General features: G+C 37.6%; 5 protein-coding genes across 9 annotated transcripts; 3 read left to right on the forward strand and 2 right to left on the reverse strand.

The window, feature by feature from the left end:
• The first annotated feature begins 5,350 nt into the window (after window positions 1-5,350).
• On the forward strand, window positions 5,351-15,124 carry gmfb (glia maturation factor, beta). Its single transcript, XM_083902946.1, has 7 exons — window positions 5,351-5,399; window positions 8,303-8,399; window positions 10,164-10,213; window positions 10,595-10,644; window positions 10,829-10,911; window positions 11,052-11,125; window positions 12,355-15,124. Exons 1-7 carry the CDS (start codon window positions 5,397-5,399, stop codon window positions 12,424-12,426), a joined length of 429 nt encoding a protein of 142 aa, XP_083759072.1. The 5' UTR covers window positions 5,351-5,396; the 3' UTR covers window positions 12,427-15,124.
• Window positions 15,125-16,022: 898 nt separating this feature from the next.
• On the forward strand, window positions 16,023-23,387 carry cnih1 (cornichon family member 1). The gene is made up of 5 exons (XM_083903054.1): window positions 16,023-16,171; window positions 17,531-17,599; window positions 20,850-20,962; window positions 21,051-21,194; window positions 22,127-23,387. Exons 1-5 carry the CDS (start codon window positions 16,091-16,093, stop codon window positions 22,152-22,154), a joined length of 435 nt encoding a protein of 144 aa, XP_083759180.1. The 5' UTR covers window positions 16,023-16,090; the 3' UTR covers window positions 22,155-23,387.
• A 2,215-nt stretch (window positions 23,388-25,602) lies between these two features.
• cdkn3 (cyclin dependent kinase inhibitor 3) lies at window positions 25,603-29,016 on the reverse strand (the record flags this gene model as incomplete). Its single annotated transcript, XM_083902386.1, has 7 exons — window positions 25,603-25,692; window positions 26,546-26,649; window positions 26,937-26,968; window positions 27,472-27,694; window positions 28,647-28,691; window positions 28,781-28,836; window positions 28,940-29,016. 7 exons carry the CDS (start codon window positions 29,014-29,016, stop codon window positions 25,603-25,605), a joined length of 627 nt encoding a protein of 208 aa, XP_083758512.1.
• Window positions 29,017-31,647: 2,631 nt separating this feature from the next.
• On the forward strand, window positions 31,648-78,374 carry LOC310938246 (uncharacterized protein). 3 transcript variants are annotated; one of them, XM_083902733.1, is made up of 16 exons: window positions 31,648-31,728; window positions 32,017-32,136; window positions 32,446-32,490; window positions 33,681-33,845; window positions 34,823-34,923; window positions 35,181-35,320; window positions 36,251-36,371; window positions 69,266-69,404; window positions 69,513-69,617; window positions 70,934-71,023; window positions 71,914-72,059; window positions 72,663-72,764; window positions 73,461-74,196; window positions 75,412-75,518; window positions 75,848-76,019; window positions 78,240-78,374. In XM_083902733.1, the coding sequence occupies exons 3-15, from the start codon at window positions 32,449-32,451 to the stop codon at window positions 75,960-75,962; spliced, it is 2,109 nt and encodes a 702-aa protein (XP_083758859.1). In that variant the 5' UTR covers window positions 31,648-31,728; window positions 32,017-32,136; window positions 32,446-32,448; the 3' UTR covers window positions 75,963-76,019; window positions 78,240-78,374. The 3 variants fall into 3 exon arrangements, with proteins under 3 accessions (XP_083758859.1, XP_083758860.1, XP_083758861.1); XM_083902734.1 differs by having other exon boundaries at window positions 75,415-75,518; XM_083902735.1 differs by having other exon boundaries at window positions 72,666-72,764.
• Window positions 78,375-79,999: 1,625 nt separating this feature from the next.
• Window positions 80,000-117,518, reverse strand: sos2 (son of sevenless homolog 2; the record flags this gene model as incomplete). 3 transcript variants are annotated; one of them, XM_083902731.1, is made up of 23 exons in its annotated part: window positions 80,000-80,506; window positions 81,916-82,013; window positions 82,103-82,144; window positions 82,243-82,507; window positions 83,370-83,486; window positions 83,586-83,758; window positions 84,720-84,837; window positions 86,166-86,328; window positions 86,417-86,536; window positions 86,914-87,136; window positions 88,223-88,335; window positions 89,924-90,046; window positions 90,193-90,274; window positions 90,383-91,038; window positions 91,785-91,912; window positions 92,144-92,242; window positions 98,118-98,228; window positions 99,579-99,722; window positions 102,143-102,349; window positions 102,441-102,605; window positions 103,421-103,552; window positions 103,679-103,804; window positions 117,435-117,518. In XM_083902731.1, 23 exons carry the CDS (start codon window positions 117,516-117,518, stop codon window positions 80,000-80,002), a joined length of 3,996 nt encoding a protein of 1,331 aa, XP_083758857.1. The 3 variants fall into 3 exon arrangements, with proteins under 3 accessions (XP_083758857.1, XP_083758856.1, XP_083758858.1); XM_083902730.1 differs by having other exon boundaries at window positions 81,910-82,013; XM_083902732.1 differs by lacking the exon at window positions 82,103-82,144 and having other exon boundaries at window positions 81,910-82,005; window positions 82,181-82,507.
• Between the last annotated feature and the right edge of the window lie 1,399 nt (window positions 117,519-118,917).

Below are 118,917 nucleotides of genomic sequence, written 5' to 3' on the forward strand. Positions count from 1 at the left end.
AATACATCCATGATGTCATATGATGATGACACATATGACAAAAAGAGTTCGCAAGCGATGACAAAATATGTTAATAACATGCAGTGGATTAAGGCTAGAATGCAGCACAGCAATGTCACCACAATGAAGAGCTGATTTACTATGGGAAGGAAATAAATCAATCCCATCATCGTTGTCTTCCTGACCTGCATCATCTCCTTGCTGAGGAACATTACAGTCAAAACACAGTGACACAATCATTTCAGTCCACGGTGCACACAGCAAGCAAAGATGCCTTCGAGTGACTTCAGAGACCCAGTATATTACAAGCACCCTGTTACATGAGTTAGTCATGGCTCATACTGAATTAAACATGGGAAGGAGGCCTCCTTTTTATCTGCAGCCAAAATGTTCTAAATCTGACCACTGCAACAGATACTCGCCCACTTCAAATCCATGCCTTTGATAATGAAAGCGTACGAGCTTCAATTGAACCAGTTTGTCCTCATTTTGTAATGGATTTCAGTCACAAACACTAGTTGATGCTTGTAGCAAAAAAACTAAATTATGCAAAAAAATGACCCTGCCTTGTTTACTGAAGAGAAGATGTTTTGGTTTCTCTCTCATATCTGTGTTTGGTCTGTGTTTGCACAGGTCGATTTAATCAACCAACAGCAGGGTGACCGTTTTCCTTCAAGCCATCTCTGATAAGTGCAATAATATTTACAGTGGACATGTACAGACAAGCAATGTGTGCAATCTCCCACTGTTCTTCTATAGTTTGATGATATTCATAACGCTTTGTTCTGCTCGGGGATGTGTTCTGGTTGTGAGCAACTCATGTTTGCTGGTGTGCGGTTGTGATATTTTTGGACAAACAGGGATGAAAGCCCAGGGTCATGTGACTAATGAGATTCGGAGGCAGTGGGAATGGTGGTTTTAATTACTGCCCAGGACTGGTCTAAAGGGGGCGGCTGCTGAAGAGCATGCTGAGTGTCCTAGGTTGGGAGTTCAGACCAACGCCAGTCATGCTGTGCCTGACTCCCTTTGATGCTCACTCCCCTCTGCTTTATTCCCACATTGTGCTTATTAGAGTCTCTGCCGCTGATGCTTCACTGCACCTTTGTTCAAACTGGTTCTTTGGACAAAGAGAGGAATAACCACTGAGATTTCAACTTCAAAAACACAAAAAGTTCCAGTGATGCAGAAGGCGACTTAATCTTCTGTGGAAATTGGAGCTGTGGCGCTCCCATCACATGAGGAGGATGGACTGTGAGCTTGTGGAGGAGACTGCATGGTATTTATTTATGTGAAAGAATCAAACGTGTAAAAAAGGAGTAAACTACAACGTTTGTAAAAAAAAAATAAAGAAGTGTTGCAGTTGTGATTGCAGTTGCGTGATGATAAAAATTGACAGAGATTCAGCAGCGGCAGGCTGCGAGTCCTCCGTCTCCTCCGTCTCCTCCCAGCAGGAGGGTGTTGCTACGTGCCTGCTCTCTGTTCTTCTGCAGCCCAGCTGTGGACCAACCCTTGTTGACTTTTCGGAGATCACATGGCATCTTCGCTGAGGCTGGCTCAGAGAGGGCTCCGACTCTGCAGGACACTGCTATGGTCAGCACAAGCCTCCCACTACTCCTCCTCCTCCTCCTCCTCCTTCTGCTGCTTTTGCCTTGTGGACTGGTGTTTGAACACACCGAGCATTATATTTCACTAACACAACAACTTAAAAAACAAGCCAAACATTTTCTTGCTGTTGCTTCCACTCAACTCAAACTGACAGAGAATTCAGTGAGAATGCAGCCTTTTTATCTGTGTGTACACAAAGAATCTTTAGCAGGTCAAGGCCACCGGCAAGACTTCTTTTTTTTTTTGTTATAAATCAAAAGAGCAGGGAAAATGATTTGCCAAACACTGTATAAACAAAACGAAGCTTGAATGGGACACGTCCTTGACTCGCTTCCTGCTGACGGAAAGCGTGGATAAGGGATTGAAGAAAATAGTTCAGTATTTTGAAAGCCACAACCATGATTCGTTTGAAGCCAGATGTTTTGTTTCTACGTTCAGTATATAGACGTACACTGTAAAAAAAAAAACAATTTACAGGAAATATTCTGTAATTTTTAACTGATTTTTACTGTTTTCCAATAAAACAATGAAATGTTAGTAGATTTACAGATATGTTCAGTAATTTTAGGTTTTACGTTTAAAATTACAGTTAATTTACCATAATGTAAGAATACATTAATATCATGTTTTTTTAATGACAATTTATTGTATTTGTATATATTTAACTGTAATTTTACATACAATTTTCTGTATTTTTTACAGGTTTATTGCCATTTTCCATGAGAAAATGTAATAACTGTAAATTAACAGATACAAGCAGTAATTTAAAGATTTACCTTAAGAATTACAATGAATTAACCATAATACGATATTACATTATTATTATGCTTTTTAAAGGTAAATTAAAATATTTATTACATACAGTTATTGTATGTAGTTCTGTGATACGGTTATTTACTGTAATTTTACGGTATCCGTTTGGAAACTTTGCTGCCAGTGCTTTTACCGGGTTTTTTTTTTACAGTGTACAGGCATGGTGTGTGTGGATTATGTGGCTGCTTCAGTCTCTGTTTAAGGTTACTTTGACCTTATTTACTGCAGGAAAAGGACAAACAATCAGGGAATGTGTTAACCTTCAAATCAAGAAATTTTGTGCAGAACTATTATACTATGCATTTAATTTATTTGTGATATCGGGCTGCTTTCGCTTACTTTATTTAGTATAGATGTAATTGAAATTACACTAGCATACTACATGTCTGGATTGACTGCTAATTCAAAATCTATGTGCAGCCCTTGCATCTATTTTTTTTTTTTTTTTCTAAGCGAAAAGGAACACACTGGTGCAGAGCAGATTAGGTTCTACAGCAGGCAGGAAAATAATCTCATTTTCAAACCCCTGCTCGCTGATATCATTGCGCGGTAGACGCTTGTTATTCAGACTCTGCTTCTGCTCTGATATTGCAATCAAGGGTACAAGCTTCACAGAGTCTGACGCTCGATCGCCTTTTATGCTGTTTTGTTTGTCATGTTTTTCATGTTTCAAACACAAGGTGAGGCTAAATGATAGGATCATCATACAAATACCAAGTAACTGATGGTGACGATGACAGCATTCTTGGCTGTGATGATGATAATAATGGAGTATACTGAAGTGTGTGTGTATTTTGTCAAAGTTCAGCCAGTTTGATACAGTGACTGTGCTGCATGGTTCATTTGATCAGCTTTGGGCCGTCGTATCTTATGAAGTATGATTAGTGTCAGCATGGAATCCATGTGGCTGGTGGCTGCAGGGCGAGCTTGAAGCCTGAAGTGCATTCATCAATGTCCCTGGCAGTGAGAACCTTTGTCATCCTCACACTGTTCAGCTTGCAGCTCTCTCACCAAGCCACACTTTCATCTTTTCCTTTCTTTATTTCTTAAGAAATAGTGTGTTGTTGTTATTTCAATGTTTTTTCAACCCTAACCCCTTTGTCAGATGCATTCTGTTTCAGCATTTTGACACATCAACTAAATATGTGTATGTATGTATGTATGTATGTATGCAGAGATTGTATTAATAACTCTTTAAACAAACATGCCCTATGTCACCAAGCTCTTAAGTGTGACTTTCTCTTGTATAATCCCATAATGAGGCCTGATGACACTGATAGCTGCCTTTCTCTTCATCTCTCCACTGCTTCCTTGCAGCAGGTAAACAGTGACTGAAGCAGGTCCTCCCAGACTGGTCCCGCAGGTCTGAATCCATAATTGCTCTTAGATCTAAGACATGAAAGACTTGCGTACATCTCCCTAAAATGCCCTCTGAGGTGCCAAGTTCTGTTATAAATGAATGTGGGAAAGAGAGGAAAAGTTGGAGAAGAAATAATAGCTCACAGTGAGGTACTGTACCTGCTTAAAGGAGTCCATGATGACGGGATAATAATGATGTAAATATATTCTTAATACATTTCAAAATATTTCATTTTTCATTAAGGCCCTACATGAGACTTCTGTGCATGTTAGTGAATGAGATGCACAGGAGGAATCTGAATAAGAGGCCTGAAACCTCTCACAGCCACAGCTTGGTTTTGATGAACCTTTAAAATGATTTGTTTGATGTGTTGATGGTGGTTTCTTGGGAGTTGTGAAGAGGGAGTCTCTTTATTCTTGTTGTGATCAGGTTTTTCCCCTAGGCCTGGTCGTAACACACGCAATCCGACATTTGGTCACACACCCAAGATTTCTTCAGTATTTATTCACTAAAATGTTTATTTGTCCTTTATTGTGTTTAAAAAATGTATAAATATGTTAACTTACTGTATATGTATGAAAGTAAATAACAAAAACATGCCCTTAAAAAACAAATGCAAAATTTCTATACATTTTTCAAACTGATTTTTCACTGGAAAACACCACTATGTGTGGATTTGAGCTCTGAGTTTCAGTGGCAGAGAAAAGGGAAGAAAAGTGTGAGCACTGCTGCCATCTAGCGGCCGCAGTTGAGAATGTAGTGATTTAACAGAAGCAGACACAGAACCACTCGGTCAAACTAAATTAAATCGTTTGTGCTGGTTTGTGCTGCAAAAATTTTCGTTTGTGCTGCTTTAGTTTTTGAGATATTAAACATTATTTCAAAATGGGGCGCGCACAAACGAAAATTTTTGCAGCACAAACCAGCACAAACGAAGCCGAAACAAACGAGACCATTTTCAGCTCATTTGGACGAAATGGGGGGCTGGATATAAACATGTTAATAACTCATAAACTAAAGCAGCACAAACGAAAATTTTTGCTGCACAAACCTGCACAAACGAAGCACAATCGATTACAAGTATTTTGAAATGGTTTTATTGGGGGTGGGGGGCCAACTTCACGGAGCTCCCACAGCTACACACACACACGCGCGCGCGCACACACACACACACACACACACACACACACACACACACACACACACACACACACACAGTGGTTCAATTGACCTAAACCACCAAATTTAAACCAACTTCTCGTGGTTTTAATAAAAAAAATGTCCTCCATAATTTCGTTATTTTTAATTGGGTTTTTTTTCACATAAAATAATGGCACTAGTTTAATTTATAAATCACATTTAAACATAAAACGAACAATAGATTTTCGATTAAATTGTTATAAGTAAATGACATGGGAGTGTATTACGACATTAATAATCACAGAGTTATGGCCACATTTTGCAGGAAGGGGGCGCTGGTCTCGTGTGGGATTGGCCAAACCAGTCACAAGATGTGAAGTATTTAAAAAAAAAAGAAAAGAAAAAAAAAACATTGAAAGCGTCTCTGCCATTCAGAGCAGCTTCAGCAGCAGCTTCAGGGAAACTCAACTCTACTACAATGGTAAGTTGTTTAACGTGGACGCGACAGAGCTGTCGCCATTTCGTGTGTTTTGCTCTTTCACCGCGTGCGCTTTGTTAAAGTTACGGGGAATTTTGAGGGGAAAAGTCGTTGACTGGCGAGCGGCAGTTAGCCTGCTAGCTTAGCATTAGTTCCGCCCTCTGTCCATCGTATCAAGTTAGACAAAGAAGCTCGGGTGGTTTTCCCATGTTTCATTTCAAAATAAAATACACTTGCCCAAACGTCCAAACGTGTTCCTAGTTCTGTCTTCGCTTGTTAATATTTTATATGCACACTACCAACTGTAGAACGTATCGTTTTGAAATGTAATGAGTTTGGCAACACAGATTTATTCATTTATTTAATTACGATATTGGACTGTTTGCCGAGATATGCCCATATATTGGGAGTGCTTGGGCTGATAACAAATTCTGATATATACAATATTATTCACTGCAGAGGTCATTTAATCTCTTCTGTAGTGAAACTAGCATAATATTTTTCATACTCCTGTCCAAGCAGATGCAGATCGACATTTTCTTAATTGAGCAAAATAAATAAACATAGAAGTCAATGAAGTAGTGGCCTGTTTAGTCAACTGTTGTAGTCATTTGTCATATTTGAGGACTGGACATTATGTGTAACATGTTATGCAGTTTGTATAAAAACACAGTCATTTGTGTTTAAATTGCAGAAGTCAAAAAACAGTTTTACGGATAATCAGTTGGAGCAGTTAATAACAATAATGCCAAACTCCAGTGTAACAAATGAATGTGCTACTTGTATGTGTTTTGTGATCTTGGCCAGACCAACAAATCGGTTGTTGCCCTTTTGGCCAAAGAAAACCTCAACTTGAAGTTGGTCTTATTTGGACCTTCAAGATGTTTAATCAGTCAGTTTTCCAGACAGATGCTTTTATTTTAGAGACCAAACTGGCAGACTTCCGGTAGTAACGTGGCTCGCAGTGATGTGTTTGGACTTGTCTTCTTCATGCTAGCTCGCCTCAATCGTGATGAACCCCGGTTTCCTGTTTTGTTTGTAGCTGTAGGTCGTCATCACAGTTAAAGTCTTTACGCTGCTCACTGACAGTTTGACGTCAGAGACAAATAAATTGGACATATACAGTGCATCAAATTAAAGGGGTAATTTGAAGTTTCCATGAGGAATGTGAAGCAGTAAGCAGAGTAAACCTGAAGCCACGTCTGGCTTTTTTGAAGTCAGGACTGATGGTAATCTTTTCTCATCTGCACCCTGTTGTTCAAGAGTCCCAAACCACACAAACTCCAGGCCTTTTTTTAATCTTCAGAGATTTGTGTGTGAGCTCAGTGAAATCCTGACTCCCACCAGCCATCTGGTGATGAAGCTGTATTTATAGAATTCAGGGATTCTGCACACAAACTCTTCAGGAGTTTCATATCTTTGTGCTTCTGGAGTTATGTAATGTGGACTTTACAGGTTCCTTTACAGGTTCCTTTACAGGTTCCTTTACAGGTTCCAGCCAGTGGAATGTAAAGACAGATTTCACTGTGGTCTGGTAAACAACTGCAGGGTTTGCTAAAACATGGTTTACCTCGAGGAAGTGTCAATACACTCCCGGGTTTTGCAAAGTAAACAACTTAATTTAAGAGAACAAAAAAGAAGAAGAAGAAGATTCTGAGTCTGTATCATCATAATCACTTAAACTGAATCATCTTTTCATGGGGCCATAACCTACTGTACATCCCCAGAAAACACATCTCTTTAACCTTTTTGGCACATGCTGCTCACAAACGAACAAATACAGCCAAAATTATAGCCTCCACAGCAGAGGTTAAAAATGCAAATGCTAAATGTAAAAGTAGCTATACATTAGATTCAGATTCAACTTTATTGTCATTACACATGTAAAATTACAGGGTAACCAAATGCAGTTAGGTACAAGTTTAGGCTACACAATTAGGCACAATAAAAGTGAAGCTAGTTTATTTTTAACCAGAATTATCACCTCACACTTGAACGCCTCCATCAATCGGTCAAGTTCCAGGAAACACGGTAGCAATCTCCCCCCCCATTCCTGAAATGCAGTGTTGAAAAATAAACAAACATTATGATGTTAATATACGCACACACATGTACATATGTATATATAAAACCGAGTCCTGCAGACGTGATCATTCTTAATGAAACGCTGGTTTGGGGATTTGACATACAAACACATTGCCTTCCTGCAAATAAAGTGAGCATGACAGTCTGTGATGCTGCAGCTGTCCTTCATGTGTGTAATCCCTCATTAAATATCCCTGAAATCTAGATGCCACTGTAAAGACAACCTATATTTGTCAAGTTTTAATAATAATGAAAACTTGATGGCAAATTGAATATTATTACTTTTGTTTTTAGTAATTTTTATTTAATTTGGGATTTTTCATGAACCCAGAAAGTACCGTAATTGTCATTGTTCTCTGTTTTACAGCTCAGAAAGATGTCTTGCCACCAAAAATATATACAGATGTTTACCCTTTTGTGTTATTTATTAAGTAAAATAATAGTGGAAGTGAAAAATAGGTGGAAGTGAAAAATTAGTCACATTTTACAGACTCTGCAGAACAGAGTCATCACATTTATACTTCCTGTCATGGCAGAAATAAGTGCACATTGTGAAGCTGTAATACAGGATGCACACTGCCAGAAAGACGGGGAGCTAATGGTTGTGAGGATACAACACTTAAATACTGCAAACACTTTCTCATAATAAATCACATTAGTTCAGTTCAGGTCAACACTATTATAATATGTGTTTGTGATGTCCTTTTTAGGCTTGAAAAATGATAGAAATCTTGCCATTTAATGCCTAAATCCTGATGATTTTTTAAAAATGTAAACGATCACAACATTTTTGCCTGTTTCTGTATTTTATTTTTAATCAGAGTCACTCACTGGTGGTGTGCGATGTGGATGAAGAGCTGGTTGTAAAGCTGAAGGCGTTTCGTTTTCGGAAGGAGACTAATAATGCGGCGATCGTCAGTGAGTATTGGCAACACCTTATGTGTCTTTTTAATATCATTCCTTGCATATTTATTAATACTTTGACATTTAAAGCTGGGTGATTAAAAAAAAAAAAAAAAAAGACACTATCACTTTGAATGTTTTAACTCCAATTTGTGAAATTCGTAGCAGTTTACAGAATTGGGTCATCCTTGAGTAAAGCCTAATCCACTGGCCACCACTTGTGTGTTAAATGTGTCCTTAACGCTGCCAGCAGATTGATCAGTGTCTCCTGCTGTGTGGAACAAAATGGGGGACGACGCGCTGCATCTTTAAACTCCTGCACCAATTCCGCAAACCATTTAAGTTTATCCAAATTCAGCAGCTGCATCTCGCGCACATAATGTCTCCCCAGATATTTTTCATAAACTCATGGAGTTGCTTTTTTCCCCCTAAGGTTTAAAACGAGTTCTGTTTACTGCTACGAACGGATGTTAAAGAAACTCTTGGGGCTGTGTTTGGATCAAAGCCAGTGTTTACTCAAAGAACCATTTCACACAGTGTCGTCCAACCACATCCAACTATATGAAAAGTATTAAAAAGCTGGACGTCTTAGAGAAAGATGACATGTAACAATCGCTTTAATATGATTATGTACAACGTGAATGTTTCGTCAAAGGGAATAGAATAATTCAACATTTCAGGTTACCATTAAAATGTTTCCATAGTGATGGCACAATATACAATATCATCGCGGTAAAAACCACTTACAATACATTAACCGCGGTTAATTTATTTTCGTCGTAATAATCTTGAATGTAGAAAAACATTAAAATTTCACTGAGTAACTTCACCTGAAGATCCTGTCCAACTCACCCACATTCTCGTTCACTGAGATAATATGTAGGTGGCACCAAAATCTCAGACGTATAAATGACAGTTAAATGAAAAAAGCATTTGAGAAGTGCAGTTACTTCGTCAAAACCATGCCGTAAATAGCTGTAATTCTGCACATGCATAGAACAAATCAGGTTTTTTATACTCCAAATGCTTGCTTCTCGCACTAAATGGAGGAATTTTGTGTTTTCCTTTAATAGTCCACACGTAACCTCCTCTCGCTTGCTGTATCTGCCGTTTCCGCTGTTTCTGTCCATATGAAATATATCATTTCAATATAAGTGGGAGTGAAGTTTCAGTCACATGATTTCTCCTCTACAGTCTTAAATGTTCTGTGTTTCCATTCAGGTGTTTTTATTTGCTAATCAAAAATGTGCATCAATACACACTGATGGGAACCCACGTATATTGACTATCTTCTTTCCAACAGACACACGATTGAGTTGGGATTTTTAATACTTGAACTTGAAAACCATCTGTGTGTGCCTTGAATAAGCCTTTTTTTTGGCATATAGAGTCCCTTTTTTTTCATGGAGAGATACCTGCCAACTCTCCCTTCCAACTAGATGAGCAGATTGATACATGAGCAAATAAATTGTATCACCCAAAATATCCAACTATTCATTTGAATGCAGTGAAGGCAACTGTCCTCTGCTGTGTTTTCAAAGTGTGTTTTCTGCCTTTTAAAAAATCCAGCAGCTGAAAACGAGCTTCAGTATCTTTCTGAGGATGGAGAGAATATATACTTCACCTAAGCTGTTTTATGTTTCATTTAGCATCAATCAAAATATCATTACTGCTAAACTGGAATATCTTTGCATTTTTATTCACATAACTAACAAAAAACTACTAGCACTATGACATTTTTCATGCTGCTCGTAAATGTTCTTTTTTTTAATCCTTCAGTGAAGATCGATAAAGACAAGCAGCTTGTAATTCTTGATGAAGAGCATGAGGTACGTTAGTCGTCTGATTTATTCTCTTTAAAGTAAAATAGAGCTGCAATGATTATTTTCATAATGGATTAATCTTTCGATTATTTTTACGATTAATCGAGTAATTGTTTGATCCATAACATGCCAGAAAATGTTGTAAAATATCGATCAGTGTTTGTCAAACCTGGAAATGATGATATTCTCAGAGATCCTGTTTTAATAATGAACATAAAAACAGATTCATTGATTATTAAAATAGTTGTTTAATTAACGGATCGATTAATAATAGAGCTCTTAGTGATATGTATGTTATCACCATAATTATAAAAGCAAATGTTTTCGTTATGTCGTCTGTTAATTAAAATAATTGTGATCTTTGCTCTTTGACTGTTTTCTGTGTAGGACATTTCCCCTGATGATCTGGTGAATGAACTGCCTGAGCGACAGCCACGATATCCTCTCTATGAATAATCTGTCATATTTACCTGTAGAATAAATTGGCCTAAATTATAAATTTTTACATCCCATTCTAATCTGCATATGTATTTTTTTCAGTGTTGTTAAACAAATTTCGAAAATGTTATTGTGCTTTATTTGTTGTTACTGGACTGTGTCCGTGTCCTTAGCACCAGCTACATTTGTCGTCTACAGTTATAAGTATCAGCATGAGGATGGACGCGTGTCTTATCCCCTCTGCCTCATCTTCTCCAGTCCAGTCGGTGAGAACATTTCTGGTATCACTTTTAATAGCAGCACTTAAACTACTTCCAATGATCACTTGTATATATGTATATATGTATATATATGTACTGTATCACCCCGGAAACATGTATTAGAGTTGTTTATTTGTGTTTAATAGGCTGCAAACCAGAACAGCATATGATGTACGCCGGAAGCAAAAACAGACTGGTCCAAACTGCTCAACTGTCCAAGGTTAGTGAACTCCCTCTGTGTATTTGTGTGTGTGTGTGTGTTCAAATCTATCTTAGTGAGGACCTTTTGGCTGCTCCTCATAACAATAAAGGTGCATTCTGTAATAAATCTAAAGCAACTGGCCATAAAATCCTCCTAATATGTCACAGAGACTCAGGAATAATGTTCATATAACAAACCGAACTCACAAACAATAACAGTACAGCCAAAATATTCGCATAAAAAAATATTTTGCAGACTGCAAATCAATGTTTCGGAATCATGTTTTGGCATGTGGCGCCACCTACCGCCGTCTACCAATCATTGCAGTCAGTAGAGTCTCAACTGTCCAGCAACCATGGTTTGCCAGTAACGTCTGAGCTAAAATGGTGGAGAAAATGAAATCTAAAAGACCTCGGTATTTTGAATTTGAGTGTAGTAACGGTTTTTGGCCACATTCTTACATATGGCACCTTTTTAAAGGGTTTTTTGAGGGAATAAGACCTGGTTGTAGGGTTAGAATTGGGTTAAGGTTAAGAGTTTTCTGGCATAAACACTGAATGAGGTAGAACCACTGAGCTGGTTAGGTTTTGGGCTACATTTTGAATAGAAAAATGAATGGAAGTCAATTCCGTGTCCTCAAAAGAATAGCTGTGTGAACCTGTGTGCGTGTGTGTACTTGTATAGCTTTGTGAGTCCCAAAACATGTATGCATCTTAGGAAAGTGTGGACATTTTGACTGGTCATTTCAAATTTCACAACTTGTTAAGACCAGGTTTGAGAGTTTGACACCAGTGTGATTGACAGCTGGTATTGTCCAATAGGAGCCTCGGTGCAGGCAACGGCTGTGAGTTGCGAAATGTCAGGTTATGGAGCCTTAAAAAATAAAAACAGGAACATTTCTCAGATTCTTATGGGTGATGACACAACTGGTTATAACTTGTTTTTTATTTTCTTTCATTATCTTTGAATTTTTCTTCTTCTCATAACCTCAGTTTGCAGCATCAGTCCTTCATCCTTTTACTTTGTCTATCTATTATTACTTGACTTTTGCAATTATCTTTTTGCTTTATCCTTTAGATTTGATTGCACCACCTTTTATACGGGTTGAAATGCTATTCATTCCTTTATTTACTGATTGCACTGCCTTTTATGTCTTTATTTGCTATCTTGCCTATTTTGTGAGCTGCTGGACGACTGAGTTTCTCTCTCGGGAATAATAAAGTACGTCTTCTCTTGTCTTATCTTAGGTGTTTGAGATCAGAGCCACAGAGGACCTGACAGAGGAATGGCTGCGAGAGAAACTCGGTTTCTTCGGCTAACATTATCACCTCGTCCAGCGGTCTGGGGTGTGAGGAGGATCCAGATAGCACAACATGTTTGTCTTCTGTTGGGGGAGATCACACCACAGTTATAACATTTCCCCTTCTCTTTATACAACACCTGATTTAAATAGTGTTTGCAGTCATTTTCTACTCTCAGTTTTGGGTTTCTCTAGTTTACAGAATGTCAACATTTGTCTTTTTTAAAAACAACAAATCTGTGGCACTTACTCAGTCTCACAGATTCAGGCTGCCTGAAACTGAAAATACTATTTGACACAGGTCTGCGTTTTGTCTCCCTCACAATCTCCATGTGCCAGTTCTGTGTCTGTGTTGAATTAACACTCCCATCGCTCTTGAGGTGAACGGTCTCCTCTTTGCAAGTTCATTCGGGAGAATTTAAAGGCATTTTAAAGAGAGTTTATTTTTTTCCTCAAGTAGTTATTTGAGTTTCACATTTTTATGTTTAATAACTTGAGGGAGTCTTATTTTAAGCTTCTTTTTTTTTTCCTATGGTGTATTTAGTGATATGTCAGCACATGTATATATGTAATAGCATCGATTTCATTTCCTTTTGTTGTGAAAGACGAGCTTCCTGCCAGAACAGTTGAACAACACTTCCGTTTTAGTCGGTTTCTCCTTCAGTATTCATTGCAGGCTATTTAAAGGTACAGTGTGTAAAAAATTTAGCAACCTTTATTAGCGAAGTTACATGTTGCAGATTCACATTTTTCTTGGAGAAACTATATAGCCTTCAGATAGCATCAAAATATTAAATACATTTTATTGACATTGTGCACACTGGACCTTTAAATTTGAATGTATGTCAAGTGTAATCACCCCATTCTGCAAAAGACAGTAACACAAGAGGCTCTCCTGAGAGTGCAGCTGCTTTCACACATGCACCAAAGTCTGCACATTTTCCCTGAAATGTCACTTCATGTTTTGTAAATTCTACTGCAGCCAGATTTTCCAAAAGTATTTGTGTGAGCACAGGTGAGAATACAGCAGGAAAATGTCTGGAAAAGTTCCTAATTTTCCTGAAGAAAATGTCAGCGTTCATGTCTGAAAGCAGCTTTACAGTAGAAATCGCTGCATGAATTTCCCTTCACTGTTCTGCCTTTAACCTGCATATGTGATATCACACTCGAGGAAACATCATTTTCTCTGAAACATTCCAACCTAAACAGTTTATTAACAGCAAATAAAACCTTTGTCTATTGTGACCACGACAGAAAACACTGCACACACTGGGGCAGAGTCACCTGCCCTCTTTTTAATCGACTGGGCTACTCTTGTATACGTGGATTACTGTGTCATTAGAGGGAAATTGTTAGCTTATAATGTGCTTTACAGCTCGTACTGTTATTAGTGTTTTTGAATGTTGTGCTTCATTCTCATGTTAAGCCACTTTGGTTGCTTTGTGCTGGTTACAGCTTTGAGAATGATGGACGTGACGTCGCCAAAAACTTCCAGACTTGGCAGTAACGGATATAAATGTTTGGGAAATTCACATTTTCCATACACAACAGGGTTTGACCAATAAACAGGCTGATATTGAGATCCGTGGACTGAATGTACCACTAGCTCATATCTAAATTAAATTAAACATAAGCGCAATACCAGTTCAGAATATTGGTCTCACCCTAATACAGAAAAGGGCACAAATTAATTCCACACGTTCCACCTCATCAGTATCTCTTAATTAAAACTTTTTACATCTAATCTAAACATATAATTGATAGTTGTGGCGAATTAAAAGCCCCAGAAGTGAGAAAATCACATCATGTATGATGTCAAAGTGCTGAGTCGAACATTCCAATGTCTTATCTGACATTCTTTGTCTGTTTCGAGGCCAAATTTTAAACTAGACTAAAAAGTAAAGGTTGAAAATGCATTTTTAGTGATTGACTTTTTTTCTTAACTTTCTGATCGGCTTAGCGCAAAACATAATCTGTCAAACTATACTGTAATCTGGGCTGTTATAATAATAATATTAAGAAACTCTTTTTCTGAGAAGCTGACTCGAAAATATACTTGCACAATATAGAGATTTCATGTAAATAATTTAATGATGTCAATGATAATCATTTATCAGGTTTAATCAGACAGGAATGATGGGATAAAACTGTAAACCCGTGTCAGAAAATAACATTAAAGCAAAGACTGAAACATCTGGGTGATGTTACTCTGCTGTAACTGGTGATGATCCCCTGCCGCGGTCTGCTTAGGATGTGAAAGTGTTGAGATTTTGTTGAAATTCTGGAAAAACCACTGAATGTGAAGCGCTGCTGTATATGAAGTGCACGTGTTTGCAAATGTCTCCGACTGTTGAGACTTTGATGTCCTGTTGCATGAATCCAGAGGAGAAAATCTTTAAATTATTAAGTTAAATTAATTTGACTGAAACTACTGAATCTCACACATCAACAAGCCTTTTCTTTATTATTATTTTTAGTCAAAAAACAATCTTCCCAGTACAAGGTTTATTAGAAAAAGAGTTCTTTTGGTTTTTGAGCCACTTATCAGGTTATGTCCTGTGGCTTTATTATCTTACTCTCTAGTAAATCGGTTACATACTGTGTACTATATTTGTCCTTTTGAGTCTCTTTCTGTGACCTGCAGATGTGTTTTTTTCAGCTTTTAATGTCGTCTTTGAACATCTTCAACATCTTACTTCCTTGAAATGAAATTATAATCAGCCACCTCATGGCATCAGTGAAACTTGAGATATTTGTACTTTCCTGTACTTTATAAAGTGTCTATTGTCCCATGGTTCAAATAAAATGACAGCGATGTTTACGTCTTTGTTATTATGTGGTTTTATATGAGGTTGTTTGCTTATTATGTGTGTTTATCTTTTGTAAATGTTAAAGTTGAGATACTAAGTCAGTATTATGAGATGCTAAGTCATTGCTATGAGATGCTAAGTCATTACTATGAGATATTATGTCATGCAAAAAATGCATACCAAGTCATAATTTTGAGATGCTAAGACATTACAATCGGATGCTAAGTCATAATTATGAGATGCTAAGACATTACAATCAGATGCTAAGTCATAATTATGAGATGCTAAGTCCATCCATCCATCCATTATCTGTCATAACTATGAAATACTAAGTCATTATTATGAGATACTAAGTCATAATTTTGAGTTAGTAAGTCATAATTATGAGATCCTAAGTCATAATGAAATACTATTCTGAAAGTATGACTTATTTTGTCAAAATGATGACTTAATAATATGTATTGTTTAAGTGGTGGAAACAGGCTTCCATAATTTTGAGATACTAAATCATTGTTTTGTTATTTTAATTTCATATCTATTTTTCAAAAAAATAAATAAAAATAAATCACAGTACATTATTTTTGTTATTACAGTGATGTTGTAGTACATTGTTAGACGTTTAATTGTTATATAGTGTGGTATTTGAAGTTTTAATGTGCTTGAGAAATTCACAGTAAAAAGCTCTTAAAACATTTTATTTATGTATGTCTTTATTTTCCCCAGTAGGTGGCGCTAAAGCACCGTCAAACCCATCAGCCAGATAAACACTCACAGAAGAAGAATACATGCTGACAAATCTCTCCTCGGCTGCGGAGCTGCCTGCATCATCCGCCAGCAGAGCCAGGATCAGACTAGCTAAACCGGAGGGAGAAAATGGCGTTCACATTCGCGGCCTTTTGTTATATGCTCGCTCTGCTGCTCACGGCAGCGCTTATCTTCTTCGCTATCTGGCACGTAAGTACACAGTTAGTCAACTTTACATTGCGCAGTTTGCTTGTCAGTCCAGCGGCACCGATAGAAGGACGTGGAAGAGCCTGGAAGGCTCCGGTAACGGGCTAACTGAAGGCCAGCGTTGGCACCGCCGATCTATAAAAGGATTGGATGGAGTGTGTACATGTGGAAGATCATAGCAGCAGCTCCGTGCTCCGTATACACATCTAGTCATTCTAGAATGGTGGCGTCCTAGTGAATGAATGGAACACACCCTGCTGTTGCCTAGCCGCTAAACCTAGCACGCTGAAACACCGAAATACTGCTTTGTTTACACACCGTGTTTCCGTCCACTGTTTCAGTTGTACACTTGTTAATACGTTGCTAAAAAAACCATTGATACACTTAATGTTTGTGACCATGGCACGCGTGTCAAATGATTAACATCCAGTTAGTGGCTTGTTGGCTAGTTAGCCGACTAAGCTAACAAACGTTGTCATCTTGTCCGGGAGGGATAAACCACAGCGCTGTCATGTCACCTGTCATCCCGTCAAGAGACCAGACTTGTGTTATTATACATATAAGTTGTCAATATGCGTAATTCTTTTTGGCGTGTGATTGTCAACACAGTATCGTACACTGTAAACTTTGAACTGTGTCCAGGACTTGCTGCTTAATGTTAAGTTTTAATGGACTTCGACTATTGACTATTTGGCTTCCTCTGGTGGTACTTGAAGGATAATCAGAAAATACTGTTCTACTGTATATACCAGGGTATAATCAATCTTAATCAAATTTCACGATACCAGTGTCCAGATACCAGTATGTGAGGAAGAGGAGGATGATGATCTTATTAAGAATACACCTGCCTCTTGTGAAAAGTCTGTAGCTGACTTTGCTCAACCTATTTACACCACTGTATTTTAACGTTAGTGATAATGATGTTACTTCAAAAGCTCAATATTTTCTCAGGTGTTACTTGGTATAAAAAAGCTGTTTGGTTCATATAATGGTGATTTTTAACTGTCATGGTGAAGCAAATGACGCAGGAAAAGTTACAATCAAGAATCAGATTATTACAAAGAATCCCAATTCATTGTCCGTTACGTAAAAAAACATCAGGGCTGCAACCTTTGTCCATTGCAACGCAAACAAATCAGTGTGATAACAGTTGAAGTGTTCAATTTGTTTTTGCATAAAGGTAGATGAGCAAGTCGGTTGAGATTTTTGTAAAATGTTACGTTTATGTCACGCAGCAGTTTTTATTGAACTTGTTTACAATACTTTTAACTATTACTCTTAATATGTTACACATAATTAGATATTATACTTGGGTTTGTGTGTTCATCGTAACGACCGTCTGTTCTCATCTTGTTTCTGCAGATAATAGCGTTTGACGAGCTGAAGACTGACTACAAGAATCCTATAGATCAGTGTAACACTTTAAATCCGGTAAGTGATGCCTCAGTCAGTGTCTGACTCACCCTCTTTGCCTCTTTGACTGCATGCAGATATGCTCTGAAAGATAGATTTCATTTATTTTAGTACTTTTATCCGCCTATCTTTGTCTTTTTTCAATCATTTCTCTCTGCACTGTTTTGCTAAATAACCTGCCTGTTTTGAATTTCGTGATCTTGTCAGCTGTCAAACTCTAACGCCCTCTGTTGTTTTTGTTTTTTTCCCCCCTAATCTGCTTTATTTTTTTTATTTACACTATGTTATCGGCAAAAAGACAGTTGAAAAGGTCAAAAAGATTAAAAGAGTCAAAATTGCATTAAAGGTTTGTACCAGTTTTTTTTAGAATGCCCGCTCAGTTCAACTCAGTCTGCAGTCTTGTCATTTTGCACGGGGAAGTGTTTGCAAATGTCTTTTCAGTTAACTAATCTGAGTTTAGTCCAGACCTTCAACTCAAGATTAGACAACGTACCATCTGTGGCCCAGGATTTCTACTGCTGTGGGGTTTTTTATTCAAACATTGCTATTGTCTTATTGTTGTGAATGTTATTTTAATTGCCAAAAATAGTCATTAGTATTTTCTATAAGAGTAAGTATTTACTACAGTACTATATTTTTCTGTCTGTTGTCCTTACACTTTAGCTACTTTCTGAGGATGTAGGCTATTATGCTCATGAGAGGCATTAGAATATGAAGCATTTCAGTGACTATTGATGAAGTATAGCTGTTAACTGAAAAGACTTGCAAATGCTCAAAACATGCATGACTTTTTTTTATTACAACCTACCCTCTGTTTGCATATATTCAGTTTAGTGGTCCAGTAAATTCCCAGGAAGCTCAGAAAGTGAGGTTACTTGTCTTGAGCAACATGACACAGGCCTGTACACTGTCCAGACAGATTTTATAGGTTTGAAGAGAAATTATGTTATTGGATTGTGGGAAAGCATTTTGAATAGTGTATATTTTTAGCTGTGGGCCACCAAGTAAACAGTCATTTTGAAAAAAATAATTCAGATTTCTTTTTATTTCAAGGGGGCAGGAATGACCACCCATTGTAGTAAAAGTTGTTTGTTGAATTAAAATAATTACAAGGTACAGGTTCAATGTTTTATTTTTGTGCGCATACTTAACGTATATATTAGCATTTGTAAGCCTAAAGCTGCAGTGTGTAACTTCTGTTGCCAAAACACTGCTTGTGTAGATGAACACCTCAGACTTTCTGAAAGGACAACGCCAGGTCCATGTTCCACCTATTCTCTTACATTTGTTTTCGTATATCTTGGTACCGTGCTTCAGAGAACTAGATTTAATTCCTTAACCTAAAGTTCTTTACTAGAGTAGCTGTTATGCTTCTGCCTTCCCTCCAGCAGTTGTGATGTAAAACATGTCACATCTGTTTCCACAGACGCAAAACAAAATGCCTCTATACTGGGAAACACAGTCGCGTGCAGCTAATAGACTCAATCAGCGTGAATTTATTTGACGATGATTTGAATGCAATATACATTTGTTTTTGTTAAAAAGTTACACAGTACAGCTTTATTAATATGAATAGAAGAAGGTGTGAAAACAGTGCCTATTTTTTATATATTTTATGTAGTGGATATGCTTTACAAGGTGGCAGAAATTCGTAGTGTTGTCACAACTTTAATTTTTATTTTATGTCTGTGAGGAAGAGGAGGCTGCAGCTGATGAGCTCAGTGTTTGGCTGCGACCTTCATCACCTGTGGTTCAGCGCAGATGGCTGCAGAATCTTAACACATACATACACACATACACTCATACACTCCAGCTAAGCAATGTTCGTGAACACTGATTGGACAGTGATTCTGCAAGGAGGAGCCACTTGGCTAAAAGCAGATATTCCTGTTTTTAATCCTCGCGGTGCACTCGGCAGAAGGATTTGCTGTTTGTGGAACATTCAGCTCAGGTGGCAAATCTTTTTCAGTTGTTTTGTATTTGGCAGCACAGTGCAGGATCCCCCACACATTAAAGCCCCACGTTCCTCACCTTCCTCACTTCTCCATTTGTGGGCTGTGGGTTGCCCTCCCAACACACACGCACACCTTTTGCTCTTTCTGAATGCATGGCTTCCATGTTGTGCCTCCATCTGCCTCCCTGAACCCTTCAGACTGTCACCCTGAGGCAGACTGCTGCTGCATCAGCACTGCTGCCGCTCCCAGCATGTTTTTTTTCCTCTTGTGTCGGTTTGATTTAAATCTGTTTGTTTGCTCGCACTACAAAAGATGTTGATGCTGAGATGTACAAACTCTGTCCAGACCAATTTGTTGTTGTTGATGCATTTCACTTGTTGTCAGACTTGATGCATGATTATATTTGCAGGTTGTACAATTGAATAGGCGATACAATAACAAACCAATAATATCACTGGCACAACAACTGGCAGGGAGTGTTTTACGTCTTAATGTTAATTAATCATTGATATTTTCCCCTGCGTATTGATTATCGTATTGCATGTGGAAGGACGACTCATTAAGCTCACCTATAGAAAAGTCTTTGTCCTTTTGTTCTGGGTTTAAAATCCCTCAAATACTTCAGGTGTCACGTCTTAATTTTTTACCCGGATTGTCGAACATGAAATCAAATTAGTTTGTGATAAAGTTCACAATGTGAAAACAAACTATTGTGCTAGCTACACATGACATGACATGACATGACATGACACAGGAGGGTAATCTAGAGTTTAACCCTAACCCAGATGGCTGCCACTCGTATACACTGCTAATTTTACCATTAATTGCACTTCTGTCTTATTTGTTTTGCAGTTAATCCATCCTACATAATAGTACTTTTCTGTTTTAGCCATGGACATGTTGCTACGTTGCTTGTGTGTGCAAAATAATGCGTAGAGCGTCATTATCGACTGGTATTGGTGACCATGGTTAGCCCCGGTTTTGTTTGCGTCCATTGCTTTTCCGATTTCTCATTGGAACTTGGTGATATCGCTTCCAGTTTTGACTTCCAATATTCCAACTCTCTGAGGAACTGTCTGCAGTCTTCAGATTTCTTCCCGCTTTAAATGGATCGGTCGTCTTTTTTTAAAATGGCCTCGATTTTGAAGAGACTTTTAGCTTTAAATCTGTTCTTCTGATTAACACAGCTCATGTTGTTTCACATATGGCTCCACTTTTCTGAAGACAGCCATTCACTTTAAAAAAACAAAACATACATTGGACTGACTTTAAATTATGTATTGATTCTGACACTGTGTAATTTCTCTTTGCAGCTGGTTCTTCCAGAGTATCTCATCCATTTCTTCTTCTGCGTCATGTTCTTCTGTGCGGCCGAGTGGCTCACCCTCTGTCTCAACCTCCCACTGCTGGCTTATCACGTCTGGAGGTGAGTGTTAAGTGGTCAATCGCGGTTATATTTATTGATTTAGCTACAATCTTTCCTAATCCACTGCCTGCATTTGACTGTGATGCAGATATATGAGCAGACCTGTGATGAGCTGCCCTGGACTCTACGACCCAACGACCATCATGAACGCTGACATACTGGCGTACTGTCAAAAAGAAGGCTGGTGCAAACTGGCTTTCTATCTCCTGTCTTTCTTCTACTATCTCTATGGGTATGTATTCCATCTCCTTTCATGTTTTTCTGGATTAAATGTTCATGTTGTGGTTTTAATTTCTAGCGGACAGAGACGAGGGAGATTGCAAATCCATTCATTCATTCATTAACTTCATGTACAAACATGAAAGTAAGGATTTTACTAGAGGTTATATATTTGAGAAGATATTGTCCAATCCAATTTTTTTTTTTGTAAAATGATGACAGTCATTTCTACACATTTTCATGAATATTAGAAAGAAATTTAAAGCGGTTTACTGCTTTCATGCTAAGCTAAGCTAACTATAGCTTATACAGTATATTTACTAAGAATAATAGTGCCTTTGAATGGGACTCTTGAACTTGTTTTCATGACTTGGAATGTTTTGAGCATGTTTGGCTTTAAAATGCTAAAGTCGCGAGACCACCGTTGCTAGGCAACAGCATCACCAGCTAGTGTGCGAGTAATGTTAACGTAATGCAAGGAAAGACGTAGGAAAAAATTTATCACTTTGGAAAGTTGTCCAAAGAGAAATTAAATGACTCCAAACTCTCCATATCTAAAAGTACTGTAATATTAAATTTAAAATTTTTTTATCATAAATTATGATCTCAGAAATGTCGATCTATTGCTTTTAACAGCAGCTGTGTTGTAGGTTTATCCCAGCAGCCATTTCACCTCTTTGAGCAGGAACAATCCCATATTCGAGACTCACAGTTATTGTAAGTCAGGACAGTGTGACCGTGAACCAGCCTGCAACCAATTCTGAAGAAGCGGAATGGAACTCAGCCATCTTTCATTTAAATATTTATATCTGTGATTTAAAAAAGGGACCCATCACATCATTCAAACTAAAATAAAAAGAAAATGTAAAACCCTGTTCTTCCCATATATACTTTTGTTAAATATTCTAACAAAAATGTTTTGACTGCTTCGTTGTTTTTCGTCAGGATGATCTATGTTCTGGTGAGCTCTTAAACCGCACCATGAAGGAAAAGGACCTGCACGAGCAGCAGACGACCAGACATTTTGTGCTGGAACACTGGACCTGCTGAAAACCACAGCTCAGCAACACAAAGACGCCATTTCAAGAGGGACAAACTCTCCAACTCTCCCACACACACACACATACACTCGGAGCAAAGCATTATTTCGGAAACATTTAGCCGTTTTTTCGAGATAATCTTTCTTTTTTGTTTCAATTTTACAGAAAATACAGACAGACTTCTTCTTTTTTTTTCATTTTAACGGTGTGGTGACTTTTTGATACTTGGGATTTAAATAAAGTTTTTTTTTTTTTTCATATTTCATGTTTACAAATTATACGGAATTAATTTTCAGGCGTGCATTTATTTGAGAATCTGAGCTCTGTGCTGGATTATCTTAGGTATTCTTTCTGCTGATTAGATCCCGGGCTTAAACAGTAATTTTTTTCCTGCCATTACCATCACTAAAACAAACAAACAAACCTCTGCTCTCGCCCACAGATGCATTAAGGTCTTCATAATAGAAGTACAGTTACTGTACACTGAGGCCTGAAGTGCAGCGGGTTATTATCACTTAGAGAAACATTTTGCACAGGGACAATCACACTCTGGTTGTGACAGACTTGTCTGATCTGTAGCGTTTCCATGCGTCAGACCCATCATCACATTTAAACCATGTAATCCCTGCTGAAATAAATGGTAACATGTTTGAATAGTGTTGAATTCAGAGTAGAAAGCGACCTGTGTTTGTGTAGAATCTTCCCTGCAGATACATTTAAAAAAAAAAAAAGGTAGACTCAACAGTAGAATAATATTTTCAGCATAATCAGAAGCAACAGTACATTTGTAATCCACTGCTTTCTGCATTTTTAGTATTGAGGTGCCATACTGTTGAATTTACCTTTACTAAGTCATTGACTATTTGTGTCATTGTGTGTGTGTTTTTGTTTTTCTCCAACACCAAAAAATCCACATAGTAAGGAACTCCAGTGTGTATTTATTCTATGTTTTATTTTGTCTACACAATATCAAACACTCCCTCACTGTTGCTCATTTCAACAATTATTTTTCCCCCCTTTAGGCCATTAGACTTAATTTATTGCCATTTTTAAATGTGTATTTTATCAGGGACAGGGACAATAAACACGTGTAAGAAAACCTTTATGTATTAGATCCCATTGTGTCACATTTAGAAAATGACAACTTGAGTTTATTTGAATCTAAATAAAACTACCCTACTCTTAATTACAGACTGGAATGTTATTTTTAGATCAATATTTCTAGGAGACTGAAACACGAGGTGACATTTGTGGACTGGTTTAAATGGTCTTCAAGTCGTTATTTAAAGAAACAAAAGGATGTCATTATAAAGTTATTCTTGCAGGTAAAACTACTCACACTAGGAATGATAGGATTGAGAAATAATTAATAATATGTAATGTCTGTTGAACTTTAATCTGATGATTGTGTCTAAAAATTGATTTCCCAAGTTTTCAATACATTTCTAAAAACAAACTCTTTAACCCCTCAAAAGGTTGAGTTTTACAGGAGCAAAATGAGCGACATGAATCTGCTTATAGGTTTTTCTCTGTGAACAAAGACAATTTGTGTTCCAAAACTAAATTAAGGAGAGAAGAGAATTGTTGGAGTCATGTGGATACACAAGCTTCATAGTTTCACAATTGTCTGCACAGTTTCATTTATTGTGTGTTTAAAATTGGGAAAAAAATAAATCACAGTCACAGATTAGTTACTATTTCATTTCAAACATTAAGATATTATGTCTAGTTCTTTATATATGTTATATATATATTGATCTGTGTAGCTTACAAAAGTTGTAGCTTACAAAAGTTGTAGCACATACAGAGAGGTGTGGTTTCTCCTTTTGGCCACAAGGTGGAGTATCCACTAAAGTGAGCACTGCTCAGGAGTTAAGAAGGAAACAGTTTCCTCCCGGTTCTATAGCGATAGCAGCGCGCCAAACAATTGCATATTATATTCCTTTTTTCAGCGAAATACAATGTGGCGGAAGTGCGTGACAAAAGGCCGAAAAGTGTGACTTGAGAGGGCTGTTAGCTGAAACCCGGTGTCCGGAGTGTACAACAGAAACCCGGAGACCAGAGCCTCGGTGTCGGACACGGTAAACAACGAGCCGCTGGGGTGTTTTAAATCCACTTGGAGCCGAAATTTGCGGCTAACAGCAGAGCGGCTAACAGCAGAACGGCTAACAGCAGAGCGGCTAACAGCTAACAGCAGAGCGGCTAACACAGCTGGTGCCGCGGCACGGAGTCACATGACAACACTTATCACTGACTCAATTGGCTGCATTTGATTGATAATATTTTGTCAGCCATAGTCAACATTATGTTTTTATTGTTTAAAATAGTCACTTTATAGAAATGGATGAAAACATCCCCCAGGAAGAGAAATAGATCGCGCGTGTAATAAAAAAAATAAAAATATATATATATATATAAAAAATTAAAGGTGCATTATGTAATAAATCTAAACCAACTGGACATAAAATCCTCCTTATATGTCACAGAGACTCAGGAATAATGTTCATATAACAAACTGAACTCACCAACAACAGTACAGCCAAATTATTTGCATTAAAAAAATCTTTTGCAGACTGCAAATCATGTTTATGTTTTGAAATCATGTCTTGGCATGTGGCGCCACCTACCGCCGTCTACCAATCATTGCAGTCAGTAGAGTCTCAGATGCCGAGCAACCACGGGTTGCCAGTTACGTCAGAAAACGAAACCTAAAAGACCTTGATATTTTGAATTTGAATGTAGTAACCGTTTTTGGCCACATTCTTACATATGGCACCTTTAAATAACGACCCGTCACTTAACCAAATGGAACGGCGTAAAAATACCCTTATTTCTTGAACTTTATACTCAAGTAAAAGTATGTTTGTTAAAACTGCTCCTAAATTATAACTTATCCAAAAAGTTACTCAAGTATTTGTAACGGCGTAAATGTAGCGTGTTACTATCCACCTCTGTCCATACATTTGTTTACACAGGTCCAAATTTACTAATTATATGGTAATTATAGGTGAATAAAGTCTGTGATAAAGAATTATGTACGTAGTATAATTTTGTGTGTAAATAAAATGGGGAAAACTGTAATTTTAAAAAAGTCTGTAGCTTAGAATTCTCTCAAAAACAAAAATTCAGAGGTATGCAGTCGTGTGAGGGAGTGAGAAAGTGCATTCTTATATGGAACTGAATATAAGAATTGACTGAATTGACACTGGTTTAAAGAGAGTTGAGTACATTTTATTTGATGCTAATTATAGCGAGAAAAAGCAAATATATTAGCATATTCTGTTAAAGTGCAGCCATCAGAGAACACAATCACATCACCCGCAAAGAACCAAGAAAGACAAAGACCAAAGAGACAAGTTTGAAACGGACGAATATCTGCGATCACCGCGACACCGGGCGCTCTGTGGAGGCCTCGTCGCTCTCCTGGTACGCCGAGTATTTTTCCTGAAACTCGTGCAGGAAGTTGTATTGCTGAGGAAAAATGAGAAAAGAATGAAGATGTTACTGACAAAACGATAACATTGAAAAGGCTCACAGGTTTGGTTTTAGCCAAATTACAATAAATATAAATGGATGGAATTAGATTTGCGTAAATGAACCACCCAATCAAAATACACAAATTGCAAATAAAATATCGATTTAATCATTCTAAAATATTGTATTTTATTTGTTTGCGTTCCCTCACTTGTTTTTTTTGTTTTGTTTTTTTGCGATTCAGACCATGGTCGCTGCTGATTGGCTACCGAGTTTTGGAGTGACAGCTCAACAGACCGGAAGTAGTAACAGGCTTGGAGTCGCTGTTCCTCAAAATAAGTGTAAGTATCCAACTTTTGTCAGATTATAACGTTAGATACTTACAATTATTTTGTCCATTGAGTTGTCACACCAAAACTCAAATAAAATACAATATTTTTGAATGATTGAATTGATATACTGTATGTATTTGCAATTTGTGTATTTTGAGGTTGCTTTTGAAGTTAAGTTAAAGTGTTGTTTGAAAATATTGACGCAAATCTAATTCCATATAAATGTCCTTGTTTTTGTCTTGAATTCCCATCTGGCAATCATTTCACGAAATAATCATGATCAACTTCCAGACGGCTGAAACGGGATAATTCATATTTTTATGATTCTGAAAAGCATTTTTTACAGTAAACCGTCATGTAAAGTGTATTGATCAGCTAATATGAGCAATGATAAAATAAATCGTGTGATCCAGATATGTTAACTTAACCTTAAGAAAACTAAAAAAAACTAAAATCTGACTTTTAGCATGCATGTGAACACACACAGAGTGAGAGGATGAAGAGGAGTCTCCTCTCACCTTCACCGTTTGAATGGCTCCTCCTCCTCTGTGCTCCCTGAGGATTTCAATGGCTTTGTTTGGTGTCATCGATGAGGAGAGCTGAAGCAGCAGACAGGCGGCGACTGCACAGAGGGGAGAAACACAACGTGCTCATGTGACCACTATTATCCAAATAACAGAGGAATGTTGGATGTGAATGTGTGTGTTGCAGCAGGGAAACGTCTAAAAACTGCAAATCTTGGATGAACAGGAACCTCTTGAATTCAAACGATGACAAGACAGAAATCATTGTTTTTGGGACACTGTCCAGGATTGAGAATCTCTGGGATAAAGTGATGCACTGAGCGAATAACGAGAGAGAATAAAGTGATAACTTTCAAAATAAAAAGTAGAAATGTAGTTTTCTCACTTAATGCAGAGCGTCCCAGGCCTCCGTAACAACTGAAGGGGAAGAAAGAAAAACAAACAAATACATTCTCATTAATTAATTAAATAAAAATTAAAACAAATACACTGTTAAAATTAACTTTTATGCAAAAATGAATACACATAATCCATCTGAAGTGAAGTAATAATCTCAAGTAAAAGCTCTTTCAAGCGATTTACAACATTTCCAACATGCTTGATTTGCGCGTTCTCAATACACATTTACGTCATTAGTAATATGATCAGAAAATACAATTAATAAAACAAATTTAGAAGTATTTTTTATGTTGTTGTGTCTAAGACATCTATCTGTCTTTGATAGCAGAATGTTGCTGCCATAAAACTAAAGGTGTCACGTACAAGTGTGTCGTTGTACAGGTTTACCCACAATGCCCTGCGTTGGGTTCACTTGAAGCGAACAAGACCCACGTTTTAGGCGGACCAGAGTTCGCACTACAGCTTTAACTCTGATGCTTCGTCTTGTTCACAGCTGCACATTATTCTGCGTCTCCACTCACTGGATCACTGTCCTTCTGCTGTTTTCCAGACTGACCCGCAGCTCCTGCAGGATCTGGCAGCAGAGCTTCAGCTCCGGAGCAGAGCCGTCCGTGAAGGGCATGTGGTGGACGGTGAAGCCTCGCTGCTGGTAGGCGTCCAGCAGGGAGGGAACCCGGTACTTGGTCAGTTCCCCTCTGGTGCAAAAAACAAACACGTCTTGTACTCCCTGGGTGTGGAGCTCCTCTGTTGACAGGAAGGACATTCGTAAACAAACCGTCAACTGGGGCAACAATATGGAGACATTATCCTATATAAGAGGTGGGTCAAAATATTGATTTGGTGATATATCGCTGTTATTCCTCGTGCATTACGATAATCAATATGCCAGGGCAAATATCAATATATGAATTAAATAAATAATAAAATTTTCTTCAGTTAGACAGTAATTTATTGCTATATGACTGCAATATATTGATTATCACAGAATCGTATTGATACTATTGGCATCACGGACCATGTATCGTGTGATTCTCACCCCTAGTCCTGATACAGGAGTGACTAATGGTATACTGCCATATATAAGGATTATTATTACTATTATAATATTAACATTTTCAAATATTAATGGCTTACTATTGATTAATAGTGTTTTTTTTGTTTTGTTTTTTAATAATAATTTTTCAGTATCTTAAATGTAAATATTTTCCTGGTCTATTTGCTCCATATAACAAAACCCAAAAAATCATTATTTTGATTTTCGGGAAATACAGATCAATATTTTAATATTTTAAGGGTCAAACAACTAATAAATTAATTGATAAAATAAATGACGGATGAATGGATTGTGAGTTTGTTTGGTTTTGCATCTTTCTTTTGAATGCATGTTTTCACTTAAAAGTTATGAAAACTATATTGTTCCAGTAATCGTGTAGTCGTCTTTTTATATATAACATTGTTGAAATCTTGTTTAGGCTTCAATAGTCTGTTAAAACAGTACAGAAAGAGGCAGAAAGTCCATCAATTTAATGTTTTGTGTATTTTAGTGTACAAATTAATCAAATCGGAGGCAAAATGGTCCAAATTTTTTGTTGGTGCTGCCAACTAGTGGTTGGAGGCTTACATACAACTGGCAACAATGTTTCCATATAGACAGTTTACGGCTAAAACATGAATTCTGGTCGCATGCTCATCTTACCAACGTCTCTTTGCAGATTTCTGCGAATCTCTTTGAATTTGCAACCTGAAATCACAAGATGATGAAATAAATTTTTTCCCCCGCACAAAACAGGCTCAACAGTAAAGCAGCATAATTATAAACCATCACTTTACCTGGCAGTGCACATATTCCCAGAAACTGTGAGCACTCCACGATGGACAATGGCACCCTTTAAAGGAAAACGCATGAGCAAACATTAATTGTATAATCCCGAAACGATAATCACACACATTCTATTCTTTTGAGACACAATTTAATGTGCTACAATCTACCAGGAGACGTGGAGCGGTGTCAGCTGCTCGTCTCCGATCTCCTCGTCTTCTGATGACGAGTCAACACGCGGCCTCATGGTTTTTCAGCCCAAAACACTGATTGGAGAGAATACAGAATTCTATCATTATATGGTGTAGTTGACTAGAATAGTCGTCACATTTTTCAGCTCTAATAAAAACCACCTTTGCAAATCTTACGCTATTGGAGTGTTGTGATATATTGTAACTTTGCTGCTGCTTCCTCTCCAGTGAAGCTTCCACTCCTGGCAAAATCTGAACAAACCTGAATTAAGGCAGTTTATCCTGTTCAAATCTGCATAATCCTTGTATTCAAAGTAGCTCCATTCGAACCCCCTTACCATAAAGATCTTATCAAGCGAGTGTTTACGGAGACAGTTAAACACTTCCCTGCAGCTTTTTTTTTCACAGCAGTCTGCAAAGAATCCCTGCTTTCACTCCATGAATCAGTTGTTGCCATGTAAGACACGAGGCACGTAATATCAGCAAATTTTACTTGGCTAAAATACTTTAAAATAGTTTGCAAATCCGTAGCCACGTTCAGACGATAATGTTCCTAAAACGGGTAAACATGGGGACAAAAATTAGACGAAAATGGCCCAAATTTAAGAAGGTTGTGAGCGAAAAAAAACAACTCTATTTGTTTTATTATTTTGTTACGACTCATTCATTGTTGATTACAGACGATATCATATATAGCTCAGTGTGCTCCAGTATTTTATATACTGTTAATATGAATATATATAAATATAAATATATATACACACACAAAATCCCCACTCATATAGAAAAGAATTCTGTTACTATATACTGTATAGTAACAGTAAAAAATTAGTATAGTATAGTGAAAATTAAGTGTGAACCCATTTATACCCATTTAATTTAATTAATGTTCACCACAGCAGCGAGGACGCCTTCTACTGCACGCTTTCAGCGAATACATGTTAACTTTTCCATGTTTACATGTGTTTACATACTCATACACTGTCAATTTTGCGCAACGTTAAAACACAAATTACGATACTATCGCTAATGATATATAAATATCACCCACCTCTAGTGTAAATGCATCTAATTTATACATGTTAGTAAAATGTTGAGCTTGGTTACTCAGTTTCCAGTACAGATGCTCTGAATCTGGCAGTATTGAATACAATTCTGATCGATATTGTACAATGCGAGAAAATAAATTGTGATCTTTTTTTCCTGCTTTGAAATGAGTGTAAATGAGCATGAGTTCATAGTTTAAAAGCTCTACATTGACTGTATCAGACTGATATCGGTATCTGCAGATACTCCAGTTTGTGATATCGGTCAAGAAAACCTAGTGTCTTCCCTACTGATGATTATTGAACAGCTCTGTCTGTATGAGTGGATTTTTAGTGCTTTAGATTGTATTTATATGTGGTTGCATTTCATGAATATTGTAGTACATGAATATTTATCGGAATTCTTGTCTTCTCTCGTTGTCTCTGTTGCATATACAGCATGTATTACAATATATATTTAAACAAAATTAAAGATAAAACACATTTCAGCAGTGACAGTAGTTTACTTGAAATAACTAAAACTAATCACAATGATTGTGACACACACACACGAACAGTAGCTGTGGCGATTAGCTTCGCAGCTAGTGTGTCTGAACGAAGACAACAACAGAGAAAAATGCACTTTTATATTCATCTAACACCCGATAACTCCTTTAATTTTAATATAGCTATAAATACGCGACTGGGAAAAACAGAATAATCGAGTTCTTGATGATTTCTCACCCGTCTGCAGCCTATGCTTCTGTTCTGAGCATGTTTTGACAGCTCCGCAAGCTACGATTTAAATTCCGGCCAACAGCCAATCACATTTAAGTATTGAGCGGTAACCACGCCCCATTACAAACAACGACAGGCACGGGAGCGCTTGTTCTTCACTCCGGAGTAATTCGCACGGGCGGAGCGAATGGTTCTTTTCTTTGCTTTTTTATTCATGCATTTCTTTTCTTATTTTCCTTTTTTCTTTTTTTTCAACAAAGGAACATCATGATTCAACACATTTGCAAATGAAGATTATATTTTAATAATATATTAATAGTATATTTTAATCACATACATACGAACCATGAATTACAATTTAATTTAAATTACAATTTAATTTAAATTACAATTTAATTTACAACATAAAAACAGTAACAAAGGGGAAAATATTATAATCAAATAATAATAATAATAACAACGATGATGATAGATAAGACCAGATAAAGTCAATCATTCCAAACATGTGGTGCAGTACACCTGGTCTGGTTTTGTGTTGTTATAATGTTTGATCATGACTGTGGTGCAGGTGGTCAAGGTTGAACTATTTATAGTGTACGTACAGTTATATACAGCTGAGCACAGCTCCCTGACTCTGAGGCAAATTATTTTAAAGGGACCATATACTTTATTAATAATAATAAAAAATAATAATAATAATAATAATAAAAAAAACAAGCCACCAGTGACAATATTTAGCTGATAATTTAATTCTGAAAATGGAAGGAAAACATGCCTGTGTACAGCTCATGATTACTTGGTTCCCAACTCAAGGTCCCGAGTTCCCCAGTGAATCACAGAGCTGCTCAGTGAGTGTCGTGCAGGACATCTGCTGTGTGCAGAGAGCAGAGAACAGAGAGCAGAGCAGCACAACAGCAGAGGAGCAGGGGATTGTTAAGGATTTCAAGGTTCACTGCATCTTTTAAAAATGTCTAATGAAGCATCACTGAAGAGCCCGTGACTGAGGTGAGTTTACTGAGGCTTACTTTTACACATTTTGCTGCAGCCGTCAATGTTTGGATATCACTGACATTGTATTTTGGTATACGTCAAAGAAATGTGATTTTCTGCGCGTTTCGTGTTCACTGGAGTGTTTTTAAACGTGACCTGAACACAGGAGCTACAGCCTAAAACCTCAGCGTGTTTCTTTTCTTAACTTGGATTATGTTACAGTTTATAATGTGAAAGGTTTGGAGCATATTGCGTTTTTTTTTTCCCAGTTGATTTTTGCTGATCTGTGCCTTCTGTCAGCAGCGCACTCGTATAGGGAGGAATCTTGGCTCCTGCAGTCATTTCCCCTGCAGAGCTGAGCTCTTTGGCTGCCTCGCCACTTCCTTAGCAGAGGGGCTGCTGGCAGGGGCAACATCTGAGCAGGTACCACAAACAAACCGTGACATAAACGTGTGACATTGACGTTGTGCTTGAATTTCAGTGTACGCACACTTTCAAGCAAATGTTTAGTATTTTCTTGTAGTTTCTTACGAGCTTTTGTGTGTTTTGTGTGTCAAGTTGCAGTAAAAACAGGTGGATTTCCCTGCTTTATTCCTATTAAGCATGTGGAACTTTATCTCAACAACACGTTTTTCCTTTTTTTAAAGACGTTCGTCCTTTAAAGTGCTTTAATCGAGTTAATTGGCTGTTGTGTTTGCAAACAGGTTTGTTTGTGTGTTTCTCTCTGCACAGGTCATGAAGCCCCAGGAGGCAGAGCTTGTCACTGAAATCTCCAAGGTAAAAATGTGCTTAAAGAGACAGTTCACTGTAAAGGGATAATATAATGCGAGAATAAACACTAGCAGAAGAAGTTTAAAGAAATTCCCCTCTGATGTCAAAGACTGGACTCATCCAGGCCTAAAATACACTTGTAACATTCTCCTGAAACTCTAGAGCAGGGGTTCCCAAACACTGGGTCGTGACCCACAGAAGGATCGTGGGACACATTTTTGGGTCCCAAAACAAAACAAATGTGCAGAATGTTCCCAAACTTTTAGTTCAGATTCATGTGTATATTATTTAAGTTTAAATTTACTTAGCAACTTAACTTAAAGCTCTTGTAAATTTTGTTGTTACACGTTTGGGAAACACTGCTCTAGAACAGGGGTTTCCAAACCCCTCAGAAGGCTAAAGTTGAACCTTAAAAATGGACCACGAGCCAAAGGTAAACACCTATTTTATTGTATTGTACTGAACAAAAGATGCAAGCAAATACTGGAATCCCAGCTTTCTTTTCTTAAATCTTATTTTAGCTAAATAACAACAACTTTATTGTATGTTTCTGTCTCAGAATGTTCTTTTTGTGAGCTGCCACTATTACAGTCCATCATATCAGCTTTTAAAGTGCAGGGGCTGTTTATAGGTCACAGCTTCATGCGTTACAAAATGCGTTTTCCTCTTTGTCTTTTTACGTGTTTTTTATCGTAATTTTTGGAGTGGCGTTAATTGTGCAGAACTCACAAAATCAACAAATTTCACAAACAAGTTTAGGTATGTTTATGATCAGCTATAGGTTTGCTCTAAAAAAAAGGATAAAAGTATATTGGACACTCTTATACAGTATATATAGTACATAATATACAATATATATGTATATAAGAATGTCCACCTTTGTGCAATATTCACGCTGTCTAATCAGCATCTTGACATGTCACACCTGTGAGGTGGGATGGATTATCTCGGCTCCCTAACTCAGATTTAGACAGATTTGTGAACAATATTTGAGAGAAATGGAGATTTTTGTGTACATAGAAAATGTTTTAGATCTTTGAGTTCAGCTCATGAAAAATGGGAGCAAAAACAAAAGTGTTGCTTTTAGATTTTTGTTCAGTGTATATGTTTTAATGTAAAATGCAGCCTAAATGCTCAGTTTGTTTAGTATATGTAAATATATACTGTATATTTTTATAATTTCTCTCTGCTCTCAGTTACAATGCATGGTGTCAGAGCTGAAGACGGGTTTCTCCAGTGCTCTGCTGGAGCTCAGTCAGATCCAACATGGAGACACGTTCCTGAGGGAGGAGCTGGAGCAGAACAGGAGGAGCTGCCAGAAGAAAGCTCTGCGCCTCGAGGCTCTGGTGGAGTCGTTGAGGGTGAGGAATTCTTACTTGTGATTAAACAAGACGACCAAAATGGCCGTGGACAAACTAATAAATAGACATAAGACATACCAATCACAAAAAAACAACAACAACAACAAAACAAACATTAAACTTAGGGGTAAACCCACATTAAAACTCAAACTTTTATAGAACACAATGAAACACAAGCAAAACTATACAAAATTTTACTTATAGAAGTGTTATCACACAAAAAAGAGACACCAATCTTAAAGGTGCCATATGTAAGAATGTGGCCAAAAACAGTTACTACATTCAAATTCAAAACACACGAAACCTAAACACTTTTAGGTTTCGTTCTCTGACGTAACTGGCAACCCGTGGTTGCTCAGCAGCTGAGACTCTACTGACTGCAATGATTGGTAGACGACGGTAGGTGGCGCCACATGCCAAAACATGATTTGCAGTCTGCAAAATATTTTTTTTAATGCAAATATTTTGTCTGTACTGTTGTTGTTGGTGAGTTCAGTTTGTTATATGAACATTATTACATAATATAGAGTCTCTGTGACATATTAGGAGGATTTTATGGCCAGTTTCTTTAGATTTATTACATAATGCACCTTTAAGGAAGTACTTTCAGTGTCCAGTATATGAAAGTTTGGTAAAATTATTTTTATTATGCTGAAACTGAATATGAAATGTTATAACTTATTGTTGTACATAAGGGTACAATCATCGGATTGTATGAACTGTCATTGTTTCATCACAGAAGAATGATGAAGAACTATAGTTTTGCTCAACAAAAAGACACATTTAAAGTTTGCTTACAAGCTCATGAATATATATATATATATATATATATAAAGACACTGAGGACAATGTGGATTATTACTAATATTTCTCTCAGGACCTTACACAAATGCTAACGTAGTTAAACTTGTTTAGTTGTAAATGTGACCTCACAGACAAATTAAATCTAAATAGTTTGTTGGGGGGTTTTTTTGCAGGAGGAGCTGAGTGTGATGCAGCGTCAGATTCTGCAGCTGCACAGTCACAGTCAAAGATCTCAGCAGGAAGTGAAGAGCTCCACATCCAAGCAGAGAGAACGGTAAAACACACAGTTACATTTTGTTTCCACATATTGTTTGATTGCAATACTTCAGTTTTGTTTTTCATATAAATAAAGGACAGTGTGGATAAAGGCAGCGCAGCCCTCACCTAAACAACACTGTATAATAGGCTGTGAAACTCAGGATTATACACTTACTTACAAAGATATATATATATATATATATAAGACAAAATAGGGGTTTTGTAAAGGAACATCATATTCACACATTTCCCTTGTGTCCTACTGTCGTGCAGCAACAGTGATGCAGCAGAGGCGTGTGGTGGGCGGAGTCAGTGTGAGTGTGAGTCCGCTCCGCCCGCCTGTTTGTCCAGAGGGAAACTACTGCTGCACTGTTTCCTGCAGGGACTCAAAGCAGGACTGAGTGAAGGCACAGGTGAGTTCACGCATCACTGACTCACAGTGACACTGAAATAGAGACTGAAATATACATATGTATGTATATATATATATATATATATATATATATATATATATGTATATATATATATATGTATATATATATATATATATATATATATATATATATATATATATATATATATATATATGTATATATATGTATATATATATATATATATATATATATATGTATATATATATATGTATATATGTATATATATATATATATATATATATATGTATATATATATATATATATATATATATATGTATATATATATATGTATATATGTATATATATATATATATATATATATATGTATATATATATATATATATATATATATGTATATATGTATATATATATATATATATGTATATATGTATATATATATATATATATATATGTATATATATATATATATATATATATATATGTATATATATATATATATATGTATATATATATATGTATATATATATATATATATATGTATATATATATATGTATATATATATGTCTGTATATATATATATAAATCATTGGTTGTTTGGATAAGAAATTTCAGTTAAATATATCATATAGGAGACAAACAGTGATATTTGAGAAGTAAAATAAAGTTTATTTGATTTACAGAGAATGTGCAAGAAAATTAGACATGCACATACATTTAGGCACCCTTGCCATTTTGTTGATTTCAATACTTGAGCACTAATTATTGGAACTCAAAATTGGTTTGGTAACCTCAGTGACCCTTGGCCTACATACACAGGTGAATCCAATCATGAGAAAGGGTATTTAGGGAGATTGTAAGTGTTTCTCCTCTTTATATATATATATATACATATATATATATATATATATATATGGACGAACCAAACCTAAAAATGTGTTCCTGTTCAGATGCCCGACACCAGGTGGCGCTGCAGCTTTTACACTCAGAGTGGGAGTATGTTTCCACCTTAAATCAGCTGTTTGACCAGTACAAGACTCCGCCCACTCACCAGATGACCATAGAGCCATAGTAAGTGACACACACACACACACACACACACACACACACACACACACACACACACACACACACACACACACACACACACACACACACACACACAGGGCCGGTTCTTGGCAGGCATATATGAGGGGGCATCATATGAATACATCACACTCCAGCACTTTTTTCTGTACTTATAGTAACAGTGTTTTCTTCATTGAATTGATTTGTTAGCAATGAGACCAAAAAACTCCTATTCATGGTTAATGTTCAATGGAATTATTATTTCTTTTTTAAAATGATCATAAAAGTACTTAATGTTCTCATTAATTTCTTTATATATAATATAATATATATAAAAATATATAATGTAATGTACAAAATCCCTTGGTTCTGTGACAGCAAAATCTTGTATTTTACAACATTTTTGATTATTAGCATACAGTATATCTGTGAATGGAAAATCACATAGTATAGTGAGTCGTCCAAAATTGGCCAAAAACGTCATAGTAGAGTATGTCGTCCGTAATTGGCCAAAAACGTCATAGTATAGTATGTCGTCCAAAATTTGACCAAAACGTCATAGTATAGTATGTCGTCCAAAATTGGCCGAAAACGTCATAGTATAGTATGTCATCCAAAATTGGCCAAAAACGTCATAGTATAGTATGTCGTGCAAAATTTGGCCAAAACGTCATAGTATAGTATGTCGTCCAAAATTGGCCAAAAACGTCATAGTATAGTATGTCGTCCAAAATTGGTCAAAACATCATAGTATAGCATGACTTCTAAAATTGGCCAAAAACGTCATAGTATAGTATGTCGTATAGTATGTGGGCCAAAACGTCATAGTATAGTATGTCGTCCAAAATTGGCCAAAAACGTCATAGTATAGTATGTCGTCCAAAATTGGTCAAAACATCATAGTATAGCATGACTTCTAAAATTGGCCAAAAACGTCATAGTATAGTATGTCGTCCGTAATTGGCCAAAAACGTCATAGTATAGTATGTCGTCCAAAATTTGACCAAAACGTCATAGTATAGTATGTCGTCCGTAATTGGCCAAAAACGTCATAGTATAGTATGTCGTCCAAAATTGGCCCAAAACGTCATAGTATAGTATGTCCTCCAAAATTGGGCAAAAACGTCATAATATAGTATGTCGTCCAAATTTGACCAAAACGTCATAGTATAGTATGTCGTGCAAAATTGACCAAAACCTCATAGTAAAGTATGTCGTCCAAAATTGGCCAAAAACGTCATAGTATAGTATGTCGTCCAAAATTTGACCAAAACGTCATAGTATAGTATGTCGTCCAAAATTGGCCAAAAACGTCATAGTATAGTATGTCGTCCAAAATTTACCAAAACGTCATAGTATAGTATGTCGTCCAAAATTGGCCAAAAATGTCATAGTATAGTATGTTGTCCGTAATTGGCCAAAAACGTCATAGTATAGTATGTCGTCCAAAATTGGCCCAAAACGTTATAGTATAGTATGTCCTCCAAAATTGGCCAAAAACGTCATAGTATAGTATGTGGTCCAAAATTTGACCAAAACGTCATAGTATAGTATGTCGTCCAAAATTGGCCAAAAACGTCATAGTATAGTATGTCGTCCAAATTTGACCAAAACGTCATAGTATAGTATGTCGTGCAAAATTGACCAAAACCTCATAGTATAGTATGTCGTCCAAAATTGGCCAAAAACGTCATAGTATAGTATGTTGTCCAAAATTTGACCAAAACGTCATAGTATAGTATGTCGTCCAAAATTGGCCAAAAACGTCATAGTATAGTATGTCGTCCAAATTTGACCAAAACGTCATAGGATAGTATGTCGTGCAAAATTGACCAAAACCTCATAGTATAGTATGTTGTCCGTAATTGGCCAAAAACGTCATAGTATAGTATGTCGTCCAAAATTTGACCAAAACGTCATAGTATAGTATGTCGTCCGTAATTGGCCAAAAACGTCATAGTATAGTATGTCGTCCAAAATTGGCCCAAAACGTCATAGTATAGTATGTCGTGCAAAATTTGACCAAAACGTCATAGTATAGTATGTCGTCCAAAATTGGCCAAAAACGTCATAGTATAGTATGTCGTCCAAAATTTACCAAAACGTCATAGTATAGTATGTCGTCCAAAATTGGCCAAAAATGTGATAGTATAGTATGTTGTCCGTAATTGGCCAAAAACGTCATAGTATAGTATGTCGTCCAAAATTGGCCCAAAACGTTATAGTATAGTATGTCCTCCAAAATTGGCCAAAAACGTCATAGTATAGTATGTCGTCCAAAATTTGACCAAAACGTCATAGTATAGTATGTCGTCCAAAATTGGCCAAAAACGTCATAGTATAGTATGTCGTCCAAATTTGACCAAAACGTCATAGTATAGTATGTCGTGCAAAATTGACCAAAACCTCATAGTATAGTATGTCGTCCAAAATTGGCCAAAAACGTCATAGTATAGTATGTCGTCCAAAATTTGACCAAAACGTCATAGTATAGTATGTCGTCCAAAATTGGCCAAAAACGTCATAGTATAGTATGTCGTCCAAAATTTGACCAAAACGTCATAGTATAGTATGTCGTCCAAAATTGGCCAAAAACGTCATAGTATAGTATGTCGTCCAAATTTGACCAAAACGTCATAGTATAGTATGTCGTGCAAAATTGACCAAAACCTCATAGTATAGTATGTCGTCCAAAATTGGCCAAAAACGTCATAGTATAGTATGTCGTCCAAAATTTGACCAAAACGTCATAGTATAGTATGTCGTCCAAAATTGGCCAAAAACGTCATAGTATAGTATGTCGTCCAAATTTGACCAAAACGTCATAGGATAGTATGTCGTGCAAAATTGACCAAAACCTCATAGTATAGTATGTTGTCCGTAATTGGCCAAAAACGTCATAGTATAGTATGTCGTCCAAAATTTGACCAAAACGTCATAGTATAGTATGTCGTCCGTAATTGGCCAAAAACGTCATAGTATAGTATGTCGTCCAAAATTGGCCCAAAACGTCATAGTATAGTATGTCCTCCAAAATTGGGCAAAAACGTCATAGTATAGTATGTCGTCCAAAATTTGACCAAAACGTCATAGTATAGTATGTAGGCCAAAATTTGACCAAAACGTCATAGTATAGTATGTCATCCAAAATTGGGCAAAAACGTCATAGTATAGTATGTCGTCCAAATTTGACCAAAACGTCATAGTATAGTATGTCGTGCAAAATTGACCAAAACCTCATAGTATAGTATGTTGTCCAAAATTGGCCAAAAACGTCATAGTATAGTATGTCGTCCAAAATTTGACCAAAACGTCATAGTATAGTATGTCGTCCAAAATTTGACTAAAACGTCATAGTATAGTATGTCATCCATAATTGGCCAAAAACGTCATAGTATAGTATGTCGTCCTAAATTGGTCAAAACATCATAGTATAGCATGACTTCAAAAATTGGCCCAAAACCTCATAGTATAGTATGTCGTCCAAATTTGACCAAAACGTCATAGTATATAGTATGTCATCCATAATTGGTCAAAAACCTCATAGTAAAGTATGTCGTCCAAAATTTGGCCCAAAACGTCATAGTATAGTATGTCGTCCTAAATTGGTCAAAACATCATAGTATAGCATGACTTCTAAAATTGGCCAAAAACGTCATAGTATAGTATGTCGTCCAAAATTTACCAAAACGTCATAGTATAGTATGTCGTCCAAAATTGGCCAAAAATGTCATAGTATAGTATGTTGTCCGTAATTGGCCAAAAACGTCATAGTATAGTATGTCGTCCAAAATTGGCCCAAAACGTTATAGTATAGTATGTCCTCCAAAGTTGGCCAAAAACGTCATAGTATAGTATGTCGTCCAAAATTTGACCAAAACGTCATAGTATAGTATGTCGTCCAAAATTGGCCAAAAACGTCATAGTATAGTATGTCATCCAAATTTGACCAAAACGTCATAGTATAGTATGTCGTGCAAAATTGACCAAAACCTCATAGTATAGTATGTCGTCCAAAATTGGCCAAAAACGTCATAGTATAGTATGTCGTCCAAAATTTGACCAAAACGTCATAGTATAGTATGTCGTCCAAAATTGGCCAAAAACGTCATAGTATAGTATGTCGTCCAAATTTGACCAAAACGTCATAGGATAGTATGTCGTGCAAAATTGACCAAAACCTCATAGTATAGTATGTTGTCCGTAATTGGCCAAAAACGTCATAGTATAGTATGTCGTCCAAAATTTGACCAAAACGTCATAGTATAGTATGTCGTCCGTAATTGGCCAAAAACGTCATAGTATAGTATGTCGTCCAAAATTGGCCCAAAACGTCATAGTATAGTATGTCCTCCAAAATTGGGCAAAAACGTCATAGTATAGTATGTCGTCCAAAATTTGACCAAAACGTCATAGTATAGTATGTAGGCCAAAATTTGACCAAAACGTCATAGTATAGTATGTCATCCAAAATTGGGCAAAAACGTCATAGTATAGTATGTCGTCCAAATTTGACCAAAACGTCATAGTATAGTATGTCGTGCAAAATTGACCAAAACCTCATAGTATAGTATGTTGTCCAAAATTGGCCAAAAACGTCATAGTATAGTATGTCGTCCAAAATTTGACCAAAACGTCATAGTATAGTATGTCGTCCAAAATTTGACTAAAACGTCATAGTATAGTATGTCATCCATAATTGGCCAAAAACGTCATAGTATAGTATGTCGTCCTAAATTGGTCAAAACATCATAGTATAGCATGACTTCAAAAATTGGCCCAAAACCTCATAGTATAGTATGTCGTCCAAATTTGACCAAAACGTCATAGTATATAGTATGTCATCCATAATTGGTCAAAAACCTCATAGTAAAGTATGTCGTCCAAAATTTGGCCCAAAACGTCATAGTATAGTATGTCGTCCTAAATTGGTCAAAACATCATAGTATAGCATGACTTCTAAAATTGGCCAAAAACGTCATAGTATAGTATGTCGTATAGTATGTGGCCCAAAACCTCAGAGTATAGTATGTCGTCCAAATTTGACCAAAACGTCATAGTATAGTATGTCGTCCAAAATTGGCCAAAAACATCATAGTATAGTATGTCGTCCAAAATTGGCCAAAAACATCATAGTATATAGTATGTCGTCCAAAATTGGCCAAAAACATCATAGTATAGTATGTCGTCCAAAATTGGCCGAAAATGTCATAGTATAGTATGTCATCCAAAATTGGCCAAAAACATCATAGTATAGTATGTCGTCCGTAATTGACCCAAAACGTCATAGTATAGTATGTCGTCCAAATTTGACCAAAACGTCAGAGTATAGTATGTTGTCCAAAAATGGCAGAAAATGTCATAGTATAGTATGTCGTCCAAAAATGGCAGAAAATGTCATAGTATAGTATGTCATCCAAAATTGGCCAAAAATGTCATAGTATAGTATGTCGTCCAAAATTTGGCCAAAACGTCATAGTATAGTATGTCTCCCAAAATTGGCCAAAAACATCATAGTATAGTATGTCGTCCAAATTTGACCAAAACGTCATAGTATAGTATGTCGTGCAAAATTGACCAAAACCTCATAGTATAGTATGTCGTCCAAAATTGGGCAAAAACGTCATAGTATAGTATGTCGTCCTAAATTGGTCAAAACATCATAGTATAGCATGACTTCTAAAATTGGCCAAAAACGTCATAGTATGGTATGTCGTATAGTATGTGGCCCAAAACCTCATAGTATAGTATGTCATCCAAATTTGACCAAAACGTCATAGTTTATAGTATGTCGTCCAAAATTGGCCCAAAACGTCATAGTATAGTATGTCCTCCAAAATTGGCCAAAAACGTCATAGTATAGTATGTCGTTCAAAATTGGGCAAAAACGTCATAGTATAGTTTGTCGTCCAAAATTTGCCAAAAACATCATAGTATAGTATGTCGTCCTAAATTGGTCAAAACGTCATAGTATAGTATGTCGTCCAAAATTGGCCGAAAATGTCATAGTATAGTATGTCATCCAAAATTGGCCAAAAACATCATAGTATAGTATGTCGTCCGTAATCGGCCCAAAACGTCATAGTATAGTATGTCGTCCAAATTTGACCAAAACGTCATAGTATAGTATGTTGTCCAAAAATGGCAGAAAATGTCATAGTATAGTATGTCGTCCAAAAATGGCAGAAAATGTCATAGTATAGTATGTCATCCAAAATTGGCCAAAAATGTCATAGTATAGTATGTTGTCCAGAAATGGCAGAAAATGTCATAGTATAGTATGTCATCCAAAATTGGCCAAAAATGTCATAGTATAGTATGTCGTCCAAAATTTGGCCAAAACGTCATAGTATAGTATGTCTCCCAAAATTGGCCAAAAACATCATAGTATAGTATGTCGTCCAAATTTGACCAAAACGTCATAGTATAGTATGTCGTGCAAAATTGACCAAAACCTCATAGTATAGTATGTCGTCCAAAATTGGGCAAAAACGTCATAGTATAGTATGTCGTCCTAAATTGGTCAAAACATCATAGTATAGCATGACTTCTAAATTTGGCCAAAAACGTCATAGTATAGTATGTCATATAGTATGTGGCCCAAAACCTCATAGTATAGTATGTCATCCAAATTTGACCAAAACGTCATAGTTTATAGTATGTCGTCCGTAATTGGCCAAAAACGTCATAGTATAGTATGTCGTCCAAAATTGGCCCAAAACGTCATAGTATAGTATGTCCTCCAAAATTGGCCAAAAACGTCATAGTATAGTTTGTCGTTCAAAATTGGGCAAAAACGTCATAGTATAGTATGTCGTCCTAAATTGGTCAAAACATCATAGTATAGCATGACTTCTAAAATTGGCCAAAAACGTCATAGTATAGTATGTCGTCCAAAATTTGGCCAAAACGTCATAGTATAGTATGTCGTCCGTAATTGGCCAAAAACGTCATAGTATAGTATGTCGTCCAAATTTGACCAAAACGTCATAGTATAGTATGTTGTCCAAAAATGGCAGAAAATGTCATAGTATAGTATGTCATCCAAAATTGGCCAAAAATGTCGTAGTATAGTATGTCGTCCAAAATTTGGCCAAAACGTCATAGTATAGTATGTCTCCCAAAATTGGCCAAAAACCTCATAGTATAGTAAGTCGTCCTAAATTGGTCAAAACATCATAGTATAGCATGACTTCTAAAATTTGACCAAAACGTCATAGTATAGTATGTCGTCCAAAATTGGCCGAAAATGTCATAGTATAGTATGTCATCCAAAATTGGCCAAAAACATCATAGTATAGTATGTCGTGCAAAATTGACCAAAACCTCATAGTATAGTATGTCGTCCAAAATTGGGCAAAAACGTCATAGTATAGTATGTCGTCCTAAATTGGTCAAAACATCATAGTATAGCATGACTTCTAAAATTGGCCAAAAACGTCATAGTATAGTATGTCGTATAGTATGTGGCCCAAAACCTCATAGTATAGTATGTCATCCAAATTTGACCAAAACGTCATAGTTTATAGTATGTCGTCCGTAATTGGCCAAAAACGTCATAGTATAGTATGTCGTCCAAAATTGGCCCAAAACGTCATAGTATAGTATGTCCTCCAAAATTGGCCAAAAACGTCATAGTATAGTATGTCGTTCAAAATTGGGCAAAAACGTCATAGTATAGTTTGTCGTCCAAAATTGGCCAAAAACATCATAGTATAGTATGTCGTCCTAAATTGGTCAAAACGTCATAGTATAGTATGTCGTCCAAAATTGGCCGAAAATGTCATAGTATAGTATGTCATCCAAAATTGGCCAAAAACATCATAGTATAGTATGTCGTCCGTAATCGGCCCAAAACGTCATAGTATAGTATGTCGTCCAAATTTGACCAAAACGTCATAGTATAGTATGTTGTCCAAAAATGGCAGAAAATGTCATAGTATAGTATGTCGTCCAAAAATGGCAGAAAATGTCATAGTATAGTATGTCATCCAAAATTGGCCAAAAATGTCATAGTATAGTATGTTGTCCAGAAATGGCAGAAAATGTCATAGTATAGTATGTCATCCAAAATTGGCCAAAAATGTCATAGTATAGTATGTCGTCCAAAATTTGGCAAAACATCATAGTATAGCATGACTTCTAAAATTTGACCAAAACGTCATAGTATAGTATGTCGTCCAAAATTGGCCGAAAATGTCATAGTATAGTATGTCATCCAAAATTGGCCAAAAACATCATAGTATAGTATGTCGTCCTAAATTGGTCAAAACGTCATAGTATAGTATGTCGTCCAAAATTGGCCGAAAATGTCATAGTATAGTATGTCATCCAAAATTGGCCAAAAACATCATAGTATAGTATGTCGTCCGTAATTGGCCCAAAATGTCATAGTATAGTATGTCGTCCAAATTTGACCAAAACGTCATCGTATAGTCTGTTGTCCAAAAATGGCAGAAAATGTCATAGTATAGTATGTCGTCCAAAAATGGCAGAAAATGTCATAGTATAGTATGTCATCCAAAATTGGCCAAAAATGTCATAGTATAGTATGTTGTCCAGAAATGGCAGAAAATGTCATAGTATAGTATGTCATCCAAAATTGGCCAAAAATGTCATAGTATAGTATGTCGTCCAAAATTTGGCCAAAACGTCATAGTATAGTATGTCTCCCAAAATTGGCCAAAAACATCATAGTATAGTATGTCGTCCAAATTTGACCAAAAATGTCATAGTAAAGTATGTCGTGCAAAATTGACCAAAACCTCATAGTATAGTATGTCGTCCTAAATTGGTCAAAACATCATAGTATAGCATGACTTCTAAAATTGGCCAAAAACGTCATAGTATAGTATGTCGTAAAGTATGTGGCCCAAAACCTCATAGTATAGTATGTCATCCAAATTTGACCAAAACGTCATAGTTTATAGTATGTCGTCCGTAATTGGCCAAAAACGTCATAGTATAGTATGTCGTCCAAAATTGGCCCAAAACGTCATAGTATAGTATGTCCTCCAAAATTGGCCAAAAACGTCATAGTATAGTATGTCGTTCAAAATTGGGCAAAAACGTCATAGTATAGTATGTCGTCCTAAATTGGTCAAAACATCATAGTATAGCATGACTTCTAAAATTGGCCAAAAACGTCATAGTATAGTATGTCATCCAAAATTGGCCAAAAATGTCATAGTATAGTATGTCGTCCAAAATTTGGCCAAAACGTCATAGTATAGTATGTCGTCCGTAATTGGCCAAAAACGTCATAGTATAGTATGTCGTCCAAATTTGACCAAAACGTCATAGTATAGTATGTTGTCCAAAAATGGCAGAAAATGTCATAGTATAGTATGTCATCCAAAATTGGCCAAAAATGTCGTAGTATAGTATGTCGTCCAAAATTTGGCCAAAACATCATAGTATAGTATGTCTCCCAAAATTGGCCAAAAACCTCATAGTATAGTATGTCGTCCTAAATTGGTCAAAACATCATAGTATAGCATGACTTCTAAAATTTGACCAAAACGTCATAGTATAGTATGTCGTCCAAAATTGGCCGAAAATGTCATAGTATAGTATGTCATCCAAAATTGGCCAAAAACATCATAGTATAGTATGTCGTCCGTAATTGGCCCAAAATGTCATAGTATAGTATGTCGTCCAAATTTGACCAAAACGTCATAGTATAGTATGTTGTCCAGAAATGGCAGAAAATGTCATAGTATAGTATGTCATCCAAAATTGGCCAAAAATGTCATAGTATAGTATGTCGTCCAAAATTTGGCCAAAACGTCATAGTATAGTATGTCTCCCAAAATTGGCCAAAAACATCATAGTATAGTATGTCGTCCAAATTTGACCAAAACGTCATAGTAAAGTATGTCGTGCAAAATTGACCAAAACCTCATAGTATAGTATGTCGTCCAAAATTGGGCAAAAACGTCATAGTATAGTATGTCGTCCTAAATTGGTCAAAACATCATAGTATAGCATGACTTCTAAAATTGGCCAAAAACGTCATAGTATTGTATGTCGTAAAGTATGTGGCCCAAAACCTCATAGTATAGTATGTCATCCAAATTTAACCAAAACGTCATAGTTTATAGGATGTCGTCCGTAATTGGCCAAAAACGTCATAGTATAGTATGTCGTCCAAAATTGGCCCAAAACGTCATAGTATAGTATGTCCTCCAAAATTGGCCAAAAACGTCATAGTATAGTATGTCGTTCAAAATTGGGCAAAAACGTCATAGTATAGTATGTCGTCCTAAATTGGTCAAAACATCATAGTATAGCATGACTTCTAAAATTGGCCAAAAACGTCATAGTATAGTATGTCATCCAAAATTGGCCAAAAATGTCATAGTATAGTATGTCGTCCAAAATTTGGCCAAAACGTCATAGTATAGTATGTCGTCCGTAATTGGCCAAAAACGTCATAGTATAGTATGTCGTCCAAATTTGACCAAAACGTCATAGTATAGTATGTTGTCCAAAAATGGCAGAAAATGTCATAGTATAGTATGTCATCCAAAATTGGCCAAAAATGTCGTAGTATAGTATGTCGTCCAAAATTTGGCCAAAACGTCATAGTATAGTATGTCTCCCAAAATTGGCCAAAAACCTCATAGTATAGTATGTCGTCCTAAATTGGTCAAAACATCATAGTATAGCATGACTTCTAAAATTTGACCAAAACGTCATAGTATAGTATGTCGTCCAAAATTGGCCGAAAATGTCATAGTATAGTATGTCATCCAAAATTGGCCAAAAACATCATAGTATAGTATGTCGTCCGTAATTGGCCCAAAATGTCATAGTATAGTATGTCGTCCAAATTTGACCAAAACGTCATAGTATAGTCTGTTGTCCAAAAATGGCAGAAAATGTCATAGTATAGTATGTCGTCCAAAAATGGCAGAAAATGTCATAGTATAGTATGTCATCCAAAATTGGCCAAAAATGTCATAGTATAGTATGTTGTCCAGAAATGGCAGAAAATGTCATAGTATAGTATGTCATCCAAAATTGGCCAAAAATGTCATAGTATAGTATGTCGTCCAAAATTTGGCCAAAACGTCATAGTATAGTATGTCTCCCAAAATTGGCCAAAAACATCATAGTATAGTATGTCATCCAAAATTGGCCAAAAATGTCATAGTACAGTATGTCGTCCAAAATTTGGCCAAAACGTCATAGTAAAGTATGTCTCCCAAAATTGGCCAAAAACCTCATAGTATAGTATGTCGTCCAAAATTGGGCAAAAACGTCATAGTATATAGTATGTCGTCCTAAATTGGTCAAAACATCATAGTATAGCATGACTTCTAAAATTGGCCAAAAACGTCATAGTATAGTATGTCGTATAGTATGTGGCCCAAAACCTCATAGTATAGTATGTCATCCAAATTTGACCAAAACGTCATAGTTTATAGTATGTCGTCCGTAATTGGCCAAAAACGTCATAGTATAGTATGTCGTCCAAAATTGGCCCAAAACGTCATAGTATAGTATGTCCTCCAAAATTGGCCAAAAACGTCATAGTATAGTATGTCGTTCAAAATTGGGCAAAAACGTCATAGTATAGTATGTCGTCCAAAATTGGGCAAAAACGTCATAGTATAGTATGTCGTCCAAAATTGGCCAAAAACGTCATAGTATAGTATGTCATCCAAAATTGGCCAAAAATGTCATAGTATAGTATGTCGTCCAAAATTTGGCCAAAACGTCATAGTATAGTATGTCTCCCAAAATTGGGCAAAAACCTCATAGTATAGTATGTCGTCCTAAATTGGTCAAAACATCATAGTATAGCATGACTTCTAAAATTGGCCAAAAACGTCATAGTATAGTATGTCGTCCAAAATTGGCCAAAAACATCATAGTATAGTATGTCGTCCAAAATTGGCCGAAAATGTCATAGTATAGTATGTTGTCCAAAAATGGCAGAAAATGTCATAGTATAGTATGTCATCCAAAATTGGCCAAAAATGTCATAGTATAGTATGTCGTCCAAAATTTGGCCAAAACGTCATAGTATAGTATGTCTCCCAAAATTGGCCAAAAACGTCATAGTATAGTATGTCGTCCTAAATTGGTCAAGACATCATAGTATAGCATGACTTCTAAAATTGGCCAAAAACGTCATAGTATAGTATGTCGTCCAAAATTGGGCAAAAACGTCATAGTATAGTATGTCATCCAAAATTGGCCAAAAATGTCATAGTATAGTATGTCGTCCAAAATTTGGCCAAAACGTCATAGTATAGTATGTCTCCCAAAATTGGCCAAAAACGTCATGGTATAGTATGTCGTCCTAAATTGGTCAAAACATCATAGTATAGCATGACTTCTAAAATTGGCCAAAAACGTCATAGTATAGTATGTCGTCCGTAATTGGCCAAAAAAGTCATAGTATAGTATGTCGTCCAAAATTTGGCCAAAACGTCATAGTATAGTATGTCTCCCAAAATTGGCCAAAAACGTCATCGTATAGTATGTCGTCCTAAATTGGTCAAAACATCATAGTATAGCATGACTTCTAAAATTGGCCAAAAACGTCATAGTATAGTATGTCATCCAAAATTGGCCAAAAATGTCATAGTATAGTATGTCTTCCAAAATTTGGCCAAAACGTCATAGTATAGTATGTCTCCCAAAATTGGGCAAAAACGTCATAGTATAGTATGTCGTCCTAAATTGGTCAAAACATCATAGTATAGCATGACTTCTAAAATTGGCCAAAAACGTCATAGTATAGTATGTCGTCCATAATTGGCCAAAAATGTCATAGTATAGTATGTCGTCCAAAATTTGGCCAAAACGTCATAGTATAGTATGTTGTCCAAAAATGGCAGAAAATGTCATAGTATAGTATGTTGTCCTAAATTGGTCAAAACATCATAGTATAGCATGACTTCTAAAATTGGCCAAAAATGTCATAGTATAGTATGTTGTCCTAAATTGGTCAAAACATCATAGTATAGCATGACTTCTAAAATTGGCCAAAAACGTCATAGTATAGTATGTCGTCCAAAATTGGGCAAAAACGTCATAGTATAGTATGTCATCCAAAATTGGCCAAAAATGTCATAGTATAGTATGTCGTCCAAAATTTGGCCAAAACGTCATAGTATAGTATGTCTCCCAAAATTGGGCAAAAACCTCATAGTATAGTATGTCGTCCTAAATTGGTCAAAACATCATAGTATAGCATGACTTCTAAAATTGGCCAAAAACGTCATAGTATAAATGTCGTCCAAAATTGGCCAAAAACGTCATAGTATAGTATGTCGTCCAAAATTGGCCAAAAACGTCATAGTATAGTATGTCGTCCAAAATTGGCCGAAAATGTCATAGTATAGTATGTCATCCAAAATTGGCCAAAAACGTCATAGTATAGTATGTCGTCCAAAATTGGCCCAAAACGTCATAGTATAGTATGTCGTCCGTAATTGGCCCAAAACGTCATAGTATAGTATGTCGTCCAAATTTGACTAAAACGTCATAGTATAGTATGTTGTCCAAAAATGGCAGAAAATGTCATAGTATAGTATGTCGTCCAAAAATGGCAGAAAATGTCATAGTATAGTATGTCATCCAAAATTGGCCAAAAATGTCATAGTATAGTATGTCGTCCAAAATTTGGCCAAAACGTCATGGTATAGTATGTCTCCCAAAATTGGCCAAAAATGTCATAGTATAGTATGTCGTCCTAAATTGGCCAAAAACGTCATAGTATAGCATGACTTCTAAAATTGGCCAAAAACGTCATAGTATAGTATGTGGTCCAAAATTGGGCAAAAACATCATAGTATAGTATGTCATCCAAAATTGGCCAAAAATGTCATAGTATAGTATGTCGTCCAAAATTTGGCCAAAACGTCATAGTATAGTTTGTCGTCCGTAATTGTCCAAAAACGTCATAGTATAGTATGTCGTCCAAATTTGACCAAAACGTCATAGTATAGTATGTTGTCCAAAAATGGCAGAAAATGTCATAGTATAGTATGTCATCCAAAATTGGCCAAAAATGTCATAGTATAGTATGTCGTCCAAAATTTGGCCAAAACGTCATAGTATAGTATGTCTCCCAAAATTGGCCAAAAACGTCATAGTATAGTATGTCGTCCTAAATTGGTCAAAACATCATAGTATAGCATGACTTCTAAAATTGGCCAAAAATGTCATAGTATAGTATGTCATCCAAAATTTGCCAAAAATGTCATAGTATAGTATGTCGTCCAAAATTTGGCCAAAACGTCATAGTATAGTATGTCGTCCGTAATTGGCCAAAAAAGTCATAGTATAGTATGTCGTCCAAAATTTGGCCAAAACGTCATAGTATAGTATGTCTCCCAAAATGGGCCAAAAACGTCATAGTATAGTATGTCGTCCTTAATTGGTCAAAACATCATAGTATAGCATGACTTCTAAAATTGGCCAAAAACGTCATAGTATAGTATGTCGTCCAAAATTGGCCAAAAACGTCATAGTATAGTATGTCGTCCTAAATTGGTCAAAACATCATAGTATAGCATGACTTCTAAAATTGGCCAAAAACGTCATAGTATAGTATGTCGTCCAAATTTGACCAAAACGTCATAGTATAGTATGTTGTCCAAAAATGGCAGAAAATGTCATAGTATAGTATGTCATCCAAAATTGGCCAAAAATGTCGTAGTATAGTATGTCGTCCAAAATTTGGCCAAAACGTCATAGTATAGTATGTTGTCCTAAATTGGTCAAAACATCATAGTATAGCATGACTTCTAAAATTGGCCAAAAACGTCATAGTATAGTATGTCGTCCAAAATTGGGCAAAAACGTCATAGTATAGTATGTCATCCAAAATTGGCCAAAAATGTCATAGTATAGTATGTCGTTCAAAATTTGGCCAAAACGTCATAGTATAGTATGTCTCCCAAAATTGGCCAAAAACATCATAGTATAGTATGTCGTTCAAATTTGACCAAAACGTCATAGTATAGTATGTCGTGCAAAATTGACCAAAACCTCATAGTATAGTATGTCGTCCAAAATTGGCCAAAAACGTCATAGTATAGTATGTCGTCCAAAATTTGACCAAAACGTCATAGTATAGTATGTCGTCCAAAATTGGCCGAAAATGTCATAGTATAGTATGTCATCCAAAATTGGCCAAAAACGTCATAGTATAGTATGTCGTCCAAAATTGGCCCAAAACGTCATAGTAAAGTATGTCCTCCAAAATTGGCCAAAAACTTCATAGTATAGTATGTCATCCAAAATTGGGCAAAAATGTCATAGTATAGTATGTCGTCCAAAATTTGGCCAAAACGTCATAGTATAGTATGTCGTCCGTAATTGGCCAAAAACGTCATAGTATAGTATGTCGTCCAAATTTGACCAAAACGTCATAGTATAGTATGTCGTCCAAAATTGGCCAAAAATGTCATAGTATAGTATGTCGTCCAAAATTTGACCAAAACGTCATAGTATAGTATGTCGTCCAAAATTGGCCGAAAATGTCATAGTATAGTATGTCATCCAAAATTGTCCAAAAACGTCATAGTATAGTATGTCGTCCGTAATTGGCCAAAAACGTCATAGTATAGTATGTCGTCCAAATTTGACCAAAACGTCATAGTATAGTATGTTGTCCAAAAATGGCAGAAAATGTCATAGTATAGTATGTCATCCAAAATTGGCCAAAAATGTCATAGTATAGTATGTCGTCCAAAATTTGGCCAAAACGTCATAGTATAGTATGTCTCCCAAAATTGGCCAAAAACGTCATAGTATAGTATGTCGTCCTAAATTGGTCAAGACATCATAGTATAGCATGACTTCTAAAATTTGCCAAAAACGTCATAGTATAGTATGTCGTCCGTTATTGGCCAAAAAAGTCATAGTATAGTATGTCGTCCAAAATTTGGCCAAAACGTCATAGTATAGTATGTCTCCCAAAATTGGCCAAAAACGTCATAGTATAGTATGTCATCCTAAATTGGTCAAAACATCATAGTATAGCATGACTTCTAAAATTGGCCAAAAATGTCATAGTATAGTATGTCGTCCAAAATTGGGCAAAAACATCATAGTATAGTATGTCATCCAAAATTGGCCAAAAATGTCATAGTATAGTATGTCTTCCAAAATTTGGCCAAAACGTCACAGTATAGTATGTCTCCCAAAATTGGGCAAAAACGTCATAGTATAGTATGTCGTCCTAAATTGGTCAAAACATCATAGTATAGCATGACTTCTAAAATTGGCCAAAAACGTCATAGTATAGTATGTCTCCCAAAATTGGCCAAAAACGTCATAGTATAGTATGTCGTCCTAAATTGGTCAAAATATCATAGTATAGCATGACTTCTAAAATTGGCCAAAAATGTCATAGTATAGTATGTCGTCCATAATTGGCCAAAAACGTCATAGTATAGTATGTCGTCCAAATTTGACCAAAACGTCATAGTATAGTATGTTGTCCAAAAATGGCAGAAAATGTCATAGTATAGTATGTCATCCAAAATTGGCCAAAAATGTCGTAGTATAGTATGTCGTCCAAAATTTGGCCAAAACGTCATAGTATAGTATGTCTCCCAAAATTGGCCAAAAACGTCATAGTATAGTATGTTGTCCTAAATTGGTCAAAACATCATAGTATAGCATGACTTCTAAAATTGGCCAAAAACGTCATAGTATAGTATGTCGTCCAAAATTGGGCAAAAACGTCATAGTATAGTTTGTCATCCAAAATTGGCCAAAAATGTCGTAGTATAGTATGTCGTCCAAAATTTGGCCAAAACGTCATAGTATAGTATGTCTCCCAAAATTGGCCAAAAACGTCATAGTATAGTATGTTGTCCTAAATTGGTCAAAACATCATAGTATAGCATGACTTCTAAAATTGGCCAAAAACGTCATAGTATAGTATGTCGTCCAAAATTGGGCAAAAACGTCATAGTATAGTATGTCATCCAAAATTGGCCAAAAATGTCATAGTATAGTATGTCGTCCAAAATTTGGCCAAAACGTCATAGTATAGTATGTCTCCCAAAATTGGGCAAAAACCTCATAGTATAGTATGTCGTCCTAAATTGGTCAAAACATCATAGTATAGCATGACTTCTAAAATTGGGCAAAAACGTCATAGTATAGTATGTCGTCCAAAATTGGCCAAAAACGTCATAGTATAGTATGTCGTCCAAAATTGGCCAAAAACGTCATAGTATAGTATGTCGTCCAAAATTGGCCGAAAATGTCATAGTATGGTATGTCATCCAAAATTGGCCAAAAACGTCATAGTATAGTATGTCGTCCAAAATTGGCCCAAAACGTCATAGTATAGTATGTCGTCCGTAATTGGCCCAAAACGTCATAGTATAGTATGTCGTCCAAATTTGACTAAAACGTCATAGTATAGTATGTTGTCCAAAAATGGCAGAAAATGTCATAGTATAGTATGTCGTCCAAAAATGGCAGAAAATGTCATAGTATAGTATGTCATCCAAAATTGGCCAAAAATGTCATAGTATAGTATGTTGTCCAGAAATGGCAGAAAATGTCATAGTATAGTATGTCATCCAAAATTGGCCAAAAATGTCATAGTATAGTATGTCGTCCAAAATTTGGCCAAAACGTCATAGTAAAGTATGTCTCCCAAAATTGGCCAAAAACATCATAGTATAGTATGTCGTCCAAATTTGACCAAAACGTCATAGTATAGTATGTCGTGCAAAATTGACCAAAACCTCATAGTATAGTATGTCGTCCAAAATTGGCCAAAAACGTCATAGTATAGTATGTCGTCCAAAATTTGACCAAAACGTCATAGTATAGTATGTCGTCCAAAATTGGCCGAAAATGTCATAGTATAGTATGTCATCCAAAATTGCCCAAAACGTCATAGTATAGTATGTCGTCCAAAATTGGCCCAAAACGTCATAGTAAAGTATGTCCTCCAAAATTGGCCAAAAACTTCATAGTATAGTATGTTGTCCAAATTTGGGCAAAAACGTCATAGTATAGTATGTCGTCCAAATTTGACCAAAACGTCATAGTATAGTATGTTGTCCAAAATTTGACCAAAACGTCATAGTATAGTATGTCGTCCAAAATTGTCCGAAAACATCATAGTATAGTATGTCGTCCTAAATTGGTCAAAACGTCATAGTATAGTATGTCATCCAAAATTGGCCAAAAACATCATAGTATAGTATGTCGTCCTAAATTGGTCAAAACGTCATAGTATAGTATGTCGTCCAAAATTGGCCGAAAATGTCATAGTATAGTATGTCATCCAAAATTGGCCAAAAACATCATAGTATAGTATGTCGTCCGTAATTGGCCCAAAACGTCATAGTATAGTATGTCATCCAAATTTGACCAAAACGTCATAGTATAGTATGTTGTCCAAAAATGGCAGAAAATGTCATAGTATAGTATGTCGTCCAAAAATGGCAGAAAATGTCATAGTATAGTATGTCATCCAAAATTGGCCAAAAATGTCATAGTATAGTATGTTGTCCAGAAATGGCAGAAAATGTCATAGTATAGTATGTCGTCCAAAATTTGGCCAAAACGTCATAGTATAGTATGTCTCCCAAAATTGGCCAAAAACATCATAGTATAGTATGTCGTCCAAATTTGACCAAAACGTCATAGTATAGTATGTCGTGCAAAATTGACCAAAACCTCATAGTATAGTATGTCATCCAAAATTGGCCAAAAACGTCATAGTATAGTATGTCGTCCAAAATTTTACCAAAACGTCATAGTATAGTATGTCGTCCAAAATTGGCCGAAAATGTCATAGTATAGTATGTCATCCAAAATTGGCCAAAAACGTCATAGTATAGTATGTCGTCCAAAATTGGCCCAAAACGTCATAGTAAAGTATGTCCTCCAAAATTGGCCAAAAACTTCATAGTATAGTATGTCGTCCAAATTTGACCAAAACGTCATAGTATAGTATGTTGTCCAAAATTTGACCAAAACGTCATAGTATAGTATGTCGTCCAAAATTGGCCAAAAACATCATAGTATAGTATGTCGTCCAAAATTGGCCAAAAACATCATAGTATATAGTATGTCGTCCAAAATTGGCCAAAAACATCATAGTATAGTATGTCGTCCAAAATTTGACCAAAACGTCATAGTATTGTTTGTCGTCCGAAAATTGACCAAAACGTCATAGTATAGTATGTCGTCCAAAATTGGCCGAAAATGTCATAGTATAGTATGTCATCCAAAATTGGCCAAAAACATCATAGTATAGTATGTCGTCCCCAAAACGTCATAGTATAGTATGTCGTCCAAATTTGACCAAAACGTCATAGTATAGTATGTTGTCCAAAAATGGCAGAAAATGTCATAGTATAGTATGTCGTCCAAAAATGGCAGAAAATGTCATAGTATAGTATGTCATCCAAAATTGGCCAAAAATGTCATAGTATAGTATGTTGTCCAGAAATGGCAGAAAATGTCATAGTATAGTATGTCATCCAAAATTGGCCAAAAATGTCATAGTATAGTATGTCGTCCAAAATTTGGCCAAAACGTCATTGTATAGTATGTCTCCCAAAATTGGCCAAAAACATCATAGTATAGTATGTCGTCCAAATTTGACCAAAACGTCATAGTATAGTATGTCTCCCAAAATTGGGCAAGAACCTCATAGTATAGTATGTCGTCCTAAATTGGTCAAAACATCATAGTATAGCATGACTTCTAAAATTGGGCAAAAACGTCATAGTATAGTATGTCGTCCAAAATTGGCCAAAAACGTCATAGTATAGTATGTCGTCCAAAATTGGCCAAAAACGTCATAGTATAGTATGTCGTCCAAAATTGGCTGAAAATGTCATAGTATAGTATGTCATCCAAAATTGGCCCAAAACGTCATAGTATAGTATGTCGTCCGTAATTGGCCCAAAACGTCATAGTATAGTATGTCGTCCAAATTTGACTAAAACGTCATAGTATAGTATGTTGTCCAAAAATGGCAAAAAAATGTCATAGTATAGTATGTCGTCCAAAATTTGACCAAAACGTCATAGTATAGTATGTCGTCCAAAATTGGCCGAAAATGTCAAAGTATAGTATGTCATCCAAAATTGGCCAAAAACGTCATAGTATAGTATGTCGTCCAAAATTGGCCCAAAACGTCATAGTATAGTATGTCGTCCAAAATTGGCCCAAAACGTCATAGTAATGTATGTCCTCCAAAATTGGCCAAAAACTTCATAGTATAGTATGTCGTCCAAATTTGACCAAAACGTCATAGTATAGTATGTTGTCCAAAATTTTACCAAAACGTCATAGTATAGTATGTCGTCCAAATTTGACCAAAACGTCATAGTATAGTATGTCGTCCAAAATTGGCCAAAAACATCATAGTATAGTATGTCGTCCAAAATTGGCCAAAAACATCATAGTATATAGTATGTCGTCCAAAATTGGCCAAAAACATCATAGTATAGTATGTCGTCCAAAATTTGACCAAAACGTCATAGTATTGTTTGTCGTCCGAAAATTGACCAAAACGTCATAGTATAGTATGTCGTCCAAAATTGGCCGAAAATGTCATAGTATAGTATGTCATCCAAAATTGGCCAAAAACATCATAGTATAGTATGTCGTCTGTAATTGACCCAAAACGTCATAGTATAGTATGTCGTCCAAATTTGACCAAAACGTCATAGTATAGTATGTTGTCCAAAAATGGCAGAAAATGTCATAGTATAGTATGTCGTCCAAAAATGGCAGAAAATGTCATAGTATAGTATGTCATCCAAAATTGGCCAAAAATTTCATAGTATAGTATGTCTCCCAAAATTGGCCAAAAACGTCATAGTATAGTATGTCATCCAAAATTTGGCCAAAACGTCATAGTATAGTATGTCTCCCAAAATTGGCCAAAAACGTCATAGTATAGTATGTCGTCCTAAATTGGTCAAAACATCATAGTATAGCATGACTTCTAAAATTGGCCAAAAACGTCATAGTATAGTATGTCATCCAAAATTGGCCAAAAATGTCATAGTATAGTATGTCGTCCAAAATTTGGCCAAAACGTCATAGTATAGTATGTCGTCCGTAATTGGCCAAAAAAGTCATAGTATAGTATGTCATCCAAAATTTGGCCAAAAATATCATAGTATAGTATGTCGTCCGTAATTGGCCCAAAACGTCATAGTATAGTATGTCGTCCAAAATTTGACCAAAACGTCATAGTATTGTTTGTCGTCCGAAAATTGACCAAAACGTCATAGTATAGTATGTCGTCCAAAATTGGCCGAAAATGTCATAGTATAGTATGTCATCCAAAATTGGCCAAAAACATCATAGTATAGTATGTCGTCTGTAATTGACCCAAAACGTCATAGTATAGTATGTCGTCCAAATTTGACCAAAACGTCATAGTATAGTATGTTGTCCAAAAATGGCAGAAAATGTCATAGTATAGTATGTCGTCCAAAAATGGCAGAAAATGTCATAGTATAGTATGTCATCCAAAATTGGCCAAAAATTTCATAGTATAGTATGTCTCCCAAAATTGGCCAAAAACGTCATAGTATAGTATGTCATCCAAAATTTGGCCAAAACGTCATAGTATAGTATGTCTCCCAAAATTGGCCAAAAACGTCATAGTATAGTATGTCGTCCTAAATTGGTCAAAACATCATAGTATAGCATGACTTCTAAAATTGGCCAAAAACGTCATAGTATAGTATGTCATCCAAAATTGGCCAAAAATGTCATAGTATAGTATGTCGTCCAAAATTTGGCCAAAACGTCATAGTATAGTATGTCGTCCGTAATTGGCCAAAAAAGTCATAGTATAGTATGTCATCCAAAATTTGGCCAAAAATATCATAGTATAGTATGTCGTCCGTAATTGGCCCAAAACGTCATAGTATAGTATGTCGTCCAAATTTGACCAAAACGTCATAGTATAGTATGTCGTCCAAAATTGGCAGAAAATGTCATAGTATAGTATGTCATCCAAAATTGGTCAAAAATGTCATAGTATAGTATGTTGTCCAGAAATGGCAGAAAATGTCATAGTATAGTATGTCATCCAAAATTGGCCAAAAATGTCATAGTATAGTATGTCGTTCAAAATTTGGCCAAAACGTCATAGTATAGTATGTCTCCCAAAATTGGCCAAAAACATCATAGTATAGTATGTCGTCCAAATTTGACCAAAACGTCATAGTATAGTATGTCGTGCAAAATTGACCAAAACCTCATAGTATAGTATGTCGTCCAAAATTGGCCGAAAATGTCATAGTATAGTATGTCGTCCAAAAATGGCAGAAAATGTCATAGTATAGTATGTCGTCCAAAAATGGCAGAAAATGTCATAGTATAGTATGTCATCCAAAATTGGCCAAAAACATCATAGTATAGTATGTCGTCTGTAATTGACCCAAAACGTCATAGTATAGTATGTCGTCCAAATTTGACCAAAACGTCATAGTATAGTATGTTGTCCAAAAATGGCAGAAAATGTCATAGTATAGTATGTCGTCCAAAAATGGCAGAAAATGTCATAGTATAGTATGTCATCCAAAATTGGCCAAAAATTTCATAGTATAGTATGTCTCCCAAAATTGGCCAAAAACGTCATAGTATAGTATGTCATCCAAAATTTGGCCAAAACGTCATAGTATAGTATGTCTCCCAAAATTGGCCAAAAACGTCATAGTATAGTATGTCGTCCTAAATTGGTCAAAACATCATAGTATAGCATGACTTCTAAAATTGGCCAAAAACGTCATAGTATAGTATGTCATCCAAAATTGGCCAAAAATGTCATAGTATAGTATGTCGTCCAAAATTTGGCCAAAACGTCATAGTATAGTATGTCGTCCGTAATTGGCCAAAAAAGTCATAGTATAGTATGTCATCCAAAATTTGGCCAAAAATATCATAGTATAGTATGTCGTCCGTAATTGGCCCAAAACGTCATAGTATAGTATGTCGTCCAAAATTTGACCAAAACGTCATAGTATTGTTTGTCGTCCGAAAATTGACCAAAACGTCATAGTATAGTATGTCGTCCAAAATTGGCCGAAAATGTCATAGTATAGTATGTCATCCAAAATTGGCCAAAAACATCATAGTATAGTATGTCGTCTGTAATTGACCCAAAACGTCATAGTATAGTATGTCGTCCAAATTTGACCAAAACGTCATAGTATAGTATGTTGTCCAAAAATGGCAGAAAATGTCATAGTATAGTATGTCGTCCAAAAATGGCAGAAAATGTCATAGTATAGTATGTCATCCAAAATTGGCCAAAAATTTCATAGTATAGTATGTCTCCCAAAATTGGCCAAAAACGTCATAGTATAGTATGTCATCCAAAATTTGGCCAAAACGTCATAGTATAGTATGTCTCCCAAAATTGGCCAAAAACGTCATAGTATAGTATGTCGTCCTAAATTGGTCAAAACATCATAGTATAGCATGACTTCTAAAATTGGCCAAAAACGTCATAGTATAGTATGTCATCCAAAATTGGCCAAAAATGTCATAGTATAGTATGTCGTCCAAAATTTGGCCAAAACGTCATAGTATAGTATGTCGTCCGTAATTGGCCAAAAAAGTCATAGTATAGTATGTCATCCAAAATTTGGCCAAAAATATCATAGTATAGTATGTCGTCCGTAATTGGCCCAAAACGTCATAGTATAGTATGTCGTCCAAATTTGACCAAAACGTCATAGTATAGTATGTCGTCCAAAATTGGCAGAAAATGTCATAGTATAGTATGTCATCCAAAATTGGTCAAAAATGTCATAGTATAGTATGTTGTCCAGAAATGGCAGAAAATGTCATAGTATAGTATGTCATCCAAAATTGGCCAAAAATGTCATAGTATAGTATGTCGTTCAAAATTTGGCCAAAACGTCATAGTATAGTATGTCTCCCAAAATTGGCCAAAAACATCATAGTATAGTATGTCGTCCAAATTTGACCAAAACGTCATAGTATAGTATGTCGTGCAAAATTGACCAAAACCTCATAGTATAGTATGTCGTCCAAAATTGGCCGAAAATGTCATAGTATAGTATGTCGTCCAAAAATGGCAGAAAATGTCATAGTATAGTATGTCGTCCAAAAATGGCAGAAAATGTCATAGTATAGTATGTCATCCAAAATTGGTCAAAAATGTCATAGTATAGTATGTTGTCCAGAAATGGCAGAAAATGTCATAGTATAGTATGTCATCCAAAATTGGCCAAAAATGTCATAGTATAGTATGTCGTCCAAAATTTGGCCAAAACGTCATAGTATAGTATGTCTCCCAAAATTGGCCAAAAACATCATAGTATAGTATGTCGTCCAAATTTGACCAAAACGTCATGGTATAGTATGTCGTGCAAAATTGACCAAAACCTCATAGTATAGTATGTCGTCCAAAATTGGCCGAAAATGTCATAGTATAGTATGTCATCCAAAATTGGCCAAAAACGTCATAGTATAGTATGTCGTCCAAAATTGGCCCAAAACGTCATAGTATAGTATGTCGTCCAAAATTGGCCCAAAACGTCATAGTAAAGTATGTCCTCCAAAATTGGCCAAAAACTTCATAGTATAGTATGTCGTCCAAATTTGACCAAAACGTCATAGTATAGTATGTTGTCCAAAATTTGAATAAAATGTCATAGTATAGTATGTCGTCCAAAATTGGCCGAAAATGTCATAGTATAGTATGTCATCCAAAATTGGCCAAAAACATCATAGTATAGTATGTCGTCCTAAATTGGTCAAAACATCATAGTATAGCATGACTTCTAAAATTGGCCAAAAACGTCATAGTATAGTATGTCGTCCAAAATTGGGCAAAAACGTCATAGTATAGTATGTCGTCCAAATTTGACCAAAACGTCATAGTATAGTATCTCGTGCAAAATTGACCAAAACCTCATAGTATAGTATGTTGTCCAAAATTTGACCAAAACGTCATAGTATAGTATGTCGTCCAAAATTTGACCAAAACGTCATAGTATAGTATGTCGTCCAAAATTTGACCAAAACGTCATAGTATAGTATGTCATCCATAATTGGCCAAAAACGTCATAGTATAGTACGTCGTCCTAAATTGGTCAAAACATCATAGTATAGCATGACTTCAAAAATTGGCCCAAAACCTCATAGTATAGTATGTCGTCCAAATTTGACCAAAACGTCATAGTATATAGTATGTCATCCATAATTGGTCAAAAACCTCATAGTAAAGTATGTCGTCCAAAATTTGGCCCAAAACGTCATAGTATAGTGTCGTCCTAAATTGGTCAAAACATCATAGTATAGCATGACTTCTAAAATTGGCCAAAAATGTCATAGTATAGTATGTCGTTTAGTATGTGGCCCAAAACCTCAGAGTATAGTATGTCGTCCAAATTTGACCAAAACGTCATAGTATAGTATGTCGTCCAAAATTGGCCAAAAACATCATAGTATAGTATGTCGTCCAAAATTGGCCAAAAACATCATAGTATATAGTATGTCGTCCAAAATTGGCCAAAAACATCATAGTATAGTATGTCGTCCAAAATTTGACCAAAACGTCATAGTATTGTTTGTCGTCCTGAATTGGTCAAAACATCATAGTATAGCATGACTAATAAAATTGGCCAAAAACGTCATAGTATAGTATGTCGTGCAAAATTGACCAAAACCTCATAGTATAGTATGTTGTCCAAAATTGGCCAAAAACGTCATAGTATAGTATGTCGTCCAAAATTTGACCAAAACGTCATAGTATAGTATGTCATCCAAAATTGGGCAAAAACGTCATAGTATAGTATGTCGTCCAAAATTTGACCAAAACGTCATAGTATAGTATGTCGTCCAAAATTTGACCAAAACGTCATAGTATAGTATGTCATCCAAAATTGGGCAAAAACGTCATAGTATAGTATGTCGTCCAAATTTGACCAAAACGTCATAGTATAGTATCTCGTGCAAAATTGACCAAAACCTCATAGTATAGTATGTTGTCCAAAATTGGCCAAAAACGTCATAGTATAGTATGTCGTCCAAAATTTGACCAAAACGTCATAGTATAGTATGTCGTCCAAAATTTGACCAAAACGTCATAGTATAGTATGTCATCCATAATTGGCCAAAAACGTCATAGTATAGTACGTCGTCCTAAATTGGTCAAAACATCATAGTATAGCATGACTTCAAAAATTGGCCCAAAACCTCATAGTATAGTATGTCGTCCAAATTTGACCAAAACGTCATAGTATATAGTATGTCATCCATAATTGGTCAAAAACCTCATAGTAAAGTATGTCGTCCAAAATTTGGCCCAAAACGTCATAGTATAGTATGTCGTCCTAAATTGGTCAAAACATCATAGTATAGCATGACTTCTACAATTGGCCAAAAATGTCATAGTATAGTATGTCGTTTAGTATGTGGCCCAAAACCTTAGAGTATAGTATGTCGTCCAAATTTGACCAAAACGTCATAGTATAGTATGTCGTCCAAAATTGGCCAAAAACATCATAGTATAGTATGTCGTCCAAAATTGGCCAAAAACATCATAGTATATAGTATGTCGTCCAAAATTGGCCAAAAACATCATAGTATAGTATGTCGTCCAAAATTTGACCAAAACGTCATAGTATTGTTTGTCGTCCGAAAATTGACCAAAACGTCATAGTATAGTATGTCGTCCAAATTTGACCAAAACGTCATAGTATAGTATGTTGTCCAAAAATGGCAGAAAATGTCATAGTATAGTATGTCGTCCAAAAATGGCAGAAAATGTCATAGTATAGTATGTCATCCAAAATTGGCCAAAAATGTCATAGTATAGTATGTTGTCCAGAAATGGCAGAAAATGTCATAGTATAGTATGTCATCCAAAATTGGCCAAAAATGTCATAGTATAGTATGTTGTCCAGAAATGGCAGAAAATGTCATCGTATAGTATGTCATCCAAAATTGGCCAAAAATTTCATAGTATAGTATGTCGTCCAAAATTTGGCCAAAACGTCATAGTATAGTATGTCTCCCAAAATTGGCCAAAAACATCATAGTATAGTATGTCGTCCAAATTTGACCAAAACATCATAGTATAGTATGTCGTGCAAAATTGACCAAAACCTGATAGTATAGTATGTCGTCCAAAATTGGCCAAAAACGTCATAGTATAGTATGTCGTCCAAAATTTGACCAAAACGTCATAGTATAGTATGTCGTCCAAAATTGGCCGAAAATGTCATAGTATAGTATGTCATCCAAAATTGGCCAAAAACGTCATAGTATAGTATGTCGTCCAAAATTGGCCCAAAACGTCATAGTAAAGTATGTCCTCCAAAATTGGCCAAAAACTTCATAGTATAGTATGTTGTCCAAATTTGGGCAAAAACGTCATAGTATAGTATGTCGTCCAAATTTGACCAAAACGTCATAGTATAGTATGTTGTCCAAAATTTAACCAAAACGTCATAGTATAGTATGTCGTCCAAAATTGGCCGAAAATGTCATAGTATAGTATGTCATCCAAAATTGGCCAAAAACATCATAGTATAGTATCTCGTCCTAAATTGGTCAAAACCTCATAGTATAGTATATCGTCCAAAATTGGCCGAAAATGTCATAGTATAGTATGTCATCCAAAATTGGCCAAAAACATCATAGTATAGTATGTCGTCCTAAATTGGTCAAAACGTCATAGTATAGTATGTCGTCCAAAATTGGCCGAAAATGTCATAGTATAGTATGTCATCCAAAATTGGCCAAAAACATCATAGTGTAGTATGTCGTCCGTAATTGGCCCAAAACGTCATAGTTTAGTATGTCGTCCAAATTTGACCAAAACGTCATAGTAAAGTATGTTGTCCCAAAATGGCAGAAAATGTCATAGTATAGTATGTCGTCCAAAAATGGCAGAAAATGTCATAGTATAGTATGTCATCCAAAATTGGCCAAAAATGTCATAGTATAGTATGTTGTCCAGAAATGGCAGAAAATGTCATAGTATAGTATGTCATCCAAAATTGGCCAAAAATGTCATAGTATAGTATGTCGTCCAAAATTTGGCCAAAACGTCATAGTATAGTATGTCTCCCAAAATTGGCCAAAAACATCATAGTATAGTATGTCGTCCAAATTTGACCAAAACGTCATAGTATAGTATGTCGTGCAAAATTGACCAAAACCTCATAGTATAGTATGTCGTCCAAAATTGGCCAAAAACGTCATAGTAAAGAATGTCGTCCAAAATTTGACCAAAACGTCATAGTATAGTATGTCGTCCAAAATTGGCCGAAAATGTCATAGTATAGTATGTCATCCAAAATTGGGCAAAAACGTCATAGTATAGTATGTCGTCCAAAATTGGCCCAAAACGTCATAGTAAAGTATGTCCTCCAAAATTGGCCAAAAACTTCATAGTATAGTATGTCGTCCAAATTTGACCAAAACGTCATAGTATAGTATGTTGTCCAAAATTTGACCAAAACGTCATAGTATAGTATGTCATCCATAATTGGCCAAAAACGTCATAGTATAGTACGTCGTCCTAAATTGGTCAAAACATCATAGTATAGCATGACTTCAAAAATTGGCCCAAAACCTCATAGTATAGTATGTCGTCCAAATTTGACCAAAACGTCATAGTATATAGTATGTCATCCATAATTGGTCAAAAACCTCATAGTAAAGTATGTCGTCCAAAATTTGGCCCAAAACGTCATAGTATAGTATGTCGTCCTAAATTGGTCAAAACATCATAGTATAGCATGACTTCTACAATTGGCCAAAAATGTCATAGTATAGTATGTCGTTTAGTATGTGGCCCAAAACCTTAGAGTATAGTATGTCGTCCAAATTTGACCAAAACGTCATAGTATAGTATGTCGTCCAAAATTGGCCAAAAACATCATAGTATAGTATGTCGTCCAAAATTGGCCAAAAACATCATAGTATATAGTATGTCGTCCAAAATTGGCCAAAAACATCATAGTATAGTATGTCGTCCAAAATTTGACCAAAACGTCATAGTATTGTTTGTCGTCCGAAAATTGACCAAAACGTCATAGTATAGTATGTCGTCCAAATTTGACCAAAACGTCATAGTATAGTATGTTGTCCAAAAATGGCAGAAAATGTCATAGTATAGTATGTCGTCCAAAAATGGCAGAAAATGTCATAGTATAGTATGTCATCCAAAATTGGCCAAAAATGTCATAGTATAGTATGTTGTCCAGAAATGGCAGAAAATGTCATAGTATAGTATGTCATCCAAAATTGGCCAAAAATGTCATAGTATAGTATGTTGTCCAGAAATGGCAGAAAATGTCATCGTATAGTATGTCATCCAAAATTGGCCAAAAATTTCATAGTATAGTATGTCGTCCAAAATTTGGCCAAAACGTCATAGTATAGTATGTCTCCCAAAATTGGCCAAAAACATCATAGTATAGTATGTCGTCCAAATTTGACCAAAACATCATAGTATAGTATGTCGTGCAAAATTGACCAAAACCTGATAGTATAGTATGTCGTCCAAAATTGGCCAAAAACGTCATAGTATAGTATGTCGTCCAAAATTTGACCAAAACGTCATAGTATAGTATGTCGTCCAAAATTGGCCGAAAATGTCATAGTATAGTATGTCATCCAAAATTGGCCAAAAACGTCATAGTATAGTATGTCGTCCAAAATTGGCCCAAAACGTCATAGTAAAGTATGTCCTCCAAAATTGGCCAAAAACTTCATAGTATAGTATGTTGTCCAAATTTGGGCAAAAACGTCATAGTATAGTATGTCGTCCAAATTTGACCAAAACGTCATAGTATAGTATGTTGTCCAAAATTTAACCAAAACGTCATAGTATAGTATGTCGTCCAAAATTGGCCGAAAATGTCATAGTATAGTATGTCATCCAAAATTGGCCAAAAACATCATAGTATAGTATCTCGTCCTAAATTGGTCAAAACCTCATAGTATAGTATATCGTCCAAAATTGGCCGAAAATGTCATAGTATAGTATGTCATCCAAAATTGGCCAAAAACATCATAGTATAGTATGTCGTCCTAAATTGGTCAAAACGTCATAGTATAGTATGTCGTCCAAAATTGGCCGAAAATGTCATAGTATAGTATGTCATCCAAAATTGGCCAAAAACATCATAGTATAGTATGTCGTCCGTAATTGGCCCAAAACGTCATAGTTTAGTATGTCGTCCAAATTTGACCAAAACGTCATAGTAAAGTATGTTGTCCCAAAATGGCAGAAAATGTCATAGTATAGTATGTCGTCCAAAAATGGCAGAAAATGTCATAGTATAGTATGTCATCCAAAATTGGCCAAAAATGTCATAGTATAGTATGTTGTCCAGAAATGGCAGAAAATGTCATAGTATAGTATGTCATCCAAAATTGGCCAAAAATGTCATAGTATAGTATGTCGTCCAAAATTTGGCCAAAACGTCATAGTATAGTATGTCTCCCAAAATTGGCCAAAAACATCATAGTATAGTATGTCGTCCAAATTTGACCAAAACGTCATAGTATAGTATGTCGTGCAAAATTGACCAAAACCTCATAGTATAGTATGTCGTCCAAAATTGGCCAAAAACGTCATAGTAAAGAATGTCGTCCAAAATTTGACCAAAACGTCATAGTATAGTATGTCGTCCAAAATTGGCCGAAAATGTCATAGTATAGTATGTCATCCAAAATTGGGCAAAAACGTCATAGTATAGTATGTCGTCCAAAATTGGCCCAAAACGTCATAGTAAAGTATGTCCTCCAAAATTGGCCAAAAACTTCATAGTATAGTATGTCGTCCAAATTTGACCAAAACGTCATAGTATAGTATGTTGTCCAAAATTTGACCAAAACGTCATAGTATAGTATGTCGTCCAAAATTGGCCAAAAACATCATAGTATAGTATGTCGTCCTAAATTGGTCAAAACATCATAGTATAGCATGACTTCTAAAATTGGCCAAAAACGTCATAGTATAGTATGTCGTCCAAAATTGGGCAAAAACGTCATAGTATAGTATGTCGTCCAAATTTGACCAAAACGTCATAGTATAGTATGTCGTGCAAAATTGACCAAAACCTCATAGTATAGTATGTTGTCCAAAATTGGCCAAAAACGTCATAGTATAGTATGTCGTCCAAAATTTGACCAAAACGTCATAGTATAGTATGTCGTCCAAAATTTGACCAAAACGTCATAGTATAGTATGTCATCCATAATTGGCCAAAAACGTCATAGTATAGTACGTCGTCCTAAATTGGTCAAAACATCATAGTATAGCATGACTTCAAAAATTGGCCCAGAACGTCATAGTATAGTATGTCGTCCAAATTTGACCAAAACGTCATAGTATATAGTATGTCATCCATAATTGGTCAAAAACCTCATAGTAAAGTATGTCGTCCAAAATTTGGCCCAAAACGTCATAGTATAGTATGTCGTCCTAAATTGGTCAAAACATCATAGTATAGCATGACTTCTAAAATTGGCCAAAAACGTCATAGTATAGTATGTCGTATAGTATGTGGCCCAAAACCTCAGAGTATAGTATGTCGTCCAAATTTGACCAAAACGTCATAGTATAGTATGTCGTCCAAAATTGGCCAAAAACATCATAGTATAGTATGTCTTCCAAAATTGGCCAAAAACATCATAGTATATAGTATGTCGTCCAAAATTGGCCAAAAACATCATAGTATTGTATGTCGTCCAAAATTTTACCAAAACTTCATAGTATTGTTTGTCGTCCGAAAATTGACCAAAACGTCATAGCTTAGTATGTCGTCCAAAATTTGACAACAAGTAATACTTAACAACAGGTGAGAACAGAGCGTCAACAGAACATCTAAGAAATGTGTGGATCATTTTTTAAGTAGCAGTTACCACATGTTTGTCCTCGCTGCTCCTCGTCCAGCTCCTGCTGCTCATGGATGTTGTTGCGACTCGATCCGTCCCGGAAACCCAATCGGTTCTGCGCATACGTGTGACTTGACCTTACAGAACGCATCTACATCATGACTGTATTATAAGATCTGGATAGAGTGCCGCCCCCTCTGCATTGAAGACAGTTTTTGTCATGGTGGCCACTCTGGGTACTGCAACAAAAAGTACTAATTGGTCCCAAAAAGAACCTGCGTTCACTTCACCACTGATTCCCGGGGAGGCTGCTTTGTCTTTTCGTCACTTTCTGTACTGACTAAGTTACTGATAAATGTGATGAATTAGAGTTGAAGACAAACATGTTGAGTGAAAGAATCTCTATTTTATGATCATTATATTAACCATAATAGTAATTGTAACAATAGGTTAGCTTTATTTAAACTACCTCTAAAAAACATGGTTAATATTCAATGGAATTGTTTTTTAGTCATCATAAAAGTACTTCATGTTGTCATTATTTTCTTGGACAATAATATATAGTTCTGAGACAGCAATATTTTGTATTTTACGACATTTTTTATTATTACCACACAGTATATCAGTGAATGGATCAACATTTGATTTGATTTATATCAGGAAAATCCGGCTAAAACAACATGATTCCTGTAACAACACATATAAACAAATAGCCACGGTTAATTAAATAAACCATTGATTGATCATTCCCAGTATTACGGCAGCAAAGAGATATTCACACAAATTATTATTACAGGAACAGCAACAACAGGTGCACCGTGAAACATAGAATTGTGACAGTGGATGAAATAATTGCATATTATTATGATTTCTGTAGTTATTTTTATAAAATAAATACTAAGTACAAGTCAGCGGTTAGAGATTAGGTTTTCACAACTCTAGCGATAACTATAGCTATGACAGTGTGTAAAACAAGTCATGTTTGCGGTACAGATCATGTAGTGACGCTTGTTTTGTCACTGATTCAGTCAGACCTATCTCAGGTTTGTGGAGCAGCTGTTACAGCGACACCTGCTGTTCAGAAACACGCTGCAGGAGCGACTCTCTGCTGAACACTGGAAATCTCTGGTTGGAGACATTCTGGTGCAGCTGATCGGACAAAATGATGTAAGATTGTTGTCTTTTTTCTCCTATCTTTTAAAATTTTTTATTTTAGTCTATTCATTTGAACACAGAGAGACTGAGTTTGTTCATGTTGACTTTTGTGTTGTTCAGACCACTTTTTCAGACATGTACACTGGATACACGACCACGCTGGCGTCTTTCCTCTCACTGGAGTTCCGCAGACTGAATCGTCCAGAGAAAGGACAGAAAGCACAGGTGGGATTATGTGACACAGCTTTAAAGTTCCAGTGTGTGAGACAAATGGTGCCTTTCCACGATACAGTACTAGCATGACTCAGCTCTACATAGTTTGGCATCAGATCAGGTATCTGTCTTTATTCCATAGTAAGTACCATCAGTAAGCACGGGGGGGTCGTCATTGCACGGCTTCACGAAACTGCCATTTTATATGCGACACAAACTAGTCATTTTTTTCAGACTCCTCTGTTAAATGTGGAGATTTTAGAAGACTTTTTGACCGAGCTACAGTTCGGCATTGTTCGGTTTGATTCCTGTGTCCGATGTGACTCATGACTCTTCCAGCGACGACGCGCTCTGACCAATCGGTGGCCAGCATTCTGTAGACGTCACACTTTAGTATCGGCTCAGCTCGCTTGGAACCTCGACAGAGCAGCCACTAAAAGAAGCCCCAGGTACTATCGCTAATGGAAAGCAAAAGAAATGAGCGAAGTCGTGCCGTGCCGTGCTAGAACTGCATTATGGAAAAGCACCATTAATGATTCCTCCCCTTACCCCCACCCTTTCCTAAGTGTGTAAGTGAACTACGGTGGCCCACGCACACCAGAAAGGATGTCGTTCTTCTTTGATTGCTAGTTTGTTTTTGTTTTTTGTTTTTTAATACATTATTTTGAAGGAAGGAGCTACTTTCCAACAGGAAGTAGCCACACTTCGACAGGAAGTTGACGTACTTCACAAATGTTTTTTTTATTTAAATAAATTGTTTTGACAGGAAGGAGCTACATTCCAACAGGAAGTAGCTGCATTCAGATGGGAAGTAGCTACTTTCCAACAGGAAGTATCTGCATTCAGACAGGAAGTAGCCACACTTCGACAGGAAGTTGGCGTACTTCACACATGTTTTTTTTATTTAAGTAAATTGTTTTGACAGGAAGGAGCTACATTCCAACAGGAAGTAGCTGCATTCAGATGGGAAGTAGCTGCATTCAGACAGGAAGTAGCTACATTCCAACAGGAAGCAGCTGTATTCAGACAGGAAGTAGCCACACTTTGACAGGAAATTGGCATACTTCACACATGTGTAGAAGAAATCAGGTTTTGAGAACAAATTACGTAGCAACAGGCTGGTTTGTCAGATTGGGCTGTTGTTGAGTATCCAAAATACTAAAACCCTTGCCTACAGGACTAAAAAGCTATTACTTCCAAAGTGATTATACAGGTGGTATGTTCTAATAACCCCCCGTGAATGTTCCATACCGGACCTTGAAGTCACATGTTACAGTGGTGAGAGCAGACTTGATAATGGACACAATGATGATTCTCTGATTCCACAGAGCGGTCACGTGGACAGAGAGGAAATGAAGCTGCTCTCTCTGCTGTTGGCGCCTGTTTCTCGCATCCACAGTTACCTGAACCACATTCAGGTGAGTTCAGAGACAGACGAGAGGAAACATCTGGAAAACAAAGCAGACGTTGTGTTTGTCGAGGGCATTTTTAATCACATTGTGGTCGTTTTTTTTTTACAGGACATTTAGAGGTATTTAAAGCTAAATAATTATCTCATTTGTCTCCTTCCACTTGCTCATCTATGAAGTAACTGCATGAACACAGTCCTTTAGTGGAAAAGACACTATTCCAGCATTAATAACAACTGCCTACATTCCAAAATAACCTAATAAATGAAAAATATCGTCTAAATGACAGTTGTCCATCATTTAGACGATTTTTCTGACGTCATCTGTGTTTGTACATTTGGATATAGAAATGCTTGGACAATCAATTTAATTAATATTTTTTTATGTGGGGCATTTAAATGGCTCCTTGAGCAGTTATTTAAAAAAGATAAAATAAAACAATAATTGTAACACACTTAAAGGTGCATTATATAATAAATCTGAAGCAACTGGCAATAAAATCCTCCTAATATGTCACAGAGACTCAGGAATAATGTTCATATAACAAACTGAACTCACCAACAATAACAGTACAGACAAAATATTTGCATTAAAAAAATATTTTGCAGACTGCAAATCATGTTTATGTTTTGAAATCATGTTTTGGCGTCATGTGGCGCCACCTACCGCCGTCTACCAATCATTGCAGTCAGTAGAGTCTCAGCTGCCGAGCAACCACGGGTTGCCAGTTACGTCAGAAAACGAAACCTAAAAGTATTTTGAATTTGAATGTAGTAACCGTTTTTGGCCACATTCTTACATATGGCATCTTTAAGAAAGCACAAAAATGAATAAGTAATTAACTAAGCTAAATAAAAAAACCCACTGACTGATTTCTCTACTTTCTTGTCTTTCGGTAGAACTTGTTGCAGTGGACGAGTAAAGAGCATCCTGACTGCAGCCTCCTGCTCGGCACCGAGCGAGCGCTCAGAGCCATTCTGTCTCGATGTCATGTGATTCTGGAGGAAGACGTGCGGTGGGAGGACGGCCAAGTCGCCGGACAAGGGTGAGAGGCTCAAGTGGACGATCAGATTTCTTTATTATGAGTCAGCGGCTCCCTGGAAAATAATAGAAAAGAAAAATATTTAATTAAAAATACGTTGGCTTTCATGTAAGGAATCTCACAAATACTCTCAATGATATGTTTTTACGTCAGGAAACGTCTGGCTCATAATAATAATATAAATAATATTCAGACATATCCCATAAGTTTACATTCTTTGTTTCATCACGACATCAGAGATGGATAACAGCCTCAGGGGCCTCTATAAAGATAACATAACCAGTGTAATTTGGCTCCAGGGCCTCATTAAAATACCAGGATAAACGCGCAGAGGCTTGGGCTTCAGGGGCCCCTGAGGCCTTGGGCCCCAGAGCCCGGTCAGTAATCCATGCCTAATTAAAGTTTGTCTTGTCTGACTTTGTCACATCACTGGAAAATGTATTTTACTGACCACTTTGCCACATTTGAATGATTACAAAAAAGTCCCAAAGTGTTTAAAAATGAGGGATTGTGATAAACATTGTCAGTGATGTAACCATGATGACATCATAGATGATTAATAATAATAATAATAATAACTTTCATTAATCTCTTTGACCTGAACAGCAGCAGCTGCTCTGAAGCTGCAGCTGCTTCAACATCGGCAAACTGTTGTACAAGAAACCAGCAGAGCAGGAGCAGGGAGGAGTCAAACTCTGCTACTCACACGTGAGTGTCGCCCTCTGCTGGCCCACAATCATACTGCAGCCAAGAAAACACCCTGCATTTTAATGTTTTATCGTCTGATTTGATTTTGTCTTTATATTTAGAAAAAATATATGTATAAACATTTACATATATACATATAGTAAATGTGCTATATATTATATGTACTGTATACGCATTTGTCCCCGAGAGAAAAAGAAAATGAGCCAATAGTTTATCAGTAAATTATCTTCTTGCAATCAAATCCTAGACTTTTAATCCCAAATGTACAATATGGAGATTTTATTTTATTATTTTTTTTAAATCGTAAAATTAAGAATTGGAACCATTTACTTTTAAAGGAGCTGCAAAACAATCTAAGCTAAAAATAACATCTACATCATCCAAACAATGTTTTTTGCTAAATGTTATTATTATTATTATTATTATTATTATTATTATATTTGATGATGATGATGCTATTTTATCTCAATAACTGTATTGTTGAATTGCATATAAAAATTAACTGACGACTTGTTCATTGACTGCTATTATTTATTTATTTGTTGATTTTGAGTGTTGACAGAGTGGCTAAATCTGAGTTACACTTTTATTTTTTGTCCTGTGGAGAAATAACCACTGTGATATTCTAAGAGATCAAATATTATAAAGGATAGAGAAGGTGTAGAGTAACAAAAACACTCCGTCTTCTTCCTTCAGAGACGAGCAGCAGGCCGGTCACCTCACTAACGGGGTGGACGTCCATCGCTCCATGCGTGTCGAGTGCTGGTCCTGCAGCCCGGTGAGGAGGAAGAGCGGCGGACGTGAGCGGACGTCCCTGAAACAGCCGGCCCTTCACTGTGGACACGCTTACTGCTCCCTCCTCACACCTGACCCGGCTGGATGGGCAGAGAACAGCGACTCAGGTCAGGGAACCTTCAGTCAGCCGACGGTGAAAAGCAGCAACGAGCTGGACGGGCCTTCTGGCAACCACGACCTCCAGGACTGTGAGACCGACCCCGACGACACCTCGGCCTTCGACTACTCCTCTGTGACGTCCTGCAGTCCCGACGGCACGCTGCGCAGGGACGTGACGGGCAGCAACAGCGGTGAGGACGAGGAGGACGAGGAGGAGGAGGAGGAGGAGGAGGAGGAGGAGGAGGACAGTCAGGTGCCGGTGCTGTTGAAGCCTTCGTACAGTCAGAAACAACAACAGCAGCAGTCGTCGTCATCCAAGTCCAGAGAGAGAACTGTGTGTCTGAGGTGGCAGATTCCCAGAATGACCCCTCACCCTCCTCTGAGAAACACAGCAGGGTCATGTGTGGACGCGCCCAAGCCGTGTCTCATCAGCTCCCATGGACAGAGGCTGGTCAGTGTCAGGAAAGGGTCACCGCCTCTTCATCCAAAAAGTGCCTTCAGGCCAATCTGGGACGACCCGTCCAAACAGGGATCTCAGGTTTGTGTTTACGAACATGTGTCGTGTCTGTACGTCGTCCTCACACTGTGGGTTTAAACTCCAAATACTCTTTGATTCGTGACGTCACAATTGAGAATTTAAGATTCAAGTATGAGGCTCACATGGGGGATTAGGGGCTAGCACTGTTGCCTCACTATCATAAAGGTCCAGACACTCTGTGATGACCCTGTGATGACCTTGTGATGACCCGTCCAGACCTCGCCTTTCACCCTCACGTCAGCTGGGATTGGCCACAGCTCTCCACGACCCTCATGTAGAGGATAAAGTGGTCAAAGATGGATTAATTATGCTCATTAAGACACGCCCACTGACCATAAAGAATCTCTCCTGTGAACCAATCAGCATCCAGTGGGCGTGTCTTCCACACCCTGGGTGTGTTTTCCTAAAAGACAGTTGGATGTTCTTGGATTTAAGATATAAAGTTGACAGACACCTGTAATCAGGCTCCTATTGGACAATAGCAGCTGTCAATCACACTGGTGTCCAATCATGTTGCAGACATGCATTATTTATATAGAAATGACCAGGAGAAGACTCACAATTCCAAATAAAGACCATTAACTTGTCAGGAAATGTTTTTCCTGATGTTATAAATCAAGTGAGTAGTAGAAACTCATGTTCCCATAGACTTTCATTCAAACTAACCAGTGTGGTCGCCCCCTAGTGGCTATTTTATACCTACCTCCAGGTTTTTCCCCAGCAATCAAACCAGAATAGAATGTCTGCATTTTATAGGCATCCTATAGTTTTATTATTAAAAAATGTATATATATATATATTACACACACGTCTTTAGACGTCGCATTTTGATCACAAATTAATTTATAAAATGTTATTTAATAGTTTTTTATCTTAAAGCCAGTATAGGCCAGTGTAAAGTCATACTTTACGAGGACAAGAAAAAGAGCACGTCTCTTGATTTAATTTGATCATTCTCTGTTGATCAGCTTCAAAATACATACAGTTATGGATGTGGGAAAAGATCCTACATTTCCCATAATTCAGTTTGGATAATATTACAGCCTGTGTCGTACAAACCTGGATCAGTGAAATTCAAGGTTTGCACGGAATATTTATGTCGAGCTACATGATACGTTTCGCTGAAACCACCGACTGTTTTGAACATTTTCTATTTTTTAAAGGTTTTTTTTCCGTTTACCTCTCAACAATCTTTCTCATCCTCTCTTCGTGAAGCAGCTGGACTCGGCTCCAGAGAAAGAGAAGAGACAAGGCTTCGTGCCGATCCAGGCTCCAGCGAGGCAGAGGTTTCAGAGTTTCAACCTGAGCAGAGAAAACCTCAGGTCAGTTTTCAAATTACAATCATTCACTCACTCCGTGTCATAATCCATTGGATTACTTGGGTGCAGTAACTCTGCGACAAACAGGTATATTTGCCTACTTTCTGTATTATTATAGTGCTCTTTTAATCCATACTTGTCATGTGACAAGTGATTTCCCTCCAGTGTAGATCAATAAAGTACTGATCTAATCTAATGAAGCTGAATTACAAGTGTGATGACACTTGACCTTTACTGTAATTTAAGATTCACAGATTAAAGAATCAGAAACAGTTAAGTTACAAATACATTATTTTCAAATAAATGAAAGTACCTCTCATGTCTCTCTTCAGATCAGGTTTGGCTCAGCAGTGCGGAAACCACATGGCGGCGGCGGCGACGGCGACGAGTGGCGGAGGATTGTGGGACGACAGCGAGGACAGCGAGGGGCCCTGCAGCAACGTTTGACCTCCACTGTCAATGTCCCCCCCCCCAGACCATATTTTCTGAAGTAGAGCTGAGAAGGTAACATCAATGCATCTGAAGTGATTCTTACTTTGTATTTTATTTAAATATTGAGACTGTTGTTTCTAATGTTTCTGCTCACTGTAATGCCACTGGGAAAAGTTGTTTTATGTTGTGGTTGCAAAGCTTAAGCCATAAATGAGTTGCATTCTGCAGTTTCACCATTAGATGTCACTAACTCTTACACACTGGACCTTAAACTACAACATCACATTCTTGGAGTATGCCACATTGTCACATTGACGTGGTTTGAAAAGATTCTCTAGAAGACATTTCAGCGAAAAAAACAAACAATGCAGCCTTCATTTAGCATCAAAAGTCAAAAGATGTTGAGTTTGTCCTTTGTGGGCTACCGTAAAAACACGATGGGCCAAAAGTGCTGCCTTTGTAGAGCTGAAACATCCTGATAAACATAAAAGGCTTATTCTAGGGTGAATGTAAATCGACAAATTATATATACAGTCAGGTGATTGGACACTTTTACACACTGGACTTATCATAGTGACTATTTGTGTCAAAATGTGAACGGATGATCAAGGAAAACTATCAGCAAAATTCAAGCAGTTAATCTGAGCGTCCAAGTGAATGTTTAGGTCAAATCTGAGCAGGTTTTTCTTTAAGATTTCAATCGTCCCTTTAACTCTGGAAAATAAAAACAAGAGAGATGAGCGGTTCAGTACAAAATAAGACTGGGTGATTTATTAATCTCATCAAGACCATTAATACAAAGCAGTTAAAAGGCCACATACCATCAAATAAACCGACTGCTGGATCAAGCTGTTACAGTGCCACCGGAGGGAAAAACCTAATCTGTTAATCTGCTGGGGCTGATGGTGAAACGCTGGGGGGGGGGCGGGGTCTTTGAAAATGATCAACAAAAGCAGAAGGAAACAAAAACAAAAAGTTACCCCCCAACAATACTGACATGGGAAATGGACAGAACACGAGAAAGAAGAAAAAATATCCTCCATAATCCCTCTGGACATCTCAGTTAATCAGAGGAAAGTGAGGAGATGAATTTAAATGAAATAAATTCCGCTGAGATCCAGCTCCTAGTTAGTTTTTTTTTTTTTAAGCTGCGTCTTTTACAAAAACACGTCTTGGGGATTTAAAAGTGAAACGGTCGACTCGCGCATGTGTGTGTGTGTGTGTGTGTTCTGCCCTGATCCGTGTAGAAAGTGAGTTTAACAGCTGCATAGGGTCACTGCGTTTACAAACACGACCTATAACAACCGTGGCTCGTCAACAGTACAGCCTAAAGTGCACAAAGTGTGTTTCTCGGAAAAAAAAACGAAACAAAAAAAACAACAAAACAAAAAAACGTCCAATTCTTCCCTATGCTTAAATTCCTGCACATGAATATATATCTGTATATTTATATATTCAACTGCAACTTTAACACAACTACGACCTCGGGTTTTAATGAGTGTTAGCATTAAAAAGTCTTTGAAAAAAGGAGAGAAAAGGCATTAGTAGGATGTACAAAGTGAAGCACACGTCTAAGTAAGTGCTCGGCATATTCAACGGTATTTTATTTTTCATTGCTTTAAAACAGCGACGGACGGGGAGGGGAGGGGCGTGGGAGGGAAGAGAGAAAGAACAAATGGCTTTCCTCAAGTTAATACTCCCAGTGTTTCCACTGGAGATTGTCTGTAAGTAAGTTAGAGACAGTGACCTGTTGTTGTTTTTTCTCTTTTTGTTTTATACGTCTTTTTTTTTTTTTAGTTTTTCCTTTTATCCGACTGTAGCAGCATTGGATTATTAGGCAATATTTGACTGAACAGATGCGGATGAGGATACAAAAGGAGGGGGAGGAGGAAAAAAAACCTAGTCATTTTATACAAATTATTTAGTTAGTGTATACATGTTATATATACACAGTATCCACAAACATGTACAATTTCATAGTGTATAGCTTTTGTTCTAAAACATTACATAGGCAACTTTATTTTTTTTTTAGCATTTTTAGACACCATTTGCTTATTTCTGTAAAGTAGAAAACAAAAATAAAAAGGCACATCTGAGAGCGTGATGCATGGATTATTTCAGTCTTTTCCAAAGTGAAACAAAAAACGTTTCAAGCAGAGAAGAAAAAGAAAGAGGGAGAAAGATCAACGAGAAAAAGTTGAGTTTAAAAAGTTCCTCTTTTTTTTTTTGTTTTTCTTTAAAGTTTTCATTTCATTTTATGTCTTTCGTCCAACTCATGTTTTTCTTTTGCAGGTATTTGGTGCAGCCACTGGGGGGAGCCGACTCAGCTTTGGTGGGAGGTTGCGTGCTTCCAGTGCTGAGATTGAATACCAATGAAGAAAAGTTGGTCTTTTTTTTGGGAGAAGAGCACAGTGTCGGACCGCAGAGACCGATTTAAGACATCAGCTTTTCCAAGAGTTGGAGAAAGAAGAAGAAAAAAAACCTCTAATTTCTCTCTCAGTCCTGGATCGGCGTTGTTTGATATCGTGGCAGACGATGGGGACTTTCCGCCCCCCTCGTCAAAAACCTGCTGACTTCGCCCAAGCTTCGATGTGCAAATGGAGTGTTCTTGGCTCTCGTTTTTGTTTTCATCTGAGAGGACTGGAGCCTGGGGTCAGAGGTCACCGCTGTCGGGTTTTTAAAAAAGGCAACGTGTTGTGGCTGCAGAGAGGCCGAAAAAAAAGAAATCAGACAGTTTGACTTGTGTCTTTACAGTCACAGTGTACAGTTGAGATACAAGGTGGGGGATTCAGTGTCACCTCCTGTTGGTGTTTTCTGTCACAAATGTCACATTTGTTTAAAAGAAAAGAAGAAAATCCCTTATCCCCCTGCATAAAATAAGACTTTGGCAACTGTTTTGTTTTCAGTTCGTAGGAAACACAAGTCAATGGAAATGTCTTCTGCTCGCGGCCACCGCCGCGAAAAAGAGCTACTGTGTTGATCGTTGAGGAGGAGAGAGGTCGTAAAAATCTGCGAGCTGCAGCAGGACTCAACGTGATGTCAATGCTCAAAGAAACAAAGCATGACACTTAAGGCTACAAAGTCCAACGCCGCCCTCCCCCCGCAAAAAAAAAGAAAAAATCAGCCACACCCCAGTGGAGGAGGAGGAGTAAGATGTGGGGCGAGGAACTTCCGACAGGGACAAAGGCTACATCCACACGACTCCGTTATCGTTTTAAAAATGCATGAATTCTGCTCTGGATACGCCTGTCGTCCACACGACCACAGAGTTTTAGGGATTTAAAAAAAAAACTACTGCGGGTTCGGTTTCTGCTTGAAAACTCAGCCGCTGAAGTCTGGGCGGGCAAAAGTGGAGACGATCGGCGACTATGGCGCTGTTTCGCACATATGACTTCCAGACTGGTTTTCATGCTACTCTGCTGGACGAAAAAAAACTTCCTTTAGTTTACTGGCTGAAAACAATGCGGAAGTAGTATATTGAATAAGCCACCAGGGGGCGTCTCCACTGGCTGCGAAAAGAACTCCATCATTTCATTTTATAACACCAGCAAACATTTTCCTGGTCTCATTCGCCAATTTCAGGTCTTCAACAGTATCTGATGTCAATTTTATAAATTATGTTCCCATTTAGAGGAAAAAAACGGGAGTTCAGATTCTTATTCCGCTTCTCTCCATTGTTGTTTCGCGTTGATAATATTCAGTGTAGCAGCCTGGACGCAGCACTCATTCACGCAGTCTTTCAAATGAAAACACTGTAGTTGTGGATGTAGCCAAAGGATTCTCGCTCTGTAAAATAAAAGACAAACACCCGACTCCTTGTTGTTTATCAGCTGGCACACCGGTGTGGGTTTCTCATTGGCACAGAGGGTTTCTGATGAAGCCGGAGCTACTGATCCCCTGAGAGGCATGGCGGGGGTGCGGCGGGTCGATGCAGGGGGGGGCGGAGAAGATGCGTGTGAAGTTAACAGTATGCGTTATTCGTCCTGATCAGTAGCTGCGAGTTTCACTGTGTCGTAGTTTGAAGTTTGCATGTCAGTGTCACCTCACTGCACTCACTGGCTGCTGTCGGTGTTCTCCACCAATGAGAGGCCTTGCATCGGCGGCTGCAGCAGCAGCTCCCTTTTGTAAGTCTTTGGTGGGAGTTTGGGGAGTTGCGGGCTGGAGTTGTGGCGAGGCGGCACAGGCGGAGCGGTGAAGGGGATGGGCAGAGGGCAGAGGCTGTTCTGGCTGGCGCTGAGCGGACAGCTCCGCCTGGGAATGCGAGGAGACGGCGTGCTGGGCGGCGTGTTCGGCGAGCTCGGGGAGCTGCCGAAGTCCCAGTGGTACCGTCCCACGGGGGAAGGTTGCAACGGCGGGTAGTTGATGAAGATCTCTGGCGGCCGCTGGGGCACTGGAGGAGGCGTGTCGGGCATAGGGTCGCGGGGTGGAGGAGGGGGCGGGCTCGGCAGGGGGCCGTCCATGGGGGGACCGTTGTAGACCGGCGGACGAGGCTGGTTTCTCGGAAGAGGAGGAGGCAGTCGAGGAGGAATAGCCGGAGGGCTGTCAGACCTGGAGCTCAGCTGAAACACAAAGAGAATTGTGTCATTACCAGATTTGTCTAGTTTATACTGTGATGTAAACAGAAGCCACACGAGGCAGCAGAGAGGCATCGTCCCTCGGCGATTTAAAGGACTCAGTTTATACCATCTTTCTCCAAGTTAACCTAGTTTCCTGGTGTCCTAATGAACATGTCTGTGACATGCTTTGGTCAAAAAAGGATGAAGCACCACAGCAGTTCAATCACCCTGACAAAACAGCCCTGTTCAGAACGCTTGGTTTTGAGTGTCTGTCTCTTTAAATGCAAATGAGACACAGGAAACTACGTCAGCCTCACTGAGGCTCCTGCAGCTAACAGCTGTTAGCATTTAGAAAAGCCATCATTTGCCGACTCTAGCCGGCACATTGCCGTCATATAATATATGATGAATATATGTTATATTATAACATGTATCCACTGGACACGTAAATCCTCTGAGGCTGGAAGTTTGTGTAGAACTCTGTGCTGCACTGCGCAGCCAAGAATAGAACACTTCACGGACTTCCACTCTTCCGGATACTATTGCCCTCCCCAGCACTCTCGCGATTTTTAGGGATGAAGCGGAGCTCCTATTCCAGGAATTTATCAGTCTGACGTCAGATTGCGTGCGGAAGTGTTTTATCTCCTTTACTTAGACTGAGGAGGACAACAAAAACATGAGTGAGTCATCTTTTAGTCCCAAATATAAGTATTACAATGATTAAAATGTTTATTTAGCATATTATGTCCCCTTTAACATCTGCTTTAGATTAGACCTGAACAATTATATACACATTATATGCTGCAGAGTTAAGAAAACACGTCTCTATTGGATATTTCTACTGCCCACCGAGTGGTCAACCAAAATGAGCTGAGGATAAAATCATTTTAGGCATTTTGATTCATTGTCATTAAACACACGCGTGTTCATGGTATGGTAAGCTCAGAATTTGGGATGAATTTAAACTTTATACAATAAAAATGACCAATTTTGATTCCCACATTATGTCCGTGTGAAGGCAGGTCCGATACTAACCTACTACTACTTAGAAAGTAACATGTATTACTATAATATTATTGCCTTATTACCCCATTGTTATTAATGACGGGATATTACATTGTAAGGCACTGTTACTTCCCTATTAAAAAAAATCATCACACTACATTTTGCAGAAACACAGTTTTTAAATATTTTAAAAACGCAGCTTTAACCCAGTTTGAGACATTGGTTTGATCTTTTTTTATGGTTTTATTGTATGACCTGTTTATTTGTGTGGTTTTTATATTTTCTACAGTATTTTATTGTTTTATCGTATGTTTCATTGTTCTTAGACATATTTGGTCACACTTAATAGAGTGAGGTAAGTTGTTCAAATGTCTAAAAAGCAAATTAAATGCTGCTCTTGCCTTGGCTTCAGACATTGCATCTTTCCGCCGTGGTGGTAGAGGAGGCGGCTTGAGTAGCTCCTCTCCGAGCTGGTTGAGGCTGCCAAGAGAAATGGACTGGAATTCTGAGGAAAAGACAGGTTTTTTTTTTGAGTTTTTAAAAAGTTACGATCAGTGTGAGGAAAAACCTAAAAGCCAAGAACTCCACACTCACTTGAAGGTGGTGGAGGAACAGGAGCAAATATGGAGTTACTACCTGTAAAATACAAAAAAGGGGAAGATTTGTTTTCACAAAAAGCTTCTTTACCGTTTGCAATATTTTTTTCCTGCATGATAAATTCCTGCTAAACTCACCGCCGTAGGAGCTGCTGAGGTCGTGCTCCATGAAGACTGAGCTGAGGTCAGAGGAGGCTGACTGCGGAGGCGTCGGCGTGTTCGGGGATGTGGGCACCGAGGCCGAGGCCGGCGTCTCTGGCTCGGTCTCTGCGATGCTTCGGAAGGTGATCTTGTGAGGGGGCTCCCTCTCCAGGGGGACGGGGTGGCCCTTCAGGGTGCCAGAGGTAGACGTTCGCACAGGCCGGATCCCCGGGGATTTCAGAGTGTACATGGTCTTCCTGGGCTGCAGGAAGAAAGGACAATTATTTCAGTCTCAACTCACAGCTTTAACATACAAGAATATTCAGTAGCTTCACCATTTTTGTAATCCCCCCCAATGTAATTCTAATTTAGCGGTTAATCCTCTTCTGTGCACATGAAACAGGTTTAATCCCTGATTTTGTCTGGACCTTCTTTTTTTTTTTTTTTGCTTATTTTAACCATTAAAAGGGACAGAAAATATCTTGAGGGTAAGTGCTTTTGCCCATTTTTTCCAGAATAACTTTCAATATCTGGCAGTTTATTTACAATCTACTGCATGTTAAAATAGTGGATTAACAATTAAAAATGAAGAAAAACATTTTTATTGAGAAAAAACACTGTAATCGTACATGAACACCAGATTTTGCATGTCAAATTTGAAATTTGAACAGTATAAAACATATTTAAAATTACATTTGTTTGAGTCTTTGTCTCAATGTCCAAAAACAGGCCAAACAATGGAAACTATGTACAGGCGTTTTTTTCCAACTCTCTCCTCTCTAGTGACAAAGACGCTGATTCGCGGGCTACCTGCAACATTGCGATTGAAATTACCGTAATAACCACGCATTGGCTTTGGCGTGCAACTTCTCAACTCTCAGAAACCTTTGGAATTTTTTTAAAGATGGCACAAACCCTCACGTAATTACGGTAATCCAAAATTTGCTTGCACGAACGTGTCATTTGCGATACGCTCAGGGTTAAAGGGTTAAAGTTTAAACGGGGTGAATGTCAATATCTGCTGTTTAAATGGCCTTTTCTTCGTTTCTTGGTTATGAAAGATGGAAAAAAAGGAGGCTAAAACAGGAAGAATAACTAAAAGTTCACCCTGTCGTGACACTTACAAATCGGGGAGGCTGCCTGCAGTTCCGTGGCTCAATATCCATGGACATTTTGAACAAATAGTCAGCGAACTCCTTCTCGCTCCTGTTGCCCATCGGGTTCAGGTTCTCAAAGAACCTCTACAGTGGAAAAAAAAGACAAGTCGTGAATGTTCCATGAGTGTAAATCTGTAAAAAAAACAAAAAGATGATGATGATGATGATGTGAGTGATTCTCACCCTGATGTCGTGCTCCACCTTCAGACAGTATGGCTGGTTCTGATACTGCTGGATCTCTCCCGTGATTTCAGCGACTTTCCGTCTCTTGCTGAAGTTGATCAGCTCCTTGCCGTGGCGTTTGAGGAAGTCCGGGTTGCCTTCCTCTGTTTTCAGGATGTTGGTTAGATAGATACCTGAGGAGCAAGGGAAAAATGTAAGAAATATTGCAGGTTGTGCTTCGGAAAGAACAACAATAACCCCGTCTTCAGCTTTCATGTCAACGCTCGTCTATTAGTGACAGACTGGTACATCAGCCTCATTCCACATGGTACAAATGAAATCACTTATTTTAGTTTTCAGGGTATATGCAGGAATCCACTTCAAGCTGTAATCAGCAACACATATTTAACTTAAAACACTTTTAGTTTGCAATTAAATCTATAGAGCACATACAAAGGAACTCATAAGTTGGAAAGAATAAATTAAACAAAAGGCAAGGCTGATTAAAACAAATAAGTGTACGCGCAGCCCCGAGCCTGCACATCGTTGTTTTTTAACAAACATGGGGAGGAAAACATGCATGCCTTAATTTTCCCAAAATTGATTGATCAACTTTTAATACTTTTTAAGAGCCCGCAGACACCCTGGTTTTACAGAAACCTTCAAATTTATTGAATTATTTTAGACCATTTATTTTTATGATGCCTGTCAGAACCATTGAGAAATCAGCAAATCATTAATCAATCATCAACAAATAAGATACAAAGTGTCACAGAGCCAAACTTTTAGTATGTATTTTTTTTTCCAATAAACTGCTTCAAAATAGTATTCCGTTCAGTTCATTTGGAACATTATCAGTTCCAACAGGAACTTCTAAAACATGAACAGACTTTGAAGCTGAGAAAAGTTGAGTAGTAACAAGACAAACAGCCCTAACTATTCAACCAGCAATGAACATGTCAATTCACCAGAGGCACAGAAAATAAACATTTAAACTGATACAATACCATTTATTATATTTGCTCGAGGTCAGTTAACCTTAAAAAATATGTTGTTGATGTTGTATGTTTGTTTTATTGTAATCTTCATAAAAAGAAAAGTCTTGTGTATGCATTATGATAACTCTGGTCCATAGGAGTGCTGCAGATGACTTACCAAAGAAAGGCACACAGGGTGGGTTTATTGACTTGAGTTTAGCTAAGTATTTCTTAAAATGGTCCTGGCTCAGCTCCACAGCTTCTTCCAGAATTTTCTTTTTCCTCTCTGGTATTGCCTGTGGGCAGACGAGGGAGAAAAAGCCCCATTAATTAGGTTCAGCCTTTTAACTTGGTGCTTGACAGAACTAAAATGCATGTTAAAGTGACAAAAAAAACAGAGGATTCAACTGCTGTTGCACACGTCTCAACAGAATACGGACAGATTCTTGGCCCTCAGGGTTCCAGCGAGTTACACAACAGCTGAAGTCATTAAAAATCTGAGTCATATTTAGAATCAGGGCAGACTCTGCATTTGCATGTTTGTACAGTATTTTTAGGTCAACGCAATGTGATTCTCATTGAATTTGTTGATCACCTGACATTTAACCTACTGTCATCAAATAACACAAAATTCAATTTGTGCTGAATTTTTATCAAACATAAAAATACCCATTTTATTTACCACTAAATAATTAAATAAAGGCTGTGTGTTGACTCTTTTAGGACATGATTGATTTAATTAATTAACATACAGGACGCCAGACAAAACCTTTTCCTGTGAGCGAAAACATCTAGTGCTCCCATCATCAGGTCAAATAGAAATTTATTTCTTGGCTTATTAGTAAATCTAAAAATAGCTGACTTGTTTCTCCATGTGCTGTGCATTTAAATTCCATTTTATTTTCTGGTATGTTAATGAGCAGCTTCAGCTTCACGAGACACTCTGGCTCTTCAACCCAGAGGAATTTCCACTTCATCTTCTAAGGCGTTTTGCCTGAATAGTTTCCGTCAGAAAGAAAGGTGAACTATCGCATTCTTTTCACGTGAAATTACAGCGAGCAACATGTTAACCTCTTCTTCCCTGACCCTCTTTTTGGAGTCCCTGCTCGAGAATGACATGGCCAAACTAAATAGAGTAAATTTCTGCAGTTACAAGCTCTATGTGGATTAGCTTGGTATCAAAATAAAGATAACACTTGTGAGATTGCAGTGTAGATGCCACTGTGTAAATGCAGATGGAACCCTGCATAAATTAAGGATTTTTTTCGCCTAAAAAAGCTGAAAAACCCATGGAGGTCATGTAACAACATGTGGTCATGAGCTGTGCTGATGCAGCTGAAGTGAAGCGGAGTCAAATGGCAGAGGTTTTAGTAAAGAGATGTCTAGGCGTTCTCTCTTTGGCACCATCTGGGCCATTTGAGATTTTTTAGGTACCAAATTATTAAAAACTAAAAATTATGTCACTATTGGTCTAAAAAGAACTTGTTTTGAATTTAAAAAAATAAATAAATAATAAAAAGTAAGAAAACTCGCTGACTCACAGGGCCATAGCTCTGGCTTACTTTGGCCAATTTGGGTGATTGACAGCTCGTTTTAAACCAATAGAATCAGGCCCCAGACTTGCCTCAAAGGTGTGGTCGAGTCTGTAGACTGGGACAGAGTTGATGGCACTGACAACCTCCAGCACGCCGTTGAAGTTGTTGAGCTCCTGGAAAACCTGCAGGATCTCGATGACTCGTGACAACACTGCCACCCTCTCTTCCAGGTTCATCGTCTCGACAATGCACCTGAGAACGACACACACACACAGTTACATACGCGTTTCCTCCAAACGGGACTTTTGAAATCGACGTTTGCTCTCCTGGTCAGACTCACTTCTCGAACCACAGCGTGAGGTTGGTGGTGTGACGGATCATACGGAGCAAATTTGGCGAGTTCTTCTCTTTGTCCTCTTTGGTCCAGACGCTGCCGACCAGCTCCGACGGCCGAACAGCTCTGTGGAGGGAGCAGGATTTATTTATTTCAACTACAACCAGATCTTATTTGTCTGGTTTGAGGACTCATGTGTCCACATCCATGAGCCTCATGAACACAATATCTTTTCAAGATGGATTAGAGATTGCCTCCATTTTAAACCCTAAACATAATAAACTCATATATTTACAGGGTATATGCAGGAATTCTGAAGTTCATTTCAATACCTTTTTAAGACTTTTTCAACACCACCTCAAAATTTTTTAAGACCGTATCACCACTTCAAGCTGTAATCAGCAACACATATTCAACCTTCAAAACAGTTTTGTTTTACAATTATATCGACAGAGCACAACCATACAAAGGAACTCATACATCAGATGCTTTGCTCAACTCACCTGTAGAGCTCAGACTCGAGCAGAGTCAGCTGGCGCGCGATCTCGATGGGGTGAAGGGTCATGAGGTCAAAAGAGTCCACCTGTCCCGCTCTGCAGATGTGCCACTCGATGGGAGGAGGCGGACTCTCAAAGGTGATGTTGTGACTGACGCCATTCGACTGCGTCTGCAGCTTCCGCTTGATGATCTTATTGATGGACTCGACCCACTTCCTCATCGACTTGCCTGAATATAAAAACACAAAAGTTTCATGAATTTTGATGTTGCAAGATTTTGGTTATTGTCGCTATTCATATCCCAATTTCATTAAAATGACACGTAATCCACTTTCAAGTATGACTTTATGAGATTTTCCAGAGCAGAATGATCACCTATAAGATAATTCTGATATGAGCTTCAACCAAAATACACAGGTACATATTTTTTTTTATATATTTGGAGTTATTATTAAGATTCCTCACAGACAAAATCTGCTTCACAAAGAAACATGATCAAAAATTAATATTTCAAATATTAAGGACTGAACAATTGGAGAAAATATCTGAAAGCAGTTTTTCTGAGAGACATTGCAATTGAATTGGTGATATATATATATATATTCACTATGTAACAGATTATACAGATATAAAAGTTTTCCTGTCATTTATACATCACTTTTTATGAACTGACATTAAACAACAATCACAAACGGTCAAATGAAACTGCGGCCTTTGCAATTTGTTAATTGGGTAACACTTTAGATTAGGGAACACATATTCACCATTAACTAGGTGCTTACTAACATGCTTATAAGTTGCATACTCGCCCTTTATTAGTGAATATTAAGCATGTATGAACACCTTATGTAGGAAAAATCTTAATTCATGTCGTAATAGAGGTAGAATAAGGTTATGATTACTAATACAGGGCAAGTATTCTACTTATATTCACAATTAACTAGGTGCTTACTAACATATATGTGTTCCCTAATCTAAAGTGTTCCCGTTAATTGCATTGTTTGAAAGCACAATTTCAAATAAATAAATATGATAGAAGTAAGATGTGGAAATGAAATGTAAAAACTAATCCTATTCATGCTGCAGTGGGATTGTGCAGATAGACAATGTCGCTGAACTTGGCCATAGCTTGTGACTTAATAAATTATATTATTTAATACTTTTTAATTCAAATCTTAGGATGAAATATCCTGTCACGATCATTTTTTCATGCCAGAAGAAAAGATGAGATGCTGCAAGAGGCAGCAGACGATGGTATAAAGATACATATCTCTAAAAAACAAAAAAAACAAAAACAAAAACAAACATGGCCGACCTCTCAGTTGAATTTTGCTGGTGATGTATTCCTCTAGTCGACTTCTCAACTCTGGGTCGTTCTCAAAGTCGTAGAAATGATGTTCGACCCACTGGCGGAAAACGTTGAGAACCCTGTGAAGCAAACACACCTTTCAGTATTAACTAATCATATAGACTTTAGAGCTGAAACAATTCACTGATTAATCGATTATTAATCCATCCATTTTTAATATGTGTCAGAATGAACATTTGTGTGGTAACAAAACAGGAAAACAAAATTGTTTACATCCTCTCAAATGAGACGATGTGGCATGCAGTGAAGAGGGGACACAAGAGGACAGTAGATGCGCTGACTTTAATAAAGTGAAGGACGTTGAGCAAACAGAGTTGAAGAGGTTCTGGCAGCCGGCCAGTGTATTTTCCTTACTCTCGTCATTTTGACATTTTTAAAGAGTGGAAACTTAAAAATAGAAACAGCAGGGGCATTTTGCACTTTAAAAGGGCAGAAGTCCTGTTTTAAGAGGTATTTTCACCGACTTTGAGTAGCCTGGTTATAAATAGTGGGACTTCATCTCAATGTTTACCTAACAACAGACCACCCAATCTGCTCAAAACAAACGGACAAAAAGCTCCCTCAGGTTTTGTCCCAATCAATGAACATGTTCTTTATTATTATTAGTGGTTCCTATATTGTACGTCTGAAAAAAAAAAAAAAAATACTGTTAATTCAGAGGATACACTGTATAATATATACATAGATGTGACCACAGCACTTCACGATGAAAAACTACAGACTTTATTGCAGCTGCCCTTCACTGGAGTCTTGATACTGAGAGGCTTTCAGTTTTTAATGGTACTTAGGAGACTGTTCCTGACTCTCTTGCTCCTTATAAGGATAAGGAGTCTAATTCAAAAGTAATTCTGTGGCTCGGTGAGAACATTCAGGCCTTAACAGGAAGAGTGAAAAAGAGCCAAATAACAACACAAGACAAAGGGAGATGCAGAGTCTCCTTGGTGTTTTTAAAACCCTTGTTTGGAAATAAAAGAAAGCATTTGAAGATTTTAGAACAAGCTTTTACAGTTTATCTGCAAACTTACGGCGCCAGAGCTGAACAGTCATTGGTTACCAACGACATCATTAACTGATTTTAATCATTTAACACTGAAATTTAGATCGAACACTTAGGATTAAGGGACCTCTGAGTACTAATTTAATTCGTGCAATGTCTCAAAACCGTTTCCCTTTTGTCTTGTTTGGTTGTTGTATTTGCTTATTTGCTTTTTCAATCAAAAAACCTGAAATAACAAATGATTCCTCATCTGTTGTTCTCAAAATTCAAAGCAGTATTAACATCTTCTGGACAAATGTCTTTGATGAGGAAAGAGATCAGCTATGATCTATTTTCTCACGGATTGTGCAATGTCCCTTGTTCTAATGGTACATTGTGTTTGCTAATCACGTTAGAAGGCTATTGGATGATTAGAAAACCCTTGAAAACCCTTGTGCAATGATGTTAACACAGCTGAAAACAGTTTTGCTGGTTTTTTGATTATTTCTAATCTTGTCAATGTCTTGACTATATTTTCTATTCATTTTGCAACTCTTTTGATGAATAAAAGTGTGACTTTTAATGGAAAACACACAAAAAATTGTGTAGGTGACCCCAAACTTTTGAACAGTAGTATAATTCTTTGCAGTTATACCGGTCAGCTGTTGTACCTGAGTTGCACCGGCTGCACATATTCCTTCCGGAACCTCTGGAGCTCGGCTGCCATCGGCTGATCGCCGTTCCACAGAGCCTGTCTGTCCTCTTCAGTCGGTTCTGGCTCAGGGATCTCAATCCTGAGGGAAAAATGATAATGATTGGATGAGATACTTTAAGATTTTAGCAATCACTGATACTTGTCTGACACATGTCCTTATGTCTCAGCTGTGCATTAAATGACTCCTGCAGGTAGGCGAGTTGTGGAGTTGCGGAGACAGCATACCTGTCTATCAGCAGGGTAAGAAGCTCCTGCGGTTTGCAGAATGATCGGTACGTGGTAAGAAACGTGCGGACAAAGTTAGGATCTACAAACAGATGGAAAAGATTAGATAACACAAACTTAACAAACCAAGGAATTTGATTTCACATTGAACTGATGCATTTCTCTGCGTTGACTTATCACAGCAGCTTACCAGCATACATATGGTACGTGAGCCTCTCTATGAGCTTGACCACTGTGCCGGCCTTAATGATGGGAATGCCTGTTTTGCTCTGCACTTTGTCCTCAAACACTATGTTCTCCTCAGAGTCCTGCACAGCAAAGCGGTAAACCTCCGGGGAGGGCAGTCTTAGAGGATGTGCCTGTTCCTCGTGCTGCAGCACTGTGTCCAACATGCGATCCAAAGTAGAGCGGTACTGCAGAGTCACCAGCGCCGCCATCCACGCTGCCTTCTCCTCTGCTGTCCGTGCACAAAAAACGGCACAGTTTTCATCTTTGCCTATCAGTTCAAATGCGTGCCGAAGCTCCGCCGAGTCCTCGCGATCCACAATGCGGATCTTCCTCAAAACAAACTTCTCCTTCAGGCGGTACTCCGCTCCGCTGCCCGACCCCGGGAGCCGAGAGCTCTGGTTCGCCTTACAGCTGATCATCAGGCCGTCGAACAGGAAGTTGTGTCTCTCGTGCTTGGCGCCCGCTCGCAATAGCGGCCCCTCTAGGATGAACTCGCTGCAGCATTGACCGATGTCTTTCCCCTCCCAGCCGTCGATGCTTTTCTGGATCTCGTTCATGCGTTTGATGGCGAGTTGTTTGCTACGAACCTGCCTGCTGTACAGGCGGTACATGGGCTCACTGTGAGGCAGGGGAAAAAATGCATTAATAAAACACTAAAACACTGAAATAACACTAAAGTAGAGCTGAAACAATTAATCGAAGATTAATCGATTACTGAATTACTCGATTATCACTAATCGATTTGAAACTTCGTTCATTATTAAAACAAGATTTCTGAATGTTTTAGCTTCTTAAATGTTAATTTTCTTTGTTTCTATTGAAATAATTCAAACTGAATCATTTTTGTTTGTCACCTCTGCATGGTTTAGGTTGTGTTTCTATTACAATGTATAACCTCCTCAACGTGGGCGGAGCCATCACTGCACGACTGCATGAAAGTGCTCTGGCTCTTAGACGCGATGCGACACAAATGGGTGACGACTGACTTGTAAAGCAGTTGTTTTCATTGTAACTGAATCATTAGAATCAGTTAATTAAACAGATTTGTTCAGGACTTCCTCCATGACCGGAGCACAGGCTCCGTCTGACACTGGACTGAAATACAGCCAGTGACTGTAAATAGACTAGACTCGTGTTAAATTTTGAGATTTTAGACATTTCCCTTGTAATTGTTGGAGATTAACCCACATTTTTTAGGATTGTTAAATCTTTTTAACTGATCTAAAGTTTGGCTTGATGCTTGTGTTAGACGTCTCTTCCTGTGAGGGCACTCTGACCAATCAGTGGCCGCCAAATAGTGGAAATGCAAAATAACCGAGTCGAGTTGAGTCGTGGTAGTGGAAATACTAGTAGTGCAGACGTACCCGGGTTTACGGCGAGGCTGGTGCTTGGCATAGATGCGATCCACGCTACACTGAAGGTTGAGCAGCGCTGTGATCGCCTGCTTCAGACATTCTCTGTCGTCTTGGTCTTCGCTACGCTCCTGAAGTTGCTGTAAAGATCAGAAAAGAAACACATCAACTAAAACACAAAATAAACAACAAAGTTCATGACATTGCTGCATGTATAACGCAGGTGTAACTGTACATGAGATCATTCAACAGAGCAGCTAGTGTGTGTGAACACTTTGTCGTTAAAGCTGTAAGTGAAATACGTATTCACGAGAAAAATAACAACACACGAAAACAAACAAATATGTTGATAAATGATAAATGGATTGTACCTGCAGTAGCTCAAAGTAGTGCATACAGTGGTAAACTGGGACCATCATCAGCTGGGGGAGGACGTACTGGACTGCTTCTTTGAAGCCCTCTGCAACTGACTGGAGACATAACAACACATCAGGACTGTTAGTGCTGCATCAGCGGGAAAAAGACACATCTGAAACAAGCAGCATGTCATTTAGAATTATTTTAAATTTATTGACATAAATTTGTTAAAAGTGTAAGAAATCATATATCATATAATCAGGATATCCATACTGTGTATTACATGCATTGACAACATTTAAAGATTATTTTTATGTGCTAAATAAACTGGCTTAATTGGCTTATGGTTGATTGGTGAAAGATGCATTCATGTTTTCAGAGTCAAAGAGCAATATATGAGCACAACAAAACACAAAATGACAGTATTGACACAAAAGACAACAATTCTAACCTGAAAAAAGAAGAAATTGTGACTCAAATTTCACCAAGTGTCAGAGAGAAGAAGAAAACGGCTATCAAAAAGTACATATGTGAGATTAAAACCTGGGCTGAATTAGACGAGTGTACAGCAGAGTAACCAGTGATGTAAGGAGGGAGCAGCAGCTGATGAGAGGAGGGGGGGGGGTCATAGTATCCATTTAAATCTCCTGTTCCCCTGATAGATGATTCAGAATCAATATGCTAGTACTCAGACTCCACAGCAGCGGCCACACTGTCTGCATGGGGAGGAGAAGAAAGCTGGAGAGTGTGTGTGTGTGTGTGTTTGGGTATTTGTTACCTCTTTAGGACCTAGCATAAACACTGACCATGTCAGGACCAGTAGTCCACATGGAAACAAAACCTGGTCCTAAAGAGGCAGAATGTAATTTCTGGGGTTAACTGGTTAAGTTAAGGGCCACCCTTTGGTAATGGTTAGTTTTAGATTATGGTTAAAGATAAAGCTTTGTTCAGTCTGTCAAAATGAATGGAAGTCAATGCAGTGTCCTTATACAGATAGCTGTGTGAACATGTGTGTGTGTGTGTGTGCACGCATGGAAAAGGAAAAGTATCAGCTGCCTGACGCACACTGATGGATAGCCGTGGTTGTGGAACAATGACCCGAGTTTAGATCATGTTATTGATATGTCAGCATCCTGCAGGTCAACAGACTGTAGAGGTGCATTAGTGCTGTACATTTAGATGTATGATAATCACAATTATGTATTTTTATTATACATTTAAGTGAGCTGTGGCCAAGATGCTGCGGCATGGTGATGCAGCGGTAACCTCTAATGGAAACAAGGTTATGGGCTAGAGTTTGCACTTTTCCTTTTGGGGGAGTGGGTCTGATGTAGTGGTCAATACTGGTCAAAATCACAGGATTGGATATCGGAGGGAAAAAAAGCTGAATTCTGATTAGATCTGTAAACCCCAAATATTGTGACCAGAACATGAGTGTCAAACTAAAGTGTCGATTTGCTTGCAAAAATATTGACTTTTAAGGTTTTTAAATTTTATTTATTACCTTTCAAATTTGACTGTAATCAAGAAGGTTGCAGAACAGTAACTTTATTTTTTATTTTTGGTACATTATTTCCATAAATGTGCACAAAAATGAGGGTAACAGCTGAAAGTGCTATTATTAGCCGGACTGTTTTCCTAAAATAAAGTAAACACATTTTTAAATAAATAAATCCAGTAACCAATGAAAAATTAAAGATCAGCGTAAAAATAAACTGGTCACTGCGTAGCAGAAATATGAATTACCAATGGAATTAGAAGTGGACTAATACATTGATCACCTCATCAGATTAGTTTTGGCTGTTACACAAATAGAAAACTGAAGTATAATTCTGTCTCACAGGCTCCAGCTTTAGACAAGTTAATAGGTTAATTAATCTGATGATGACAAATCGTTTAACTTTTAAGTGAAGCACTCAACTGGAAAATGTGCTTCTCTCCTTTTTTTGGGATCAATTTGTGAACAGAAATCTTTAGATTTTTGGACACAAGAAATTTGAAGATTTCATTCTAGTTTCTTCACAGATTGTGGATTTCAGGATTAAATACTGATGAATCAATAATGAAAATGTATCAATTGGTTCAATTTGTTAGTTTCTAAATAGCTTTTACAGTTGCTGTAAGTTTCTTATATATATATACAAAATTTTTTGTTATGCAACCAATAAGAAATATTGCCAAAAAGTATGACTGGAGGAAGTGTAAGTTAAGGTTCTTGTTAAGAAAGTTATCAAAGTTATCTCTGGTCACTGTGTAGAGTATCTGATAAACTGGACTACAGTTGTTATAGTCATTAAATAACATGTAAAAAACACAATTACTCTTTTCCCAGTGAGCATGCATCACTGTGATAAGGCAGGGGCCCGAAATATAAACACAAAATGCAGCAAGAATAAGGTACAGAATGACTATAAAAACATGTTCACATTTCACAGAGCTACAGGGCTGCTTGAACCCGTGTCGCAGCCTTTTGCCTTCTTAATTCACAGCTTATTTTCAACATGAAATGCGTCTTGGCTCACCCGACCACCCCCCACACCCCCCTCCTCGTCCCAAGGAGAAAAATGGCCTGCAGTGTGGCTGCCTGTTCTATTTTTAAAAGGCGATGTAATTTACCCACAATACCAGACGCTGCAGAGTGCAGGGGCTGAGTGCTCGAGAGACACATCTATCTGACAGAGAAGGAGGGAGGGAGAAAGTCAAGAAGGATGGAGAGAGAAAGACGAAGAACATGCAGTGAGACAAAAGCTGAAGGTGGAGCAGAGGCTACTGCTTGGGGTTCAATTCCCATAACAGCCAGCACTGTGATATGTATGCATTAATACACACAGGTGCCATTGATTAAAATGTGTCCATAGGTAACGGTTCATGTTGTTCAAAGAAGGTGAAGAAATGAGGGGACAAACATCCCGACGGCCAGAGATGAAACACAAAATGAGAGATTCTAAAATAAGATTAGCCCACGGTGCAGAAACTGGGCAGGAGCTGTGTGATGAAAGGTGGAGGAAGGTGTTGGTGTGGTGGGGGTGGGCAGGCGGTTTAAGAGGGGAGGCAGAACCATTACACCATCTGCCCCTGGGACTGCTGATGATGATGATCCAAACACAGTTATGCGCTCACACACACACTGAGGCACAACGGCTGAAGTAAATGAAATTTGTCAAGCAACACAATGTGAACTTTTTTTTTAGCCAGATCTAATTAGAATATTGATTTACACAATAATTAATAACATATTAATTAAAAAATAAGGCTAGCACGTTAATGTGTTATCGTTGACGCGTGACGCTTTTCAATGACGACTGACCGGAAAAAGATGCGCGTGACGTCATGTTTCCGTGACTCTCGTTAAAAGGAGTCTCTAAAGGCACACATACACAGTACATAGGTACGCTGGTTATTTGTAGCGCTGCTCTATTCGTTTAATATACAGACCACTTCAGTTCAACTGTAGGCGCACTAACGGAGCTTATGGAGCTAACTGGTAAACGGTGCCTGGACTCCAGTGCCGCGGCACGAAAAACTGCGTTAACAACAGTACGTAAACATGGCGTCAGGCACGTCTTTTTCTGGTCAGTTGTCATGGAAACGTGTCATGCATTAATGCGGACGTCGTTAAAGGGCCCAGCACTATTAAAAAACGCATGCCTGGTTAAGTTGTTATGAAATCTGCACTTTGTAACTTTTGTTCTCCATGTTATTATCCTGCCTCTGCATCCTTCATCTGAACAAAAGCGGTCAAGCAATACCATCAGGGAGCGTTTGTATGTATACAGCAGCAGCGCATGGGCTGGTGAGGACGAGAAGCATTTTTCCAATCAAACTGTTGAAGGACCAGTTTTTATCACTTTTCATTAGGATTCACACTTCGTAGTGTTTTCAGTCATATTCCAACCTTTCTTTACTAGTGCAATGTTGCTTTTCCGTCTGTCCTGACATAAAACAAATCACTTTCTGTGTGCAGCGCAGAAATGTTGCCAGGCAACACAAGCTCCAACACAGAAACTGATAAGACTTAATCATCATTGTGTGAACTTATTTGACAGTGGGCAATTCGTTATGATTAAAAGTTACATACTACAGTTTTAATTCTCTGCCTTTTTTGGTGTGCTTTTTTTGTTCTTAACACCTTTGAGACTACATGTCCATAAATATGTTCAGACATGGACAATGTCCGGATCCAGTTCTCCAGACAATCTCCAGAGAATGCCTGGACTTTAGTGCATGTCTGACAAAAACACCATAAATTTTTAACAAGGAAATTAAAGTCAGTCTCCGCATTTAGGCTCAAGAGTGAAGCGTCCTAAAAACAGGGACACACCAGGCTGACTTCAGAGGATGCACTGCTACAAATCAAACTGCTGTGGCCAAAAAAAGGTCCTTGAAAGATACTGCAAAGACTTGAGTCGACAGCCCTCCGACACATATGTGCTGCACATGCATGACATTCAAACACTCTCCAGATAAGCAGGATGGTGACAGCCTGTAATTGTCATGCGAAAATAGAATCGAGAAAACCTATGATTAAATGTTGCTTAAACAGTGTTTGCCAACATTCTAATCGATTTATTATGATGCGAATATGACAGTAATATATATATTTTCTTTTAAAAGATAAATGACATGATGAATTAAAATCTTGTAAATCTTGTCCTCTTGTATGTGGAATTTTGCTGAAGCTGCTGTTTTTGTTTTGTTACTTCAGTGTTTCTTTCCATGCTGCGATTAGCTCCACCCAATCAGATTGATTTTTCCTTCAAAGACGATCAACTGCCTTCACCACCAATTCAACATGCTGAATGAGCTGAAAAGATACCCATGTGCTCTGACACTAATAAATGCTCATCAATGACCAAACACGGTCTACCAATGGCTTGGTGTGTTCCTGCCTTTGAAGTCAAACTTTAAGTCTAAATTTAATATCTCATTAAATCGTGATTAAGACTTATACTAATACTTTTTAAAGGGCCTTAATTTTCCTAAAATTGATATAGCAACTTTTAATACTTCCCTTCCCTTAATACTACACCACAGACACCTTGATTATGTTATATCACAAAAAACCCTATTGTCCTATGTTTGAAGGAAAAAAGGTTTTTTTAGTGAATACGTTGATGTTATCAATACAGGTCACAAATTAATCTGTATTTTTAACTTCTGTGCCCTTTCTTCCACACTCTTACAACGAGCGCATGAAAATAAACACTGGGTGTGCGTAATTGAGTACAGCGTCTGTGGTGTTGATTTAACTGGGGTTAGACTGGTGGTTTAAGGGTAAACAGTGAGGCCTCAACCTCAGGTACAGCAGGAAGATAAGAGTATATAGAGCAGGTCTATGAATGTAAAATGTTCACAGTCTGCTAAAAAAAAAGGAATTTGAAGTCAGAGTTCTTTTTAAAAAAACCGAGTGTGTGTTTGGAGCTCTGATGTTGTTGCATGTGAAGCGTCAGACTCGTTGGTGTTTGGCCTGAGAAAACACCAGAAAATATTTCATCTTCAAAGGCTGCCAAACTGCACCCCACCGAGCATAATTCAATGCTATTCTTGTGAGGAATGTCCAAATAAAACAATGCGGCAGCAGTGAATAAACTGTACACAGGACGCTGAAATATGTCATGACATGCCCTCGAACGATATCAGGAGGAATTTCTCCAGGCAGCCAGGATGACTTCAAAGGAAAAACTACTTTGTGTAAGCACATAAATTACCTACGTGTGTATTCATATTAAAAACAAACTGCTTTTCATTTATCAGGTATTTTTCCTGTGACGGGCAGGAGAAGCATGCTGTGAAATTTGAATTTGGGTTTTATAGAAAAATACTGCATCATGATCTCATGCCAAAAAATGTATGTCAACAAACTCATTTTAATGTATTTCTCAGTAACTCAAATCGTTTTTAGCTACTGTACCTTGATGATGTTCCCATGTTTTATTAACCCTTCAAGAGAAAACGTATCAAACATCCATGTGTGATCGAATATCTTACCTGGAAGTAGAGGCCAACGGTTGATCGTGCCATCAGGTTGTTGAAATGTTCATGGAAATCCTTGCTGAGAATATCCTGAGACAGGGTCTCGTAGGGGTCAAACGCTTGCTCCTATACACACGCACAAACGCAAACAGTGTGTCAACATTGTCATTTATGAGACTTGACACTTATAATATGATTATGATGCTCAGATTCATGTACTTTGACACATGAATTATTTTCAGAGCAATAACTTTTTTCTGCAGTCAGTAAGCAGCGGGTGATGACAAATATAAACCAGCACAAAGTCATATTTTTTATAATTTTACATTACACATTTGGAAGTGTGAGTGACTTCACCCCTATCCCAGTTCATCGATCTCCAGTTAATTAGTCAGAAACACGACGATAACAACGCTCGACGTGGTATTTTGCACACACAAACAGTGTATACACTTGTCTAGGGTTAAAAATTAAACTGTATTTTGTGTATGACTGATTGACTGTAAAACAAATATGACAGAAGTACAATTAACAGTAAAATTAGCAGTGTTTGTCTCGTGGTAGCAATCTTGGAATCCCATGTCAGGGTTGGCAAGGTTGCCCCGAGTTTCTAAGTTGGAAATCTGAGTTCTAAAGACAAATGAAACGCAACATAGGACGTTATTAGATGCTGATGAGGGGCTAGTGCCACCACTGCTAGACACACGACAACAACGTAGAGCATTGTCGTTGAAAAGAGTGTTTTGTTCACGGCCACTACTATTGTTGGTATTTCTGTCTAACAATAGTAGTGTAGTATTTATGGTGCAATGATATGTGTTTTTACTAGCTGGGCACGTTAACGGAAATTTACGGCGCCAACATTAACGCACCTCAACGCATGACACATTTCCTTGACGACTGAGTGGAAGTCGTCACATCATTTTTACGTGACCCACGATTGTTAAAATGAGTCTCTAAAGTAGGGATGCACCGATTGCAATTTTTGGGGCCGATTCCGATTTCCGATTTTTCAAGAAGTTCGACCTGCCGATGCCGATTTTAGGTGATTCCGATTTAAACTTTTAAAACCACTTTACAGCATATAGAAAGATATATATTTTTGCATATTTTCTTTAATAGAACATTTTAACATAGAGTACAATCAGTTCACTGTTCCAATATCCAACAGTTCACTGTTCCAATATCCAACTAAAAATACAAAAACGATTCAATCTACTACAGAGTTTATTAAACCAACTCAAACACATAATAGTAAGTTGAAACTTTGGTTGGATGGAAAAGTTTGCTGATCAACTCTCAAGTAGGGAGGTGTTTAAGACGGTGAGTAACCAAGACTTTGTGTAATCATGTACATCCCTCGAAACGTTTCTCAGATTACAAAAATAAATTCCCTGAAATGTTATAAACTTGATGAATCAAGCAGTGCATTACCGAATAAAAGGGAAGTCTGATTTGGCATCAGCTGCTGCTTACCTCTGCTAGATCTTCAAAGCAGCTGCCCACGAGTGGATGAGGACTGCCATCGGCCGTCATCTCCACAGCGTCTTCGATCAGACCCAGCAGCTTCACCGTTAGCTCGTGGATGTCCAGGATGTTACTGAATATCACCTCCACATCCTGCAACGAGAAAATATGAGACAGGAGTGAAGCCAGAGGGTTGATGGGAAAGTCTGCTGTAGAGGGACGGACTAGCGACCCTGTTTGACACCTCCAGGAAAATGTGCTCAACCTATTTAGTGACTAGACTCAGGCAGAGTTGATGCATCAAATAACACAGCTTTAAATATAGTTTGTTTCTTAATTGGAGCATTTGGACTAAGTATAGCATGAAAACACAGCAGTGAAAAGTGGCTCTTTTTTTTTATTACTGACAAACTCATGGTTTAATTACTTGGGAAGCCACACCCAAGTGTTTTTACAGCCAGATTAATTTGATTTTGTGACTGCATGGCCTCTACATGCATTCTAAAACACTGAAATGAAAGGTAATAACTGTATTTTAAGCACGTAATAGAGATTGTAAACGTAAAGTATTCACAGTGTATCGTTACTCTACTCTCAGAAGCACAAACCTATTAAAACAAACTTTTCCTGAGTCCAGAGAAACAAACTGTGTACAGCTTAATATCCCGATACAGCTCGTATATAGGGATATAGTGGAAAAATATTGAGATATTATTTATAAGCCATATCGCTCCCAGCCCTACAAAATGCAATTTTTTTAGTGCTAAAGTGTTGCAGTTTATTTATCACTTATGAAGCCTTAAACCATAGAAAACCAAGAATAAGCAGGTTACTTGAGTGCATGAAAACAAGCTGAATGTGTTTAACCATAAGCGTGTGGCAGGGTGTTGCACAAAGTGCTCCCACTCTCAGTCAACCTCCCTTGGATAAATAAACACTACAACAAAGTGGTGAGAACAAACTCTAAATAACAACAGCAGCAGCTTCAGTTTGCCTGAAGAAATCATTAGTCAACCCTAAAATAGTCAGGAGTGATTATTGACTGTGAGAGTCTGAATAGAGGTTCAGTCCTGTCATTATTCCACAGTTACACTGTCCTGACATTGCAACGTAATTTCAGATTACAGTATGCGGAGTTTCAACAGACATAATTGAGGTTATTTTGGCGAGGGCTGCAGATGTTGTTCCTGTCTCAACATAATTGCATGTTCTGCATTCCAAGGGGCCTGACAAAGGTTTATGCTCCTCACCCAAATGATACCACAAATTACCCAACCCAAAATATGCAAAGCCACATCGACCCAATAAACTCAACTTTCCATTCACATCTTCTCAACCCACAGACCCAATGTTAAACTCCATACTTATTCTTTTGCCGTCCTTTTTTTGATAGGAGATTGAGAGGAGTAAATTGCCAGATTAGACACACAGCATTATGAGTAATTTGTTTTAATCTGGTTCACCCTCTGAGACCAAAATGTGTATCAGAGAGGTTAGTCAGTGCCTCAAGGAGATGGTACAAAATTGCGCCTGTTTGAGCCTGTTTTACAGGTATCGATAAATTGGCTTCTTCTCTGGTCAGGTTGTCCATCGCAAAAGACGACAACTCAAACACATTATCTCAGAGGAATTTAGCAGAATTTAGCTTTTGGTTTAGTCCCCGACGACGATTACGAGTGAGCCAATTATAGACTTTCAAGCTGTAATCTTCAAACAGTCTTATGCTGGATTTGGATGAAATGACTTTGTAATTAGGTTTACAGTTAAAATCCTAACCCTTTGTTTACAAGTCGGGATTAGCGTGAGCAGGCAACCGCTCCTGTGTTCAGCACAGGGACTAAACTATGTCCATTGTGTAAGGCAGTGATTCCCAAACTGGGGTACTTGTACGCAAGGTATGCAAAGTGATGTAGGGTACGCAAAGACAGAAAAAAAAGGTTTGCAAACAGTCTGATTACGTTTTGAAACTGGCATATAAATAAATATACAATCAAATTTAGCCAGACACTGAAAAAAGAACTTTGGGAAGTGGATATAGCTGTTTGGATAGAGGGTTCTTAATCACTGGGTACAGTGGCCCTTAAGTGCAAATTAATGAATAAATCTTAATTTATTTATTTATTTCAAACATGAAATATGAAGAAAAACTAAAAGAAAACCGATAATGAGAAATGGTGGGGGGGATGTCAGTCTCTTGTTAAGTATACTAGGCTAAAGTCTAAACTTCTGTGAGAATCCAGAAAACATTCTTTCTCAGCAGTCTGTGTTGTTTTCAGATCAAGCGCTTTGTAATTTATATTTAGCTTACAGCTGCAACACAGTTGTGTATTAAATATTAAAAGGCATTTAATGAAAAACAGGGAAGAATAATGCACAGGGATTTTCTGGCACCACATCACGATAAATAAAACCTGAACAAACTGCAAATATTTCCGTTTTCAGCACAGGAGGAAAAACAAAAACTTGTTCACAAAAGACTTCTCTGCTTTACATGAATTATATATATGTATAATCATTTTGATGTCATTCCCTAAACAAGGAATAAACAATACTGATGTTTAAAAGTTCTCTACCTGAGGCGTGAAGATTTTGGGGTTGGAGAGGAAATGGTGCCGAAACACTTTGATGATGAGGTCGAGCTCTCGTAGGTACTGCCGCTCTTCTGCGATTTCAAGCCTCACCAGGTCGTCGTACGTCAGCTCCCCGGACGAGGACGGCTCCTCGGTGCATTGAGACATCAGGCCGATGTCCTCCTCCTGGTCAAACATGTCCATCAACACCTAGAAGAACACAGTGAGAAAATAGTAACCAACCACAGACAATCAAATCTAAAGTGACTGGGGATGATGTTGGACAGCTTCAGATTCTTACCTTGTCAGCACACATGGACACCTTGATGTCCTGTTGGTTGATTTCATAGTGCCGAATGTTGCCAACATAGTTTCCTGCCAGCTTCAGTATGTCTGCTGATATGTACTCAAGCACCGCCACGATGTAGAGGGAAACATGGTAGTCCACTTTGTAGCCCAAAACCTCCTGTTGGATAAAACGAACCAATATGATTAAAAAAGGATCAGTATTGAGTGTTACACAAGGGTCGTGATTTCACACAAGCAAGCACAGTTTCCTGTTCAGGCTTTAGTTCCACTCAAAACCTTGGTGGTCTAATTAAACCAGCCCACATTCACAACTCTTAATCTGAACCAAAGGTCGACTGCCCTATGTCATCAATGGTAGGTATGTATTAAAGGACTCATATTATACCCTATTTCTCCAAGTGAACCTAGTTCCCTGGTGTCCTAAGGAAAATGTCTGTGACATGCTTTGGTCAAAATACCTTAAGGATGAAGCGCCACAGCAGTTCAATCACTCTGCCAAAACAGCCCTGTTCAGAACGCTTGGTTTTGAGTGCCTGTCTCTTTAAATGCAAATGAGACACAGGAAACTACGACAGCGTCACTGAGGCTCCGGCAGCTAACAGCAGTTAGCATTTGGAAAAGCCATCGTTTGCCTACTCTGGCCGGCACATTGCCGTCATATATAACATGTATCCACTGGCACACGTAAATCCTCTGAGGCTGGAAGTTTGGGTGGAACTCATTTTCTGACATTTTATGGACCAAACGATTAATCGAGAAAATAATTGACAGATTAATCGATTGTGAAAATATAAATAATCGTTAGTTGCAGATCTAAATATTTCCCAGCGGCATTCACTTCAGAGCTGACGAAGTTTCAAAAGAATGTGAATATGACTGCTATGCATTTGTGAAGTGAAAAACTGGGATTTTTCCAAGGATGCTTTTCAAAACCTGTTTAGAAGAGTAATCTTTGACCCAGAAAGGATTTACCTTAAGCAGTGGGTGTATTTTATCCACAGGGAGAAGAAGAGGATTCCTTCTCTTGCGTTTCTCGATTGCTGACTGTGCGTCCGCAATCGCCCACTTATCTATTGGGTGAGGAAAGGTTTTCTGGACACGTTCCTGTAAAGAAGGAGAGGAAGAGTTATTTTTCTCTTTAAATTAGAGAAGATTAGATGAAACTCAAGCTTTTACACATTTATTTACATTTGCGTAATCTGTAGTGCAAAGATACTAAAGAGGCCTCACCTCTACATCCTGTACAGAGCGAGGCTGGGCCACGCACAACATGTTGAGCAGCTGCAGGATCAGCTCCTCGATGTGCTGCAGGGCGTCCTCCTTCGCCGTGAGGTTTGGGTGGACCTGCTTCTGCACCTGAACGTGAGGCACAAACAGAAAAAGACACATCTGGTTAGAGGAGAATATCTAGGACAAATAGGGTGTTTTGATTTTATTTATTTAATTTTTTGTTTTAAATCAGATTTCTCCTTTTAAAGTTCTCCCTCGTAACTGATAACGATCAAGTGAAAGTGTGTGATGAGGTGAGAGTAATTCCAAAGCCTGGTATGATGCGCCTCAGTTAGTCTTAGGTCACGTTTAATGACATCGGGACAACAAGTACAGACACATTATCTCAAACTATAAATGCTTACAGCAAAGCTCATCAACTCCCAAAGTATAACACTGTATGTTGAGCTTCAATACTGCAGAACAGTGAGTTTAGTTGATTTGTAGTGAGCGAAAACTTAATACTTAGACATTTCTTTCATAGTATTTTCACTTAGAGAAACAGTTATTGCAGATTGTATAATTATCCCATAGTTTCCCTGGTTTAACAGTAGCTCCAACATAAGGGAATCAAGGGGTGAGACACGAGTCAATCAATCAATAGCAAAAAAAAGTTTATTTGACAAAGTATATTATTTAATGTTTCATGCATTTAATATTTAGTTTATACATTATTTTTGTCTATTTTTTATGTTATAAGAATGTTTATTTAAATCAAGCAATGGATTGTGTTGTTATAAAAGTGTTCTACTTGAGCAGCAGGAAGAAAAGGAAGAAAATCACCAAAAAACATATCAGCCATTGTATAATCAGTATCGGCCATAAAACATAACTTTGGATAACTTCTAAAATATACTTTTCATTGTGTTTTTGGGGAGCATTTCTTTCCTTTGTCTACAAGTAAATTGCTAAAATGTCGTAATGCCTTAGCCTCCCTTTTCATACATACATTAGGGGCATATATCTGTCACACTTAATAATACAAAAATGCTCTTAATCAATAGATTGTTTTGTTGTAACTAGCAGAGCTATATCTCCGGAATGAAAATGTGGCTGCGGTGTAATTCAATCATTTTCTCTCCCTTAACAGGTGAGTGTGGGATGGATGGGGGCCAATCACATGCTCCAGTTCAGGTTAGTGTGCAGTCTCAGAAATAACTATTCTCTGCCCACATATTGCATTTCACCAGTTAAAACAAACTTAAACTGTGATTAAAACAAGATTTCTGATTGTTTTAGCTTCTTAAATGTGAATATTATCTTTGTTTCTTTGCTCCACATAACAAAGAAATCATTAAAAATTGAATCATTTTGGTTTGTGGACAAAACAAGACAACATTGTAATTTCCAGGTTTGAGAAACACTGATCAACGTTTTATTTTTTTTAACATTTTATGGACCAAACGATTAATCAAGAAAATAATCATCAGATTAATCATTTACAAAAATAACTGTTAGTTGCAGCTCTAAAGCAGACAACAAAAATCAACTCATTTCCATGTTGGAACATTTGGATCTGGTTTTGTGAAAGTATAATTTAGTAATGCAATAATTTTTGGCAGATGACTTAGATATGTCTTGGATATAGATAGTGCAACCTTGAATTCCCCAACAAGTCAGAGTTATAAAAACTGGCCCTGCTGCCACTGAAAAAAAGATAAAATAATTTGAGAGTTTCAAGCAAATTTTGAGCCTGAATTACTATAATAAATAACATAGTCTAAGGAGTAGACATATTCAAAGTGTGTCCTGTTGATCATGATAGCAAATTTTGACACAATAGCACTTTCCATCAAGAAAACATGCATAAACACTGCATTTAAAGGTTTTTCCCTGGCTGTTTCATGGAGTCATCAAGGTGTCCTTGGTTTTTGGGACTCTGAGGGAGAAACCACTCGCGTAGGAGGCGTGGTTTCAGGAGCACACCGTAGAGAAGGTGTGGCTTAATCGAGTTTACAGGGAGAAATAGATTAAACACCTCATGACCAGCCTCCAGCTTACTAAACGTTGTCGTCATTTGGGCCGTGCCCTTTTGCAGGAATGCTGTCAGTTGAGATACTACTATAGCAGCCAAACTGCAGACTTAGAGGGGGAGGGAAAAGGAGGAGGAGAGGTGGATAGAAAAGTGAGCCTCCACAAACAAAAGCATGGTCCGCTCACATGCTAGTGATGGAATTACCCTGGCCTAAAGTAAAGTGGGGCATTATGATGACAAAACATTGCCCCCAGATTAAGGAATGTGAGAGGAGCACTAAAAGGTCAACGCAGACCGGGCTTCATGCATTCTTGTGCTCTGACTTAACAAAGATGCAGCGACAGGCAGGATGTCCCCTCTGTCTCAAGTTTGAATTTTCTGTTGAGATAAAATAAATGGAGGCAAACAGAAAGGAAACAGAAGAGTTTGGCAGTTATAAATGGTCTCTTCCCCAAATCTGTTTTGGATTCACACTGTGATTCATTAACAACATTCAGATGCTTTTTAAAACAAGAGCTGGAAAATCCGTCGCCACAACTTAGGCCCCCATTTATGCTTCTGTACGTCATTTCTGTTTCGATGCACACTCACAAGACCTAAAAGTTAAAAATAAGCCACAAGTTTAACTTAAGTTGGCGGGGATAAAAAAAATCTAAAAAATCAAAGCAGAAGTAGGTTATGAGATATATCCTCGCAACCACAAATAGGCACTTGACCAAATTCCACAGGACACCAGGAGCTGTGAGTCACCACACTGAAACTACGGGGGTTTCCCTCGACTCCATTCACAGAATAGTTGGCCCGTTTCTGAGAGGCCCACATCCAACAAGTGTTGTCTCTCTCCAACAATGTCAGGATGAGACAAAGAGCAACAAAAATACACAAGTGACTAGATAAAATGTGATCGTTACCAAATTCACCAAATCTTTAGTACGAGACAACCTGTACATTATTATTTCTCAGATGTTAGATTATACACTACTGTTCAAAGCACTTTTCAATGAATATAACATTAAATGAATCAGAAATACAGTCTATACATTGTTATTGTGGTAAACGTCTATTCTAGCTGCAAACGTATGCTTCTTAATGGAATATGTACATAGGTGTATAGAGGCCCATTTCCAGCAACCATCTCTCCAGTGTTCTAATGGTACATTGTGTTTGCTAATCATGTTAGAAGGCTATTGGATGATTAGAAAACCCTTGAAAAGCCTTGTGCAATTATGTTAGCACAGCTGAAGACAGTTTAGCTGGTTCTTTGACCAGAGCAAAGTTTGAAGGACAATTTTTTATTCATTTATTTTTTAATAAAAAATCAATATTTCTAATCTTGTCAATGTCTTGACTATATTTTCTATTCATTTTGCAACTCTTTTGATGAATAAAAGTGTGTGTTTTAATGGAAAATACAAAAAATAACAATACAATAGTATTTAAACTATGCAAAATATTATTCAATATATTTTATCACTTGCCACACTATTGTATTCACATAACCCCTTTCAATGTAGATGATTTTGGTGGCACCTTGTTTTTTTATGGGGGGGGGGGTTATCTGAGTTCACACTGAAAACATATACCATTTGTTAGTAACATAAATAAAAATATTAAGTGAAAAATAAACAAAACAAATTTTGACAAATAACATCAGATTCCTGCATATAAATCTATTTCATAGTCAATTCACTATATGTCATTTTGGCAAATGACAGCACTACCTGCTTTAAAGAAAACATTTTTTATAGAGATAAATTGTAAATGAATCTCTTTTTTTGGCTGAGTCTTTGAATTAAGTACAGTTGGTTGTCCCACCAGTGACCTACTCTCCGTCAATCTGTCACTTGTGCTTGATGAGGACGTCTAAACTGAGGAGTGAAAAGTGAGCAGGGCCATGTGCAGGTATGACTGCAGCTCTGTGTATTTACAGTATCATGCAACCAGATCCTAATGGCTGCTGGTGCTGGATGTAACATGGTCTGATACCGTTGGCCGCAGACACGGTGAACTAGGCAAGCAAAGTGAAAGGAAAGCAAAGCAGGGGGGAACTCCTGCATTTAAAACATTCTCAGTTCAACACAATAAAAACAAGAGTTTCTCATGGCAGAGAAAAAAATATATTTCCAACTCAAAACATCTGTCCTCTCTTCTTTGAATATGCAATAAATGTTATGAGCTCAAAAGATCAGATTCACCAAGGAATAACACACATCATTACACAATACGTCAACAATAATCAATGCATGAGAACACTTGCCTTTTTTTCCTCATGAAAAACCGAAGGATCAAACAATCCATTATTCAGCTAATCCACCAAATATGCAATTACGTCATTTATCAAGCCAAAAAGCCAAATATTTTCTGGTAGTAGATAACCACTAATTGCTGCAACTACAGATTATTCAAATTCTATATCGTTAAAGGCCCTTAAACAGTAACACAATCAATGCATTCACAGACATTTGGAATTCCCAAAGATATTGGTTTTAAATTCTATCTTACAACTAACTGAATAGTTGTTTTCAGCAGCTTTGATTGCATGACTTTATATTAGAGCTGAAACAATTAATCGATTACTAGCTTTTTGTCATGATTAAAACAAGATTTCTGATTGTTTTATGGACCAAACGATTAATCGAGAAAATAATCAACAGATTAATCGATTGCGAAAGTAATCGCTCGTTGTAGCTCTACTTTATATTACACTGTAAAAAATAATTCACATTCAAATGATTAGGTTGTCCGTGAGCTTGACTGCACATCGACTTGACACTGGTCAGTGTTACAAGTGATAACCTGACAACATACAGAATGTCATTAAATTAGTCACTATGAGCAAAAATTCAATGTACATATTTAATGTACATATTTTAATGTTTTGTTGTTTTACGGAAAAATTAAGAAAATAGGTCACATAACGTGAACTGTCCGGTGTACTGGATGTAGGTATTGGCATTAAATAAAGGAGAATCTCCATCATATGTAACTCGCCCTCATGCACATCCACTTGTTCCATGTTATGGTGTTCAGTTTCATGGGTCAGCTCCATTAAGAAGGGAAAGGCTAGTGTACAGGAAGTCCCAGCGCTCACTCACTCTCACTATCACTATCCCCCCACCCCATCCATCCCACCGCCTTGTCCTATACCGACACAGAGAGGTGCTCTCCGGGGTGGGGTGGGTGGTGGTGGTGGGGGGTTCAGATCATAGCAGCAGACGGTGTGATATTGATGTGCATGTATGAGGAGGCAACAGCAGCAAGCTCATACGACACATTAGAGAGGGAAAACCAGCGTTCACATACAGGGATGAAAACAGAAAAAGCACAGGGAATGATTTTTATCCAGAGCACCTTGCAAAACCATGTTAGACAAAAATACAAACAGCACAACATACAGACACACACACATACACATCCAAAGCTGAATCTGCAGATAAACTAGGGATCAGAATTTGGTCAGTATCGGACCGATATTGGTCAACATCACTGGTTTGGGTATCGCACAGATAAAAATCTGATACAATCCTATTATAACGCTTCACTATGCACATATTGTAATAGTGTAAATAAAAACCAGCAAAAGCATTTTAGCAGAGTCATGTCTGGGCAGTTTTTTTCGCACAAATGTGTCGTAAACAGCTTCGAAGTTCATAAATGATTGTATCGGACTAATATCTGTAATGGTAGATACTCGGGTTTCTGATATCGGTGGCAGACACGAAAAGTGGTATCCCCAAGATAAACCTTAGATTAAAGCTGCAATTATTAAATAATCACCAATAATCTTTTGATTTTGGACTGGACGAAAACAAGAAAGGAAAGAAAAAATAGCTGAAATACAGACAATTACCAATATCTAAAATAAGAAATCAGTACATTAGTAAATACTGGCAGACGCCACTGATGTGTTCACCTTTGTAAAATTTAAATGCCGAGTTAGTTATAGATTATTGCATGGGAGAATTAAATGTAGGGCTGCAACCGTGATTTGCTTTGATGTCGATAAATCAGCTGTTTCACGTTTAATCATTAATATTTTTATGGCTCATATTTCATACACCAAGGCCCAACAATCCAACATGTGACGCGTGTCTCGTGAGCTAATGATTAGCAGACAAATTGCAGACATCATGACCTTGAGCTCCAGGAGGGTGTGATTTTGCCATTTGCTGCCATCGTAGAACACTGTACGAACTAAGACTGTGGCAGTTAATCGATTAGTAGTTTCACGACTGAATAAATCGGCAACTATTTTGATAATTGTACGAATAACACCAACACTACTGGTGGCACCACTGAATCAATACGCGTGTCTACTAGAGCTGCAACTAACAATTATTTACGTAATCCATTAATCTGTCGATTATTTTCTCGATTCATCGATGAATCGTTTGGTCCATAAAATGTCATAAAATGTTAAAAAAACGTTGATCAGGTTTGTCAAACCTGGAAATGACGGTGTTCTTGAATGTCTTGTTTTGTTCCAAAACCAAAATTATTCAGTTTGAATGATTTCTTTGTAACGTGGAGCAAAGAATCCAAGAAAATATTCACATTTAAGAAGCTAAAACAATCAGAAATATTGTTTTAATAATGAAAAAAGCTTCAAACCGATTATCAAAATAGTTGGTGATTCATTTAGTAATCGATTAATAATCAATTCATCGTTTCAGCTCTAGTGTCTACTATTAATATGCTGTCAATTCACTCTGTATTTTTAACCCAGCACTAACATCCTAACTATATTCAATGAGAAATGGAGTCAAAACAATGCAGCAGACATTAATGTCCTCCTTAAAGCAAAAAGCTGTACAGATTTTATCTAAATATTCAAACCAGTCTACCTCAAGACTTTGAGATTTTACTGATCCAAACAAATCGTCTGAGGCACTTCTTGGATGTGAATTTTGACCTCAAACTGGTTTTTAAGGTTCAGAGTTTAGAATTATCACTCACATTTGTAATCAAATGTTGCGCTGTGTGAACATATCAAATAAAGAGTGCATTAATGCAATATTAATATTTAAATGACGCACCAGGTTAGAGATTTGCAGCGTTAATTTTTGGGAAATTACAGAAAAGACACATTCAATCAATATTATTAATTGCCACAATTCTTGACAGCAGTGCATTCACTGTTCTTATCGTTTTCTGTTGCACTTAATTGGCAGCTCTTATTAACATGAAACCTGGCTGGGAGTGTTTTAAGTTTGGTTGTGATGGGTCACTGTTGTCCTGTGTCTTTGTTTATTGTGTTTTATTTTTTTCTTTATTACGTTTTTATATCCCCAACTGCAAAAAAAAAAGGAGACAATTAAGCTCTAATCTAAATTGGTATGGAAAGTGAAAAATCTTGAAATTAATTGAATCAGAGTGGCTTGGAACCTTGCAGATAAGAGTGAAAATGAGTCAAGAAAGTAGTAGTGGTACCCAGCCCCTTTATGTTGATGTGACAAACTGTGATTAATAGCTACTATAGTATATTTGCATAAAAATTAGCATTAAAAATACCAAAAAAAACAAATTGTTATTTCATTGCAAGGGTGTTTTGGTATTTGGAGACAAAGCGATGCAGGTCACTATCAAATGTTGTAATTTTGCATAATTTTGACAACTCGTTTCTTCAGAGGCTGCACATCTCAGCTGTGACGGAGTGATCAGGTGTTGTTGTGCGTGTCAGTGGTAAAAGAACAGAGAGGCTGGACAGTGTTAATACAGGGTTAACATTTCTAATTCAATTGATTATTCTCCTGGCTGTGTATATGGGGCTGAATCAGGCTCAGGTTGCAGGTAATGTGGCTTTGTGTGCGTGTGTGTGGGGTAAAGAGGTGGGGGTGGGGCTTGTTATTATACCCGAGCATGTGTCACTGTTTGTGATTCATGCCATGACATCATCTGCCATTACAACCAGACTGTCTGGGGAACCATAGGGCAGAGATCAGCTCACACACACACACAGCAAATCATTTGGACACAGAAATAGAAACAGATGCAGCAACTATATGAACTTATCTATACTTTAAATGACAAACAAACACATGCACACAGCAACACACGCAAACAAAATTCCTGACATTTAATAACTAATCTCCCATCTCGCATTCAATTTATGAGGTCAAGCGTTGGTTGACGTGACGTCCACGGCACGTGACCTCGCAGTGACTTTCAGTCTGACCTGACCCAGTGACCCACGTGTCCACCACCCATCCTCTGCCTGAACCCCATCTGAGGATGAACTGATGTTTTTCACAGAGCTGATTCAATACTGTGGGAAGGGTGGAGGGTGGGTGGCGGTGGTGGTGGTGGTAGGGGTGGGGGGGGAGGGTATTAATCAGCCCCATCCTTTCGACTGCACTCCTCTCTGCGGACGGCCTGGGGCTGGTGCACAGGAAGTGCAACCTGTTACAAGGAACATCCTGTCCGATCAACACGACGCTCATCCCAGAGATAAAGTATTAAACTGACACAGAGCTGCATGAGACATACAGCGTCCAGCTCGTCAATTCCTTCAAGTAAAAGGATCTTGAAGGTTCAATGTGTCATTTCTTTCCCAGTTGTACAAAATGATTGCACTTTTTATATTATATTGATATATACTATATGTATGGATTTATGTTTACATAGGGAAGGAGTCTTCTCTGCAGAGGCTGCCATGATGGAAGCACTGTTTGTGTAGATGTCACCAAATCCTACACACTGCACCTGTACAACTAACCTGTAAACATTACGACCAGGTTAGAACAAGGGGGTTGATTCGAGGGTTTAAAGAAAATGTTTTTATTTGGCTTGACGACAGCTAAAAGCCAGGTGAGATTAAAAATATATTAAAAATAAAGTGACACCCAATTAAACCTGTGTGAACTTGGTCAAACCAGTTTATGTTAATCTCGCCGTCATTAAAACAGCAAATCCACAAAGGGATCTCTGGCCTCTTCCTATTTATTTTCAAAAACAAATTGTATTTCTGCCTCCTGGATGCTGCATCTCTTTTTTTGACAGCTGAAACTGACTGAGAAGCACAATATCAGGTGGGTTTTGTCAATTATGAATAATAATAACTCTTTATAAAGGCTGTAGAGTCTGAATTCCGTCTGACTGTATGTATAAAAACTAAAATGGGCTTCATAATAGAGTGAAGGGTCAAAGAATCTAAGCTGTTTTGGTTTTGAAAAGAGATGACAGCTAAATATTAAGAACGGCTGTATATGTTGTCAAAGTTGGCCAACAGCTCATACAGTAGGGCTCTGGGAGTGAAATGCTATAATAAATCACTACGTCTGATTCTGAAGTGATGATATCTCTGTCTAGCCTGGATAAATGTGGCAGCAAAACCATCTGACTAAAATAAAAATACAGCCTGAGCTTTAGGTTCTGGCTCGTGGTGAGGTAATCCTGTCAGAATTTAACTGACTGCTCAGGTTGAGAGGATGAAAGCGGCAACACACCGACAGAAAAAAAACATAAAGCATTCTTGTAACCTGACCAATCTCAGCTTTAAAAGTTAGCCTGCACCTCACGGAGAGAAGAAGCCCTGTGAACTCAGCAGCGCAGTGCTGTGAGAGCTCAACATGGCAATGGAATGAAACTGTACCCTGCAAAGCTTTGGTCTTTCCATCGATGCCAGTGAAACAGCAGACCCGGGGAATGCACAGTTATTATTAACACCAGCATGTCAGAGGCAAAATGACGCTCTTGCATAGCACCAGACACGAGCCGCAGAGGTCTAGAATAGCCGGGACACGCAGACGCAGCTAGGAGACAAACACAGGACCCGTCCATAAAATGTCACAGTTAACATCGATGACACAGACAGACACGCAGACGGCTGCATGTGTGCGTCAACTACACATGACTGGAAAGCTGAGCTTCATGCGTTTAACTCTGGCAACAAAATTGACCTTTCAACTCTTCACAGGCCATAGGAAAAAGCTCACTATGGTTTAATAAAGTCTCCTTCTGTAACATGCAAATGTCAAAACCTTTACCAAATGACTTTTCAGGCATATTTTTGTCTTAATTACACACAGCATTACTTATTGGGAAAAAATGCACGAAGGTCCCTGGTCAGGCTTGAACTTTTGACACGACAGCTCATGGTGGGAATCGTCATTGCTACGCCGTAAACCAAGGACAGAAGTATCAGATGCTTCACACCTTTACAAGGCACTGCATCATCACCACATGTGCAGTCAAGCTTGAATGTCTTACATGTGGAGATCATGTCTGGCTCACAGTGGCAAGTTTCGCTATGTTATAAAACAAAGAGAAGCAGCAAAATCCACAAGTTTGAGTCAGTGACGCTAATAAATGTTTGGCATTTGGACTCAAAAAATGCCCAAATTAATAAAGGACTCTCTTATGTTATCGCTTATCTCACATCTTATGGGTTGTTTTGTGACCTATACTGATGCTGAGGACAAGAGATGACTGATAATTGATGCTGATTTCTTTGGGCCCATTTATTTAGCTGATCTTTTTTCTCCATTTGATAAAATATAACAGTTTAATGATAACAAATAACACAACACTACAATATATAAAGCATTTATAATAACAATAACGTATAAACTAATTATTAAATACATGAAACAGGTAATTAAAACAAATACATTTTTGGATGCAAAAATAAAGTTCGGTGACTATGCAACGTGTATCAAGTTTCTGAGAAGAAAAATGTGCAATTTGTTATAACTGGCTGATTAATAAATAATAACTGGCTTGTGCTAACGATTGACGAATGGTGAATATCTACCGCAAACCAATTTTCCCATTGAATAAGTTCAATGGGAAGGCTATTATTTTATAAATGCTGTAAATACATCCCACTAAGACAATGTAGTTTATTAGATAAAAGAGGTTGCAATTTACCAACCACCAAAATGTTTTGCAGTTAGTGAAATAATTAGTGTGTATGTGCTGAAGCTGTATGAGTCTTCCTCTTTTCTGCAACAGATCATCTCTCTACCTGGTGTCTGTGCCACCTGTGACAAATGCAAACGTATAAACAGTTCCTCTTCATTCCTCTCAACAACAATCAGTATCACTCTCAGGGTTGGAGTCATCCACCACGGCTCCTTCTGACAAGGAACCCCCCTCCCCTTCAGTGGACAGCTGTGAAAAACAGCGAGTCACAGTCTGTCAAAACCATAACAAACTCCTCTTGCGTCAATCTGTGACAGGCTTTCCCTCCGGCAGTTGTGTAACAAGTTGAGACAATGAAACAGCGGCAGAGCACGGCCCCACCACCTGCTCTCTGAGTTTCACCTGAATCATCATCACACCGTTTCTACTGAAGTCGGGACAAGTGACATAAGTGACAGCCGTGTTATGTAGAAATGTGTTGTTACTGCATGGCTGATTCCGTGACTGGTTAAACGCTGTAGTGATTGTATTAAAAGCCTAAAGTCAACAATGTCTCACAAGGTCACAGTCATAACCAGGTTCGGGGATTTGTTGCAGTGAAAAAGCATTAGCTGCTGTACATTAAATAAAATGTGAAGGTAATTAAAGCTCTAGTGTGCAACTTTTGTTTTTGTTGTTGTTTTGCTGCATTAAAATATATCAAATTTAAATTGTGATTAACAGTAGAGGCTGCGACTAATTTGGCGACTTTTCATTGTTCCATGATCTGTGCAAACGAAAAACTGAAATACTTGTTGAAACAACAAATACTAAACTGAGGCTCAGAAGTAAAAATAGAGAAATTAAATATATTATCACATATTGAATCGCAATGCCAATATGTGTTGGAATAATAATAATAATCATTCAGTTCAGTAAGTTGATGTTTATCGCAGCTATAAAACAACTAGAGGTGGGCTGATATTTGACATTTTTAAAAAATCTATTATTTATAATAATTGAATTGAACATTTTTGTTTCTCTGAAACAATGTTAAATTTTTGATGTTTTATATATGAAATTTTTACACATAAGTTTACACATTATTGATCTGCAGTGCGTAAATAAAGAATTCTATTTTATCAGATGGGGGTTTGGCATCAATTTTCGACCATCAAGTGTCCCGATTTCTAAAAATTGGCATTGGCCATAGAAAAACCCATGTCAGTCAACTTCCAGAAACAACATTTTTCAAAGATCTTGAAAGGGATGCAACATAAATAGAAAGACTAACAATAAAGTGGCTGGACATTTTCAGCACTGCCTGCTGTACCATCCCAGTGTACCACTGCATCAGCTTTCATCATGACTGCACAGTAAAAACACAATATGCCAAGAGCATTAAAGCTCAACAAAAATGTCCCTGACAGAGACAACAGAAAGTAAATCTGGTGATGACGGGGACAAGCCAGGATGATGCAAGAAAAGGGAGAGAGGGAGAATCAAAAGGGAACTGATACGGGTCAGTCCTGCTGACCAAGGATATTAAAATGAAAATATTTCCTGCAGTTAAAGTTTCTATGAACCTCGTGAGAATTAAGATGCATTTCATAGGAAAAAGGAGGGAAACCTGACAAGTAAGCAGCAAAGAAAATGGGCTGCTCAAGGCCTCAGCCTGCTCTGCAAGGGCGAAGCATCTCTGCCGTTACACCGAATGAGGAACAAATTAAGAGGTTGGCAGCAACAACACATACCTGTCAAATAATGTTTCAAAGTGGGATTCTGTTACACAGGAACAACACCAGGACTTCTGTATTAATATTTATCTTTAGAGGTAACATTACCACCAGAGATCATGAAACATCATGAATATACGGTGGTGTTGTAGCACACTGTGAGAAGAAGTTATTAAGGGGAACTGGGAGGAGAGATTTGGTGAATAAAAAACACCAGAGGCGCTTTAACTGCCAAAGATGATGAGGAAAACATATTCAAGTTCTGTCAAATTCATTCAATCCCAGTCCACTGACATCACACTGTACAACAGCAGTGGAGCCCACAGACTGTACACCCAATATTATCATTACTATTTGTCTTAATTACACAGCAGTACTTGCTAGAAAAAAATGCATTGTGTATATTATATTATTATGCTATACTGTGTGCATATAATGTAGTATGAGCATAAACTATTGTGAAAAACATTCATATTGCAAAGACTGCTTTAACTGTGACAAAGGTAGATCGTTGTTTTTTGCAAAATCTTGCCCTCATGGTAGAGAATTGATTTATTTGGTTGTTAAGTCCTCGCACAGCCAAACTATCATACCTTAAATACTTGGTGGGCAAAGAAATTAAGAGAGCACCAGGAGTTGAAGTTGAAGTAGTGTTTACATTAAATACAATTTCAATTTGTTTCAATATTCTTTAAAAAATGAATGAATAAATCAACCAATTTCAACAATCATAGTGATAATTAGGTTTTAAAGTGTTCCTAATATTGTGTAGTCCTAAGTTTAATAAACCATACATTTATTTGCTTGTTTCCCAGTTGTTGTTTTTATTATATTAACGTTTAGCGTCTGAATGCCCCATGTAAATTTCAATAAAGGATCTTAATCTTGTTATTACTGTTTGTAAAGATTGTTAGTGTCACTTAAGAAAACAACATCAACTGTTTTCAATGGACTGTGTTTTATAGTGACAGTTGTTGTTGGTCATTTTGGAAAACTGCTTAAATTGCTCATAATAACTATGCTGACATTGATACTCTGGTTTGTGGTCAGGTTGCCTTGTCAAATTTGGACTTAAAGTCTGTTTTAATGAGGTGTGTATGTGTGTTATGAAAGAGACTCTGGTGAGACTGTGGGTGAGACAGAGTTCAGCTGAAACAAACGTTACCTTTCGTAAGGCTTGCACGAAGAGGCCTCTCCATTTGTGACTGTTCTCGTCACTTGAAAAGTCGTATATCTGCTGGGGCTGCATTGCTGTAGCGGCTCCTGGCGTTGCCGTGATCCGGGCTGAACTGTCAGCATCGGCCCCGGATAGATAGTCCTTGTGGGTGGGTCAGTCCGGGGCAGGCACGGTGGGCAAAAACAAGTCAAACTGACTCTGGCTCGCAAATGTGAAGAGTATCACGAAACAACACTGAGCGTCCGCGATGGTGTTGGGCTAAAGAGTGAAAAAATAAGCTACAAATAGAAATCCGCACATGTAGCTAGAAAGTTAACTCGCTAGCTTGGTGGCTAGCGGGGCTAGCTTCGCTGCTGTAAACACGGGACAGCGTCTGGCTAAAAGGCTACTGGCTAACAACAATGTTGCTAAGTGTTATACTTGCTACTTGGCGTGTGTTTAAAAGCGAAAAATAGGCACATTAAGTTCAGCCTTGAGTCACGACATGGGGGCGCAACTTGTTGCCAGCTAGCTACAGCTACAAGTTATGTTTGGTATTTTTTCTGCCTGAACACCTGTAACGTTAGCAGGCTAGTTTTAGCCGAGCAGCTAACTAGTGCTACAGTACACGGCGGCGGCTGCTGCTGCTGTTGTTGGCCTCGATGCGCTCCGAGTTTTATGTTGTGGCACACGACCCCTTCAGCTCCGAACAAGGCACACTGTCTCCTGCGCTGGTTACTGCGGGTTTAGACATCTTCTCCGCGGTGATCGGGCACTAAATCCAGCGGTAAATCCTCCCTCAAAGAGAGCGAGCGGTCCGAGGCACATCTGTGAGCGGAGCAGCGGAGTCGAGGTGTTTTTGGTGTGTGAAGTCGAAGATGTTCGTACCAACTCCGCTGCCTGCCTGCCTGCCTGTCTGTCGGTCTGTCTATCTGTCTGTCTGTCTGTCTGCTGCCGCGTCCGCTGTCAGGCACGCACGCTGCGTGATTTCACATTTCATTGGGCGAGGGGGGGGAAAAGAAAAACAAGGCTGGACTTTCTGTCTCATCACAATGAAAAGGCAGAGTGAACAGATAGTGTAGTTACAGTACTGTGTGGAGGAAACATAATCAACCTCTTTATTCTAAACTATTATTAACATTATCAAATACATTCAAATACAAACATAAAACACACATATAAAAAGAAGAAATGCACGTTATTTTAATATTAGTATAAAGACATCGACAGTACAAATATTAAGAGGAAATTATATAATATAATTTACATTAAAAATCTCCCTCAGAATGCTTGTTGCTGCGATTCTGCCTCCTTGTGGTCAAACTGTGTAAGTGCTTCAAAAAAGCAGCACTTACACACAGGGCCGTCTCGCTGCATTTTGGTGACCCGCCTCTGCCACCCCCCACCCGTCCACTGTCCCCCAGCACACAAAGCTAGTTTTCTATGAAAAATTGAACTGTTTTTTGGGGGGGGGGTTTAACGGCAAAGACGT

Source organism: Microchirus variegatus, assembly GCF_963457635.1.
Source record: "Microchirus variegatus genome assembly, chromosome: 16".
Taxonomy (NCBI): Eukaryota; Metazoa; Chordata; class Actinopteri; order Pleuronectiformes; family Soleidae; genus Microchirus; species Microchirus variegatus.

Coding starts and splice junctions, on each gene's coding strand:
- gmfb (XM_083902946.1), top strand. Junction 10,214..10,594: donor TTCTTGATGAAGAGCATGAG/GTACGTTAGTCG, acceptor TTTTCTGTGTAG/GACATTTCCCCTGATGATCT. Junction 10,912..11,051: donor CATCTTCTCCAGTCCAGTCG/GTGAGAACATTT, acceptor TGTGTTTAATAG/GCTGCAAACCAGAACAGCAT.
- cnih1 (XM_083903054.1), top strand. CDS start 16,091: ATGGCGTTCACATTCGCGGCCTTTTGTTATATGCTCGCTCTGCTGCTC. Junction 17,600..20,849: donor AGTGTAACACTTTAAATCCG/GTAAGTGATGCC, acceptor TTCTCTTTGCAG/CTGGTTCTTCCAGAGTATCT. Junction 21,195..22,126: donor TTCTTCTACTATCTCTATGG/GTATGTATTCCA, acceptor GTTTTTCGTCAG/GATGATCTATGTTCTGGTGA.
- LOC310938246 (XM_083902733.1), top strand. CDS start 32,449: ATGAAGCCCCAGGAGGCAGAGCTTGTCACTGAAATCTCCAAG. Junction 33,846..34,822: donor CTCTGGTGGAGTCGTTGAGG/GTGAGGAATTCT, acceptor GTTTTTTTGCAG/GAGGAGCTGAGTGTGATGCA. Junction 34,924..35,180: donor ACATCCAAGCAGAGAGAACG/GTAAAACACACA, acceptor ACTGTCGTGCAG/CAACAGTGATGCAGCAGAGG.